This window comes from Homalodisca vitripennis, chromosome 2 (assembly GCF_021130785.1).
Source record: "Homalodisca vitripennis isolate AUS2020 chromosome 2, UT_GWSS_2.1, whole genome shotgun sequence".
Classification (NCBI taxonomy): Eukaryota; Metazoa; Arthropoda; class Insecta; order Hemiptera; family Cicadellidae; genus Homalodisca; species Homalodisca vitripennis.
In genome coordinates this window covers 101639519-101783697 of record NC_060208.1, presented here as the reverse complement: position 1 = coordinate 101783697, position 144179 = coordinate 101639519, and the positions used below count along the sequence as shown (strand labels likewise).

General features: G+C 33.0%; 3 protein-coding genes across 8 annotated transcripts; 2 read left to right on the top strand and 1 right to left on the bottom strand.

Annotated features, from left to right (window-relative positions):
* Positions 1–72926: 72926 nt before the first annotated feature.
* LOC124354470 lies at positions 72927–77874 on the top strand. Its single transcript, XM_046804945.1, has 3 exons — positions 72927–73109; positions 74949–75203; positions 75977–77874. Exons 1-3 carry the CDS (start codon positions 72966–72968, stop codon positions 76403–76405), a joined length of 828 nt encoding a protein of 275 aa, XP_046660901.1. The 5' UTR covers positions 72927–72965; the 3' UTR covers positions 76406–77874.
* Positions 77875–79460: 1586 nt separating this feature from the next.
* LOC124354469 lies at positions 79461–115667 on the bottom strand. Of its 3 annotated transcripts, none has more exons than XM_046804944.1 (2): positions 115589–115667; positions 79461–82031 (listed from the first exon to the last, which is right to left on the bottom strand). In XM_046804944.1, exon 2 carries the CDS (start codon positions 81918–81920, stop codon positions 79884–79886), a length of 2037 nt encoding a protein of 678 aa, XP_046660900.1. In that variant the 5' UTR covers positions 81921–82031; positions 115589–115667; the 3' UTR covers positions 79461–79883. The 3 variants fall into 3 exon arrangements, with proteins under 3 accessions (XP_046660900.1, XP_046660899.1, XP_046660898.1); XM_046804943.1 differs by lacking the exon at positions 115589–115667 and adding an exon at positions 115249–115368; XM_046804942.1 differs by lacking the exon at positions 115589–115667 and adding an exon at positions 96168–96440.
* Positions 98156–142826, top strand: LOC124354468. 4 transcript variants are annotated; one of them, XM_046804938.1, is made up of 27 exons: positions 98156–98341; positions 102695–102811; positions 103232–103267; positions 103354–103413; positions 108123–108251; positions 111710–111766; positions 113174–113197; positions 113470–113556; positions 113880–113930; positions 114634–114774; positions 116542–116634; positions 118204–118302; positions 118823–118855; positions 119348–119470; positions 121712–121792; positions 122844–122873; positions 124479–124517; positions 125840–125881; positions 127012–127074; positions 128851–128982; positions 132643–132717; positions 133956–134186; positions 135388–135525; positions 136232–136285; positions 139699–139740; positions 141392–141496; positions 142580–142826. In XM_046804938.1, exons 1-27 carry the CDS (start codon positions 98219–98221, stop codon positions 142703–142705), a joined length of 2331 nt encoding a protein of 776 aa, XP_046660894.1. In that variant the 5' UTR covers positions 98156–98218; the 3' UTR covers positions 142706–142826. The 4 variants fall into 4 exon arrangements, with proteins under 4 accessions (XP_046660894.1, XP_046660893.1, XP_046660896.1 ...); XM_046804937.1 differs by having other exon boundaries at positions 98157–98341; positions 116539–116634; XM_046804940.1 differs by lacking the exon at positions 122844–122873 and having other exon boundaries at positions 98157–98341; positions 116539–116634.
* Positions 142827–144179: the final 1353 nt, after the last annotated feature.

The window sequence follows — 144179 nt, the reverse complement described above, 5'->3', positions numbered from 1 at the left end:
ATATATCATAAGATTATATCAGTTAAAATAGACCCACAACTTCAAGATGAAGTTATATATATATATATATATATATATATATATATATATATATATATATAATAGTAATAGTAGCACATTCACCCGGCAAGTGAGAGATCCGAGTTTGACTCCCGGCGGAGCAAGTACTTTTTGCGATTCAATGTTTATTGAAATTAAATAAGGCTATTGCCAATTATACAGTTTAATGTAAATAAAAGTCGTTTGACAGGTATTTGGTCTTCCGATCATATGTTAGTTTGTTTATTTAAACGCATATGTGACAGATACGGCCAAATACAAAATAATTGAATCGGAAAAAGTAAGCGCTCTGTGGTGTAATGGTAGCACATTCACCCGGCAAGTGAGAGATCCGGGTTCGACTCCCGGCGGAGCAAGTACTGTTTGCGATTCAATGTTTATTGAAATTAAATAAGGCAATTGCCATTTATACAATTTAATGTAAATAAAAGTCGTTTGACAGGTATTTGGTCTTCCGATCATATGTTAGTTTGCTTATTTAAACGCATATGTTACAGATACGGCCAAATACAAAATAATTGAATCGGAAAAAGTAAGCGCTCTGTGGTGTAATGGTAGCACATTCACCCGGCAAGTGAGAGATCCGGGTTCGACTCCCGGCGGAGCAAGTACTTTTTGCGATTCAATGTTTATTGAAATTATATATATGAAAATTTCTTTGGATTGTTTAATATTAAGGAGAAAGTTTAGTATTTTTTAACACAATAGGGCATTTAGGAGGATTTTCAGTTATCGTACTATCAGCGTGGTCATCGGAATTAAAAACTTGATCCTTGTTACAATCCTGTAAGAGTTTCAAGATATAAATTCTAGTTTGTCTACTCAGGGCTCAGCTAATGCAGTGTGTACGGTGAAGCAACTGGTTGTCAGCTGTTCGCCAAATTATAGACCATCTCTCCTCCTGTTGGTCGGGGTACGAAGGCCGTTGAAGGCCGTCTGAAGGGCCTTGACCCCATCCTCTGATGGTGGAGCAGCGGCCTCCATTAAATGGTCATCTACAGATCGCATCTGGTCGACAAAAAGAACTGTTTATTCTCTTAAATGTGCACGCCTTGCAAATGTCTTAGAGCAAGTCTCCCGATTTCAGATCTGTTGATTCTATACTTAAAAAAGACACATAAGAATTTATTTTTCAATTTCTTTGTCTTATTGAACTCTTGAGAAAACTCGGAAAAATACTAAACTCATTTGAAGAAAAGTCTGTCTAAAGTAACCAAAATGGGGAAAATGTGATGCACTGGCATCAGAACTGTGACTGTCATGTATTATTTGTTGTGGACAGTTTGTATTCTTACACATATATGACATTCTACTCTTATATACTAATCATACGTGTGCACGTCTTTCAAGCGTCTCAGAACATTTTTTCAGACTATAAGCTGAGATCTGATTAAAGTTATGTAGACCACTTACAATAATACTTCGACAAAAAGTAAATTTTTTCAAAAATAACTAAAATGAGTTACAAAAAGTCTCGTTAGAGGAATTAAAGTGTGAAAATTACTATAAAATCTACTGGATTCCTCTAGGTTCTGAACTTCGTATTTACTTAAAAATTAATTAATGGCTGTTTATACCTCTCTACAATTACAAAGGAACAATTTCCAGATATCGAGCCGGAAAGTGGGAACCACCCCTAAACAAGATTATCAAATTTTCCCGAAAATATAAATCATAGAGATTAAACAAATATTATACCAAACATAAGCAAATTTTTATGATAATAGTTCTCTTCTCAGAAGTTTCTTTCCGTACATAAAATGTAAAAATTATTAAAAATTCATATTTTTATATGTATTTTTTTGTTAAGAAAATCCTCTTTACCTTTCAAAGATGAAGTGATGAAGACGCTTCATTCCTTGTACTATGTGGAGTGTGACTTATGGACGTGTATGGTCCACCGGACCCAATGCAGCGAGGTGGGCGGGACATGACTCTATATACTCGGTTGAGTATAAACAATGAGCGGGCTTTGACGAGATCGGTCGACCGAGGTATTACCGCCAGGATACCGCAAACAACAACACTGCAGGTCGAAGAACGCGGACCCTGAGGCATCCCGCGCTGTGCCTAATCGTCCCGTGCCTTTTAACTAATAGTACCATGTTTTAGATTGTGTGCTTAACACAATTTACTGTTAGTTATAACTAGATACATAATTAAATTTATTAAAAAACCTATTTAGTCCCAAATATACCTAAACGATTTGTTGCCATACAGTGACAAATCCTTCTGACTCTAACAGAATTTCGGTCAAATCTTTTTTATTACATTAAGTTTTTGTATTACATTTTATATCAACAGGAAGGTTGTTAGCTCTAACTTGCGAAGGTAACATACAAAATATGTTCAACCGATAATGTTGTATTCATGGTGTTTCACATCACGATCTCGTATTATAAAAATATAAACATCACTATCACGAGGCAGTGACTGTAGGCATGTACAGACATGTATACTGTTGACAAGTACAAACTGTGTAATATTTTGTTTTTATAATACAATAAATATAAAGTGTTCGCAAAGACGATGTTTCTAGTTCCGGTCAGTTGCACAAGATGACTACATAGAGGCAATCATGATTTCTAGAATATTTATCCATTACGTGGGATGAATGCTCAATAAAGACTGATCACAAATGCCTCCGTTCCTATAAACAGAACAATAATAAGATAGTACTCGTACATAGCCTATTATGTAATAGGCTAAAAGATAAACCTCGACAACTTAAACTACCTTCTAATATGCTTACTATAAACATTATTCATTCATTTGTATTAGTAGGTATCATTAGTAGGCGAGAGTATTAAAAGTATCTCATTTCTCAGAAAATCTTCCAGTCGCAGTGATCCAATTCTGCAAGAGATACTTAAGTTCATTCTCGAAAACTTCTCAACATAAATTTCGGTAGCCTAAACGTAAATGAATAATTCTTACAGTAGTTGCTCTTTGTAATATGAAAATATCTAGTAACTTATTAGAGGCACATTTTTTAATCACTAATTACCTTAAGAAATGAAAGGGTTTATTAATCCGTAACATTTAGTTATCATATATCTTTATTGAAACAATAATATTTTCTATTCTCCAGCCCGGATTTACATACGACTTGTTTGCATGGATCTGCTGTTGACCCCGCTAAGAACAATCGCAATTGCTATCCACATTGGATCCTTGATTTTCATCTATGTCAATGATGTCGTTTAGTCGTGTATAGATGTTAGTGGTATTCAAGCGTTACTGTATCCACCTCTTCACATCTGAACGCCAGGTTACCGTTTTGAGTATTTTGTACAAACTATAAGAAACGAAAATTCGATCACATTAATAACGTCATTCCTATACTACCCTTATGATTTTTATACCCTTATCAAAACTACACTTTATTAATCGTTGTATTAGAAAAACCAAAAGAATTACAAACGCAGTAAAATAATTAAAACTCCTTTAAGTCACTTGGATCAAGTGTTCTATCCAGGAAACGACGGCACCTGTCCCAGTAATATTTAAACTTTGGATTATCGTCCTCGTGTGACGTACATGGACATACCGCAGCTTACGAGATGAGAGACAGTCGCGCTAGTGGGGCACGTCTTATTTGAATACACAATGTGTTGCTACTATGCGGAAACGACGCGTGCTTTTTCCGCGCGGAGAAATTGCATAGTGGAGCATGGGTCATACGAGGCCGTTGTCATGCACAGTTTCCGGTTTACATCCCGTAGATACATTGCCTTGAGGTATTTTGGCTTCGCTGTGGAGAGTCAATCAAATAGATTATTAATGTGTTATTAACCAAATATATGTTAATGTTGGTTATTAACCAAAAGTTAGCTGTGCATTCTTCCAAATGTATCACTAGAAAACGGAAATTATAGTTATTTTAATACATTGACTCATCTTTAATCCAGATAAGCTCCAGGTAAACATTTTTGCAGCTTTCTAAACATTTCTGAATTACTTATACAAATTTGAACCAATTAGAAATCCATTTCAAATGTAGATCATACAAAGTCATAAGTAGTTTTTTTTTTACTGAAATATATTTCTTACAAAACATATCTTTCTCAAAACACCATCCACATTTAGTATTACAGTTCCTAATTCAAATTTCCATAGCGACTCTAGGATAATGTTATAATGTATTACCTCGGAATCCTAGCTACCTATTGTTAATTGCAAATTAAATCTACGACTTCCAAAATAACCTAATGTAGAATTATTTTCTCCTCTGACGGACAAGATCTTCATAGCACAAAAGAACAGGACGTGGGAAGTTGCTTGTTAAGGAAGGTCACATAAGTTCGTCTTTCGCTCCAGGATAAACATTCATGTGCGCACTTCGCTCATATCGCCATTCCCTCCCACAGCTTGTAAGGGGAGAGCTACGACTGTGTCGACGCCTCTCGCAGATCGCCGATTAGGAAATTTGGGACGCGGCGCGGGCGTTTACGGGCCGTTGCCCGTTTTTCGAGGTCCGATCTTCGATAGCGCACGCCCGGGAGCTACTTCGGTAACTGATGCGGCGATGGTGGGCGTAGAGCTACTTTCACGTTTTGTACTCTCAAGCTGCAACTGTGGAGAAGAGCCTCAGCATTCTTTTCTGCGATTGTTTTGTCTTCAAAGGTAATTTTTCTTGGACTTCTTCGTTATTGTTTGTCCACATTAAGGAAAAGGATTATGTGGGGATTTTTAAAATAAGAAAAATGTCAATCATTGGACATAGGTAGAAATCCACAACTATTCCTAGGACCACAAATTGATATCCGAAACATTTGGAACTTCGAAGAAAGTAGTTTGATGGACTTTAGTTATTGTAGCTAAGTTAAATCTGATGAAAATATACTACTTACGAATCATGTCTAACCATGTTGTCTTATGTTCACTATACCTCATTAGTCTATCCAAATTATGTCTACATATAACTCTTTCTCCAAAATGTCTTACCTGAACTAGTAAAAAAGGTTTTACTTCATCCATAAATCCATCTAATCTATTCGCATTTAAAATATACAGAGCGCATCAAACTTGGTAATTGATATTCCTAAACTAATTTCTTGATTTTTATACTGCGAATTTAGGTTTAACCATTATTTTATATTCATATTTTGTATCAATTGAAAGCTCTTAGATTCTAGATGTGCCTTTCCTTTTGTGGCTTTGAAATACGCCCAACTTCAGGGCTCTGCCCCACGGGCTACCAAAGTAATCTGTTGAAGTGAAAAGCACATGAAAAACATCCATGATATCACATGTCATCGATGATACTTTATTTAGTTTTTCTAATTTTCACATCACAGATCATATTTACTGAACTTTTGTAGTCTAACCATTACTGTTGTCAATTTCAATAGAGGGCAGTTCTTTATTTCATAATTAAAAATCTGAAGTTGGCACCACTGCTTTCCGGCGGAAACAATTTTTTAATCTGTACGGAAAACTCAGTACGGTACTTTACACATGTTTAGTGAGAAAAATTTATCCTGGAAAGTACTATAAAAAGTCATATCATTTCAGTTGTCTTAAGAAAATCCAAACTTGAACAACTCTTAAGTGCATACAGGTCACATTCACGTCATGATTTCACGAGACAGTTGTTCCATACTCATACCATATATCTGATAACATTTACAAAATGTTAAGTGAGAGGAGTTTTTTAGTTGATTGGTTTACATGAACGCCACAAAACTGTAACACGGTATAATCCATGTTTTATGCCCTGTCCCGAAATGATATCTGGAGATATATCAGTAAAACCTGGGTACCCTACCCCATACTCACTGGTAACGAATCAAACGGTCGGCGTCTTCAGAGGAAGACGGGTCTTGGCTCACCGTTGCCTGTATCTTAGGGTAGAGGTCAAGGGGCTGATCATCTCGGTGTCTCTTGTACCTCTGAAGGTACGCATATAGGACTGGTCTTCCAATACCCTATCCCAGGCTTGCCTTGGTCTGGACAACGGATCTGGAGGTTAGAGAAAACTGAGGGAAGGGAGTTTGGCCCCCGTCACTTGAACCTTTGGGTGCAGAACATGGGACCGGTCATCCCAGGTAAGATATAAATGGTGAGAAAACATTTTGGTTGATAAAATGGCCCGATGATCTGCGGTACAAAGGGTATGTTAGGAGGGGGACACGGAGAGGATATGAAGAAGCTGATACGCCCTTCTATTTAAATGGGGGCGTTAAAGACAAGGAATGAGACAAAAGAATAATCTACGCAAACAGCGGGAAGGATGAATTAACAAAGTTGGCTCAAAGAACTAACTAAGGAGACTTTAAGTCTATAGTTCGGGGTGGATGCGGGATCTCCTTTGGAAATTCTCAAAAATCCGAATCCCGAAATGATAAAATGCTAATAACGTCATCATTTATTTGTACTCGGCATTGATTTATCACAAAATTAATAGATATTTTAAAATACGTTGAAGCCAACGTATCAGATTTTGTTGATTTCTCCTAGTGTTTTTAAAAAAATACGAATATGAATTGGAAAGTAGGAATGCAGCATACGACTATCTTTGTTTGGGATTTTTAAATTTCATGGTACCATGAGAATATTTAAATCGTCTTCATTAGATCGTTACAATTAATAGTTTAGAAAATTTAAACTGCAACGTGTCGTGATGGACTCGTTTTCCGGAATTAAATACAAAAGAGCTCCCTTCAGTATCATGTCAAATCTATATGAACCTCCTAAGTTACCTATGAATTTCAACAGAGTTATATTAAAGTTTCATTCAAAGATAAATGGTAACATGTGCTCACTAAATTTGTTATGGCTTTGGCTTTCGACACTATGGCTTTGTATTGTGTCCTTCATGATGCATTTTTGTACAAATTAGAGATGTTTGGTGTGCGTGTACCATATAACTCGCTTGTGTTCTTGTATACTAATTTATGTCAAAACATTTAGGTTAAATTATCAATCTTCACCATTATCCAATATGGTGAAAACTGGAATCTTTTAAACCAAATTCTATTGAAAATTTAGAAGTAAAATCTTTTATTTAGGTAAACTGGCGCTATATCTTATTTATATATCTCAGAAATTAACTTGAAAACTAATAAATATAACTGTTACTAGTTTTACCACTGACGGCAAGAAAATCGGGAGGAATACACTCCTGGAAGAAACCAATTTTACTGCAAAAATTAGATTTCAAATAGTATTTAAATTCCGAAAAAATTGTCTCAATAATTATGATGAAATTGAGATTTAGAGCACCGTACAGAAAACCCTTACCCTTTTCTGAGATTGATCCTTTATTGCAAATGCCAAAGCCAAGTTAAAGTGGTGAGAGGTCTAGATGTTCTATTATACGGAACTAGAGGTAAGAACAGGTTTCCATTTAACAAGACATGCCGAAAGCATTGAAACAACTGCTGTCGCAAGTTGGTGTCAGTGTGATCAACAAGCTCCTTGACAGCCAAATTAAAATTCATAACCAGATTTCAACTCGATTAAAACTCCTATCAGTGTCTAAAACTTCCTCTATTCAGTCGACAAATTTATGATGTGCCGCTAGACAAAATTCTTATATTAATGTAAAACATTGCAGTCTGGAATTGATTTCGAGCGAATGTGATTACCAAATCGTTGTGTATAAATTCATCTCTCAGGCGTGATGGAAAACTCTATTTTAAACCCGTTAAACTTTCGAAACAATCCAGAGGATCCTAACCGACATTTTCAAATATAAATAACAACGAAAGACACGCAATCCTCAATCATGTCCGAGGAGAGACCACGCCGCAGGCCTAATGAAGGTGAACAAGCCGCAGACATTCGGTGATCGAATGTCTCCATCATTGCAGAAAAAAGGGTGTCTCTTGAAGAAATGCTCACCTCTAAATTTTCCCAAGATACTCTCTTGCGCAGCGAGTGGCTATCTCGGACAAGACCTGAGGAATGTACTAGGGATACAGTAAGTGAGTGGCCAATTGCAATTGTGATGGATTCAGACTAATGACCGCTGTTCAATTAATGTAGGGAGTTGTGACTTTCATGATCCTTCCATGGTCTTGGGGGCAGATGAGCCGATCAATCTCAGGTAGTCCGCCTTTCTCTCCTGGCGTCCATAGTGAGCATACACAATCGTGGACTTGCCTATAACCTCAACGGTCAACTGTCCATTGAGTACTTTTAAAATTGGAGGACTTTCTTAGAGACTATTTGAGAGACTGGCACAAGACGTTTCTTTGTATCATCGCCAATAAAGATTAAATGTTTGGAGTGTTTATTTTTTTTAAATAATAATCATTTACGATACACCCCCCATGACTCCATGTTTATATTGACCATTTACTTGTTTATGTCTTCTGAGTGATCCAAGTTCATTTTCACCAATATTTTACTTTTATTTTTGTTTCTTCGAAATAAAATCAGCAATAGATTATACGTATAGGCATAGTACAGCCTTTAAATTTGAATAAAGAATCGGAGAAAAAGTTATACAAATAGTAGTTTGAAACCACTGAATAAAGAACTAATTATTTTCAGAATCCGTTATGGAACTAAGTCTGTACAATATGAGTCCAAGCAATTAATAACGTATATCTCTTCATTTCTCTAATGACAGTCCACATGACTGTCGTGGCAAGACTTTCCCATCGCGAAAGATCTACCTGGGAGGTAATTATGGTATCAATCAACCGAGGTTAGACGGGGCAGTGGCGCAGAACACTGTGATGCACAGCGCACGCGCTGAACACTGTCCGAGCACGGAGCATGGGCGAGAAATGAGGCGTGAAACAGGTGATTCTGACAATATAGGCCACCGGGACGTTGTTGCTGGATGTCAATGTACCAGCGGACACACATTAATTAATTACTCCGCTACTGTCCGTGTTGAAAACATGATTGTACTCTTCATCTGAAAAACATTGTCCACAATACACAAATACAAATAAACAGTACATTTTCGGTGATGAGTGTGCGGTGTTGGAGTAGTCCAATGTTCAGAATTCTAATTGAAATCTTTCTAAATTTTATATGGGTTTATTGTTCAAAAGTGTGTTGAAAAACCGGTTGCCATACTGTCTGAGGCGTCGGGAGTTTTAGTCTAAGCCCTCAGATCTGAGTGAATTAGAGGTAGAATTGTTTAAATCTATAACCGTTGTCGACCGTGTACTGTACTGACACTACCCCTTATTCTGTTTGCCATGATCCAGGAAGAATAAAGCTAAAAGAAAATACTTATCTTCTTAAACTATAAAAGATAGGAATTAAAGTAATTAAATTTTACTTATTTATTATAAAAATACGTTTTATGATAACAGGTAACAGATTTTGTTAAATTTAAACTGTAGCCACTTCATATCCTTACAGAAACTTAATATAAAAGAGTTAATATTTAGCCATTTTCCCGTTAAAATATTTACTATCCATTTATTAAATTTATTCGGTATATCAAACATAATTTGTGTTGGATTTGTATATATTATTATAAAATAATATAATTGAAATTATGAACTAATTATCATCAATTTTTTATCACCTTTAATGAAGAGGGACTTAGGGGGAAACACCAGACAGCTCCACTTTAAACATTTTCAGGACGAACAAAAAACGGTTAAAAAATTCTTTTCGTGTTGAAAAGTAGTAAAAATAATCGTTTTACATAGGTAAAACTGTTCGTTAATAATTTTTAAAAGTTAGTTTAAAAATATATAAGTAAAAAAAGTAGAGTTACCTGGTTTTTGCTCCTAATATACGAATGGAGCTGTCTGTATGCTGCAGCCAAACCCAATCCAATCCAGGTGCAAGGCACCTGGGTACATAATAATGTTAAGAGGAAAAAACAAAATATCACATCCTGCTCAGTCAGAAGAAATGTAGATATTACATATTGCCGTCATCTCGGAATGTCAAACTGTGATGCATGTGTAGTTTATGTGTTAAATTTACACAACACTGACAAGACAATAGCTCTCAATGTTGACATGTTAATATAATCGTAGCACTTTCAAAACTGTAGACACCCTATTATCTACAAATATATTTGTAAACATATAAATATCTTTGTAAACCGTGGACATTATTTAGTTTAACTGATAGTTAATACATAATTATGTAAACATATTGACTTCTTACGGTCCAATTGCATAACTTATACTACTAAAGCAGCCACCATCTTCAAACCTTATCAAAAACTAATTAACAATAATTTTTGTTTTAAATTGCTTGAGTTATAAAAAATTACAATTTTCATACCAGTTTTTAAATACTTGAGATAAAAGTTTGGGTAAACGCTAAGGACTGCAAAAAATGTCGTGAAGGTGATTGCAATAGGCAATTGAAAACTACATAAAACCAATTCATTGGACACATAATTATAATGTACTCGTATTAAATATTCGTTTTCAAAATAAAACTCAAATATTATTACATTTGTTTAATGACTGAGTTTTTCATACTTAGTCACTGTCTTCTGCAGAACCCTATCAAATCTTGTTCAGTTTAATAAAAATGTTATAAAAAAATGAAAATTTAGAAGAATTACCATCCTTTTTGGGTTTAGTCCTAAAGATTGGTTCTGGTAAATGTAACGCTTACTCGTCTTTTATTATCATAATTTCATAAGCAAAATACATTATTCAGACTGTTTAGTTAAAAAATGGCGTAGAAACAGTGAAAAGTGCTGAATATCTAGCAGGAAAATTTACGAACTGCTTTCATTGATGGCAAAACAGACATTAACACACGAAATTCGAGACAGTGACAAGAAAAACAGCTCCTTTGGTTATTTGGTTCTTGCACTGACTTACAAAGCATGAAATCAAGATGAGGCCAAGAACAAGGCAGCTCGTGAACTATCTAGTTCTTGCACTGACTTACATAGAATGACACTGAGAGGGGGGCAAAACAGACAGCTTCTGGAGCTATCTGATTCTTGTACTGACTTACATAGAATGAAACCGAGAGGGGGCAAAACGGACAGCTTCTGGAGCTATCTGATTCTTGTACTGACTTACATAGAATGAAACCGAGAGGGGGGCAAAACAGACAGCTTCTGGAGCTATCTGATTCTTGTACTGACTTACATAGAATGAAACCGAGAGGGGGGCAAAACAGACAGCTTCTGGAGCTATCTGATTCTTGTACTGACTTACATAGAATGAAACCGAGAGGGGGCAAAACAGACAGCTTCTGGAGCTATCTGATTCTTGTACTGACTTACATAGAATGAAACCGAGAGGGGGGCAAAACAGACAGCTTCTGGAGCTATCTGATTCTTGTACTGACTTACATAGAATGAAACCGAGAGGGGGCAAAACAGACAGCTTCTGGAGCTATCTGATTCTTGTACTGACTTACATAGAATGAAACCGAGGGGGGGGGGCAAAACAGACAGATTCTGGAGCTATCTGATTCTTGCACTGACTTACATAGAATGAAACCGAGATAGAGGTGAGAACAAGACAGCTTCTGGAAATATCTTGATCTTGCACTGTGTTTATAAGGAATGAACCACCTAGACAGGTTATTGCCTTCCATAACTACTGTATTACTGTCTGCTGTTGTCTGATTATTGCACCCAGATCTTAAATTTCTCTTATTTATATCAAATATAACTATGTAAATATTAAACAATTAATACTATAATAGCGTATTCTATTTTTAATATATAATAAAAAAAATTGTATATATATATATATATATATATATATATATATATATATATACATAGTTTCAGCTACTGTAAGTTTGTCAATATCGTGTGGTAAAAGATAAACCTTGGTTAGCTGAGAGGAAAAGAACATTTTAGATAAAGAGAATGTTAAAAGCGAAAGGTGGTCGTGCAGGTATCATAATGTATAACAGCTTGTAGCACTTTCGAGCACTAAAAAGATAAAATACAGGAGTCTCACTGGAACAAATGGTCCCAGCGCGATCCAACGTTCAGGCCAAGTAGTACCACTGACGGACCTCCCCCACCACCAATATATTTCAATTATTTTTAGCAAACGATTTTTATTACTTACTAACTATTACTTATTAACGACTTGAAGCACTGCTGTAAGATCGTTTCTTAACGTTTCTTAAAAAAAGGTCATGAACTTTTTAAGAAGCAAAATGGGAAATGAGTTAATGAGTTCCCCATTTTGTTCCTTAACTATATATATATTGGACACAAACTCCAGCCTTGTTAGTAGACAAGAGTATAATCAACTGATCGTAAATTAGCTAATCCCTTGCTATTATAAAAAAACCAAAATTACTTCAATTCTTATTTATTATATGACTGAAAAGATCAAATTTAACTGATTGTCACGTAGGTGAAGTTGGCAAATACTAATAGGCTATAAACTTTTTTTGTTATCTATCAATAATCTTTTTTGTGTAAAACGCACTTCCCAAAAATTATTCTTATGATTTGGAATAAATCTGAGCTAGTTACGAACTAATTAGATACTCCATAAAATAAAACACTTGTGTGGAGTAATACATCAATAACTGTTTTTTTTTTATTTCATTACAAATTTATCGAAAGATTAAATACTAAAATTACAGTAACATTCAATTGAAACCCTAGTAGAGATCACACATTTTGATGAAATACGCTAAATCTGCTTTGTATATTTTAATAACTCAAGTTAATAATTTTACGCCCCATCAGTATATTTTATGACTCTAAAACTTCATAAATGTTTTTGTCTGAAAGAAACAGTTTATTCAAAAACTCTAACAATGGTCGGGTTATCACAAGATTTACATGAGAAATATTAAAATAACTAATACAAGATCACCAACAATAATATCCCGAGACGGGATAAACTCGATACTCTTTGTGATATTCAAAGTTTACAAATTCTTCATGAATTCTCGACTAGATATATTCTACTTGAAGAGCTGAATATCCACATAAGCGTCGGCGAAAATACCTTTAAAGAGGGCTAGATAAAGGAGGGTGAAAGGGAAGAGGAGGAGAAAGTGGAAAGATTGTGTGAATGGAAATGAAGATAAAGGGAGGCCGAGACCGAGGACAGACGATGAAGACAAGACGGGCATGTCTGGAAGAGGTCGTGATGGTGGCAGACGTGGGCGCTGCCCGGACAATGCGAGATATGGGTTAGTCAGTCAGAGTCGAGCTGGCGATTCTGCAATGCTCTCAGGGCCGTATCTACTGCGGTCACCCTGAGCATAAAACATTTGCATGGAGTGATTCTTCGTCAGAGATCATTGGTAAGTGCAATAATTAGAAGATACATATCACATGTTTTAAACTTGCATCCTCATTACGGTATATTCTGAAGTACTGTACTCCATTTTTATCAGGAACACATGGGAAAACATTTTCACAATTGTGTCGAATGGCTCTGTCTTCCGATATTGCAATGACCGGTTGTCTATCCAATAAGTTCAATCTGTAAGCTCTCTTTATTAAGTTTGATGTTAAAATTAAACTGTTCCAAATTTGTGATTGTGCGTTAAATATTTAGCAAATATAAAAAGCAATGAATTCTATGGAAGTGTACTCCTTTAAATATCAAACTTTGTGGTTATAGTATGACACTACAGATTTTAACACAATATTTTAAGTGCAATAAATGGCCTTGCCCAATTATTCCTGATACGTAGAATCGCAATTCATGAATGGACCCGTGATCTATTCGTTGTCATGTACCTATTTGCTATCGAAAACCCAAATGTGGTCACATAGCTAACGTACCCGTTTGGACTTTCAGATGGAATGAGGTATTAGACAATTTTGTGATTGTGTATTCGTTTTGTGTTTTGCAGATTGTGTACAGAAGTTTCATCAGAATATTTAGAACTGAACTCTAATGCTATCCGTTATGTTAGATGCTTTAAAATAATAAATATTACTAAAAGTGACTAGCATTTAGTTTGCCTTCGTGTATCACTTCGCTCCTGTTATTTGAAAATACCAGGATAATGATATTGTTTAGGCTATACCGTATCGATTTTATAACTCACTGATATGAAAATAATATTTAGTTTCTAAAAAAATCATATTTCTTGTTTTTTATTTCGTTTTTTTTTTAAATAAAATAATATAAAAACGATTCAATAATTAATGTACCAAGATGAATCAAATCTCAAATTTGCACCTTAATTACAAAAACAAATGGAACTGTATTCAGGCATTGTGCCCTATTGGAAAACACTTTTGTTTTTATGTAAATTTTAAAATATAGAAAAATATATTATTTTATTACTTTTTCTTCATTTTTAAGTATATAACTAAGAGAAAGTAGCAATTCTTGACATAATAAAAAGTCGTACATACAGAAGTTTTCAAATCTGTTCCAAAATTTAATTATTAGTTAATGATTTAATAAAATTTAATAATCAAAAGTTAATGATTGTAATGATATCACGTGATCAGGACAAGTCAATTTGCTGTCCCGACCGGCATTCCATATTCCATTCTGTGGGTCTCGATCTCGTTGGTCGTTTTAGGTCAAGCAAATGTCCATTGCCTTGTTCTCTCTTTAAAACTATGTAAATTCGTTAACACGTAAAGTTTTGTTATTTATAGAACGCCCTTGATCTGCGTTAAATGTAATTGGTGGAGCTCGTCTGTAGTCCCATGTAATTTGATATTCCTACTCTTTGATGCCGAAGGACACTGATTGTGAAATGTGCGCTCAATTGTAAATGTGCCTATAGACAGTGTGTAAAAGTCCTTCAGGAAGATAAGACATGTCAGCCGTACCGTGTTGTGCTTGTGGCGAGCAAAGACGACATCGGTAAATGACATCATCTTTCATTTGACCCTTTTTTTCTCTATGTACACTTCCCCCTTCCTATCTACATTAAATTTGTTCTTAACTCTCTAAAGGATTTATTGTGTTTATCATCTTGTGGTCGTTGTTCATTTTTTCATAAGAGGTAGAATTACACACTAAAACTGCCCTACCCCTTGATACTTTGGAAATGCTTTTTGTAATATGGTATTTTAAAATTATGATACTAACAAAAAACACATAAAACAGAACACACTCGCTTTCAATGCAACTATAAAGCCTCTTGAGCCAAATTCTAGAAAAGATCTCAGTCTACTTCATTTTACATCTTATGATCTTCAAGGTCAAAGGCCTCCCTTTTAGACATTAAGGCCTATAACTGCGCAGTCCCCGTGGCTTGTAACTCTCAAAGTAAAATTAAAGACCTGATTTTTCGCTGTAAAGGTGGCAACCATATCTGTGATCATGAAAAGTGCGCTCGTTAAGATTACCGCCTCTAAAGGAAGCACTCAGGTTTCCTGTTCTCTCCCTGGTGACCCTGGCAGCTTGTCAAACTTCATCAGCGAGCGCGCCGCATAGCTTTTGGGCACGCCACGTCTGTAATGTCACTTGACTACTGTCGGTCTCTTCCAAAGCTCTTTCCATACAACGAGCTTATTGCAAGTCTCATTGCATTCCCTCTCAGGTCTCATATTGCCTCAAACTACCAAATCAGTATTTTGGAAAAATATGTCTTCCAACGGGTGAGGCTTTGCATCCTGGTTGACCCTACATTCAATATGCCAGGTCCCATTGACATAGTACTAGGTACTGCCATCTACCCTCTTCTGTTCACTTATGAGCACTGCTGTCTCAGTCTGAATATCCCACATGTTCTCGGCACCCATCTAGATTACGTAGTCATGGGCATCGTCCCCTGTCTGCAACCTGTTCCACCATCCTTTCAAGTCATGAGATTGATCTCCACTCTTCTGTTCAGCCCTTCTGGACTCAGGAAGACACCCCTCTGCAATAAAAGATCTGCCGAAAAATTACTTTCTGATTACTTCTACAACTCCACTCGCTCGCGAGATCCTCAAAAACACTATATCCTCCACCTTCCCTTCATTCTCTAAGATCTCTCTATCGGAACTTCTAAAGCCGTTCCTCAGAGTATGTTCCTGTTTCTTGAAAAAAAACCTCTTAGAAATTCAAAACCCTCTACCTCTACTTCATGTTTGAGTACCCTGCCCTAGATCACATGGTCGAGTACCATGATCCTGACTGGTCGTCCTAATACTATGTCCTGCCCTAACATGACGTGTTCAAGGTTGATACAACATCCCTAAACTTCGCACGGTTTTAGATGCCAGTTGCAAGACCAGTTCAAGTCTCTTTTTCTCTTAATGATTTCCCGATGACAGGATCACACCTTAAAAATAAGAAATGTGATATTCCTATCCAGTTCCGCTCTTACAATATGTTCTTCTCATGTGATATAAGACTCATGTTTCGCGTTCATGATCAACACCTCCAGCTCATATTATGGGTACTTTTCACCTCTCTTTGTGTACCAGCTTACTACTGTGACATGTTATGAACAGCTCCCCCTACCTTACTATCAAAACTTAGTTAGTCCAAGCTGTAGGTGTACGCTTCTCTTGTGCAGCCACACTCCTCACCCATCAAAGCTATATTGATGACATCATCACTGGAGCTAACAGTATCAAATAAGCACTAGACCTTCAAGATCAACCCGACCAGCTTCTGAAGTTAGGAGTCTTCGAACTTATGAAATGGGTTTCTAATTACCCCAAACAGGTGCAGAGGCTTCCTGAAGATTACTGCGAGACACGCATTTTTCAGCAAACAGTGACGCTGACTTCCCTACATTAGGTCTACATCCTTTTAAAGTGACTCGTTCACTTACAACATATACCACACTCTTGAGACACCTACTAAGCGAAAAGTGCCTCATTACTAAGATCTGTGATTCTTGTGGTTTTCTCTCTTACCACCCATCAATTTAAATTTGACTAAAATATGTAAATTATTATAGTTTAAGTAAAAAAAAGACGCTTTGTGTCTGAGTTTAATGAAAATTACAGTTATATCCGTGTATTTATAATACAAGAATATAATTAATTGTGTTCCTAATATTCTGGACGACAGAGATTACTGATGGATGTATATTAATACCTGAAACTTTACTGCCTAATTTGTTTCCTCAGAGGATGGTTAGAATACTACAGCAACGACAACTGACTATAACATACAACTATAGAATACGAGTGATAACTCAAACATACAAGCTGCAATCAGATAACTAATGGGTTAGTTATCTGACCGTTCGATCAACGAGGGATAAATCAAGCATTGCATTAATTACGACATATTTCACTACCTGGAATGTTTTCATATAAAAAGGACGTGTTTGATGTTACAAGATTGACGTTACTTTATATAGGCATGCGATAGAAATCTGTTATTCAGTAAAAAGTTCAAATGACCTGTGTGTTTAACAATTTATTAAAGTTGATCTAATAATGTTTTACAACAAAATTATTATAATTGTTTAAATTTTGGGTATCCTTGTCTTAAGCATACAAAGCAATTGAAAGCGTATCAAGATAAACTGAACACAAATTTATAAAAATACTGCTACAATCCAAGGTTGTGGAATAGTTCCAATTCTTTTCCAAATTCCTTTGTAGACGAACGGAAAGCGAACCGTTTCCCCGTTTTCACTGACATTGTGCACCACGCTCCTGCAAGTCACCCACTACAATACGGTATTTATCCCCCTTCTTCTCTGCCACATAACAGAAAAACCTAGATCTTCCAGCCTTTCAGAGTTTCTGACCTTCGCCAGTCTAAATTAGGTTTTGCTTTTTGTGGATTGCGGTCGTAATTAAATTCCGCTTTGCCACCCAGTCACACTCCGGTTTCTTCTGAAAGATAATGGGTTTAATGTAGAGTTGATGTCTTCTTCTGAGGCGACAGCTACACCTAGTCTTCTGAAAGTTGAAGCTGCGAGTCTTTAAACGCAGTGGATATAATGTATATCTTGGACTATATTTATTGTTGTTTATTGCGCAAAGTGATAAAAAGTCCATCTACTTTGATAATTTGTTAACACTAGTACGAACATATTGCAAATAATTAACAGCATTCTATATGCAGGTTGTTCAGTTCAAATGTTCCAATACTTTGTGATTTTGTTCTACACATAAAATGAGGAAAACATTTATATGAAGGTATGCCTAAAACTTTTAGTTCCCCGTCTATCTGTCTGTAGGTGTTTTTGTTAAAAAAAGTATATCTTTTGAACCAGTAATAACGTTATGAAACTTGAGAATTGTATTAAGCTTTGGTATAACCTTTTTGAAAATAAAATATTAACAAAATCCTTTACCCGTTTCAAAATGGCGGCCGTTTAAATTATTCCAACCAAAATAACTCAAAACTGACTAATTTTACCAAAAATATGTTATATTTTGGGAAGTTTTGTTATAAGATCAACAATTTTTGTTTCGTCAAAATCGGATGAAAAACTGAGCTGTAATACAAAACATAAAATCGTGTAACACCAGCAATAAAAATAGATGTAGAGTGTAGTCGCTTCTGACATACATTTCTAACATTTTTAATGAACTTTTTTTTAAATTTTTTAGTCCTATTTTGATGATCTTACCTGAAATATTACGTTCCACCTGTTAATTAAGGTTTGTAAATTACATTAATTTATGATGTTTCTGGAGTTACTAAACATCTTCCAGCAGAGTTTCCGTCGTTTGTGTTTTTCCCTCGTTGCTTGGGTGTATAATCCTGTTGGATTCCGAAACTTGTTCATAATTTTTGGGGATAAGTACAATTCTTTTTTCTGCTTGATTTCGTACTCACCAATTTTGTATAACCAATTTGTACGACATATGAAGTGGGCATTCCATACATATGACACGCGTAAAAACAAGACGAACCCCAAGCGTTCTGTATCACATACCTTTTACTTCAAAAGTTAAAATCATTAATTTTTTACTAGTTGCTCTCTATATAATAAATTTGAGTACGACTATTCTCAGACAAGATATTACACGCTTAGTCTCAATAAATCGGAATCTCTCAAGTTAACAAACCGCCTGTACTCTCAATAAAGTTAGGAAAAAAATTGTTTTTTGCTGCCTGATATATAAAAATTAAATATTTCTTCTGTTTATTAAAAGTAAATTGTATATGTCTACAAAACGTTTTTGACAAAGCGTGTGTATTTTTTTCTTACTGTTGTAAAATTCGTAAAAGCAAACAAGGACGAAAGGAGAGATTAAATATTATAATAATGCATTGTTGAGTAAAACAACTTGTATGTATCGGCTGAGACTTCCATATCAACCCAATATACCTTATGGGCTTATGCAATATAACACGTGAGCTTTTTATTTCTTCACTTGTTCTATGTCTCAAAATGTTTAAAAAAGGATCGATTAGGATAATCCGCCTAAGACCTACACCGCCAGTGGCGCAGTGTAGTGGGTACGGCGGTTATCGCAAGATAACCAGATCAAGCAACGCCGAGCGTGGCTGCTGCTTGGACAGGTGACCGCTAAGCGATCCTGTCCTTGCAAGCGGCCCGCCTGCCCGGCCATTGGTGGTGGTTCGGAAGTCACCTTTAAGCCGTTGGTCCCCAGGTTAAGTGTTAGAGAGGGCTTCTTAGCCCTAACTTCGCCTGGTAAAATAAGACATTCTTTACTTTTTTTTACTTTACCCCTCATATGTTTATTAAAACCCCTTTCTCAATCCAAGAGTGATTTAGTCACAGGTTCCAAGATTTTGAAACGTAAAATCGATCTAAGCTAAAGTATTTAACTTGAACCTTTTAGTAATCAACCATAGATTGATAACAACCAAATGCTGAAAATTTATGTCTTTTAAGAGACCACCTTTTCAATTTAGCACCCGTGAAGCAAACATTTGTTTACTAAAAAATCAATTGTATATCTTTATTCTTTGAAAAAATATAAGTAAAATTACTTATAAGTGAACTTTTATTTTTTAAGTTTAAATAATTTAAATCTAAAAGCATTCTAATTTTAAAATTAAATTATTTTTGTCATTATCGGTCAGTCGATGCTGAAGGCCATACAGATAAGACACTTCGAGAATTGTAGCCGAGTGTTCGCACCGGTTTATTGAACTTATTTTTATTAAGGAATTATTTTTATTAATTTAATAACTTTTATATTTCTTATCTTTAGTTTTAACACCAAACATTACATCAACAGTTGTTCAAAAGATTTCAAAAGAATTAGAGTACAATATTACTTATATTAGTTATAGACATCCTGGAGATAAATTTCCACTGATAGCTCTCAGCGAGTGTTACACTGCATAACCTTATACTACCATATTTCTAGTTTTCCGTCTTTATCTCATGTAGGCGTCTCTAGACAGAGCATCCATATCAGAGATAGAATCGCAAACATGTCGCCCTTATATGCATCTTTCATCGTCCTATCTTATCCTTAATAAGGATTTGATTTATCTGTCATCCCTGGCTCCAAATCAATACTAGTGTGATTTATAGCTGTTGTGTAGTTTTGTTAAAGCACAAAACTTCATATCATACTCTACTAGAACACATGATACCGGGTTAAAAAAAATTAAATAGATTAAAATATTTATCAGTGACGTGTGTGCTAATGTAAATCTAATAGAATTAAATATAATATAATTTTTATCCTACACAAATATTTAAGACATAGGTCATATACTAGCTTTGTATATCAAATTATCACACTTTGTGTGTTTATATTGGTTTGTTGAAATACAATATGTAACTATATCATTACAGCTTCAGAGCTACCAAAATATTAACTAAAGGTCATGTTCCTTTTTCATTCAAAACATTTTTCATCATTTGTTTACAGTGTTTGGAGAAATATAAGCAATTCCAAGCACTTTTTATCCTCATATTTGATATTTCTTAAGGCTTCATAAAAGCGACCAGTAATTAGAATTACGAAGAAAAATAAAAACTACAAATATGTTTACATATTATTGCTTTAATGACCGTGACCAAACCAAGTTAAAACACACACATACACACACACACACACACACACACACACACACACACACACACACACACACACACACATATCATTGTACATTATTATACTGATGATAATATAAAATCGAATGGGTCCAAGAGTAAAGATTTTATTTTTGATATAACTACACTCTATACAGTCGTCATTTCCCCTACTGTAATCCAGAAGAGAGTCTTAAATTTTAATAAGCAGTTAATTAATACATAATCAACTTGGGTATAATTTTATAATCAATTCGTGTAGTGCCACCGATTTATATATCGATATGATGAGGCATGATCGTTCCTTGAAATCTATATTTTGCAATGGAGATAAATAATTACGGAGGTTATGGAGTTAAGGTTGGCATATATGTAGTAATGTTAAATGTGATGTATTTCTCACAAAATAAATTGAGATCGATTACCAAAAATGGCTTTAATTTCATAATCGACTACTATTTATGAGGATTTATAGCCTCATATAAATAGCATTTACCTTTCACAATAACAATTTCTCAAAAACGTTTGAAATCTCTCAAAAATCTAAATGAAACATTCTCTTCCTTAAAACTTGTGTCAACCAAATGCACCCGGAATCAGGGGCTTCCAAATCCAGCCACACAGATTTTTGTAAACACATTTTTTTATTTATTGTGTGATTGTTGAAATTCGTAACTATGGTTATTAAACATTTAGTAAAATTTCATTTAAAATTCTACCAAAGTAAGCGCGACTTGTAAAAATTCTGAAGTTTTAGAAAAGAACTAAAAAAATCATATTTAAAATTCAAAAAGTTAAATTTTGCTATAAATAGTGTGTTCAAAAGTAAGTAAAACTTTCAATTATTTCTAATCTGGCTATTGCCAATTGATACTTTAAGTTTATGAAGACAAAACTAACACATATACCCCAAATCTTTTAATACTTTCAAGAAGTGTATTAGGCTAAACTCGGGTTACAATAGATCATCAGTTGCTCAGAATTACAAAATTACAAGAAAAACTGTATATTTGGTGAACAAAAATTCTGATGGAATATTTCTAGCAGAGAGTAAGTAATTTAAAGCTGTGTTTAAATATTGAGACTTGCTTCAGCTCCTGTCGTATATGTCTAAACATGTATGTTATACTCCTTAGCAACTTGACGGTGAAGGAGTGGAAAACTCAATAATTAAGTTCAAAGCGCACTAAATTTTATTTCCTCTCTAATTATATGGATGGCATTAATACGGATCAAACAGTAATAAGAATAAGAGACGTAACATTATCCGAAAGGCCAATGAATTTGATACTTAACTTTGACTATAGCCACCGATAGTGATAGAAAATCCGAAGTATTACACAACTTTCCGTTATCCGTACTGAATTGACTGTAATGACAGACAAAGTGACAATGGGGGGAAATCAGGATAACACTTTGATCTGCCAATAATATGCACTCTGACAATGGTCGTACTTGTAATCAAGAGTCGTGAATGACATTGAGTGGTAAAATGATTTATGATTAAAAGTATGTAGAACACATAATAAACCTAAACTTTATATGTCGTACTAATGAACTTTTTCCGTCGTATTTGATATGTTGTTATCTGAATAAAATATAAACATTTACAATAATAAAGAGCTGTGAATAAATTTATAAAAGTTATTAAGTTTTTATTTATTTTTCAATATTATTTTTAGTTCGTAGCCATTTTTATAATTATCTTTTAACTTTTTCTGTTCTAACAAAGTCAAAACGGTACTAACACAATTCTGGAGATATTTTGGAGTCATTGTATAATACTATTTTCAATCAAACTATTTTTAATACTTTTTATAAGTGTTATAAATAATTAGGTTTAATTAACATTTTTATTACTAGAATTCTATACAAAACAATATTAATTAAACGTTACTTCAGCCACAGAAATGCTTACTGCTTCCATGGTATTGGCTCCGTCGAATGAGAGGGCAACAATGTTTGATGTAGAAATGCCCCACTTGTCTAATGTTATACGCTCTTAGAGAGCCAGTGCGGTAGAGTCGCCTCACCACGCTCAACTGCTAAACCCTTTCATAAATCTTAACTAAAAATCTATGATGCTTACCCTGAGTGATATACCGCACGCAAATTGCTAATTGGTCCATCACGGCAATATCATGTGTGCTATCCACGATTAGGCTAGATGTTACGCTACCTTAAAATAAATCCCCGGCCAGAGGAAGCAATAATGACTATTACTTTATAAAGGCTTTCGCAAAAAAATCACTGTAGAGAACTGCGACAAAACTGATCTTTTGTTTGATATGCAAGAAGATTCTCTATTTCTTACAGTTTTAAGTTTGTGTAATTTACTGTCTTCTATGGATTTCTTGGTATGGTTTTTGCAATATCACGTCATAATTTGTAACCAACTTTACCATTTTTAGAAATTTCCGTCATTTTCCATGGAATCCAGCGCCTTCAGCGAATTTCTCTCTACATGATATTCCTTCACGGTCGATGAATAGGACAATCAATGTCAGTTAATCGCTTAACAACTAATCTTTTAGTATAAATTTGGTTCTCTCTTTTTTTATTAACTTTTACCTAGAAGAGTTGATATGTTAGAATCAATCTTGCTGCGGAAAGCCGCTGTTGCTGCGAAATAATGACAATAGACAATACTTCTTTATTTACATGTTCTTCAAGAACAATGTTAGCGTCATAAATACAAGTTTTACAAGGTTGTAAAATTGTGATAGGCTTATACATTAGGTTGATTGTAATGTAAATGTTTTGCTGTTATCCCCGGTTCATGAATTCTGATATCGTGTAGAATGGGTTGGCCAGTAGCCAATTTTTGAACTCTTCATGGAAACGTTGTCCTCCAATTGACTTCAGCTGCAAGGGTAGGGCGTTCCACATTTTTCCTCCAGCGTAGCTTGGTTTTCTTTCTGTCAGTGAGCGGTGGTGGATAGGGAGACAGTAGTTTGCTCTATGCCGGGTATTGTAGTGATGCATCTGGCCTGCTGTTTTCAAAGGCTGTAGTGACTTTAGATGATGGTGTATTATTGTTTCCATAATGTAGAGGTTTACTACTGTGAGAATGTTTAGGGTTTTGAACGATTCTCTACAGCTTTCTCTGGGCTGAAGCTCGGCCAGTATTCTTATGGCACGTTTTTGTATGATCAATAGTCGATCCAGATTGTGCTTTGTTGTAGCACCCCAAACTGAAGCTCCATAGCGCAGATGACTCTCAAATAGTGAGTGGTATGCAGTCTTTGCAGTGTCTGCGTTGGCTATCCACTTTATTCTTCGCACTACAAAGAGGCCTGTACTCAGCTTGTTACAGAGGTGGTCTATATGAGGTGTCCAAGACAGAGAGTCGTCAATTAGTATACCTAAATATTTTGTCACGTTGTTATCTTCTGATTAGGGTAGTCGACATGTGTTGTCTTTGTGCCTTCCCAGGATTAACTGTTGAGTCTTTTTCTCATTAATAACAAGGTCATTTTGATGACAGTATTAAACTGCCATGTTAAAAGCTATGTGTGATGCTACTTCCAGCTGATTAGGGTTTTCATCACTAAGAAGTAGGACAGTGTCGTCTGCATACATAATGCATTGGTTATAGCTATTCAGATATCTTGTGAAGTCACTGGTGTATAGGATAAAGAGAACTGGCTCAGTACAGACCCTTGTGGAACTCCTCGGATGATACTCTTTGGCTTGGACTTGACCTGTTGAATGGTTTTGTTGGTGACATAGCTCATCTCAACTATTTGATTTCTTCCTGTGAGGTAGCTTCTGAACCAGTCATGAGCTCGTCCTCGAATTCCCAGTGTGGCCAATTTCTTCATAAGATGGTCATGATTAAGGGAGTCGAAAGCCTTGCTATAGTCCAGGAAAATGGCAGTGGTGGTGTTACCGACTTCAAGTTGGTCAATTATGTATTCTGTTAAGTTGATTAAAGCTGACGTGGTTGATCTGCCAGGGAGAAATCCATGTTGTTGGGTTGCGAGAAGTCCATTATTAGATAGGTGGTGAAAGAGTCTAGTCAGAGTCAGTTTTTCTATCAGTTTAGAAAAGGTCGATATTAGAGAAATCGGCCTGTAGTTTGATGCTTGAGTAGTAGATCCCAGTTTAAACTTAGGATATACTTTTGACAGTTTTAAGGCGTTGGGAAAGGTCCCTGAGGAATATGATTTATTTATAATCTCAACCAGTGGGTTAACTAGTTCTTCCTTGCAGGTCTTAATTAATTTAGCTGATATCCCGTCATACCCAGATGAGGTTTTAGGTTTTAGAGAGCTTATAGTCTTATAAACCTCTTCACAGTTTGTGGGGTGGAGAACTAGTGAACGAGTGTTCAGGTTCTCTGTCTCTACAGACAGTTGTTGGTTGCAAGGCTGTTTACTTCTTTGTAACGTCTCATCTGCAACACTTATAAAAAAGTTATTAAAATGATCTGCCATCATTGTTGGGTCTGATGTGCGTTTGCCACTGATGTCGAGTTCTGTAGGTGATGTGGCTTCATTTCTACTTTTTCTTTCTGTGTTTATTATCTTCCACACTGCTTTTGCTTTGTCGTTGGCTTCAGATATGGTCTTGGCTGTGGCTTGTCGTCTTAGTGTCCTAAGGTATAAATCATATTCCTTTTTCAGTTGACTTGCATTCCTTTTATCTTCTTCTTTCCCGGTTATATTGTACCTGTCCTGAGCTTCCAAAAATCTGGTTTTTAGATGAATCGCCTGAAGGTCTTTTATTTTTGGTCTTAGATTTCTTTTCTTAAATTTAGTCAAAGGACAGGTATCATTCAATGCGTTTGTCAGGATGTAGTTGAAGTTATTATAGGCTGTGTTTACTTCTCCAGCAGTTTATACTTCCACCCAGTTCTGTTGGCTAAGTTCTGTTTTAAGGTGAAGAAGGTTCTTTTTATTAAGATTTCTGCATTCAATGGTGGGAATTTTGGTTGGGCCATCGCTCTTCCAAGTTATTGCAGAGCTGACCTGTGTGATCAGATAGCCCTTCCTCAATGATTTGGACATCAAGTTCTTCGTTTTGAAGATTTGTGCAGACACTATCTATGGATGACCTGGAGGTTGGAGTAATTCTGGTGGGGGGGAGGTCAAGTCTGTGCATATTAAAGCTTGTCAACATGTCTTGCAGTTGAAAATAGTCACTTTTCTTGTCCAGACAGTCTATGTTTAAGTCACCCATAAGTATCACCGGATGGTTAGCTGTTGGGGTTCTTTCAAGCAAGTCAGATATTACCTCAAGTCCAAGTGATAAGTTGTGTTTTGTCCTGTATGTGCCAATGAGATAGGATGTAGTTTTACCTAGGCTTATCTTTAAGGCTGCTACTTCACAGATCATTTCAATGCTCAAATCTTGAGTTTCTATAATTTCAACACTTCCCTGTAGTGTCGCTTTAGTGTAGATTGCGACTCCTCCCTTCAGGTGGCACTCCCTGCAGAAATTGGCCGTCAATTTATACCCAGTCAATCTTGTGTGTTCCAGTATTTCTTTCTTTAGTCGATGCTCTGTGACAATTAGGACATCAGGATCAAGGGTGTTTAGGAGAGCATTAAGTCGTTCTATTTTATTAGAGATTCTGTCTACATTTTGGTGTAGTATGGAAAGTTTTGTATTCCTTGAAGGGGCTCGTTTAGTGTTTGGTTTAGATTGGTCTTGCATGCTTTCTGATAATGTCATTGTTTTAGGTTTTGTCAGGGATTTTTGTTTCTCAGTTTGCGGTTGTCTAAAAAAAAGTGTTGTTGGTAGGTTTCATCCTGGGTCAAGATTATTTGTTGTTGTCTATGATCTTCTTTTGATGAGGAGGGCGTTAGATTAGACTCAAGGTGTGGTGTTGGGTCAGGGGCCTCACTGGATCCTGTTTTTTCCACATGATTTTCTGAGTCCATTTCTTTCTTCTTGAGCGTTATATAGAAATCAATGTTTTTAACAAAGAAGTCGTTGTAGCTTTCATCTTTGCTCCTTCTTCTTGCATTCAGTGGAGGTCCATCACTGATTTTCATCTGCTGGTTTCTTGTGATCTTTGTGTTCTTGTGTAGGGACAGCCGCTTAGTGCTTTCTTTTTCTGTCGAATGAGTTGAGAGCTTAATAGCTGAGACCTTTGATTTTCAGTTGATTTTTTTACTTGAAGTGACACACTGAACTTATTTATTTGCTTATTGCCAGCTGCCTGGGATAAGTGTTTGTTAGTTTTTGGGCGGGCCTGCTAGTCTTGTTACGGACTTGACGGACTGTGTCACTTTTGATATTGTCAGATTTTCTCTGTAGTGTGGTGTGGTTTCTAGAGGTTTGGATGGTTTAGGCCCCATTAGTATATTTTCCAGATTTTCTTGATAAGTCTGATTAAGCTCTGTTGTCAAGGGGCTGACGTTTAGTATTAACTGGTCAAGTTTAGTCTTTATGTGTGACATTTCATGCAGGAGGGATGTATTACTATCTTTATTCATCTGAGTACATTTAGAGGGAGGGAGGGTTTGGGTTGTGGAGTCCTTTAGAGTAGTAGGTTTTATTTCTTGAGTTTGTATTTTTTTATTTAATGTAGAGATTGTTTTTTCAAGCTCTTTTATTCTTCTTGCATCATTTTCAATGAGTTGATTTAGTTCCAAGTCGTGATCCTCGAATGTTCTTTGGGCTTCTGAATGCGATTGCTTTTCTTTAGTGAGTTGAACCTGGTTATTTGCATTTAGTTCTAGCAGAGTTTCTATTTTATTTATGTGGTTTCTTTCTTCATTTTCCAATTCCTCCAATTTTCGCTCCATGATGGTTAGTTTAATTTGAAGGTTGGTTATTTCTTTTTCTAGGTATTTATTTTCCTCTACAAGAGCTGAGCCTATTTTGGCGGCCATTTCTAATTTGTCTTCCTGAGTGCCTGAGGTTTCTAGGAAGTTATTTTCTATTAGACTACTTTCAAGGACTTTGATTGATATGTTTTGTGGTTCATTACAGCCGTTTGTATTTTCACTGAATGAGTCGTTTTTGTTAAGGGTATCGTTTCCTAGGCTATTTAAGTAAAACATTTGAGCCTCGGTCAAGGCTTTGTTAAAATTTTTGTTTTTGAAATTATCAGTTTTAGGCTTACCATGTATATGTTTGTAGTCAGAGTAGAGGCATATATCGCCTTCTTTCATCATAGCTGTGTCGTGGTCTCCAAAAAATTCCACATTGCACTTTGGCGGTTTTCCACTTTCATTTGTGACGCATTCTTTTATTTGTGCTGGCCAGTATGGATGGCCTCTAAGCCTAGAAAAGACCAGTTCTCCTATAATGTACATGTTGTGTGGGTTATCTCTAGTAGAAATAAAACCTTGAGGGTCAGAGGATAAGAGTTATAATAATATTATATTAAATTACATTATTTATTTATATTATTCATTATAATATTTATTTGAGTTTGGCCTGTGTACACAAGTTGGCCGTTATGTAGTAGGCAAGGCGTTATTAATATAATTATATAATAATATAATTCATTATTATATCATTTATTGCTTAACAGTAGTAGTAATAAATTCAATACTCAATAAATTCAACAGATAAGCATAATGTAAGATATAAAGTTCTAGACTTTGGGTTGTAGCACAGTAATAGTTGTTTACTTTGTTGACTGACAGTTGGTAGGTAAGACTAGCCAATAATACTGTCTGCAGCTGTGTCAATAAACAATTAAAACATGGATGATTAACCAGATAAATATTGAGAATGTCACTTAAAATAACACACTTGCACAGTCAGTTTCAATAAAACAACATTTGATACAGATATAAACTCTCAAAATGAAATTAATTCATTTTGAATTTTCAAGCAAAAAGATTTTGCCTTGGATGGGATTTGATCCAGGTTCCTTGAGGTTAGAAGCAGGATACTATACCCCTGAGCTATATCAGTTAGTGCTAGTAAGTTGTCAGATGTTGGTAAGATTATTTAGTTATTTAGCAATCTTTACTTGTTATGACAAGGCAGGCCTTATGGTTAAAATTAGAGTTTTTCACCAAGTGGAAATAAAAGTGTTCACGGGTATGAAAATCTTTAAACTATTTCAAGCTGTTAGATTTAAAACTTCCACTATTCATAATCATTAAAATCTTGTCATGCACTTAAAAAAAATTTCATGCAGTATACATTTTCTAGGTTATAGTTTTCATGCAATTGTCTTAGGAGAAAATAAATTAAATGCTTAGTAATTATGTGATACCTATGCATTCAGTTCATTTATGAGATGAAACACTCACTGATTTGGCGTAAAAGTGAAAACTTTGAAAAAATTTTTAAATGAAATCTGTCAAAATATTGAGTACACACAAACCACTACACACAGGTGGGTTAGTTCCCTCTACTGCACTGACTACTCAATGACTGTTTCTCGTTAAAAGGTATATGCACTTTTGGTACGTCATTTTACATTGGCTCCTTTTGAATAAAAGTAGAGGAAGTTTCTTCTCTCTTTCTTCATGAAGCAAAGAGCAAGGTGTAGACTTATTGGAGCGCTCTGTCAATGGTGTCCTTTCAATAGGGGCGGCTTTAGCGGATGGGCCTGGTGGGCCCGGGCCCACCCAGGTATTTTAAGAACATGACGTAATCAACAGGAAGTATTATCGAAAAACGGGTTTTGTTTTATGTATATTCAGAGAGACTCGAGAAAAAAACGTGGTCTTTCCTGGTTTTTTTGTGTTTTGGGTCATTTCGTGGTACGAAAGATGCCCTTGAATAGAATATTCAATTACAAATTATTCTATTTTTTTGTAGACATTTTTCGACACAGGCCAATTACTGAAGATGTATTAGTTAAAACTGGATACAATGATTGGAAACATTTAGGGAGTATGGTGACAAGATATGGAAGTTCGAATGCCCCCAAAGTATTTTTATCTAAATACCACGGATGGAAATCTTCCAAAAAGTTAAAAGTGGTGACTACAAAAATGAACTATCCACTAGCCAAAGAAATAAAAAAGATAGAAACATCCTTAAGTTAGAAGAATTAAATTTTTCTAAAGACAAAACATTTCGCGGGCACCGTGAAACTAAGCTAAAAGATTACGAAGATAGGGCAGAAAACAGTGACTCGAGTGAGTCAGACAGAGAACCTGATTCCGAGAGTAATATTGCAACCAAAAGGTCTAACAAAGGAAGTAACAAACTAAACAGAGACAATTTCAAAGAACTGCTAAAGCTTTGAATAAAATAAATGAAACCTTAGACAAAGATATTCAAAACTTACCATTAATGCAACATATACAGTACATCACAAATTATGCAAAATGATATACTGATTACTATCAAAAGTAATTACTGATCAAATTGTTTCTGAAACTAAAGCAGGTATAAAATGTTTACAGTATAATAATTTATGAGTCTCATGATGAGGGTCACTGCGAACAGATGAGTGTCTATTGCAGATATATTCACGATTCTAAAGTAAAAGAACTATTTCTTGGCTTTGTTGTCACGTGTTTTACGGCAGGAAATATTTTTTCTTTCAAGAAGGAGACAGCAACTGGTGATAAACACTTACATGTACCCCAGCAATGTGACACAAGATGGGTTTTCAAATATAAGAGAGTACATTAAAAAAAAAAAAAACTGAATTCATCTCTGTTGTAAGTTTTTTTGAAGTGTAGCAAGCGACAAGGAGAGTAATTTCTTCCTACCTAGTTAGTACAAATTTATTTTTACTTATATTTTTTCAGCGTTATATTTTTCTTTTTATCGAATTTGAACTATCACATTGAGAATATTATTTTAAAATATTAATATGAATAATGTAGCAGTGATGATCAAATCCTATTTTTTTTAATGTTTTAAATTATACCAATTTTTCAACCGACTCTATTTTTACTTTAAGCACTGAGACTGACATTATTGAACAAGTTACCCTACTTAGGAGGACTATCCGTGCCTGGTCTTTGAAACCATTATTGCATATCTTTAACCTAAACATTATTTTAGGCAAATTTACATCCGCTTTTAAAATGGCCAAAGTTATTCCTCTCCACAAAAATAATATTTCTATAGCAAAAGAAATAACCGTTCAATATCATTATGAAGAGTTTATTTTCTGGAATACTTGAGAAAACAATTACAACTCAATTATTTAAGTATCTAAACAAAGATAATAATGATTTTAATAGCAATAGTCTAAAACTTCATTCCTGTGGCAGTTTTACGACTGAAACATGCGGTTGTGCAAATATATAGTGTCGATTCATATAAATACCTAGGAATTATGTTTGATAAACGGATGCGTTGGGAAGTGCATATAAATAATATGAAAAACAAAATAATAAAATGTATGTATGTGTTTAGGCAGTTACGTAAAATTTAAAATTTTAATGAAATTAAACCTGCATAATTTGCTTATTGTAAAACATTGTTATTGGCTGGTATAATAGTTTGTGGAGGTGTCTATAAATCCGTATTAGAATCATGAACGTTGTCCAAAAGGCCAATTAAGTTTGGTCTGTGTAAAGGTAACAGTTATGCATTATCTGCACTTTTTAATGATATGGGAGTTTTGATTGTTTGGCAGCTTTATGTAAAAACATTGTTTTTTATATGTATAAGAACAATAACACAATATTTAGGCGAACTAGCCATAAGCACGGCACTTGGAATTAGGTTTTTGTAAATATCCTAACAGACAGATTAACAAAAAGCTTTACATTAACAAATTCTCATTATATAATACAAATGTTAATTAGAAAATTTCCGAGACCATTAACCTTCATAACATAAACGTTGGAATGTATAGGAAACAATCTGTGGAAACTGGCTTGTGGATTCGAGAGAGGAGGCAACAGAAAACGTTATTGCGTCCAATTATACAGATAAGAGTTATTCACCAGTTATTCACAGTTATTCAGATAAGGCACTTATCTGTTGTACCAACCTAGGCCCTTTACATTACTTTACTCTACTACGTAGGGAGCAAGGTTTATGTATGTGTGTATATGTATATGCATGCATGTATGTATGTGCATATGTGTGTGCTTTACGTATGCTGTATATCTGAATCATACATAGGTCATGTCGACCTATATTTTTAACGACTCTTACCCACGGACAAGATTGCCAATGTATTCAAGAAAAGATTATTTTCAAATCATAAAAAAATATATTAGTATTATTAATAAATTACAATGTCATAATTTATTAATAATACTAATATTTATTAGTATGATTTAAAAATAATCTTTTCTTGAAGTACATAGACAATCTTATATATATATATATATATATATATATATATATATATATATATATATATATATATTCTCTTAGAGCAGTTTTAAAAGAATTGTTTACTGTACAATATTTCGTTGTAATTACAACTTTATCAAATACACTTTATAAACATACACTAAATAAAAAATGTTATTAAATTATCTAAGATTTATGCATTGAGAATTGAGTTAAAAAATTATCAATTCATTTGGCCAATGCAATAAACTATGCTCTATTTAATATATAACATTAAAATTGTTTAATATTTAAGGGTAAATTGTACTAATTGTACGACACAATTACGATTTACAATACAATTAGTACATACATCTTGATCACAATCACTTTTACTAATTTAATTTTCACCAATTCTTTATAAAAAAGGTAATATTATATTTTTGAAGAGTCGAGTTTGCGGATTAAAATATTATGGTTCTAAATAAGCATATATTGACTGTAAAACAAGAAAAATCTAAAGAGATGAGTACACTATGAAGCAGAGAGCGTTTAATATCAATATACTAAATAAAAATTCATCTGAACATTTAAAACCTGATATTAAATTTAAAATAATCATGGAAGTTATGACAAACGTAACTTTGAGAAACTGCACTTGACTAAAGCATTAATATAAATATCTTAGTGAACACGACAGCGATCTATGTTAGAAAATATTGCTATTATTTTTTTATTAGTCCTCAGAAAAATGGTATTATTTAAAGGGCAAAATCACTGCGGTTATCACCGTCTGATCCTGGCTACTTAAAGTTGTGTAATTTCTTTCAACCATTTGCATAATATTTTCACTTGAAACCGTCAAGGTAGGGTAGGTATGCCAGTCAATAGGTTGTGGGCTTGATTCACGGGGAGGTCAATAAACAAGTATGAAAATACGTTTGGAGTATTTTCCCTTAAAAAAGTTAGTGTGTTAATTCAATGATTCAAAAATAACAATGGCGTAGAAAGGTCTCCGTTGAATAATCCCCATTAATAAATACAGACAAGCCGACGAAATTTGGTTGGCTGTTAATTGTTTCCAGTCTTATCGATTTCTTAAAAATGATTAATTAACTAGGTGTTTAAGAATAAAATGAAGCAATTATGCTTAAAATTAACTTTTTAGTCTAAGAGGACAGAAAATGCGTCTGTTCATTGATTTTAGGTACAGTACAATTTTTGTGGATTGCAATAAATAATAAAATAATGGTTTTTGAAATATACGTGAAATATTACACAAATCCCAAATAACTATTATCGGATGTACCATGTATATCAGTAAAATAATAAGTCGAATACTTGATATATATGATAATAGTCAATAATAGAACGACGGTAGTTGGACTTTAATGCTGCTTTTACTTTAATCCACCATACAAATCAAATTTAATCATATATATATATATATATATATATATATATATATATATATTTAAGTTTGAAATTCAATGTATATATCTTATAATAAAAAAATATTGGTATATTGAGAAAATTAGCAACTTTTTAATAATTTTTATTTTTGGAAACGTGTTCCGGCAGTTATTTTATGATCGCAGATAATACCATTATACCCTCACAATAAAGGATAAAATATTAAAATGATAACACATATGATGGCGATAATATGTTATAAACTATAAATCTTTGTTAATGTATTAATTATACGTTCTGGTTTACAACCTTTTAATTTTGATATTTGCTCGAATGTTGGATTTTTCGTATTTATTGTATTAATGGAATCTCTTTTATAATTTAAATAAATATGTAGTTCTTCTTTAGACTGAAAATTGTATCCCTTTTTCTGATACTAAATAATTTGTATGTTTTCTTCCATACTTTTATTATATGTATAATTTACACTTAAAAAACAATATTAACATGCATACATTACGGTTTGATTTTGGATAACGATTGTTGTACAATTAACAAATCATGTACTGTGTAGTTCGTTAATTCTTCAATAGTGTTAAAAAAATGTAAATTTGTATTAAAGATTTGTGTTGAACAATTATTACTTGTATTATTATTTCACAGCGGATGTGAAACAACGGACTTTACAGAATGAGACAGTTATTTCTTTCCATTTACTTAATTAAAAACTTTAATTTTTTTCACACACGCTTTTAACCAAATTGATTTGATTATTACTAGACATATAGTATAACAGAAACCTAATATAAATTATTGCGCAATCAATTAACGTTATCAAGGATTTAGATTACGAAGTTCTTTGAAAAGAGTTTGAGCTGTCAAGGGTGCTTCAAGGCAGTTCTTTGAATTTTATATTTTGGATAACATTTCTTCCAGAGCCCCAGGGTGTGTAAATTATCAGGTAACCCCGCCCTTCATTCCCACGTGTGGGTGGTTAAAATAGAAGTCTGTATTTTGGGCACCAACATCCATCATATCATTCCCTTCCTCATCGTTGATCTTATAAGACAGTGCCTTGCTATGGGCGGCGGGCTTCTAGGGACCAGAAGCTTTTGGAGGCCGGCAACTTATAAAAGCCAGGAGTTACTAAAGACTGAGACCTCGCAGAGTGAAGGAGCTTTTAGAGACCGTCCAGGAGATCGTGGAAGCTGAAATCTCACAGAGCGCAGAAGCTCCTATAGCTCAGAAGTTACTAAGAGACCTTCCACAGTCCAAGAGCTTCTAGACTAGTAGTCCCCAGAGACTGATATCTCCTAGAATACAGAAGAGAAATACAGGGTGGGAGCTTCTTGAGGTCGAGACATCCGGGGGATATCACATATAACGGTAGTTCGCAGAAACATCGGACAGGATATACTCTTATTGTCCAATTAGAACAAAATATTGCAGAATATGAACATGAGTGGTGTTCATTGTATAGAACGTACTAGGTTTGAGTAACACCTCAAAGTATTAAAATTTAAAAACATTGCTTTGAGGAATACGTGCTAATCTCTAAAAATCTAATATTAGTATTTCCTAAGAAGATAATGTGAGGCTTTGTACATTTTTACAGTTTAAATACTATCGTCGTAGATCATAAAAGTATGCATCATCTGATATAAACATTTAAAGCGCTGCATGTTAGTAAACTCTGGAGCGTGCACAGTTATTAACAGAAGTCTACCACCCACCCGGACCACCTAGGACACTAGGGCGACTCAGGACAATCGCCATTATTACATCCAGTCCGTCCACTTTCTTCCTCCAGTCTTGGCCGCGAATTTTTGATAAAAACCTGGTTTTTGTTTTCACTCACGTCCGAGATCCGAGAGTTACCCAGTGAATGTTCTGCCGCTCCTCTCTACTTTCAATTGTCGCTTCCTTCTCTCCCCCTCCACCCGACACTGTCTCCCATCACAGTTGATGGGTGAGTGGCGTTTTGTTTTTGTGCTTCGACGATACTGGCGCTTTGTTGACGTCGTTTTTTTAAGATATCCGTAATTCGTTTGTAAAAGATACTGCTGTTAGGAATCAGTGCTTTTGAAACTCAATACATAGTTAAAACAGTAATTAATTGTTCAACTACCTAACATATAGGTTTGAATTTGGAATCAACCACTCATCAGCCAATTTGTTCTCTCCGAAAGTAAATCAACACATTCTTGACTACCAAATATTTATTATAACTTATTGGCATACTAAAATTGAAAGTGTAGTTTTTTAATATCGCTTTGTTCCACGCCTTGGCCGATTCAGATCAGCCAACATTAACTTCATACCTTTTAATGAATCCTATATGTATCACTTTTAATAAACATAATATTAAACGTATTTCCATCGAAGGAATTTTATCTTTACTGAATAAACTATACTGTTCCCAATCCTAGCCACAGCTCGACGAAAACCAGCTTTAATTAATTTTGCCAAATGAAAATATGGCTCATTTACGTAAAACTGTGTTTCTATACAGTTAGATAAAGTATTTTGCTTCAAACTTTATTCTGTTAAGTTTTCATATAATATTATAGTAAACGGTTAAATATTGACATGAAACACTTTGTTAGTGAGTGTATTCTGTGTGTTTGTTCTAGAAAGACGTAGATGTGCTAGAAAGGCCGGCTTCTACTTAAGGATTTGTCAGCTCCCAATCTTGTACGAGAAAAAATACTGCAACATTTTCATGGCCTTGAACTTTAGCTTAGTGAGAGACAATTTGAACGATGCATGCAACACAACAGGTAATTTGTGCCTGCACAGGAAATTGTTCCACGGAGATCTACAGCGTTTTTATTATTATCAACTCCTACGTCTTCATTTACAACAGGATTCCTTTGTTGCTTGTTAAATCTTAAAATTAACATTTGTCCTGAAGAATATAACAGATATCAGTCTCGACACTTCGTGTATCCGTTGTTATAATAAAGACCTACAGCAAATATTCGTAAAATCGAGGGACACGTTTTATATGTACACGTCACCCAGTGCAAATTATAAATGCGCAAACTAAAGAAACACTGACACTAATAGTGGAAAAGAGTATTCAAAATAAACGCTTTGGATTTTTTTCATGTTTTGAACGAAAAGAAGATTTTGAGGGTATCCACTTGACGACGCCAGTGAATGTGTACTTCGCTCTCTATTCAGCAGGATTAATGGCCCATATATCATTTATATTAGTGGGAAAGCTGGAGCTATCTTCAAGGGTGTTACGGGTGCCATCTGTTTGGAAGAAACATAACCTTGAGAGGATGCTAACCGGTTGGCTTCAGGGGTCTTTGTGAATTACAGAGGAAACCAGTAAGAAGACGTTGAGCAAACACAGTTCACAAATAAAAAGATAATTTCATAGATAAAATTATAAATAATATAACATGCTCAAATTTCGCGAGTAATAACCAACAAGGTTTAATAATAAAACAAACCGATCAATCCCAGAGTATTTCTTCGACTTCCTTCAAGTCTGTTGAATTTCACAGCCCTAGAGGAAAATCAATAGTGCCTAAATATAACACAGCCCGCTATGAAAAAACCCCTCCTATCATAGCGTTTTTATGTGTAAAAACTCTGCTAATCCGTCATTATTTGGAATCGTATCTAAATCATCTTAGTTCACTCAATTATGGTCCTGACGAGACATTAAGAACACCTCTTGATCTAGATAACACTAGATTTCTGCAAGGTAAACAAGATGGAGCTATTTTGCGGTCTAGATTCAAACGCGAAAAATAACCAAGAAATCATCGTGTTACTGAGTGTATATTTTGAATACTGAAATATTTCCAAATACTAATTAGTATTATCAAGATACTCTACTGTGTCGACTTTACTAGATCTCTGAAGACGAACTTGGGCTCCAGATTCCAGGAGTCAAATCTGTGTCATGGTCTCATTGTCATAGCACATTGTCAGATCTCAGACGCTGCACTAAGCGAAGGTAAAATGGAGATAAACTCAATATTCGTAATGGTGCTTTATTAATAGTGGGAAATTAGCTTGGAGAGGAAACCTGAGGAAGAACTTAAAAGAAAGTTAGTAAAATACAATTGAAGAGTATCATGTTTGTGGCTAACTTATTCCAAAGCAGGGGTTGTGTCATACAACTTAATTTTAGAATGTGTAAATTTTATACAAACAAGGAAAAATGGCTCTAACTATTTTAAACACGAAAATTTATCACGTCACATATAATTTTGGAACTCGAAGGTTCTACGAAATCACGAACAAAAATGAAGTTCCGTATGACTCTAAAGAACTGACTGTCTTTCAAACTTGTTTCATGTGTTCAAACATGTATACACAAACACAAACACACACACACACAAACACACACACACACATATGTTTTAACACATGAAACAAGTTTGAAGTTATTGTAGTTATTGGTTATCTTTCAAACATGTATATATATATATATATATATATATATATATACACACACACACACACACACACACATGTTTTAACACATGAAACAAGTTTGAAAGACAGTCAGTTCTTTAGAGTCATCCGGAATATATGTATATATATATACAGATTTATATATATATATATATATATATATATATATATATATATAATTTCTATAAACATTCAATAACAAAAAATACTTGCTCCGCTGGGACTCGAACCCGGATCTCTCACTTGCCGGGTGAATGTGCTACCATTACACCACAGAGCCCTGAATTTTTACGATTCAATTATTTTGTACTTAGCTGTATATCTCACATATCGTTAATACAAAATAATTGAATTGTAAAAAGTAAGGTCTTTGTGGTGTACTAATAGCACGCTCACCCGGCAAGTGAGAGATCCGGGTTCGAGTCCCAGCGGAGCAAGTATTTTTTGTGATTCAATGTTTATTGAAATTAAATTCGGCTATTGACATTCATACAAATTCAATTAACAAATATATAATAACAAATACATATATGTATAATATTTTATATATGTGTGTGTGTGTGTGTGTGTGTGTGTGTGTGTGTGTGTGTGTGTGTGTGTGTGTGTGTGTGTGTGTGTGTGTGTGTGTGTGTGTGTGTGTGTGTGTGTGTGTGTGTGTGTGTGTGTGTGTGTGTGTGTGTGTGTGTGTGTGTGTGTGTGTGTGTGTGTGTGTGTGTGTGTGTGTGTGTGTGTGTGTGTGTGTGTGTGTGTGTGTGTGTGTGTACATATATATTCATACAGATTACGTCAATAAATATTAATTAGTGTAACACGTTTGGAAATAATACTAATAAATTAAGGTTTGAAATAGGAATTGGTAGTATGTGATGTTGCTACAAGTTCCTCCCCAAAGATACATTTATTTAGCATGAACACTACCAGTGAAGTTCGGCAAGGCTATTAATTAGAAGGATCCGCAACGATATGAATTTATTGGCAAATGAGAAGATCAATCATAATTATAAATCTCTAATGATTCACCGTACAGTGTTTATGGATACCACCTTGTGCCAGCAATAAACCCACGTATATGAATGTCTGTCTGAATATTGTTGAAGAATTAGTGTAATAGTGAATTAGGTGTAGGGTTGATACTATCTAAATTTGACTGGTTCTTACCAATGGTCGTAATTACTAGTCATATACCAAATAGAGCGTGGTATAATTTTATCTGGAATCGTCGAGAATATTATTGTAGATTGTTGAGTTTAACGGGCAATTCATATCTCCATACCTTTACCACCTAAAATGACCTGGTCATTTGTGGCAAAGCTACATGCCAAAGCTTATAGCGGATGACAGGTGAGAAAACCAGACTCTAACACACATCATAAAATTCAAAGCAGCTGGATTGTAGTGCTATAACTACAACGCGCAGTTTGTCGCTTTCTACTGAAAGTCCAACAGCTTCTTTGGTCGGTACTTGTGACGTAACCCAGCTACTGGGAGGTAAGTTATTTGGGTGTTTTAAGACTTGAATTTGGTATACAACATTCCTGTGCTTGATCAACGTGCCGGTTCTGGTTAATGTTCAAGTAGAATACCTATCCCGGCTTTCTAGAGGCCTCAGAAAGAGTCCTAAAAAATTAAGAGAATTAAAAATTGAGAGTTGGCCTTGATAATCAGTGGATACAATCAGATATAATACTTTTACGAAAATATATAATTATTAATTATGCTGGAAAGTATGTACGATGATATAGTCCATGAGCCAAGAACTCATTTATTATTGTATAAGCGTACACACGAGCAATCGTAAAATCGTAATAGAATTTTCCTTCAAGAAAAAATCAATTTTCAGCTATGCTAGATTTTATGGGTTCGCAACGGCAAGATAAAAATATGATTAAAAATATCAAACTCTAATTTGTTCTTAAATGTGTTCTTAGTTTGCCACCCTTAAACCAAACCATCAAACACGTAACTAAAAGTTAATTCAATGTCAGCCAACCATAAGAAAGCAAAAATGAATACTCAAAATTATATCTTTCATTGTATTAGTTGCACAGAAAATAGCATTCATACGAATAAGGTTGCAAAGGCTCGGGGGATAATTTCAGTTACTTCTGTACTCCGACCTGACTGTTGCGGCAATTAACTTTGTAATCGTTAAATTTTAATGTTATCGTTCATATTTACTACCGAGATACTTCAGCCCCTCCTTATTCCACAGATGACAGTTCGAGCGCTCGCTTTTCCTGCCTCAATTATCAGCATTGGATTACTTTTTATCTCTTGTATAACTAAAACTTCAAAGGTGTTATATATATATATATATATATATATATATATATATATATATATATATATATATATATATATATAGTTGACAGACAGTTATAGAACTAACTATAAAATCATTAAACAAAAAACTATTGTTTACGTGAGAAACGGTTGGTTTCAAGTGTCAAGTTAAAAAAATCTACTCAACCTGAATACAAAATGTAATTGAATTAGTGTAAAAGTTAAGGTGCAGAAGATCAACATTTTTCAGCAAAGGAGAATAGAAAATGTACCAGTCAGAATATAATTAATACAAAACTACTTTATGTTTTGAGATTTCCACATTGTATGATAAAAATCCTCTCTCTGATTTTCTCATAAGCTCCCTTTCAAAATTCTAGGTGGAAGGTGACAGGTTTCAAGAGAGAAGGCGGGTTTTCACGCAGTTCGCAAAGACGTTTCGCATCTGTAATCTAGGGTTCGGATGGACATCGCTACTTACGTTAGATTTACCGAAGAATATCTCACCCGTGAAAGTAGCCTCCGACATCTGTTATTGCTGAGACCTCGGGCTATAACACATATCGAGAGGATCGGCCCCCAAAACCGACCCAGTGGCCCGTGAAACGTTGCGGTGCTGCTCAGCGCCCTGAATTTGTTAACCGTAACACCACACTTCGAGACTCTAAGCCCATCCATGGAATATTATATAAATATATATATATATATATTTATTTATATGTATATATATATATATATATACACCATTTTTACTTTTCTATAATTTGGTACAATCAAAATCCTCTTGATATTCCTCTCTGAAAAAACATATAGTAAAGAGTTTAATTTTGAATAGTCAATACCTACTGCAGTGAAATCCACTAGAATTTTTAGAAATCGGCCAAAAATGAATTTGTCATTTGGACAGGGAATGAGAAACCCAGAGATTATGCCTAACACTTAATCTTGCTTTAAACAAACATTTGCTCTATCTGTATCATGGAACAAGAATTCGCAAGGGTTTGCAAACGAACAATTTTCTTCTGTTGATTATGGATTCATATATTTACTTATTGTAAAAAACTACTAGATGTAATACATTTGTAGCAAGTTTCGTGACCAAATCGGATAAAATATAGATTAAATTTTGTATTAAAGACATTTAAATTAATTATAACGATGAATTAACTTGACTAATACTTTTATTATACAACCTGTACGTAATTCAAGGCTGTATATTAAAACAATAACATAATGCAGTTACATCTAAAGTTCGTGCGGGGTTAGTACTGAACTAGTTCATCATCTGTCACAGGAGGTAGCGGTCTGCTCTCTGTTAAAATTATATTAAACATAACCTGGCTGAGCGTTAACAATGCTAGCAAAAGCTTTCTTCTTTATGTATATTTTACGCAGCATATCTCGAGATTGAATTAAGTTATAGATTTGGTAATTGGTATTAACAGTCATTGTTTCATAAGCAAGATTGATTTATATGGTTTTTGGCTGAACCTTAGTGAAGGGGTTGGCAATACATTCTTCTCTCTGTTCGTCTGCCCACAGGATATCTTGAAACAAACTGAGCAATAGGCACAAAACTTCATTTCTACACAGACTTCGAATATGATGTATGTACCTCCATGGGATTTCCTTGTTCTATCCTTAGTGACACATGTGGCCTGACGTACTCCTTCCTTCTTTACTGACTCATGGAAGAATAACACATTATTAAAGACTCTTTCTCTAAAAATGTAGCACAAAGTTGTCTTATAACGCAAAGACTTGTCATGATGGTGTATGCGACAGTGACTGTAACTCAATACCAGTTGTATAGTTCGTAGTGATGAGAATTCCGATTCGTATAATCGCAGAATTCCTAATAGGTTTTAGACATCTGTTTCTACTGCTTAGAAGGAATCCCCGTCGGGAACTAAACCTGAGGCAGCTGTACGATTTTTCTAATTGCGACAAAATATTACAACCATACCCTAAATCAACATATACTAACCTAACTTAACTCAACCTAAAGTAGCCCGTCTACTCGATAGCTGGGTGAGTTTAAACACCATAGCTCATCTCATTTCATTTTCCCTATTTATATCCTTTTTCACATATGTAACCTCCTCCAAGTAGGTTACTTTTGTTTTATGGCGATCACTTTTTGACAGTTTTCACTCAATTTACAATTTAACACTTTGTATAGTATGAATTCATTTGTATGTGTGTATATTTGAAGCTAAGGACTAATTAAGGTACGCAATATATTCATTTTAAATCTTGAATCCTTAAGTATTACAATCTATAAGTTTTTCAGACTTTTGGATACTTTTTTAATGGTCAAAAAGTGTTAAGTATCAATAAACCTTACAAAAGTTAAGCTAATGTATCCGTATACGTAGCATATTTAGACCGCAACCTTTCTGTTATTATTAGCACATTTTCTGTGCATGATACGTTGCTAGGCTGCACGGGAATAAAAACGTTTTTGCTTTGGATATAAAATATGAACACACAAGATACAAGAATTAATTTTAATTATATATTTATATGTGTGATAAAGTTTTTTCAACATTTTTCACAAAGTAACAAGAACAGAATATGGTAAAATTTTAAATAGCCTACATACTTTTAGTATAGTGGATCTGAATTAATATATCAGGATGAAAATAAAACTTTCGACGTTTGAGTAAAAGTTACAACGTTTATTCCAACGCCGAAATTTTGAACCCTAAATAATCATTTAGTTTCAAGAAATTATTGCTGAGAGAGAGAGAGAGAGAGAGAGGGAGAGGGAGAGGGAGAGAGAGAGAGAGAGAGAGAGAGAGAGAGAGAGAGAGAGAGAGAGAGAGAGAGAGAGAGAGAGAGAGAGAGAGAGAGAGAGAGAGAGAGAGAGAGAGAGAGAGAGAGAGAGAGAGAGAGAGAGAGAGAGAGAGAGAGAGAGAGAGAGAGAGAGAGAGAGAGAGAGAGAGAGAGAGAGAGAGAGAGAGAGAGAGAGAGAGAGAGAGAGAGAGTCAACTAAAGGGTCAAAGTTCTGTTTGTTTTGAATTTTTTTAGATTTAGATTATATTATTTTAGATTAGATTGTTTCTTGCACTATGCTTTATCAAAACAAAGAAGTTACTTTTGGAAATTTTAGGCTGTTGCATATTTTGGTTGAAACATAAACCCTCTTGTAGAAATATCACCAGGAAGGCTGGGGAATATTCCCTTCAGTGCCGGAGTCCATCCAATAGTTAAAGCCTGAGCGCTTATTGACCTCAACCTGGGAGAGAAGTACAATGCGTATCTTAAAACAGAAAGGTCAGTTGCGATGAGTTAGCCCCGCTCTATCGTAAACTGTAAGGTGCTTCGCGCATTCCCTCGTATCGTATCGTAAATTGCAAGGTACGCTGGATCGCATGTAGGTCTACATTTATAGCAGATTCTGCGCCCCTCAACAATACAAATTGTGGTGGATTGTAGGTTGAGTTCAGGGACATTTATCAGCTGATCCATCCTGAAACTATCAACGTTGATCTAGAGCTTTTCTAACATGGAGGCATATCACTGTGGGTTCTTTTTAGGTGCTCAGTAACAATAATATAACTATAATAATTCTCTTTGCTTTAAATCAGTTAAGAACTTTGCTCGCTGGAATGGCGAAACTTTTTATCTGGCGCAGTTAGGAAAACCTGGCATTTCTTACACATAAATTGACACAGCAATAATAAACACACTGATAAACAAAACTCCAAATTTCAGCAGCATTTAATAATAAATATTATACTCAGAATAGCAAAAAATAACAAACGAAAAAAATAAACAATAACTACTACTTGGAACCCCGTCACTTTTTACATTTTGAAGACACTATTTCAAATTTCAGACCAAAAAAATGTTATTTTTGAGGCAATATTCATAGGCCATTGACATGCGAATACCTCAATTTCAACATTTAGAATTTAGATCTCCGTAAAGACTTATGGCATATTATTGATTTTGGGATAAGTTTTACTATTTATTACTAGATTTAGTTAAGCCTGATGAACTGTGTTATCTATCTGGTTTAGTTTTGAGTTTTACTGATCTGGATGCATGAAAAAAGTTTACATTTTTGTGAATATTTGTTTGTTGCTTAGACGTGGGTACCTTTTGCAAAATTAAGATGATTTTTGTAAATTGCGTAAACCCTTTGCTCTACAAGTTCTTACAAGTCCTACAATGTCAAATGTTTGTCCTAAATCGGTAAAAAGATATTTTATGAGATTTCAGGTAGCATGTTATTTAAATATGTACACTGATTGGACAAATAAACATGTGAATAGTAATTTGTACTCTCGTTTCAAGTAATTTATTTTGCACAATGTTATATGCTTGTCATATTTGGGAATGTAGAATCTCTGTGCCATAAATGACACTTTAGATTACCTATTGCAGTTTTAAACATTTTTATTGAAATACTTCTGCTTTTTTTATCCTTTTCGTAAAAGAATTCCAGATTTTTAGCACTATTAGTCAATATTACTAATTCATGGATGGAGCAGAATGTGCAATTTTTTAAGCAGATATTTTTCTTATATGTTTGCATTTTACACTTTATTATAAAAAAATGGATCACAACGTTACTTATTAAAACAAAAAGCATATCGCCATGTACGAGTATATCGCAACTTTCTTCTTTCACATACACGATAGTCTTTTGCTCTTTTTCCAACTGCAATAGAACTATGGAAAATAGGGGTTAACAAGTTTTAAAGAAATGTTGTATGTAACAAACTTACGTTACTTAATACTTAAACTTTAAATCAACTTCACGTTTTTTATATGTAAGCTACCCTGTCGTTTCACTGCCACACTTCATGAATTCTCTGCCAAATTGCCAAATTTCTTTACGAATATTAAAAAAAAAAGTCTGGGGATAGGTCCCTATGGGAGGCCATGTTGACTTTAAAATCTGTTGAAAAATTCAAACAGTAGGAATCGGTTGAAATACGATAATTCAATACTTCGATAACCATTTGTTACTACATTTGATGACATACAATGCAATTGTCACAGCCCATAACTGCTAATATTACAATATGTGTATTATTTAACACAAATACAGTGTAAACGAATACAGTGTATTTTTGTAACTGATACAGTTATATGTTATTTAAAAGTAACGATGCAATCAAATACTAGTATTTAAAAAGGAGACATCCAACATGTCTATAGCAATTTTACTGTTAAATTATCTCGATTCTATGGCCCATAAATATCTTTACGGCCTTTAAAATAATCTTTTAATAAAAACTGTCACGGTGATCTAAAGGACGCTGTTAGTAAAATAGGCCAGTAAAACGAACAAGAGTAACGCATAATTGATTACCACGTGGAAATTTACTATTATATGAAAAGCATTACAACATGACAACAAGGATGTACATCATTTCAGATCTGTTCATTAAACTTACTACCAGACCGTGGTTACAACTATCGCAGAAATAGGTTTGTAGCGTCATCTATCATACACGGAAGATTGCTTTTGTGACTTACGTGACGACTATGTTTAATAAAGATCCGGTACTTTGTCTTTTACAGCAGTCACTTTCTTTCAGTATGATATATATACTAGACTCAAACACCGATATTAAAATGTTATATACAACGTGACCTGGGTAAAGCAAAGTTCCCATGAAACGTCATGTCGTAGGGACATTTCTTCATTTCCATTTTCCAAGATATAAGAGGCCTATTACCAATGTGTCCGGGGTAAAAACACTTATCCATTAACGGCGTGAGAATGCAAAATATTTACTCTCTATACTAACTGTTTTTAACAAATTTAATCGTGATCTTTAAAAATACATGTAGCCCCATGATTATAAGATGGAATTTTTATTTTACTAAATGTAATCTATTCATCTACACAAGATACTCGAGAACGTTGGTCCACTGTGTTTTGAATTTGCTTAACCTGAATGCTTCTACGTTTAACACCAAGCTCTGCGTGTTTCCAAATTCTTAGTGAGCACAAATATTATGAACTGACTGTACGTACATGGCAATAGATGTCACTGCGGACAGGTACACACACTGCCTCTGTCACAAGTCGACATTAAGGTAAGCTACTAGGTCAATGTGTCTCTTGAATGGTTCTGATGAAGCATAATTTTTCTGGCCTTAAAGGCCATCCGACTTCCATGTAACGTAAAGCTAAATATAAATTTTACTTTACTGTCTTTGGCCTAGAATTATACTAGTCATTTTTCTTTTGTAGACGGCTTACTTATCTAGTGACATAGTTTGTTTTAATTAAATGGTATTTTTACTACCTATTTGATTTTGTTAAACCCTGAACTCTTTTTAAAAATTATATTCAAAATCCACTAAAATCTTAGATCAGATAGAAAAATATTTCTGTTATTTTCAACAAAAAGCAAATATTGCAGGAGGAATCATTTAGTCTAAATGTTTGACCTTTCTTGACTGTAAAACTCCTTTTTGGAGGTTTCAATATATAATCAATTCTCAACCTCTCTTTTCCCTTTTCTCTTTTAGGTACCCTTTATTTACATTGAGTGTTTTCAGAGTTAATAGTATTAACAATTTATTTTTTCGCATTGTTTTAGTAGAACTTAAGAAATTTTGGAAATATATAATATTTGACTTCTATCTGAGGTACTCAAAATGTAAAAATTGCGGTTAGTGCTAAAATCCAAAATCCTTTTTTTGAATTCCCATTATAAAAATGTATCACAAAACTTGGTTTGAACTTTATTTTTGAGGATGGAAGGATTATGAAAAACATGATTTTTTCTGAACATTTGTCGTTCAGTGATTAACACTTGTAATCAGGTGTTACTGATCTGATGAATGGCTGAACAACGCCAAATGTCCCGAAAAACCCTGTTTCAAATGTAAACAGATGAAGCAATTAATTATTAAATACTAGGATGTTAACAATAAGGATGACTGAAAGCTACAGAAGAAGTTATAAATATTCTAACTGCAAGTGGAAAATACGAGCAAAAGTGTTGGAAATTCGATTTTCCGCCGTGGAGGATTCCCTACGATTGAGACTGCGCAATGGCCCATGTATTATTTATAACTTTCCAACTCCTTTTCTTCCTCGTATGTCTCAATGAAAAGGTGGTGTAATGGTGTAGGTCATGAGTAGTGAACATTTAATCTGAAAGTTGCGTTAGAGCGTTTTTAAAATATGATTTTCACAAAGGATAACTATGGGTCTGTTTGTGAAAATGTTAAAAACTATGCAATTTTTATGGTTATAAAACATAACACGATCTGATCTTACTTACACGATATATGCTTACTTACACCGGAATAGAAAGAATCAAGGCTTAGACATACACGTGAAATTAGAATACGGCTAAACATATTTGTCCGCTTTTGGTGATAAGGAGGGAGTTCTGGGTAAAAATGTCCGATAGAAACAGAAATTAGACTATACAAAAACACACAAATAAACAAACAAACAACAACGCATAATCCATTCCTGTAGGAAGATATGTTTACGTGTATTATTTATATATTTGTGAAATGTTTGTGAACATAATAATTGTGTGTACTATATAGGGTCTAAATGGTTTAATAATTATGAACAGTAGGCTTTGAGTGGGTAATTAGATATTATTTATTCAAAAAAATATCACCATAAATAAATAATGGATTCTCGGTCATTAGGCTACGTTTACAATACCATGCCGAATGTCCGTGTTGTCTCATAAAGAATTTTAAATCAAATTTTATATGAAAACGTACATAAATATAAAACTAGTATTTTAGGGCGTATGTTGTATGAAAAAAACTTATTAAAACACATAGTATGTGTACACATACTATGCACGTAGTATGCACGTTAATCTTAATAAAGATATGTCTTTCAAGCTTGATTGTGATATTAAAGTACTGAATATCTGTTATTTGTGGTAATTAGTATATTAACTACGGCTCTGTGAATCGTGCCATATGCTGAAAGAAGAACTTCGATAGTTCTGACCACAGTTGTAACTAAACTATAATATTTTAATAACTTATTAAATCATCATGTCAATACCCATGCACAATACGTATTCTAGACAGAAAACGTAGCTAGTGTGTTATAATTAGTGTGTTTGTGTCAACTCTGGTTAACATAAATTATTTTCAACCATAGACTGAATTAAGTGTAAAGTACCCGTCACTGCAAAAGCTACCATAACTGTTTTGAACATGTTTCAATATGGAGATCTATCTCCTCTGTCTATAAACGTGTTTTGTATTAGTTCTGCGTTAACAAATATGTCATAAAAACATAAGGTATTCGATCTAATTTAATATAATTAACATTTTGATATGATCCGTTCAGAAATCAAAATCCCAGACCAGTCGTTTCGTACCCTAGAAAGGCGTTCTACTTTCCAGTACAACCTACTCTGGGTACAGACAAAAGCGATGTAACTCACATCTTATAAAATTATCCTCATTTTTATTCAAAAATTCTACTAAAATCACTATCCACAAATGTCAAATTACTAATACGAATTTGTATAAATTAAAAAGATAATGTGATCGAAAGGTCTAGTTTACTACGAAGACAACGAGTTGTTGGAGTTGTTAGCATTCCTTGTGTTAAAGGTTTTAGTAAGTGTAGACATGGGGGAGAACCACCCTTTGTTCGATTTGACTGCTAGAGGTTGGAATTAAGCCTGAACATCTTCGTGGCATTGCTAAAATAGTGCCCATTGTCACTTCATGATAGCTGTGTCAGGAATGCCGGCTTGTGGCGACCCCATTCTTCACACATGCCCATCCAGAATATCATACCACTTCGGAAGCCTCGCTAAAGACATAACAATTGGTGTAGCACGGATTTACTAAGTTTTTACTTTTTATAACTTAGTTACTTGTTGGTAAAATCAGCAAAAGTACTGATTTAATAGTTTCACAGTATATTTAATTGAAATATTTCCTTTATATGCAGCCAAATCCATAACCATATGTTTAATTTTATTGAAAAATCCCATTGCTAACAAATTTAGAACTATATTCAAGATTTTTTCTACACTGGGCTCTGATCCAAGCATGTGCAGTATCAATGTGAGTTTACTTACCCATATATGTAATATACATTTTAATTTTTTAACTGCCAAATAAAAACGTTATCTAGGCCAGTTTCTTTATTAACTGATTTTATAAGTGCTTTTGTCCCTTTTTTGAAATCGAGTATAATTTCTGGATCTGATTGATCTGTACCTTAATTTTATAAATGTTTCTCAAAATTGCTTCACTAACAAGAACCACTGATAAATTTTAAAAATAAGTCCAATCTAAAGTGAAATTGGCTTTATAGAAAATCTAGATCTTTCATTTCAAATTCAAACTGTAGTGCAACATTTGATGAAAATCGGACAGAAAACGTGGACTCTGTACTATGTACATAGATAGACTGAATGACAGTTTGATATTTTCAGTACATATCATAACGTCAATTACAGACTGACTAACACATAGAGATGATCAGAAAAACAGATGAACATTGACACGTGCATGTCGAATACATGGCACCACAGTCAGTGACTTGATATCAGCCAATTTAGAATAAAGCTAAATTGACAGTCAAATACAAGTTCAACGGTAAATAATACTGTAAAACATGTTATGCTTTTTCCATTTACGACTGTCAACTTCTCTAAATTATAACACAGTATATTCAATTGGAAAAATAATTGTTAGTAACTTATTACTGTTCTTAAACTATTGCTGGAATTGTTAATATTTTAAAATTCAACACAGCTCAACCGTCATCGATTAAATACTAATTTAAGAGGAATTTTGTAGATTATTTAATCTTACGTTTTAACGTTTTAAGTGTTAAACCCCATTTTGTGAATTTTTATAAGAAATGATTACCGTACCCTTTGCGATATTTCAGCTCAAAGTTCAAACTGGATCCAATTACAGAATGTCTGTGTCTTAATAGAACGACGTGACGCGGACTAATAAAAATGTTGGTGCTAAAATATCAACTTTACAGCCATTTAAACCCAAAACAGAAACATAGAAACAGGTCTAAATTTATAACATCATTCTTTTATCAACTTAGATAAAGATACAGAATAAAGACCTCATTTAAGAGAATCTTCCTGCCATGAGAGGTAAAAAGTTGATAGTTGGTGAATATCCCTGTATTTTTTTAAATTTTTCAAAAATATTTAGTTTTGCAGTTGAAATACTGATTTGTCCACAGTCTAGTTTACGAAGAAGAACGAAACTTGCTAACAAGGATAGAAATTTAGAATTTAAAGCAATTGTTTGTAATACGGAAATATCACAAAATAATAACGATACGATAAAATTATAGAATATGAATTTTCAAAGTAGGATTCCGCCGACAGGTTTGTATAGCCTCTGGTTTGGCCATTATCAGGCTTCAGATAAAAGGGCTTTATTTGAAAGATTTAAAACCTAGGACCAGTCGCTTGATTTATTACTTCAATTCTAGACCCCCATACATTTGATCACATTGTATTGGAATCGAGTCATCACTTTGGGATCAATTAATAAAAATCGCTAGGATAAATTTTATAAGTTATTTTCCTTACAAACTCTCAGAATTGTGTTGTTAAATATTATTTTAGCCTTGTAGCTCTGCGCTTTCAGCTCCAAACGTGTTTGTTGTCAATCTTAGTTAACACAAAATTTTCATACCAAATTTTGAATAATATACATACAGTAATTAGAGATGCAGACCATTCACAAAATCCAATGTTTCAAATCTAAGCACTCCCTCTGCCCACAATACATGAAATGTGTGTATTTTCTTGGGTCATCCCAGAATGTTCACAGCTTTAAAATCTCTATGTCGTTGAGATTCCTTTTATACGAAAATTGCTGAATACCGTGTTATTGTTGGACTAATGCTTCTTAAAAGCATTTGGGTTGAATAAAGAACTTTAATTTTGTAATTGCAACAAGAAATGTTATGTCAATTTTAAATAAAATCTAGCATAAAATATGACCGCTTGACTTATTTTAGACAGGCAAACTTTTAAATGTCTCGATGCTGTTCGAGTGTTGTATTATTATCAATTAAACAGTACGGCTGAAGAACTAATTCAAGTAGCATCATACGTGCAAGTGGACCCCATTCACAAGTGCAGAGTATTTGGGCTAGCCCATACCTACCATTTAAGTATGAAATTATACAAAGTATATAAATACGGTATGTATGTAGTGTAGTATGTAAAGAATAACTGAATCACAGTCTTAAAATTACGAGAGTAGTAGAAAGTCTAGATTGGAACATAGTCCAGGTTGAACGTAGGTTCGTTTTTTAATTACCAGAGAGTATTGGAAGGTTCATGTTGGAACGTAGCATCAGTTTCCACAACTTTTTACTAAAATGCGAATGTTTAGATAAAAATAATTATTGATTTGGTTTAGAACTTATTTACAAATTTTAAATATAAAGAAGCTCTATAGGGGACTCCATGAATTAAATTTATATGTTGAATTTTAATTACATTTTACCCTAAATGAAAAATATGATAAAACAACACGATGTAAATACTTATAGATGGTTTTCCGTCTGTCGATCACAGCGAATTTTTTACATTGGTGCATACATTTATTTGGTCCTAAGAACTTTATTAATTAATCGGTCAATAGTTAAATGGGCAGTGTTAGTTCTGTTGTTAGTCTAAAATCACTAAAATTAGTAACATTTGTATATAAATATTTATATCTACAGTTAATATTGTTTCGGGGGAGCATTTTCACTGATAAAACAGCATTTATGCAAAAATATATAATATAATTTTATTTTCAATAATTAAGAAAATCTATCTTGGTATATATAAACTATTCTCAAGTTCCGAATGTTGTCAAAAACTTGAGAAATCCCAAAATATTTATAGACACAAAAACTTCAAATAATACAAATTTTCTTTCTTTCTGCGATGACTAGAAGTTCTTACGTTATCAGTAATATCGTAATCAGTAATAGAAGGTTATTAAATATTTTGGTTAATTATTTTCAAGTACCTAATAGACAAATTCGTCAAGTTGAAGTAAGTAAAATGTAACACAAAGTAACTGTGATTAAAACTTAATAGGGCCAATGAAGAAACGTGGAAGTGAGATCATTCGAAACTTTTCCCACTTTCTTCATGTTGAGCATTTCTCGTCCTGCAGCATCTTCCCCTGCGATAAATCATGACTATGGCCAGCCTTGCGACTGCTGAGATCACTATCGGTTTCACTAGTGATAGTGGTCGACCACCGGTCACGAGTTTCATTACTTTGACTTACACACTATCAAGTACGGGCTATGGGTTCCTTCTCCATGTGGGGCAACCGTTGCCAAAGGGCAGCTCTATATCTTCTTCCTCTCTCTCTCTCTCTCTGCCCATACACCATATGGTGCTGTCTGAGATGCCTTTGCACGGAGGGAATTTGTGCAACTACAGGTCAGAAATCCTTTGCTCAGTTTGAAGTTGAATATTATAGTAAAGAGGTAAATCGTAAGCTTATAAGAAAACAAGGTTTTACGCTGATCAAGGCCTTCAAGGTTGAATATAATTGGTTTATATGCCCAACAATATAATTGAGAATAAAAGAGAAAAAGAATGTAAATATCAGAGTGATGGGATGTAGGTGATTATCACTACTATTCACAAGCGTATAGATACAAATGAGATGGTATTCCCGCAAAAGGTAAGCCTTACGTACCTCCTGCAGGTCTGGCGATTCTTTTGTTCCACGGCTACTTTGAATAAACTAGTCGTGATTCTTTGAGCAGCCAAGACTTGAGACCTAACACAAAGAAAAGATTACGTTAACTTTGAAGCTGTTTCTGAATGGGCTCCCAGAATCGGAATATGACGATACTCGCTCTTCTTTGTCACGTATAGACCATTATACTTATTTATCTAAGAGTCAATAATATACAGGTCATCGGCTATTTTGCATATTATAATAATTAAAATTGCTTCTGGCTCAGTACTTGTTTCTTCCAATTTTTCTCCATTTTCTCTTAAAGATATGTTTAATAATAACGAAAATTAAGCAAGTACAACACTATCTCTGTTGTTTCAACCAGTTTGTTTCGTTACCTGAAGTAAGAGATGTAGTAGATTCAACTTCATAATGAGACGTTAACATCATGAGTTAACGTACTATTTCGTGTTGTCTATTTTCTTAAAACAAATTTACAATCTAAACTACAACGTACTTTAGCATCTTCAAGATATCATCATGTTAAATGTTTGAGATTTAAATTTAAGGCGTATATAATTTTAACACCGATTAATGTCACAAAAATGTATATTTTACCAGAATCAAGAAGAGACACACTGACCTAGTAACGCAAAGTAATAATGTTCTTGACTGTATTATGTATATTATGAGTGAGTTATACTTTATAGTAATTCAATATATACGAGTTCTGTTCAAAATAATCGCGACCTTTTAATTTCAGAGAGTAACATTATCCTTTTTTATTTTTTTGTGGCGGTATGTTGTTACACATGTCTCTGGAGTATGCCAACAAGTTCGGCCATGTTTCAGTTGATTGTTGACAGCTGATTTGCTTGCGCGTTTCTTCGTCTTGTGCCTGTTCAAAAAAATGGATCAAAGAATCTGTATAACATTTTGTATTGAAAACGAAATTGAGTGCACGGACGCATTCCGAATGTTGGCTGTGGCTTATGGAGAAGCTGATAGAACTAGTCTTCCACATCAACATTTGATTGGAGGTGATTTATTATGATTGCCTGAAATGTACCGAACAATCTGACCAATTAGCTGCAATATTAAAATGTTGAGAATTGTCATCTTTTTATTAGAGAATGTAAGCTAGATTCATTAACGCGTTTTACGATGCCGTGTACACGCGGTCTTTGATAACTGGCGTCGTGTACCCGATCGGGTACACACTGGGCTTTCGTAAAGCGCTTCGTGCTTCTGATGGGATGCACGTTACTATGCATTTCCTTATTGCGTTTTTATTGTTTACTTTTCTTCGTGGTTTGTTAAATTTGATTCCGCCGCGCTTAAATAAATACCTCAGATTATTGAATATCCCGTCGAGCGTGCGATTGTTTCACTTTTAAGGAAATTAACTTTTTAGGTACCCTTTGGGGTACACGGATAACATTGAAAAACATATTTAAATAATTTGTTTGTGCGAAATTGCTTGTATACTTTTCTAATTAACGTAAAAAGATTACGGTGTTTTGCCATCATTATTGAAAAATTTCCGGGAGATATTTTGAATTTTCTCCGAGTATAACCTCCAAAATATTCGAAACCAACATAATCCGAAAATGAATATATATTGAACTGAATTGTATTGAATTTTATCTTCCAAGAACTGTCAATATTTAAGACCCTCAAGTACATTCTTACCGGTTGGGCTATTTAACAATCATAAAAGTACAGTAAGTGATTATAAAGCTACAAACTACACATTATTACCAAAATAAACGAAAGTACAAAAGAAATCTTAACAGTACATTTGGTGGCACAGTAGTGTGCTGCTTTTGCTATAGAAAGTATTACTTTAATGCTTCTTATTGATAGACTACATAGCAGTATTTAATACTGTATAATCTAACAAGTTACTAGATACAGCTATCTTCGACTCAATTGTTGTATAGAGCTGAGAAGAAGACAAATACTCTATATCACAGAATTATAACATGTGTCTATAATACAAAACTCTCGATATTACCAAGTGACTACGTAAAAGGACTCAGCTGACAATGCCATTATCACAGGCTTCCAGATTTTAAATAATCTGATGCTGTCTTCTTTGTTGGGTTTATTTTCATACTTTACTATTTCTACAGTTTCTCTTATAATAGTCTTTATGTTCCTTTGGATCAAGATGCTGAAAAATTTAATTTAGCCCTAAAAGGATCTTTGCGCTGCTTCCGGAGTGACAGGTTATTCTGGATGGGTATTGTTGGGGATAGGGGCCACCTCCTGTCGAGATCCATGACGTAGGATGTGTGGCATTAATCTTAGTTACGTCTCCTTGGATGAAGGGGAGGCCAGCTCTTTACTAGCCTCTCCAGTCAAAGCGGGCAGGGGTGGTACAACCTTATTCCTAGGCTAGCAACTGCCTTTAACGCTCAGGGACCCCCACCAACTCCAAAAGTCATTTCCCGAAGAAGACTAGATCTATCGATCTACTCTTGCACCCCAATATCTCGACATTTGCTGTTAGTAATGTGATGCCCCTGGACATTCATAGGGTTGCCCAAAATAAGTGACACGTTTTGTTTCTCTACTCACTGTAGGTTCAAATGGAGAATATAAACTACCTTAAAGTGAACCCTCCTGGTGATCAAGAAACCTTAGGAATAATTCAAATAAGAAATATATAGATGAAGCCTGGAGTCATCTCTCCAATCAGAAGAGTTTGTCATCGCTATTTGGAGTAGCAGAGGTTTGGGATCAAGTGCAACTAGTCGTGATGGGTTACATATATTACGTTTTATCCTAAATACATTAAGCACGATAGATAAACGATAGGTCTGTATGATTATGACTAAAGCAAAGTTACATGTGAAAGCTTAAAGTGCCTTTAGACGCGTAACAACACCGTTACTACAGCGCTAGCAAGTAGTCTAGATCTCTAATACAGACTATTTAGTTTAGGCTAACATACGTTTAAAAGTTGTATACACATTTCATTACGTAGATAATAAGTTTTAGACGGTTTCTTTTAGTACAGTATTTAAAGGAATTAAAGTATTTGCTTCCTTTAGTATAATATCTCTCATGCTATCTCGTAGGTATTGTGTAACTATGAGATAAGTAATGTGTAGAATTGCTAGAGCTGTTTTGCGCAGTTTCATTATATCTCAGACAATGTTGTTCTTGGAAATAGTCATAAATTAACACCACCCCAGTCACAAAAATATCTGGTGTTAAATTATATATTGCCAACTTGATACATCAACATGCCATCAGAAAGAAAGGAAATCCCTACCACCCCTACTGTCTTACATCCCTCTTACCATTAAATTTCACTAATTTCAAGGAATTTTGACTTTTGTCATTATTTCACTTTTACCAGAGAAACCAGTTGTAGATCACGTTGCGGTATGGTGCCACAAACTGCGGCTCTAAATTCACCACTACAGAATGATAAGGCCCATTACGCATACTCCACGCACGTTGGAAAGTGGACATTCACACTCACACTATCGCCCACCGCAAAACAAACGTTCAAAATCCGTGTTTTGATGAAAGTGGAATCAAAATTACAGAAGGCAAGACTGGCCACCGCAATCCAATCTTGTGTAGGAACGTTCCGCTCCACTTCGTCTTCTGTTCTCACTGTGAGAAATGTATGTTCTATACTTCTTGCATTTTTATTAACTTAAATTAATGAATAGTATTGCTACAAGACATAGGTAGATTTCAGCACTAATACTACCACCAATCGAGTCAGTCGACTGTCACATGGATTTACAAGCCTTCTGCTTCTCTAACCATTAAAATTCCAGCACACAAAACTGGATTTTTTTCCGGAACTATATCGTTTTTTAGGATAAAGATAATCAAGTAGACGCTGAGAATTTTTTTTTAATAATTAATTTTCAATTTAAGTTTAAACGCGAATTTGTACTTAACATTCATTAAAAGTATAATATTTTATTTGGCTTTTATTAATTTATTAATAGTACATTTATTTTGCAAATGTAAGTTTTGAAAGTGTCATTTTGAAAGTGTTCAGTGTACGATTGAAAGATCTTTTCTCTGTCTAAACTAATCCCTTAAATAAATGTTTGTTCTAAGGTTTCTCTGAATTGACCCACTAAATAGTCAATATTTATGTAGCGCAAACTCAAGCATGTATGCATATGACACGAAATGTTGTTGCGTCCAGCGAGTACGAAAGTATAATTAATAGATTCATCCAAAAGACTTATGTTAAAACGTGTTGCATTAAAAATCTGCCACAAACAATAATTACCACTATGTCACGTTTGGTTGGATTTATTAAGAATAATGCATCGGAAGTTATCGTATTCAGCCGCTTGCTTCACTATGTTAAACTTTTCTAAACTTAATATATACGCCATATTTAAAACTTGTGACGTAGCAAAAAATTAAAGTATTGACAAATTTTAAATAATTGATGGAACTAAGAGTTGACCAATTACTAACTAACCGATAAATACCAGACGTTCTTAGAAAATAATAAAAACGGTACGTTTCATCTAATTTGGAATAGCCTTTATATATTTATGATTCAATGTTCAGTTGTCTCCCAAAACCTGTTTTAAATCCTAAATCTATTTATGTATTTGCATAGTGTAATTTTCGCTGTTGTTGTTTTAATGTTAATTGTTATTTTAATAATGTAATTTGCACTAATTGATTATTGTTACATTTTGGTTGTGCTCCAAAAGAATTATATCGAGGCAAGAGATACTTCTTCATACATTGATTAAAATCAAAGTGTTTTACGTAATTAGAACACAAGTATTATTTACGCTCAAGTTCCATAGGAATGGGAGTGCACTACACAGAGGAATAGATCATTACACTGCTATGATAAATTTACACAGAATAAGGCGTGATCCTCTATATTATATATGAGTATATATAAGAGAATCAACCCTGGTTTCAACTCTTCGCATTAACAGTTGTGGCTGTATAGACAGGAATTGAAGGGTCGTGTTCTGGTTAGGTTATTGTGGTCGACTGCTGTGATGGAGGAGGATGTCGAGACGGAGGGGCAATGTCAGTTGGGTCCTTTTACGTAGTGAGCATCAAGCGTAATTTTTGCCTTAGAAACATGGATAATTTTGTATTATCGACACATGTTATAAATTATGTGATATAAAACATTGTCTTCCTCTCAGTGATATACAGTCATTGAGTCGAAGATGTGTGATAACTTGTTACGTTATATCTTTAATACAGTATTAAATACTTCATTGTAGTCTATAAATAAAATTCATTACATTACTACATACTATAGCCAAAGCAGCACATCACTGTGCCACTAAAATTACTACTATGATCTCTTTTGTATTTTAATATAAAAGAAAAGAAATATAAAAAAGGTAATTCTTTACATTAAAAAACATTGTGTTTATACAATTACAAAATATTCATTTTGATAATTACATAATTATGAAGGGAGTAACATTCCACTACTCCCTTTGAACTATCAATATAACAAAATATTGTTTATTAATGGATCTGGTTTTATATTAAAATTAAAAATTACTATTTAAATGTTTTTCTATCTAAATGAATTCAACTGTTGACCAAAGAGATAACCAACTCACATTTACTAATGTAGAATAAAATAATGAAATTTGGTTCGAAGCAAAAGATGTATGAGTAATTTTACAATTTAAAAATCCCAAAAAGTTATTGCAGATCATTTTAACGAAAAATATTAAAACAGTTTGGGTAATTTCTAGTGGAAGGATTCGTTCCTCTTACATAACTTGGGTAAACAAATTTGCGCCGGTGTAGCTTTTTTTAGTTACTTATTAATAATCCTCTCAGAAATTTACACATAAATCAGGTTTCTTCTCTATAGTTGGAGCGCGTGATTTGAATTTAAATATGATATCATGTTGAAAGATGCAATCTAGGTTCGTATCACATGTATTGATAGGAAATTAGCTAGCCCCGAGAACCTTGTGTTAAAATCCACATCATATCCACGTACTTTTTAAATTTAAACTTTAAAGAGCAAAAATGTTAGGAAGTTACTAAATGTGGAATTTATTTTAACGGTATAAAAATCATGAATAATTTAACACTCGTTACGCCCCAGATCTAAAGCGTATAGAATTTCGATCTCTAACTGTTACAATGTGGAAACGAACAATAGGGCGTCACGCATCTAAGCAGTGGTTGATATGTCCCTGGGAAATACTTATCGTCACTTTTATTTAATTAGGATGGGTTCTCCTAATTAATTACTAGGTCATTATGAAGTATCTCGTGCATAAAAACACACACGTGTGTGGCCAGAACACGCACTTGTTTATTCCCAGTTGAGTTCCCATTGAGTTTCATTGATTGAGCTTTATTCTTCACTATCTTTTAAATAAACTTCACTATCTACAAAAACAGACACACGCGGTGAGTCCTAATGTTGCTTAATATACTCTAAAACTCATACTTATAATGCAATATTAAATACAATTTGGTTTCAAGCAAAATATTCTGTCATACATATATACATAAGTATATTTAAAATAGAGACATTTCGCGACGAGTAATATTATTTTGAATCGGTGCTTTGGATATATCAAAGGCTCTTGATTCTGTAAATCACTCCTGATTAGGCTTTATGAACCTGGAATCCCAAGGCATAAAGGATAAAGTTCAAGACTCGTTGTTTTTTGTGTCTGAGCAAGCTAGAATTATTTATGCGGACGAAGAGACTTCACTTTGTTCCTGGGAAGAAGTTGTCTAAAGAGATCCGCAGGGATCAGTATTAGGCCCAATTCTATTTAGAGTGTCCATAAACACCCTCTCATTTTTTGTTGACCTCAATTTCCTTGGTTTAAGAAACCTGACGACTGGTCAGTCGCACGGACAAATTCAAGAGTAAAGTTATTATCTTTGATTTTATGCGAAGTCCATATAATATCCTTCTTGGGCATTTATCAATTGATCTATTTTCAAGCAACGCTTATACAAAACTTTATCGATATTTGTAGACCGATAGATGTTCACACAGGTCCCATAATGATATAATGGTGTTTAACCATTAAGTTTCATGTCTTTTGTTCTAAATATCTCCTACATAGCTATTCTGTGTTGTGATGTTTACAACATATTGTCTGTGTAATGTTCATGTATTTTTGTGTTCAATTTATTCTCTAGAAGGTGCATTAATCATAGTTTTATACAACATGGTTTTTACCCTGGGATTCCACCCATAGATTTAAATAAATTATAAAAAAACTTTCCTTGGGTCAAAGAACTTCCATGCCAATTTTAATCTTAATCCATACAACTACATGATATTTTCTTGAGTATAATGTTGGAATAGTGGAGTTCAGGTCCATTCGGTTTAACTGGCTTTTTAAGACTTATTATTTGCTTTAGGACGATTGTACTGACAGAAACGATAGGGCAAAAGTCCCACTGGAACTCGAGGTGCGTGGCTGAATCCGACTGCCAGGTTGGTACTAACATTAGTTGGGCCCAGCGCACAACATGCAAACTCATATGCGTGGTTACTAGTTAATAACTACTGTGGACTAGATTTGAATTGTCTGGCCATTTCGTCATGACTCGTTTTGGTCATCTAAGAACTAATGACACTGAGATATTTGTTTACACAAAATGAGAAGAGATTTGATCACATTACAACAGGTAATAATATATACATAATAATAAATCTAATTAGAAGTTACCTGAACGTTAAGTTACAAAAAGTTCTCTACGTCATCCCTTATAACTCAATTTCATATTCTATAAAACTTACCAAATTCGTTTAAAAATTACATTTGCTAAAAAATGTGATTGCGGCGAACGGGAATGGTGTCGATAGCTACATCTATGTAATCTCACTAGTTGCTCCATACAACAGTGACTTGTCCAAGGTGGCTTTGAAACAAAGATTTGGAAAGCATCAGACAGTAATATAAATCAATAATATAAAACTTGTTGATCCCCATGTCAAGAGCTATTAAGCTATTAAAACCGTTTTGCTTGTGTGATTATAAAATAACGGCTTAGAATGTACACTATAATAAGACGCTCCATGATATACTTGACTCTGGAACTCATAACAAGAATAAACAGTTTCTTTTTTCCGAATATACGTAAATTGCTTATTGATATTTAGTTATGTAGTGCTTAATAACCAGCTGGGAACAAAATAATGTGATTACAGCGTTAAATATCAGATGATCAGCATCTTAATAAGATCAACAATATATAATTCATTACAACAAGTAAAGCAGACACTCCAAATTGGAGCCTTGAGAAACTCCTAACAACAAATCTATGTCAAAAAAACTAAATCAAATTGAATTCTAAATGACCAAGTATTTACATATTACACCATAATATACTTTTAATTACATATTCGTTTTGCCATTTAACTAATACATTTTGATATCTGATATTGTATTTATTTGTTGATAACTGTGACTGTTAAGACAATATATATAAATTATTCTGGAGAAATGTTTTCGCGTATATAAATAATTTGTGTATTTGAATAAAAGAAATCCATTCCATACAGGATTTCTAACATATACTACTCGTATTTCTATCGTTTGGATTACTCTCATTAGCTCTCGTTCTTTTGGTATAAGATTTAATTTTATTTATTTAGTTCATATTTTATTTCATCGTATTACGACATAATTGGAGCATTTTTGCTGATAATCTACACCTGTATATAACTAACATAAATGTTCATGAACGCATTTTATTAAAAATAAAATTGTTATCATATGTTTTTAAAATTAAACAAAACTGCATATTTGTCAATATTTAAAAAAACGTAAACTGTAGTCAATAAATAGCGTTTCTTGATGTCAAATTGAGGAGAAACTGAGCCTATTCTACCTTCTACTCGTTTTTGGTGACAAAATCAATTTTTAAATGACTTTCCTTATATTAGATTTATGAGAACAAGTCAGAATAAATGCCTGAATTCTACTCATTTAGTTGATAAAAATACGAAATACATTTCTGACTAATTATATGTGTATTATAAAAATGTATTGCCTAAATAATTTTTTAAATAATTGAAAAAGTAGTTGAACTATTTGTAAAGCATAAATACTTGTGTAAGTCTTCTGGAGGTTAACATCAGTCAAATTAATTCTTTTGCGTTAGACTGTTACACAATGAATGTGACAGAAGATCTTTGAAGGAAGCGGGATTTTTTCCGAGAATGTTCAGTAGTACAATCAATACAATCAGTAAAACCTAAAATTATTGAATCACGCTTCAAAGAAGATAAAACATTAAGTGAAGGACTAAACTTCCCGTGCCAGTAATTATGGAACTGTTAGATTTTTGCACCCAATGCAATTATTGAGTTAGGGGTTTAAATTTACCGTCAAGATGGAGGCCCATTTCCATAATGGATGGAAATGGGCCTCCTATTTTCACCAATATATTTAAGGAGGTATTTGAGCAAAAATTCTTGGCTTTAGCTCAGTTCAAACCGAAGATTTGGTAGAGATATGTTGATGATACCTTTGTTGTTTTTCTTCATGGGACACTAAATTTAATGTATTTGTGAATCATAATAATAGATGTTAGTGATTCTATACGACATTACCTCACCTCACACTCAAAATTGTAGGTTATTCTCCTTCTATCCGGGTCACAATGGAAGTGTAAGTCCAAAACCAACTTTCTTTTTTGGATGTGTGTGTATTAAGAGATAGGGATGTCCTTAAGACTACGGCTTTTCGAAAGAAAACACACACAGGTAATATTGAAATTATCAGTCAAACCATCAAAAATCTGTCAAAGAAGAAGTAGGCTACTCGTTATTTGATAGAGCAAAGAGCTTATGCTCAGATAAAGATGGACTAAAAGACGAATTTAAGGAAGTTGAATCGTATTTTAGACGCAATGGGTACCCTCAATCAATAATTAAAAAAGTGCACACGAATCATAAGAACAATTCCTGAGTCAGTCAACCAGTGATACATTTGCGTTTATGCTAATGCCATACAGATATGGGACGAGATCGTTGGAGAAAATTAGAAGATTAGGTAGAAAATACAACATAAGAACCGCGTTTAAAACACTATACTCTTGTGACAAAGTCTCGTAAAAATAAGAAAGAATGGCACGCCGGATTCCATAAAATATAGTTGAAGTAGGGAATACATAGGTGAGACCAAAAGGCCACTAAACATAAATATAAAAGAACGCAAAGGATACACGAGAAAAGGGCTGACAGGAAAGTCCAAGATAATTTTTAATTAGGGATGAAGCTAACATATTATTTAGGGAACCTCATTTTTTCGAAAGGAAATGATTTGGGGCTTCATATATTAAACTGGCAAACCAACTGATTAGTCAACCACCAGTTGAAATTATACTGCTTTGGTTGCCAATTCTAAAAATTAACTAATAATAAAACCTAAAGTATCAAACAGATTAGAAATGTGTAACAAACCAATGCGAAGTCACAGTATCGCTTTAAAAATTCATCTAGCATGAACCAATAATAAAAAAGTTCCACGTCCTTCTTTTTTCCACCATCTTGTTTCTGCCGTGACGATTACCATTTACTATCTGCCTCTGGTCAGTTCTATTTGGTTGGCCGGTGAGTGCAGACCTATTGTGACCTGTATTCTGTAGTTCAGTTGTAATAATTAATGTTTAATTTTTATTTAAGCGTTCGTTTTAGATTTAGTATGCATGAAATAGACACACAACCTGGCTGTTGTGATTCCTGACTTATACGTGTCACAACGCCCTGGTACGTATTGTTTACTTTAGCCTTGGTTGTATTCATGCATTAGTTTATAATTTATCTGAAGAAGAGATCAGATTTCAAATCTCGAAACGTAGTGTTACTGATTCTATTGTAGCACTGAATGACGGCAAATGTACAGAAAAATCCTATTTCCTTCGCAATCCTACCAACGTCAAAAAACATCAAACAAAAAATTATTTATTTCCCCCGTCGAAATTGTTGGAAAACTTTAAAACAAGTATGTTATTACTCTATCCGTACCGCAACAGCAAGATTGTCTACGTTTGACCAATTAAAATAAATGTACCTCCGACAACGGCTATTGTATTTTAATAGTTTGGGAAACTAGACTTTCCACTAGTACGCACTTAATTGAGAAGTTTTCTAATTAATTCAGTGTGTTACAGTCTGGTTACCTAGTTCCGACCCATAACCCCACAAACCGCCACTGACCTCTCTCACTTCAACGTCAACATCTTCACCTCACGGTCCGTCTGTTTTATACCTACATCACGGTGCATGGGGCCATATCGTGTTGTTATCTTTATATTTCACTCGTTCCATTACCAATTCTAAATAGGGATACGCTGGCTTAGTCGCTAAATGTAAAAACAGGAGTGGAAGGTTAGTGATTCTATACGACATTACCTCACCTCACACTCAAAATTTTAGGGTATTCTTCTCATATCTGTCTTTCTTTCCTCAGCGAACCCTGTCGTAAGAAATGTAAGAAAAGCACTTTTTATTAAATTTTTCATTTTAGATAGTTTTTAATCTATCTATTGCAGTGTGTAAAATGAAAACATCATGTGTGTAAGTATCTATGGATTATGGTCGCAATTCTTCATTTTTATGAAACTTGAAACGGTCTACCATAGAATGGTAAGGATAAGTTCGTTGTTGGGACCAATGGTGGGGGAGGAGCCTCAGAGACAAAAACATTTTCTATACAACTGTTATAGATGCCTTGTGGTTGGATGAGTTATAATCAAACTTTTAATGTACATTCTACGAGATACATGTTTACCCTTGCTGGAGTGTCGGTACATTTCTGAGACAAGGGAACAGAGCCCTAGAGTAAGAAATATATTATAAACAATTATGTTATACGCCTTGTAGTTGGATTGATTGAAGCCAAAATTGGCATAAATATTCCCGAGCTCCCAGAGGCCGAGAGGTGTCAGACGGCCTGTCAGAGACCGTGGCCAGTCAGGTGACGAGGGCTTTCAAAGGTCGAGACTATCAGGGGTATGGAGGTTCTAGAAGCTGAGAGCTACCAGAGGCCGAGAGGTGTCAGACAGCCTAAGTCAAAGATACCGGGGCCAGTCAGATGACGAGGGTATCCGAAGGCCGAGACTATCAGGGGTATGGAGGTTCTAGAAGCTGAGAGCTACCAGAGAGTTTAATGTACATTCACAAAGTTTCTACGAACCAGGTTCAGTAGCGTAAGTTTTAATATAACAGGGTTATGCACTGTAACGGAAATCTACTTAAACTAGTAGCTGTTGAACTGAAAGGTCTCGTTTAAAGATATATAACTTTAAATACCTACTTCTTCTGCGTATTAGATTCTGAATTGATCTTTGTCATAACTTTCTCAGACTCAAGGGAAATTCAGAAGTATTTGTTTATTGAAAGTTTGGTTTTTGTGATAGAAAACATTTAAAAAACGACACAGGATTTTGGTTTTTAGTATTTTTTTCTCTAAGTACATTGGGTCACCTAATGATTTAGTTTAGGTGACATTAATTTATTCTACAATTCATGACAATTTTTAAAACATTTTCTTTTATTGTTTAAACATAAAAAGACTTTACAAGTTTTACATTTGAATCGAACATTTTTGATTCCACGTCCTGGGAATCGGCCACGTGAGAGTTTTCCACCTTCTTCTATCTAAGGGAGGTGAAGAGTGCCAGTGATACGCATAGAATCACTAGTCAAAGGAATTGATTTTCTCCTTTTGTGTGGATTTTCATGTTCATCCTCTAAAACTCTTTCATCTTCAACAGTTTCTTCATTAGGTGGGCTGAAGAAATGAGAGTGTGTCCAACATCAACTTTGAATTCCATGAGATCAAGGCTATCCTTTTTGGGAGTTTGATTCAACTCATCTACTCTTCTTCACTATATCCACGCTGCTGATATAGCAAAATCAATAAAGTGGAGGATAGTATGGAAAGTCTACCTCTTTGACCTTCCTGGCATTCTGTAGTACACTATCATCCGATCAAAAGGTCCATTCCACCCATTTATATATTATATGGGTACTACCATCTGGTACTTTACTTACAACACTGGCCTGCTGTCTACCCATTTAAACAAGGCCACTTTCCCAGCCTCTTGCATCTTCATATCGTAGTCACTTCCTCCATCACGAAGCTCTTCGTCAGATTTTAATTCACAGCCAGATGGGATTCTACTTTGTTGAATCGTTGTTGATAAATGAGAGTTATTGGTGTGAAGTAACGGTCGATAGAAATATGACAGCCAACCGGAAGAGTTTCTGCAAGTTTTAGAACATATTTGCCTCCCATTTTCAGTCGGAGTTTGAGATCAATATCTATTATTGTGTCTCCTTTTCCCTCATACAAAACAATTCGATGGGGAGGCCATCTGGTGCTGTTGCAACAAAGTTTTTAATCCAACGAGATTGGGCTTACCTCTAACGTACTGTCGCATAACAACATGGCCATGCAAAGGTATCATTTGCTCATCTATAGACATGTTTTCAGACCTTGGGTTAAGCATTTCTAACGTTATCTATCAAGGGAGCAATTTTTCAAATTTCTTTGCTACCTTTTCATTGTTATTTACCTTACTAACATCTCTTCAATACAGATTGTTTCTCAACAAAAAGAAAGAATTTCTGGCCATTGTATTACTGATTTGAGGACAAGGATATTTCCTGCCCAGTACATTCTCATACGGGGGTATTTTATTTATTTTATTTTAGTTTATTTTATTTTTTTAGGTATGAAATTGCTATTTGAATGCCAGAAAACTGTTTAATTGTTTGAAATGTTACTTTATAGTTATCTCTTCCAGTTGCTGCAATGATTTTTTGTGAAGTAGCTTCAGATATTGTAATAAATATAGGCTCTGGTACATTCCTCATAAAAACTTCCACAACAGGTAAGTGACCAGGATCAGTCTCTAAGGTCTCCATGGGTAGAGCTGCTGGAAATGGTTCAAATGCCTCAGATGAGTTCCATTTCCTCTCAGAACGTTAAGATTGTTCAGATTTTTGTTCATCTGCCTGGGCTGCTGGTACAGGATGTTGTTCATCTAACTGGGCTGCTTGCTGGTGCAGGATGTTTTTCATCTGGCTGGGCTTCACTCCCTAGAAGTCACAAAGGTTGTTGCGGTGGCCATGGTGGTTCATGGTCATCGTCTGAACTACTCTCACCCAACTTGCAGGCAGAAGGAACAAATTTCGGGTCAGCGCCCTTATCATCTAGCCCCTGTCGTCGAAGTTATCTTCTGTCAAGACAGCATCAATGAAATCAACAAGGCCATGTGGAAAAATTCACGAAAACTCAAAGAATTGTGGCCAATACATTTACATATATATGTAATAATAATTTTTTTTAACACTTCAATTGTTTTTGCTGGATTTTTAACAATAACTGAAACAATTTTTTTCAATTTTCAGGTTTTCCGAGATTTAGGATTTAGGGATAGGTGACATCAATAAAACCGAGCCTCTAGCAGTAACCCGAACAACATTTCCGCGTAGCACACCCACAAATCGGGTAACACACTTGTTCAAGAATACCATACATTTTTATCAGAATCAGAAATTAATTACTAGTAGTATTAAAAAATTACTTTCCATTGTTGAGACAAAGGAAACTCGTGTTTCTGCAAGTTTCCCATGTTTTTGAGGCTAAGTCAAGCACGTGGTTGAAATAAAAACAGTTTCAAGTAGTGCGACTGGTGCTGCTACCTCTGTGGAACCTGTGGTACTAGTTGGAACTCTCCATGACAATAGGGCTAGTCACAGTACAGTTTTATGGTGACCCTGTGGTAGACCCTGTGAGGTTTTAACCCTCCGGCTGGCAACGTCGTAAATTACGACTCATTTTTTCCCGCCGTGAACTGGCAGAGTCGTAATATACGACTCATTAAACATCGTCTACTAATTACGTCATAGTTCCGATAATTACCGCTCGAATCGCATAAAAGTTATATCACTTTAATCACAAGATCCCAAGCCTTCTAATAATGTATTCGCTTTTATATATATATGAATATTTGTTATTTTACTTGCCGCTAAAAACTCCCGACTACTTCCGCGTGACGCGACTCTGCAACTATTAGTGCCTGTATATAGTCTTGTTTTTTTCAATTGTAATTTCATTTGTAAATAAAAGTGTTTATAACTATGTATTTTCTTTTTGTGCATAATTAAGTGAACATTATGCATATTTTTAGATTTTTAAATAAAATTAATTTTGAGTTTTTTTTAATGGCTTAATATAAAAAAGTGTTTTTTGAAAAAAAGTTTTGAGTTCTGACCATCAAACATCCACCATTATTTAGGCAAGTCAAATTATAATTATGTTTATATTGTACAACATATTCTGCAGAGTAATTTAATGTATAAAGATTTTTTGTTTTTTCCAATAATTAATTGTACAGGATAAAAAAATTAAAAACTCTGCACGAAGCTTCAAAACAGGGTGCCAGTCAAGGCTCAAATGCGCGCCAGCCGGAGGGTTAAGGATGCCCCGTGTCACCCGTAGGTGACACAGGGTCTGAGGAGGATAAGAAAATGCCAGTATAAAAAAACATGTAATGGTAATACATTTTTATCAAAAATTCTGAAGAATTAAAAACGTTGCCCAATTAATAACTCTTCACATATTCAAATATTTTACTCGTATAAGCAGTGTAAAACATACAAAAACCATAGAAAATAAATAATGAAGAATCTGAATGAATTAATTAGTTAAGGTATATATACAGTAATTTTTTGTTATTATTACATCGCGATTATATAATTTGTATTTTGGTTTGGTGATATATTATTTTATTATGATATATTAATTTGATTGTTTGTTCATGTTTCATCGCGCAACATTGAAGAAACATATCAAAGAATGTAAATCTGATATAAGTGTAGTAGGACGGTATACGTGAATAATGAGCTAATCAAGCCACCTTCTTGTACATAAGCCCCCGTGATATACAAGCAATTTTGTTTCTGAGAAGAGGTGATTGAAATATCATATGTTTTTTAATGAGTTTTGTAATGAAAATACTAATTAATATTATTATGCTGAACATGTTCAAATATTATAGGACATTTCTTGATAGAAAGGTCATAGAGACTTAAAACTTTGTACGTAGATTCTCTTGGCCCAAGACAAACCCTATTGGTTTTGGGGTAAACAAGTGAAATGGAAGTCAATTTATCCGTGCGAAACCTCACACGTTACCGTATGATACATTAACCAATGTTTGTTGAAACACATAGCACTTAGTAAAAGGCAAAATTCTATTTTACAAAACGAAACATTTCTTTTACTTTATGCCATGACTTAACTAAGAACAACATCAAATAACAATTCAGTGAAGGACGATCCATAATTGAAAAAATAAGGAACAAATGTACAGTATAAAATACTGTCATCTGTAGTTTTAATTCACTCGTGTTAATTAAAAACTAATTAAATACGAATCGAGTGTTTTTACAGTAAAGATAAAGAATTCAGAATAGAGGTTTTTGTTTCGTACTTTCCCATACCAAGGCAAATACCGTTACAAGATATGTCTGTTTCATATGCCAATTATTGTTATACAAGTGAGTGTAGGAGTAATTGTCTGGTTGTGCTTTTGACAAGGATCAGTGACTCACGTTTCTACCGTTACGAGTGTCCTGGAGGAGGACTGACCTGGACATGTACTTTTGCGTTTACCGAATCACCGCTTTCATTTGATGCTCCCACTTTAAGAAGGCACCGTACAATACATGAATTCGAGTATAATATTTAATAAACAATTTAGTCTTCAGCGACCAGTTAAAGTACGATGTGTAATCGTAAAGTTAAAAATTTTTTGTTGAGGGAAGGATTTGCGGTGGTAAATCTATCAATGTTTTCAAAGAAAAAAGGTTGTAGGATTTTCACATTTACTACAAAGTACAGACGGCAAGAAATGTGAAAAGAGAATATACAGGTAGAAGGACTGATTATCAGAAAGTACTCTCTCCTCAGTGACTTTAACCCAGGTCTCATACTTGCAGGTAGAGCGTGCAATAAACATGTCATAGCCATACATACATTTAACTCATATTAAAATTAGTATGCAAGTTATTCGGCCTTTCGATCACATGCTAGTGTTGTTTAAACATACAAGTGAATAAAAGAGGGTGCATGTTAGCCCAGCAAGTGAGATATCCCGGTTCGAGTTTCGGTAGAGCAAATACTTTTTCTTCGTCAAACTTTTCTGAAATTAAATTATACAAGAGCCATTTATGCAACACGTTTAATGAGTAATAAAAGTAGTAAGTAACGGAATATTTGGCTTTCTGATCAGGTTACTTTCATTTTTAAACACAATTGTGTCAGAAAAGCGCCAATTTCTTGTTTAATCTGCATCCTCAGGCGCACCGGACTGACATACACCTCTTGCCACAGATGGGCGGGACCTGATCCCGTGCCACCAAGTTACAGTCCTCGCTTTGGAGAACAGCGCTCTACATCACGCGACCATTCTAACACGTCTTTTTATATGCTCGAAATGCCTAGTTGAGCGGGCAAGCGCATCTTTTTTCAAGTCTGGTTACCAAATATTTTAGTGTTAGAGTTTGGTTCCTTTCTCTTTGATGTTGCTTAATTATCAATTAGACAGATACCACTGTCTGGGTCATGCTTCCAATTGTTTGCAAATAAGGATTAGGCAAGCACTGTTCCAGAAACTGATTTTATTATCCGCCGTGGTTTAATGTGAGTGAAAAGTTTGTTTAGACCATATCATGTTTTAGAGCTAATAAATTAACTCGACACGGTAGTTAATTTTACAACATCCAGTAAGTAAGTGAGGTGTACTGTCTATCATGTTCATTAATTATAACATGCATTATATTATTTTATGTTTTATTACTATACGGTACACATTTTCTGAAATTTTAAAAGTCCAGATTACAGCTGCGCTTTTATTTAAATGCTTGTTTAAAAAACTGCAAAATGATACAACCATACATACTACAGAAAAGTTAAAACACAGAGTCTCATTGGAACAAGTTTTCGCAGTGCGATAGGACGTCAGGACTAGTACTACCAGAAAAGGGACCCAGCACAACTTTCAATAAACTGACACAAGTTTCTAATATCAGGGAGACATCTATATATGAATTGTCTTTTGTGCATCCATAAATAAATATATGTGTGTTTCGTTTTTAATTCGTTCACTCACGTTTCCTTGAACTCCAACAGCTGAATTAAGTTTTTTCAAAACCATTTTTATTCGTTGTCATAAATAACGATGAATGCTTTTCTTAAAACGGGCTCCAAGAGAGTTAGTTGATTTTAGACGTGTAACGCCAAAAGCTGTTAAGGTCAAGGCTTGTGGATATTGGGATTTTCCTGAATTCTGAAAGTGCTCTGTTCATCACTTCTCCAGTATGCCAAAAGCTGTTAAGGTCAAGGCTTGTGGATATTGGGATCTTCCTGAGTTCTGAAAGTGCTCCGGTTCATCACTTCTCCCGTATGCCAAAAGCTATTAAGGTCAAGGCTTGTGGATATTGGGATCTTCCTGAGTTCTGAAAGTGCTCTGGTTCATCACTTCTCCCGTATGCCAAAAGCTATTAAGGTCAAGGCTTGTGGATATTGGGATCTTCCTTAGTTCTGAAAGTGCTCTGGTTCATCACTTCTCCAGTATGCCAAAAGCTGTTAAGGTCAAGGCTTGTGGATATTGGGATTTTCCTGAGTTCTGAAAGTGCTCTGGTTCATCACTTCTCCCGTATGCCAACTTACTTAGTAACTAGTAGTTCTCTGACAATGAATGCGTACTTTCCGATCCTAAGCGGCTCACTTCTAAACCAACTCCTACTGATGAACTGTCACAAAGTTAAGTAAATTTATAGAATTAGCTTTGCCATAAAAAGGGCCTGTAAACAGCTGGAATGCTGTGTATAAAGTTAAATCAACGTAAACGTTCTCCTTCTAGGATTATGCAATCCCTACACACCAAGTTCATCAGAAACAGTTGTTGAAGTAGTAAGTATACCACAAAAGCACATTGATACAGTACGTTGTCTGTTATAAACATTAACATCGTTATCCATTTTTAGAGCAAATGGTTACTACAGATAACTAAGATACAACAGAATAGCGAACGTTTATGTAACAGTCAAAAAATACAAATTTGTGAACGACTTTTATGGGTTGGAGAACACTGCCTTCCCTGCCTTGCCCTGTGTATCCTATGTCTCTCCTGGGACTTAAAGCACCTTCGATTCTACATGTCTGCCCTTCGTCAAGGCACCCATCACAGATCCGCTTGTCATGTGCTCCCTGGCGGGTATCACTTCCTTTGCGATTTTGTCGCCTAAAATAAAATCTTCCAATAACAGAGGGCCTCATTATTTCATTATTAGTATTTCCTAAAAGTTCCTAGATTATATAGGTTTCAGGATTTGGCTAAATCCTTTATATAGGATGGCCCATTTAAGCTAACTCATTCTATAAGATTTGTTAGATAGAAATATAAAACGATGTTAAACAAAATAATGTTTATTCTAGATTTTTGTTTTGTTTTAGAAATATAAAAATTAGCCCTTTCAAAGTTAAATGTTCAGACAACATAATATTGTGTTAGAGTGAAATGAAAGTCATTGAGAAAATGTATTACACAAATGTTTTCTTTTGCAATCCAATTTTAGACATAGTTTATTTTCTCAGTTATTATTATTAATCATATTTATTTATTAAACAGTTCGCTGTTATTTAATTTCTGTTTTGTTTATTCCTTCACATTTTATGTGTTGTTTTGGTTTTCATGAAATTCGCAATTGCAGTTTCAAAATAGTTAGTAGATTAATATAACAACCGTGTCGAATCCGAATTTAGTTTCTTGAGCTTGTATATAGGTAATATATATATATATATAATACTTTAGTATACAAATCGTAAACTAAGCAAGATACGATTAAACATTATGTCAATACTTGTACATTTTGAGCTAACAAATAATCTATCGAATAGTAATATCGAATAATGTTTTGACTTCTTACGTATAGTATATACGTCTTCTACAGACAGATCAAGAATATTCTTCGCCAATGAGTAAGGGAACTATTTGAGACAGAACCGCAATCTCAGATCAGATTAGCTGTTATCAGTGTGTCATCTGTGATGAGCCATTACACAACAGTAATCTGAGATGGTGTGTGATATAAAGACAATATGGGAGTCTCGGGACTCAGCGTGTTCAACATCTCTTCGTTTGTCTGCCTTGTGTCCTTGGTCGCCCTAGAGAGAGGTTGTGCTCTGGAGCTCAACAAGAATGATGAACCATCGTCAACTGTCCAGCTCAGAGTCAAGCGACAGGTTAGTGCGAGAATGTGTGACATGGATTGGTTCCAGTTTTGCATGTTTAACTTTAGCAAAGATTTTCGTGTCTTCTCTGTTGTAAATCTCAGATAACATTCGTCACGCAGTTGACATCATCAGAGCGAATTCCCAATCATAAATTATAAACCCATCAATATTGCCAGTGCCCTCAGCTTTTGTTAGGGACAAAACCAGCTCGTCCAAAATATTAATGATACACATCTGCAACAACTTTTTCTGATATAAATTGGAAACAATATCCACAAGTTTCATGAAATGAAATTCACACACCTTCGAATTTAATTTACACTGTCTCGACATTTATTTAAACTAAATGTGTTGAACCTCCCGACATTAAAAATGTAACTTTCTCTCTCAAGGTACCGAGAATTGCTTACAGTAATCGCTAGAACATAACATTCCCAAAAATAGTATTTTCTGGAAATAAATAGTCATACAGCTAGAGAGATTTAAACCCGTGTATCTGGTCGTAGTTTGTATAGCCAGTGTTTCGAGTGAAACTATACATGACATCGAAATTCAATCTGTTTGCCGAAAAATGTTTATACAAAAGTATTTCTATGTCTTGGTTGGTAAATGGCGAAAACGTAATCAAAATAGATAGAGAAACATCTTGATTAAAACATTATTTATAGATCGAAGTTATGATTAATTGGATTTACGAGTATACTATAAACAATAGATTTTATTAATAAGGTATTGATGTGAAATTTCATCAAAGTCAAGTTACCGTCTATAAATCATTGTGACAGCCTCATCCTACCCAAAAATAATTTTAAACGTTTAGTAATTTTTGAATATGAATACTTTAACTTGATGTAGTGCAATGTTTAAAGCTGTCTAAAGCAAGGGAAAGTATTAGGAGACATTATCGCAGTACTCTTGCCGTATTCGGGACGGTTGTTACATGATATTTTTATATGAAGTTGCTTGTGGATAATCTATTTGAAATGTAATCGTTCATAGCATAGAGATATTAAAATTGAATTTTCTGAAATGAAACATTTATGAATTTGCGATAAGCTCCTATTTTTAACATCTTTTGTGAATTTTAGTCGCATTTTAGAAGCAAGGCCTCTTTAATTCCAAAGAAAGTATATGGTTTTAGTTGTTTTTGGGCGAAAGCTAAAGATTATATTTTAAGTTCCAGCGCTTATCTACCATGGTATACGGAAGTGGGCTAAGGTCAATTTTACAAACCGCGGAATTCTCGGCTCTTGCTCACGACGAATCCGGCCTGACTTAATGTATTTATTGACGATTTACATTATTTTTTGTAATTCATGTATTATGATTCGCGATCGAAATGAACACAATAAAACTAGCCTTATCCTACTTTACTTTTCAAATGCATGCACCAAATGCCTATTAAGTTACGTTTTCTTTGGATGATTCCTGTGGAAGTGGGATGCGAATATCTCACGGTAACCGTGGTTCTGGTTAGAAATGGAACCTCGAATGTAGAAACTGGCTGTTGACGTGCTCTCCTAATACCTGCCTACACCAAGCATAAAAGAACAAGAGTCGCGAGAGTCTTCTAGTATTTACTAGTATTAAAATAGTTAAGGTTGTCTAGAATAATTTATTTTCTCATACGACATAAGAATAATGTTGCTTCTGGATTGCTATCTGAATGCCATATCTTTATTACCTCACGAAAAGGTGCCTTTTACAAAAATATCAAGCTAGTTAGGAACTGAAAGTAATAACAGTTTTTAACAACTGGGGGAGAAGAATATATTGTTAGGCTATATTGTGACAATAAAAAATATTGTTCCAAATTATTGTTCATTTGTTTAATTATTCGCATTCAAGGAGCCTGATATGGAACAAAATGACGAACCAGAGGACTATGTGGCGGACTACGCAGGCAACGAGAACAACGATGCTCCCAAGAACACGTTTACAGACGACACCGACACGTTCGGAGGTACACAAAACAATGACAACGGCATCAACGAGGACAGGTTTGGAGACACTTTTGACAATCAGCCTGCTCCAGAGAGAGAGGCCAACACTGATTCTTTGGAGAGCGAGGAACGTAAACCCAAAAAGAAGAAGGAGAAAAAGGTTAGCAGTAATTTTAACTAGTAGCTAGATATATTATCCTATCCCGCTACGCATTTTAATGGTCTGTTCTTGTCGGGGTCTTTGTAAGTGGCCTTAACGGTGTGTCTTTTTATCTGAATACTTCTAAGAAATATTAAAATTGATAATTTGCTCAACATCCATGTAATACACATATAACACAAACTTTTTTAAACTGTACTAGAGAAGTAAAAAGTTTTCAAATATGTTTATTGACGATTATTTATAAATTAATTACAGTATACTATTAAGTTTTAGTACTTAATCTGGGATTACTGATTTTTCATTGGAAAAATTGGAACACAAGAATGTCTATTCTTAACTTAATTCAATCGACTCTTAAAATTGGGTTTTGGGTTTCTGTACAGGGCAATTTAGTGGGGTACCGTAGATAATAACAAATGGGAAATTCTAATAGTTAACAGCAATGTTGTTTTAATAGCGCGATATTCATTTTTACTTTAGCTTTTTTTTAGGGTTGTTATCCCTAACAAACCTTATAAGCTTACATAGATTATCACTTTCAATTTATTGTGATTTTAAGATGTACAGAATATGAAATTAACTGATAACCACAATCTTCAATCCTGAAGTACCGTTATTAAAATACTTATACAGACATTTAGCAAGTTTTATAGCATTTTTGGGAAAAAAATTAAGACAACCCAAAAAACTGTATTTATAACACAGAAGCTCATATTATGCATTATGTATATTTATAAAGACTAATTTATTCACCATGACTCTTTTTTCAGCAACACCCATATCTGAAGAAGACCTTTGCCTTTTTTAAACGAGTTCTTGACCCTGATAAGTTGATGCAAAATGCCTTTATCATGGAGATGATGAGAAGATTCAGTGACAAAGAAGAACCAGAATATGAGGAAAAGGAGTCATCTGAAGAAGAGGTAACAGTACACACACCCAAACCTACAAAGAGGAGAAGAGGACGACCAAGGAAGAAGGACAAGATTCCTCCAGGAATTACAGGAATAATTAAAAAAGGAATGATGACCTTATCACAGATAGAACTTGACAAGAGGAAGCTCAGAAGAAGAGTAAAGATGATCAAGAGGATGGCAAGGAAAGCAAAGAAGCCTTTAAAAACCGCTGTGAAGATATTTTTGAGCTCGAGAAACCAAGGAGGTTATGGAGGTGGTGGTTATGGAAACACGAACTATTGAGTGTAGATTGAGGAATTAGTGATCACCATTTCTGTTAGGTATTTTTGATCTAGAAGCTAAGGTCTCTGACAAAAGTGAACTTTAGGAAGTCTTGTTGCTAAATTGTTATGAGGCCAAAAGTTCAAGAATCAAAAGTAAATTATTTTGCAAACATTCTAGTATTGCAACATTCTCTTCTGTATTACATTCTAAATAGGTATGCATATATCTTTTCAAGTACAAAAGTTCGAATCGAATACAAAATGTATTTGGTAGAAAATTTAAAGTTTACAATCAAATTCTAAACAAAGTGTTAAAAGCTGTAACAACACTATAAAATATTAAAAGCTAGATAGAAAATTTAAGAATTAATTTCTAGTAGTTAATAAACATTTTTTAAATTCTGTACACTTATCAAGTTGTAAATAGAGGAATATAGGACAAATCTGTTGGTAAATATTTGATAAAGATCAATATTTCCTTGTTACCATTGAACTGTTTACAGTATATGAAAACAGATCTAGCAAAACAGATTAAATATCTTGTCTTTTAGGAAATCATAATTTTGCTGCCTATAATCATCAAACAGAGGTATAATTTAACTGATCCTCAACATATCAAGTTGATTCAAAACTTGTGGTGGAAGAAGATTGAATACATGTTACGTGTGTTGAATTAAACAGAATATGTGCTCCTCTTTCTACAGCTATGGTTGACAAAGAACTGTTTTTTTATTTCATGTATCCAGCAGATTGTATTTTTCAATTTCAATACCTTAATTTATTGTCATAATACTTTACATTATTCAAGATGTTGGTTTCATTTTTTGTTATGACACAGATATAAAAATTACTGTATTAGTTACTGAAAATAAGTAATAAAATCAAGATTAAAAATAATGGTTTTAGGTGAGCATACAAGTTGTATACAAAGTAATGAAACAAGAAAAATAATTGTATTGTAACACTTTTTGATAATTAGAACCAAAGGTTTAAAATTAATAAAACAACAATACATAATTTTAATAAGGACTAAATATTCCTTTGTGTACTGTAATTTAAAAACCTTACATATTGTTCAATAATTTTAAACAGTAAATTAAAAATTGCTTAAAATTTTTTCAGTTGTACAAGTATAATACTTTCTAAAAATAAGTTTAATTAATATTATACATCTTTACAAAGTAATTAAAACTGTACATTTAGAGTCATAATATTAGTGAGATTTCATTTTCAAATAATACAAAAAATGAGTTTGTGGTAGTCTTTCTTTTATTAGTCTACCTTTCTTTTATTAGTCTTTCTAGAAAACAGTTTATAGAAAATTTGTTCAGATAAATATATTAACAATTGAATTGTTAGTGTAATGCATATTTGTACTATGATTTACTTTATGGCTAGTATTTGAAATATACTATTTATTACAACGTTGTCATAGTTCTGTATACTATAAGAATTAAAGATGTGATTAAAATATTATAAATATTTGTATTTTTGAGTTTGTTTTCTGCCAGTATAGATGGTACAAAATTACACTTCCGTGGAACTAGACTTGCATCTAATGCACCATACTCAATGATCACTATACCTTTACTCTGCAGCGCCAAAATAACCAGACTCCTGTTACAGTTACTCCAAAGCAAAAGGATTATTACTGATTGGCAGAAATTGACTTGACAGGAATATATCCAGGGGTTTCAATATGTACAGAGTTGTTTAACAGTCCCAAGTCAGCTTGATAATTTTCAATAGTTTAATTATAAAGTCCAATGATTTAAAACAATTACTGTTTTATAATATCAATGGCTCTACACTTTCTATTGATAGTGCATGCCCTCATGTCAATAGAAAATATTTTTAACATAAGCATAAGATGTGGTATAAATCATATTTTAAACTGTTTTAAAGGTGAAACCAGAACAAAATAGCAGTTTAAAAAAATTGTTAACCGTGCAAAATAAAAGAGCCATATAATTTATATGTAACATATGAGAGTTCTAAGTGGAATTTGAATCATTGTTAGTTGATTTTATTTCTACATGAAATCAAAATTAGATACTTTATAAGGAAGTTATCTTGAAAATAAGGTTTACGTCATTTGAAACCATAATTTAAGTTGAATTATTTTGAAAAATAACTAAAATCACTAAGTAATTTTATAAAAGTTCTGAAGACAAAAAGGGAATTATTCACACTTCATAGAATACCCTATGTCCTAAAAATTTACCCTAATGTCCTGTTATTTGCTACAAATCTAGATAGTCACCTAAACTTTATCATTTTCTTTATTATATGAAGATAATCCATTTGACAATAATTATTGTCTGGAGACAGGAAAACCATTACTGGCCGAGAACAGAACCAACTTTATTGACAACTAACAGAAGTTCCCTTTGCATTTTCAGTTCGCAAATCAGTCATACACAACTGTAAAGTTCTGCTAATATTGGAACCAAATTTGTGTTGTGAGAATAATTAGCTAATGATTAAGATATTAATGAATATCCCTTTCAGTCTAATGAAGGGAACATTTGAACTTGTCTACCTCCACCTAAGAATTAAAAATATTGAACACAGTTACAAGATACCACAGGTGAGTCGTTCTCCCCTCTAATTCTTGAAGAAAAATAATTAAATCCCTAGGCAAGAAAGTATACTTTGGACATATTGTAGAGAGGACCACTGTTTTTGTATATAAAAGCGGTAGACTAATTGGCAATAGATTATTATTGATTATTATAAATTATTCTCATATTCCTTAACCCTAATAGGGCAAATAAGCCTAGTAGTTAGTTCATGTTATTCATTGCATCTAGAAGTGGACAGATTATCAAATATTTTTGCTCTTGTTCATTTAAATATACTAACTTTTTTTTGTTGCTCATGTTCACCAAACACCCTGTACTTTTATACATATTCTTATCAGGTGTTGTATCTATTTCTCCTATTGAAATATTAAATATTGAAATAATGAAATATTGAAATTAGGATAGTTTGGGCTCTCCAGATTATCCTAAAATATGAATATACAACTACAAGAAAAGCAGTGAGGATATCTCATTGGAAACTTTGTCTTGTCTAGTCACATCCATTTTTTATTATTATTTTATACATGAGTCTCTTCAACTAAAATAATGGTATTAATGATTTAAATCAAATAGAATATGCAGTAATTATTTAAATTTAAGTTTTCAGAAAAGAAACATAACAAGAAGCTCCTCAACATGAACATCAAAACTTCAGAATTCACAAAAGTACTAAGGAAATTACTACCATCTTGAACAAGAAGAGGCATTGAACTAAAATATATTTTATAGTGAGTTTTAAACACTAAACATTACTTTAACCACAAACTTTATATAGAAAGGTTATTGATGTAAAGTGAAACCAAACAAATAGATAAACAGATCTTTTATCTTTTTCTTATACCAGCACAAACTGGACCTAATGGAAATTAAATTCAATTCAATAAAAATATGCCATTTTTCATGTTACAAGTTTTAGACAGGGTAGAATAATTGTCTTTTATAGACAAAGTTATTAACGAAAAGTAGAAAGTTAAATAATCTAGTATGCTGTTCATCAAGATTGTTATGCTCTTCATTCAAAGTTTCATCAGACTCATTGAAAAACCAAAACTCGGAGGAATCATTTGCACGTCTTAATTCAAGAGCTTCTGGCATAAGACTTTCTGGGAGTTCAATAAATTGTTCTGTTGTTGGGTTCTGAAAACATTTCTTCTTCTTGTTCAGGAGAGACAAAGGCTTGGAAGATTCATTCTGTTCACAGCTTGAGGTGTTAGTACAAGGATTCTTAGTTTTTGGACATGGAATGGATTTTGCTCTGTGGAAAAAATTTAGGATTCTTTCCAGTTTCGATTGCTTCTTCTCAGGAAAACTTGAATTATCTTCCCGCACCATGAAAACATATGAATCATTGTACAAGCCCTCTCTGTACTGTGAAGTTGATTCCTTTGACAAAGATGAGTCAAAAGAAAACTCTAATGAATCCTTCCCATCCGATTCACTTTGAGAAAAATAATCAGCCATTTTCTCTGAAAAGTTTTTAGAGTTCACAGCAAGAAGTAAGTGTTCATTTAGTCGTAAGGCTCTCCTTTCATGTGTAGTAGATTTCTTTGGATTTTCTTTCCTATTAAACGCATTCTTTAATCCTCCTGTCAACTTTTTAGACGAGTTTTTATGTACTGAATGCAAGTAGGAGCCTTTCCTTGTATGTGCTTTGTCGCTTATTTCAACCTTTTTTGACTCTGTTTTTAACTTATGTACTTTCAAAATTTGAATATTTCCATTCTCATTATTTTGTTGTAGGGAATTCAAGATCTTTTTAATGTAGCTGAATGACTCATTTAAAAACTGTTGATAGTTTTGCATGTCTACAGCAATATTAGTTGCTGCTGTCTCCATCTTTTCAGATGATTTAGTGGAATAAGTTTTGAAAAGTGTCGCCTCACTCATAGTATCTATCTCATTTTTTGTATAATGATTTTTATGTTCCAGAGAATTCAATAGTTTTGACTTCTTTAAGTACTCTTTAGAAGCTATAAATTCTGTATTCCGATCTGATTTGTATGGATAGTTAATGTTGAAAATTTCCACTAAACCATCATCTCTATGTTCATTAGATAATTTTTTATCTTGAACACCACTATCTACATTAGACCTTATGTAAAATTTCTCCATAAGTTCCTCAATCCCTTCTGTTTCTCTTGGTTGATTAACAGCTTTGATTGGTGCTTCCACAAATTTATCTTGATTGAAAGCATTTCCCCTGTCATTTGATTTTCTCAAGAAGAATTTCCTTACCATACTCCATTTGCTTTTGTTCGGTACCGTTTCGGAAGATTCAGTTTTTTTTAGAATGCTCAAATCATCCAAAGCCACATTTAATGGTCCACTGTTCTCTTTGTCATTCAACCTTCTTAGTTTCTCATGTAACAATTGTATAATAATTTTGTGCTTATCACTGTTTCTGAACATTTCATAAATTTCATTTACTGTAGGTTTTCCTTGATTTATTGTTATATTGGAGTTTAATAGTAGAAATCTGTGCCGTCTACCAATTACCAGTTTGAAATCATTAAAAAGTTTTGTCAAATCTAAAGGCAGTTTTAGAGCAAAAATATTTTCTTCCTTTTCTTCTGAGTGATCTTCAAAATCAATATGAACTGGTTTCAGTGTAGGTTGGAGAATATCTTTAGGTTTAAAAGGTAACTTGAGTGTTTTTTCTCTAAAGTACCTTTCTGCAGAAGCACTCAATTTTTTTCTACCTTCTGTTGTTGTCCCATCCAAGACCTTTATTTCTAAATTGAAATTTCCTAAATTAGGGGATCTAATTTTTTCTTCAGGTCCTGAGGCATTGCCAGGTTCTGACACAGTGGAATAGTTCACCTTGAGTCTTTCTTCTTGTAGAGGAGAATCTGTCGTAAAATCAGTCAAGAGAAAGTCGAAGAAGGTGGTGTTATAGGTGTCACGAAGGTAGATGATATCTTTCCTCCTGGGAGGATCGTAGGAAGACATTCTTGCCAGTTTCTCATCCTCCTTGTACCCGGGTACCAAGCAGACAGGAGTGGGAGACCAGGAGGGCAGAACACATGTAGCTGTCCCACAACAGTCCTCTGTCAGATCACACTGCAACAAACATTGGTCTGATGAGATCAAGAGTAAGGAAGGAATTGACTTTGGAATCTTGTAGGAACCTTTCAAGTATATAGCACTCAACTTACAAAAGTTGTTAGTTAGTACGAGAAGGGTGGTTTTCTTTGCATGCACATCATATTTTTATCTCTTTAAAGTAGGATTAGGAACATCATTGTTTAAGTACAAATAAAATTTATCTATATATATAAAAATGAATGTTTGTATGTTTGTCCTTTATGGAATCGTGAACTATTGGACCGATCATGATGAAAATTTGTACGTATATGTATTTTTCCAAGGAGAAGGTTTATAAGCTATGCCCATCCCTTTCCCGATTCAGGATTCCGCCCCACTGGTTACAGAAATACCCATAAGAAATGCATTGCAGCAAACATATGTTAACGTCTTTTCAAATTTTTAATCAGCTGTTCTTTGTAAACATATATTACACTTATAGTTTTAAAGCATAGAGTAAGCTTAAGAGAAACGACAAATTTTGTTTAAACTGTTTCTGCAATCACTGTTAAACATAGACTTTACTATCCAGATAATACAATTCAAATTTGACGTAAACATTCACCTTTAACTGCAATATTTATTTAATATAAACCATGCTCATGCTTGATCAGAAGAGCAATGCAGATATCATAATTACTATCTTACGTTGGCTACAAATATAAAGAATGTTATAAAATCAACCTTAGTTGTTTTTTTTGACAGAAGTATGGTTCTCAAAACTCCGTGTGTACATATTCTCTCGATCGAGACAACAAAGCAAGCTCAATCGTGGCATCGGAGATATAACTAATTTAATCTAAAATTTATTATAGTAAAAAAAAAAATTTACTAAGTAATATAAGGACTTCGGGTCTTAAGATTTGCGTGCGAAGCCGTGGGTAACAGCTAGATAGAGGCAGGAATATGGTACATACCTTCATAATACGCCCAAGAGGCTCACGATGGAACGACTATCAATTATCTCAGCAATGTTTAGAATGTGATAGAAAAAGAATAAGTGAATATAGTGTACTGTTTTCAACGGGAAATTGCGTGCGAAGCCGCGGGCAACTTTTGCAAAAAATTATTGAAATGCGCAGCAAAGCGCGCCGGGCCCGCTAGTATTATATAAATAGAAATACATAAATATTCAAAGCTGCAGCTGCTCAAGTCTCATGGCTCGGATAGAATCACTGATGATATTGGAATGAATTTCCAAACCCATAAACTGCTAGCTATTGCTCATGGATTCTCACATTTTACCTACAGTAGGTAAACAGTTTTTAAATATCATCCATATCATTCTTGAGATTGGTTATTGCAAGATCCTTGTTTCTATAGACATTTCTGAATTAGTGAATGCTTAAATTTAAAGATTAGAGTTCACAACAATCTATGCTGAATATTCCTCATGTCCAAGAAGAGACGTGATTAACATTTGATCATTGGAGTTCTATACAGAGTGATCTTGAGTTCTTATAACAAGGTATGACATATATTGGTGTCTACCGTAGCCAACATGTTAAGTAATAAATATATTACAATTTCAGTGAACAACAGTAGCAGATGGAATGTTAAGCAGATGGAAGCAGCAGATGTAAGGACTCATGCTCGAGTTCTCTACTTACATTCCAGATGAGTAACAAAATGTATAACTTTTTTATGATTAAGACAGTCACATAATACAATTTCAATAAGAATTTGTTATTATAAACAACTCTCTCTATTTACTCTTCCTTCTACTACTATTAATGCAATTATAGTTATTCTACTTGTAACATTGATGTTTAAAAAAATTTTATCAATATAGTTTCATAAACAATATGATTACTCTTCTTACAGATTAGTTCTTAGTGGGTATATTCCAGACCTCTTCTTTAAAAAAAGATAAGTTTATTTGAAAATTTGAAATTGTTATTACATTGACCCAGTATTTATGGGTTTTGACTGTAACATAAATTGGTTTAGTTAATGTCCCAATGTAGTAGTTTTAAAATATTCTGGATTTATTTAATTTGCTTGCACATTTTAACACACTCACCAGAATTAGTAGCCTACGTAATCAAATTCCTTATATTGTTGTATCTGATAGTTATCATTCACGCTCCGAATCTCCCACAAATGTATCAGTAGATTATGGAAACGTTGATGATACTAATATTGTTTATCAATCAATGACCCTTAAAAGAAATTTTTTTTAAATTTCATATTAATTTGTGTTGTGAAAATTGTGATCTATAAACTTCTTGATACTTCTGTCAACATAAATTTAATAATCCCGTATCCATAAACCCTATTTACATTTATATTTATTCATACCTTTTGAATAAATAGAATTAATAAAAATAAAATAAACAAAAGATTGGTAAACAGATGAATTATAATTTATATTGTAAACAAAACTTTATTATTGAAGTAATCAACTTGATGACAAACCTTTTTCAAACTATGTAAAAGCTATACATATTAAAAACCTTTTTTGTTGTTTACAAGCAATTTAAATACATGTTATATTTTAAAACGATAAAATATTATTCATATTTTACAACGTATTACTTGTAATTCATTCCCAATTATGGTGCAAAATTCAAAACGAGACTGGCTGAATATAAAAACAGTGAATTAACAAAAATCTTTTTCTATACTATACAGGGTGATTCAAAACTAAACGGCAATCTCTCGAGAGCTTATTCTATAGCTAAAAACAAGTAAAAAAGTTCATATAACCATATGCCCGGAAACGCTTCGTTAGCGAGTTACGCCTAGCGAAAGATTTCGCCCGGATTTCAGAACCCTTGGTGAAGTCAGGCCGTATAAAAATGGTAAAGGTAGTTACAAAGATACAAATACGATTGTTTTTTATGTTTTTATATCTGAAAAATTTATTAAAATTCGTCCCAGAGCTGTAAATGCAATACTTTCATAGATATCTTACGTAAAACACAAGAATTGGTGCAAAGAAATAACACATTTTTGTGTTTAACGTAAGATTACTTCCATAAATGTTAAATAAAGGTAATTTTTTTCTTAAACAGATTTGTAGAACATTTAATTCTGAAAAGATTCATGTGAATTACTTAGGGAAAAAATTAATAATAGGTATTGAAATTTAGCTTTATTTAAAAATAAAACAGACGCACAAAAATGCATATTCTTATCTGCATAAAATATTAACTAATGTTTAGGTTGTGAGTAACAGCTGATCATTTATTCAACACTTTTTATCGTCATATTTTCTTTGCAAAGGTTGGCAATATCAGCTGATCAACAATTAAGTTCATGAAGTAATATTTGAATAAACTTTATGGAGGTTCTTGTATTGTGGTGTGTGAAGATTGTATTTTGTGAGATCCTGTGATTATTTGGAAATATTTTATACAAGTGTATAGAATATTTTATTAAATATTTATTTTTAAAATATTTTATTAAATATTTATTTTTAAAATATTTTATTAAATATTTTTATAAAAGTGTATGTAATTATCTTAGTAAATAATGGCAGATAATGTAAATGGTATGTATTCGTTTGAAGAGTATACGGACATGATACTGATTTACGGCAAAGTTAACAAGAATGGTTTAGCTGCAGTTCAGGAATATCGTGATACTTTTCCACATCGAAGAACACCTGATCGCAAAACATTTGAAGCTGTGGAGAGACGACTTAGAGAAACTGGTAGCTTTAAACCGAATAGATACTGGTCGTCAACGTAGCGCAAGGAACTATAATAATGAACAAGCAATAATAAATGCTGTAGAATTATCACAACCACAAGCACCAGACGATTATCACGTCAGTTAAATATTTGCCAGTCAAGCGTATGGCGGACACTTCATGAAGCACAGTTGTACCCATTCCATATAACACGTGTTCAAGACTTATTACCGCAAGATCTTAATAAACGGAAGATGTTCTGCCGCTGGTTAAGAAGAAATTGTTTACGACATCAGTATTTTCTTCGGCGTATTCTCGTTACTGATGAATCCTGTTTTACTAGAAATGGAATTGTAAATTTTCGTAATACCCATACTTGGGCGTACGACAACCCACATGAAACTGCGACGAGGCATTTTCAACATACATTTTCAGTCAATGTATGGCTTGGTGTTCTGGGTGATAATTTGATTGGTCCATTTTTCCTCCCTAATCGACTTAATGGAGTAGCGTACTTAAATTTTTTAAGAACAAACCTGCCTACCCTCTTGGAAGATATTCCTGTTCAAAACAGAATAAATTCATGGTTTATGCACGACGGAGCACCTCCACATTTTTCTAATGATGTGAAAAACTATTTAAATGATACATACGGTAGACAATGGATTGGTCGAAATGGACCAGTAAAATGGCCACCACGTTCTCCTGACCTCACGCCAGCAGACTTTTTCTTATGGGGTTGGATGAAGTCAATTGTTTATTAAAAACGGATTAACACCATAGAGGAGTTACGTAATCGCATTACAGAGGCGGCAGAAACTATCAAGAATGCTCCAAACGTTATGAAACGCGCTAGAAAAGAGTGGATTCGTCGTGCGAAAACGTGCATTGCTAACAACGGAGGACACTTTGAGCAAATATTATAGGTGATTATTACAGTTTTATAAAGGTAAATACATTTTATGTTAATGTTCAGTCTAGAATAAATGATCAGCTGTTACTCACAACCTAAACATTAGTTAATATTTTATGCAGGTAAGAACTATATTAAGTTTTGAATCACCCTGTATATATATATTTTTTTTTAAAGGAGAAGTCGATCACCTTTTCCCCATATATAATTGGCATATAAGACCATTTTTTAAACATGTGCAAACGTTTCAAAATAAATTCATTTAAATTAGAATTTTAACAGTTTAGTATTCATAGACTATTATGCTGATTAAATGTACCCATATGACTGTTTATGTGTGATAATATGTATATTCTTGTTGATAACTGACAACGCGCCTGTTTTCTTGTAAAATAGTATTGTCCGAATTTTTTGCAGTAAGGATTTGGTTTTATTTGACTTCAGATTAAAATAAGACTAAGTCCATGCTAAAATATTAAAGAAAATGTGAATGTTGAGTTTAGCTCCTGTTTACCCTCCTCTTAATGCAGCTAACACTAAAAGGTGAACTGGAGCTAAACATCCACATTCAATCAACCCTTCTCACCTATGTTATGTGTATGAATAAATTATATTTTTATTTGATGTTGTTAAACCTAATAAAGTTTTACCAGTTAAAAGCAATACAACACATTGAACGTTTTAAGCATTTTTTAAGTTTGTTGTTATAATGAAGTTCAAACATTTATATTAAACTCTTTTCATTTTACATGGCAAACATTGACATATTATCTAATTAATAAGTAATTTCTTCTTGTGTAATTTCCACTGGATCTTAATAGTTTTATGAGAGAAATTAATATATTATGTTATAATTACATGCTGAACTTAATTAAAATCTTAAACCTTTGTTATTCTTAATGCCTTTCCGTTTAATTTTGTTATGCTTATTAATACTACAATTATAAATCTTTTACATACAAATATGTTAAAGCAAAATATAGGTGATGACTTGAAAACAATTAATTATTTGCTTTACTGCAAAAGGGTTTATTAATATTATTAAATAAAAAGCCGAAATGGTATATTTTCATTGTAACTATATCGAAAGTCCCATGAATTATAATAGTCATTGTTAATTCTATAGTTTGAACCAACAAACTGAATAAAGCAATTTATTCTTTACTATAATTCCACATTCCAACTATTTTAATGCTACATACGCTTGTTTATTATACTTATTATGTTTATTATGGTATACGCATCATAGGCCTAGGTGTAAGAAATTAAGATTAATATTATATAGTTAAATACATTTAGTACTATTTAATTTATGTACACAGATGTCTTTATTTAGTCTGTCTTTCCACTATTTAATATCTTTATTATTTAACCAGAAACTATTTTATGATAAAACTTAATGTTCAGAATTCACAAACTTCTAAATTTGTCTATGTAAGACTGCAATCTTTAAATTTGAAAGACTTTAAAATGTAATAATTATGCAATCTTTTTAATCGTCTACTGAAATTGGCCATTTTAATGTAATTACATTGTAATAATATGGATTTATATAAATGCATCTTACTGAAGTAAAAATAAGTAACATATTATATGCAATATTTAAGTGCTAATTAAACTTCTGTGTATGCCAGGGTACGTATACACATTTATAAAATATACTTTTATTACTTTCAAATATTTAGACCGGCCGGGCGGGTGATTGGGCTTGAACGGCATAAATGGGTGAGAATGATGACAACTCTTTGTTTTTCCACAACGATTGTTTAGAACTGGAATCATATTTTGAATACAAAGATTTTTTTTTTAGTAGTAATTCTGTTGATAAACTTAAAATATTCCATTGCAATATAAGAAGTATTTCAAAAAACTTTGACGAACTTTTGATTTATTTAAATGATCTTCCTTCGCTAGATATAATAATATTGACAGAGTGTTGGTTGAGGGGGGGTGAGGAGGGGTGGACCATTGACGGGTTTGACTTTGTACTTACTGATAAGCAGCGTAACAAGGCTGATGGTGTAGTTGTTTACTACAATAACCGGTTGTCAGTTACTGCATCACAGATTTCTATAGGTGACACGTACGGCATAAAACTCTACTTTAATTTTTGTCATAAAACATTTTGTCTCGTGGCTCTCTACCGTACGTTTGACTGCGACATTCAACTTTTTTTGGATTCTTTAGAACAGCGGTTCCCAAACTGGGGGGCGCGCCCCCCTGGGGGGGCGTGGAGAAAGTCCAGGGGGGGGCGTGACACCCAAATGAAATAAATAAAAAAAAATTACAAAAATAATTTCCTCATAATAATACTCCCCTCCCGCCATCGATGACCCCCACCACCCGTTACCTCCATTTGGCCTTGGCGTGAGTGCGAGTGTCCCTCCACTCCTACCACGCCCGCCTACCACTACCCCCACCGCATCTTCAATCCAATGTCAATAACCTTGCACTTTGTTCAGTGCTTGCGTTGTAACTAGTCCGTTCGCCAGTCCGTTGTGCCAACAGTGCTTTCCGTGAATTATCGTCAGCGTGTTTGCTGTATTGTGGGTGTTCTGTAATTGCTGCGACGTTTGAATTGGAGTAATTGTTTTTGTGTTGTGTGAGTTCTGTGTGAAGCTGAATCAGAGAAGATGATAATGTTGATCACCCTCAGTGCGTTATTTGCTATGAGGTATTAAGCAATGACGCGATGAGGCCTAATCGTCTTCTGAGACATTTGTCAACCAAACATGCCTCTTTAAAGGACAAACCTAAAGAGTTTTTCACTGCAAAATCTAAGAATTTAAAGCATGAAGTTAGATAGCACTGGATCTGCTGCTCAGTCATCTCTAAAAGTGCTTGAAGCTTTGTATGAATTATCTCTTATTATTGCTAAGGAAAAGAAAAGTCACACTATTGGTGAAACGCTTGTTAAACCGTGCATTTTAAAAGCAGCCGATGTTGTCCTTGGAACTGATAGTAGGCAAAAGCTATCACAAATACCACTTTCAGACAACACCGTAAAACGCCGCATTGATGATATGGCCAAGGACATTAAAAACCAGGTGGTTGATGCAATAAAAAAATCACCGTTTTTTGCTATCCAGCTTGACGAGAGTACAGACATAGCACAATGCTCTCATTTGCTTGTATATGTTCGTTACATTGAAAATGAAAGAATGAAGGATGAACTGATGTTTTCTACTGAGCTGTTGACCACTACTAAAGCTGTAGATGTGATGGAAGCAGTATCAGACTTTTTTAAGAAACACGAACTTTCTTGGCAAAAACTTATTGGTGTATGCACAGATGGTGCACCTTCAATGCTGGGTTCTCGTTCAGGCTTTGTGCAGTTGGTCAAAGAGAAAAATGCTGATGTGGTTGGGATTCATTGTTTTATTCACCGCCAAGCCTTGGCAGCAAAAACTCTTCCTAACGAACTCAATGCTGTTTTAAAGCTTTGTATTAAACTAGTCAACTACGTTAAGAACAGTGCATTAAATACTCGACTGTTTAAAATTCTGTGTGAAGATTTAGGAAGTGATCACAAAACGCTGCTATTTCATACAGAAGTACGATGGCTATCAAAAGGCAATATGTTGGGAAGACTATTTGAACTCCGTGATGAAGTGATAACGTTTTTGGCACAGCAGAAACAAAACGAGCTTAGTGCAGAGTTCAAAAAATCCTGGAACCAAGTGATTTTGGCCTATTTATCAGACTTTTTGACACGTTAAATAACCTAAACTTGAGACTGCAAGGTGCAGACTCAAATATAGTAACACATCGGGATGCCATCAAGATGTACGTTGAGAAACTACAACTTTGGATACGTAAAGTGTCAATGAACCCTAGCAACTATTCAAGTTTCAGCAAAGTAGTGTCAGTCTCAGAAGAAGTATGTTTTGAGGACGTTTTTGAAGGACCGCTTTTGAAAAACTTGATAATTGACCATTTGAAGAACCTCAAGGAGGAGTTCAGCAGGTACTTTCCTAACTTGTCAGAGGAGTTGTACAAACTATCAACTGACCCGTTCAACATGGACATACAGTTGCTGCCAGAAGAGTTGCAAGAGGAAGGAATAGAAATAAAAAATGACTCTGCTGCAAGATACGATTTTGACAAAATGGACAAGCCCTCATTTTGGTTAAAGTACTTAAAAGTTTACCCCAGTGTTTCAGGGAAAGCTGTTCGGATGTACTTGCCTTTTTCAACAACATACATGTGCGAAAAAGCGTTTTCAACTCTTGTGGCGATCAAAACCAAGTACCGCAACAAACTTGATGTCGAAAGTGACCTACGCTGTGCTTTGTCTGAAACTCAACCCAGGATCTGTCAGCTTATCCAGAACATGCAAGCGCACCCATCTCACTAAATTACATTTTATGTTTTGTTTTTGTAAGTAGGTAGGCCTATTGTTTCACCTTCCTTAAATTGAAAATGTATCTGTGTTACAATGTTAAATTTTGTATCAGTTATTATATTCGTTTTTCATGTAATACTTGTTTAAATTTTCACCATACGTACAATTATTGATATGTGTAGGGGGGTGTGGGGGGGTCTCCAAATAACCAGAGGGGGCGTGGTACAAAAAAGTTTGGGAACCCCTGCTTTAGAACATTATCTTGACAGTTTGAATAAGGACGAAATAGTTATCTTAGCTGGAGATTTCAACTTTGACTTGCTTGAAACAAACTCCCCTTATACTGACAGATACTTGAACTGTATAGTAGGTGCTGGTCTCATTCATTGTATAGATAAACCAACAAGGGTAACAAAATCTAGAAAGTCATGCCTGGATCACTTTATTATACGATATAACGACATGAACAATGTACAGGCAGCTGTGTTACAGACTGAGATTACTGATCACTATAGCACTGGTCTTACCATTACTTTTCCCGTTACAGCACCATCGGTTATGACAAATACAGCTTCACAGACGATTATAGACTCTGCACTCTTGTCCCGTAGTAATCTTGCTCATATTGACTGGAAGACGATTTTTCAGAACGAAAATGTAAACGGTTCTGCATACGAATTTTGTAAAATGGTAGGCCAAGCGATCGATAATTCTAGAAAACCAATTAAAAAGTCATCTAGATTCAAGAGGCTTAAGCCTTGGATTACAAATGATCTGATCAAATTAATTCGCGATAGAGATAAATTGAGCAAAAAAATTAAAAAACAGCCTTTTAATATAATTCTTAAAAATAATTATCGAACGTTAAGGCAATTTATTGCCAATTCTATCAAAACGTCTAAGCCTATTTACTACAGGGCTAAATTAAACGAATATCAAAATAATCCTAAATTGTTTTGGACTGTAATTAACGAATTGGCAGGTAAAAAAAATAATAAGGGTTTATTTCCGGTAGAAAGGTATCTGCATAATGTACCAAGTGTTACTCACGGTGTATGTAAAGAAGTCGCTAACGATTTCAACATGTTTTTTGCTAGCGTTGGACATAACTTGGCAAGTTCAATTAACACCGGGGGTGCATTAATTATCGATGATGCAGATTACGGGCGAGACTCACTGTTCACGCTTCGGACTGTCACTGAACTGGACCTATTCAGACACATTACTGCACTAAGTGGCGGGTCCGCTCCTGGTTATGACGGCGTCACAGCCTCTGCACTCAAAGATAATATTCATATTTTCTCTAAACCTTTTCTACATATTTTAAATCTCAGCTTGGCATACGGTATATTTCCTGATAGTTTTAAGTTAGCTAAAGTAATCCCACTTCACAAGGCTAGCACATTTACGGAGAAAAATAACTATCGTCCCATTTCTTTGTTAAGTGTGTTCTCCAAGGTGCTGGAGAGAATCGTCAAAGAGCAGTTTGTAAATTACCTTCAACACAACCATATTTTAGCGGAGTGTCAATACGGGTTTAGGGCTGATAAAAACATTTCAGACGTTCTCTTTGATGTAAACAAAGAAATTTATCATACTTTGTCAGATGGTATGAGGAGCTTTTTAATTTTCCTTGACCTAAAGAAAGCATTTGATAGTGTAGATAGAAACAAATTAATTTACAAATTATCAGCTATAGGTGTAACGGGTAATGCTCTCGCATGGTTTAGGAGCTACCTTGCGGACGGACGGCAGTTTGTGTCTGTCTGCGGTGTGAATGGTGATGAGCTTCCTGTGGATTATGGTGTAGTTCAAGGAAGCACTCTGGGCCCTATATTATTTTTGATATACATTAACAACATTTCAAAACTGCAGATTCATGGTAAACTATTTCTTTTTGCTGATGACTCGCTAATTATTATCAAAGGTAAATCTTGGCAGGATGTTCAAAATAAATCTTTAAATGACCTCATGACAATTAAAAAATGGATGGACCAAAATGTTTTATCACTTAACATCTCAAAAACTAAATTTATGCCCCTTTCTCTTACATCAAATTCAGATTACAACTTACACGATTTAATTATTCATAATTGTAATAATCACTATAACAATGCCTGTGGATGTAATAAAATCGAGAAAGTGTCGTCATACAAATATTTGGGTGTGTTGTTTGATTCTCGAATGAAATGGATAGATCACATTAATTTCTTAAAAAATAAAGCAAGAAAGTATATATTTGCTTTTAGGCAGTTAAATAGCATTTTGAGTTTTGATGAAACTAAAATCGTTTATTTTGCTTATGTGCAATCCCTTTTTTCGTATGGCATTCTAGCTTGGGGGGGGTGCTTTTCCTTCACATATTAAAAGTTTAGATATAGTTCAGAAATCTATTCTGAAAGCCGGTTTTGCAAAGTGTAGACGATATCCCTCTGATTTATTGTTTCAAGAAACAGGAATTCTGCCAATTAAAAAAAATTTTATTAAAGTCTTATTTATTCATATTTACAAACATTTTGGCTCAATTTTTCTACAATCCCACATTTTTATAACACAAGATATGCAAATATAGTCGGAATTAACACTATTCACCAACACAAATCATTTGCGACAACAAACAGTTTTTATCTAGCACACATTTTATATCGAAATTATTCTAATAGTTTTAGAAATTTCAAGCTGTTCGACTCTCCCTCTCTTGAGGTTTTTAAGAAACATGTCAAGGAGTTTTTGATTCTCATAAGCAGTGAGAGTGCCCAGTTACTTATCTCTGTTGACTACAGACGGACCTAGACTGTCTGACACTGACTGATGGCACTGTCCTCTCTCCTCTCCTCTTCAAACTATATACAGGGTGTCAATTAAGTCTGGAACCTCTTTTTTAATTTTTGAACCATAATAGAAAGAAATACCAAAGTTCACACGTGCTTACTGGTGATAGTAATGCGCACATCTGCCCAATTACCGACCAGATAATCCCTTTGGGGGACGGTCCACAAGGAGTCAGACAAAATTCTTAAATAGCAGCATAGGTCAAGTTTGGTATCAAATTAAAGGTCTTACTTAGCAGAGTACAATGCCGCAAACCGGACTTCAAAAGGTGGATTCATTCAGTAGTTATAGCTATTTGAATTTTAAAACAATTGCACAATGTAAATTATTAAGTATTACAAGTAAACACCAATTTTTAAGTACCTGTGATCAAAGTAAATGTTCAAAATGTTCCCCTCCCATCATCTGACAATGTAGTAATCGAAGCCAGGAATCAATAATTATTACCAATAACACAACTACTGTTAGAATGTGAAAGTGGCAGATTGAGTCATACACAGCATCCACAGAAACTTAACGTTTGGGCAGGTATTATAGGAAATCAAATTATGGGCCCATTATTTATCAATGGTAATTGAAATGGTGACTCGTATCTAGCAATGCTCCAAAATGAGATAATTCCTGCACTACAAGCTGCTATTGGTCGACAATTTCAAAGAATTTATTTCCAACAAGATGGCGCGCCACCACACTTTGCTCTCCTTGTTAGAGAATACTTGGATACAATATTCCTTCACAGATGGATTGGAAGACGTGGTGCAGTAGAGTGACCTGCTCCTTCCCCTGATTTATCTCTGCTGGATTTTTTTCTTTCGCTATACCTCAAAGATAAAGTTTGTCGTACTAAGCCTCGAGATTTGGCGCACCTAAGAAATCTCATAGTCCAAGAAGCTCAAGATATTCCTCGTGACTACCTTCAAAATGCAGTGGATGGCTTTTACAATCGCCTAGAACATTTTGAACACTTACTTTGATCACAGGTACTTAAAAATTGGTATTTACTTGTAATACTTAATAATTTACATTGTTCAATTGTTTTAAAATTCAAATAGCTATAACTACTGAATGAATCCACCTTTTGAAGTCCGGTTTGTGGCATTGTACTCTGCTAAGTAAGACGTTTAATTCGATACCAAACTTGACCTATGCTGCTATTTAAGAATTTTGTCTGACTCCTTGTGGACCGTCCCCCAAAGGGATTATCTGGTCGGTAATTGGGCAGATGTGTGCGTTACTATCACCAGTAAGCACGTGTGAACTTTGGTATTTTTTTATATTGTGGTTTTAAAATTAAAAAAGAGGTTCCAGACTTAATTGACACCCTGTATAATAAAATCCAATCACTTAAGTAATTAGCCTATTTTTTGTAATTTTTGTTCACTCAATATTTTTATTTGTTTTGTCTACTTTCTCCACTATATTGCTGATTATCGGAATTCGAGGTCATATCCGTTGTTTATTCTGCTTTAGATGTCTTCTTTCAATTATCATATTTTATAAAATTAATCTACACTCTGCTCGAGATAAAATTCGAATCGTAACAATTTCAACTCGAGTCTACACACAGGCCATTAAGGCCCATGTAGGCTCTTTTCCCATTATTTGAATTTATCCAGAAATTATGTAGCAAATTTAATGCTGTTTTTACTAGGTATGCGTGTATGTATGTGGATATGTATGTATGTGTATGTGTATGTACATGTATATATATATATATATATATATATATATATATATATATATCTTTATTATATCATCTCTTTATTCATTATATTGATTTATTTATGTAACACAAGTCTTTTTTATATTATTTAACGTTAATTATTTAATTTTAGTTTTTGAATTGTATTACTAGAATACTTCTGTATGTTTATATGAATTAGATAATATACAAATGCTACATTTGTTATCATTTCAATGTAAAGGTTTATTTTGTATTTTATTTCTTTTTGTGTGTGGAAATAAACGTGATTTGATTTGATTTGATTTGATTTGTGACATGTATAATAGTAATATTAATAGTATATGTAGAAGAACTTAACTCGAAGTAAAAGTATTTACAAAATTCTCATTGTCTTATTTTGAAATAATGTCACCATATTTGGAATGTTATCATGAAAATGCTAGATACAGTTTCCTTTCATCAATCAAGTCACTCACAGTTTGTGTAAACTTTACAAGCTGTCAAAGATATGGTTTAACACATACAATATTTATCTAAATATAAATTTTACCATTAAGGTTAACCACTAATATTTTAAAGGCCTGGAAACACAAGTTTGTTGTGTACTTTTCCTGCAAATCAAACTTATTTCATGCATTCTTAAAACTGAAAAAAATGTAGAGATTCATAAAAGGTATGATTTCATTAAAAGTAAAACTTACTCCAGAACCGATATGCGCACAAGAAAAATCAGCATCATATATGTCTTGAGGAATCACATCTGGGTCATATTCATCAAAAAATATCGAAAACAAACCTGACCTTGTTGACAGGATTAAAATACAAACAAAGAATAGCTTCCACATTGTACAAGGTAAAATAATAAAGAGTGGTTGGTCCTACATTCAACTCTCCCCACATGACTACATTACAGAAAACTATTTACAACTTATGTTATATAACTGGCTTATTCTCTCTGTTGATTAACAGTGCACACTTTAGACACATTAGTTGGTTTTGATTATTCTGATAACATCTGGTAATGAAACTTATCTATTATAAAGCTGCAAGAATGATTCATTCTAATAATTTGTAACCTCTATGAACGTAATATAGACTTAAATATTAAAAATATTTAGTGTTTTTATATCATAGTGATTTTACCATACAAATAGAAATGCTAAAACATGGAAAAGAGTTAAAAATAAATTAGCATTCATACTATTGAAATTAAATGTAAAATGTCTGTATCTATTGACTGATAGTTTATCATATAGACAATTAAAAAATAATATGAAGGTTGGAATATATTTCAAGTTTTCTTCAGCATTGGCATTGAAAATACTGTGAATTTTCAAATGTTCTAGAAAATTTTGAAATTTGTAAACTGATAAGCATAGTTTTTTTGATGGAAAATCACTAAAGTCAAACTTTTAAAAGGTGTGAAAAATGTGATATTAGAACATAAAATTGGAATAAAAAGAAACATATCTACACAGAGTTGCAAACAATTCACTCTGTTGGAAATTTTATAACCAATTTAAACAGAAATATGCAATGTTTTTACTGATAAGTATTGTGTTGCACTCTTGGAAATCAAACCTATAAAGGTTGTTACCTTGTTTTATCGATATCCAAGATCTGAATAAATATTGCACCCATTAAGAAATGAAATATTCTTCTTTATCATTTGGAAGAAGCTAAGCAATGAGATTATATGGAATGCTGTACTGCAAGATATTTTTGAGATAGAAATGTAGAGCAAACTTTGGAACACTCCGAAGGTTCAGTGTAATTGTCAAAATATCTCAAAAGTCCAATGAATATTCTTGAAATTAATTTTGCAAATAAGTACATACAAATCTTTCCAATAGTCGAATTGAGTATTTTTGTTCAAATTTCCTTTAATCCTACACATTTTACATCTGCTGTTTGCCTTATCCTTAATATCTCAATAGGACTGATAATCATTGCTTGTATAAGCATTTACTTTGATCTTGATTTACTTTAATATTTTGAAAACAATAAGATAACGATTTCTAATTTACACTGAAACCCTAGCCACTTATGTATTTTTAGGTCTGGGGTAGTCTTCTTCAGAAGGCATCCCAAGCTTTTGAATACCATGCAACAAAATTAGGTTTATTTACACATAAATCTTCCTAAGTTAAGTTTTATATTTCAAATCATCCATTTTTCTCAGTTTGCTGCAGAGAATTTAAAGAAATTTTTACTTACCTTTTCATTTTTATTATGTGTTATCTATTTTGCATCAAATTATTATTTCTCTGTTTATGGCATTCAGTTAAAAATAAAATGTTTATTAATACTAAATGTAATGGAGTAAATATAATGTGAGTCACTACCATTGATTAACAAAAGTTTCCGTCAGTATTAAAGGATGTAAATGTTTTAATACTGTCTCTATTAAATTATGAGCCAATATGTGTTCTTAAATTTTTAACATGTTCCTTAAAAATGTTCATATTTTAATATTCCTATTATTGGGTCCATTTATGACATGGCACATTGTTTTAGATAGTTGTTAGCAACTTAAGTTATCTGGTATGTATTGAATTTGTTAGGTTAAGAGGCCAGCAAACGTGTTGTAAACATTTGAATTTAAAGAATTGAATAATTATTTATCCCACCTTCACTATCACATTACAGTATCACATTTGACAATCTGAACTGCATCGATTTAAGAGTAGTTTACAATATGGCCAGCGTTAATGACTTTTTCAGCATCCCAAGATGACTCGCCTTTCTTGCGATGAACTTATTCCTTTTGGCCAAAATTTGTGTGATTCTGGCCGTAGTACTGCCCAGTCTGCAGCAGGATGATGAGTTTGGCAATGACTACATGGTGGATGAGCTGCCAGGCCAGAGAGAAAAGGTAGGTGCTGGTGCTTAAAATTATAGACCGATTAGATTAAATGTTGAGAATCAAAATCAATTTATGATCTATTGTGCTGATGTTAGTTTCATATCAACTGATGTTAGTGGTTGTGATGCTTCTAAGAGAGAGAAATTTATTCCACCAAAAATGTTTAATTAACTTATTTTCATGATTTTGTTACTGTGATATGAGTGAAAATTGTTTCAGCCTACAAAATCCTACCAACTGTTTGACATTGGGTTTGACTAAGTGGGATATTTTATCATCTAGACAGAACATCACAGGCTGTTTACACCTACATTCTATTCTCTATACCACTGATACTACTCTTTTTATAAATATTTTACTATTGTCTAAATAAAATTGTGCTATAACTCGTAAAATATAGAACGTTTTGTCTTGATATTTAAATTATCAAATGAAGTCACTTACTTATAAAGAGAAACAAATATAATTACTACTACCAAACAACTTAACCATCCACCACCACCCACACCATCACCTTTTGAGTCACCAGCTACAAGATTAAGGTAGTTTTACATTATAGTTCATAAGAACTTTTATTTTGAGACCTCCAGATTTTGATCCGCCTAGATTCTAAAAGCCTCTGGTCTCTGGGTATATACTGTAATACATTACATCTGGGACAATCTATCCTTTGGAAACCCATGCCAAATAACTACCATACATACCAAACGTACCAGTTACTAGAATCATTCTGTAAAATTCCACCATAAACTCTAGATATTCTCAACTTCTAGGGCGGCTTGTACAGGTTTATGTTACCTGTACTTGTTCAATTACCTGTATGTTGAATAACCTGGTCTATTTTTGATCTCTACGCCAAGCAAGGATATATATATATATATATATATATATATATGTATCTGGTTCCACTAGACCTCTTGGAACCTTGACTCTGTACGTTTCTGTCTCTGATAGCCTTTGGCGTTCTCATTTCTGAAGCCTTACAACCTCTGAAACTTCTCAAACCATTGAAGCTTCCAGCCTGGGAAAGTTTCCTATTTAGAAATTTTTAGTCTCAAGGAGATTCTAACTTTTTAAATGAGACTGCAATGAGCTGCCTCAAACTAATATTTCTTTTTGGTTATCTAAAGCTAAGTTACTAAATCCTGCTGTCTTATTACTCTCTCAAGGAAGAAATAATTGATGTAAAAATGTATAATAAATGCAGAGATAGGAGACACATTTAGAGCAAAAATTTTGGTACAAAAAATGGAAAATTTCTTGAAAATATTATGAAAGATTGTAAAGCATTTAATTTGTTTTAATAATGGTCAATGAAAATGTTTTCTAAATTTAAGAAATATGCCTTATGGTCAATAATTAGATATATTGACGTAGGGCAAATAAGTTTACTGATATTATTTTGTTAGAAGTAAATTAATTAAGGATTAATTTGTACTACAGATAATCTAAACAATTTGATTAAACAAACTGAATTTGATTACATACCAGTTAGGGTAGTTAAATGAACAAATACAAATGATCTATGGTAGTTTTTGGCCTCTGGAGACTTCCTATCTCTGAAAGTTTCCAAGTTATGGAAGTCTTACAATCTCAATAAATCCTACCACTAAATGTTCCTTATCCTAGGAAGTCTCAACTACTCACAGACATTTTTGATACCTTTAATCTCCGAAAAATGAATTCATTTGTGGGAAAGTAACTTTTAAAATTTACGTTTTCAGAACATTAAAGTTTAGTTGTCTAGATTTTTTTCTAGAGTATAACAAGCATCAATAAACGTATAAACATGGTAATGTCATAATTTTCAATTCTCAATAAACATCAAAGCACTCTGTTAATTTAAGTATTTGTTATTATTCTATTTTTAAAGAACCTTTTCTTTTTTACTGCTATTAGTGGTTAGGTGTAAGAGAGGACTAAGTAGTCCTAACCTTGTCAATTATTCAATTTTGTGTTATGTACAATAGGAAATTTTAAATTTCATTTCTGCAGAGGATTGTTCCATATAATAGTTAGAATGAAAGAAGTTGTAGTAAGCTGATAGATTAATGTATCCATATTTATAAATTGTTTTAGCTTCTTACGTAATGCTAGCGATCTTACAGGAAGAAAAAGGTTTTCTTAATTAAGCTTATTATCTTAATGTATACTAAGTAATATAATTTGATTACGTAAGAGAAAATATCATTTAATTTTACTATTGTTTAAAGTTTCATATATGCATTGCTATTTTACATTATTTAAATTTAGAACATTTTTGCTGTAATTTAAAATAGTAAAACAATTAGCACACCAAATATATATATATATATATATATATATATATATATATATATATATATATATATATTTACATCAAGATAAAATCCATATATGACTATTATAAAACAAAAGGATCCCAATACTAGCCCCTATTGTGCACTACTTTGAACAGGTTTGAAATGTTACAGATCATTGCTTTCTATTACATCTTGGGTTTTATAACTGTAACAAGATTGAACAAAATTAATTCATTGCCCATTACAGCATGGTATGTTAACTTCATGTAAAGGAACTGATATTTCATTGAGTCCAACACTATATTAAGATTCACTAATGCTACACATATAGTTGTTTTTGTTATTTTTTTTTAATTTTCAAAATGGAATAGCACATTTTCTAAATTTTTTAAAGTGTCTAAATAGTATATGAAGAAGCCCAAACTGATCTATACATAAGCAATGTTTAAATTTATATAAAAACACATATACTTAACCACAGACATATATATTCATATACCAATCTGAACTTGATGTGACCTATCCATCTAAAATGTTGAAGAGCATTTACTGTTAATAATCTTACTATTAAATACAATTTTTTTTCTTTAAATGTGTATCTTCAAATTAGACCAATAATTTTACGAAAACCTCTACATGTAAGAAATATTAAGTACTATTATCTCACAAATTAAATTTGTTTTGTTAATTTTTGGGTTAGAATATCATGGAAACAAACTCCCCCTTGTTTATGTCAACATGTGTGTGTGAATGTATAAGGGGTTGCTTATAACTATAATTATAAGGGGTTTCTTGACGATTGCGATGCAATGTTGAATTGTAAAGAAAATGCAATAAAAGATGATTTGATTTGATTTGATTTGATTTGACATTTATTCAGAATAATATAAGTATGCTTAACATCTTAAGGGAAGGATTATAATCTAACAATTTTGTTACTAAATCAATAAAGAATTTCCTGAAACAATACACTTTCCTTTTTTAGTCCATTGAACTTAAAACACGATAAATTTCTTCACTGTCATTAAGATTGTTCAAGATTAGAATCTGGGGGCCTGTAAACTTTAAGAATAGCACAATTATATTTTTTGACAAAAACAATGCAAGGACTTTAAAATATAAGTCTGAACAACACGTTTTACAAAAACAGTGTAAAAATACATCTTCTTTTGTAATGCATTTACCACTCTCAGCAGGAAGTTGTCTACAATACATATGACCCAATAAATACCCTTTAGGAATGTAATCATGTCAAGACCAGTCCTCACTGATAGTTAAAATATCAAGCTTTTACCTATTTATTGTCATGTTTAACATGTCTATTTTATGTTATGAATGAATTATTGGGGTACCGGTAATAAAGGGTAGAAGATCTGTTTACAGTATGGTTCTCGATGAAGGAGGGGGGGGGGGGTTGATTGTGGCTGAAGTCCTGCTGCAAAGGTACATTGTATACATTGTAATGAATGGCAAAATGGCAAAACAGTCAAGCCAAAGGTGTTTCAATACAAAATAAATGTTACGCCATATCTCGGCGCTATTTATTTATCTTGCGGTATTTTTCTGTACCACTGTGTTTTTAATATTGTAACCCACACAAAAATAGTGCTATGTTCTTGGTGATCACCAGCTGTTCCCACAATGGTGTGGCACACGTGTTGAATGCAGCAGTCGCCTTACAGCACAGTCAGATTAATAGTAGCCGGTTGCACTTAGTATATACTATCAAATAAAAGTGTATCTTCTGCTAAACAAAAGAACAAAATCAAATGTGGTGAATGAAAATTTGTTTACAGTAACAGCTAATGATGTTTGTTTTTGGCATAGATTTTGAGACAGATCATTAATTTTTCATCCATGTAAAACTGGCATTAGTGAAAGCTGTCAGGTGTCGAGGGGGATTTAGACATGTCCCAGTCATCACTGTGCTATTTCTGTGTGTTCTCTAGTAATGAGACTTTAGTTTTTGTAATATAATTCAATAGCGTATACACACTTTAATTACACTATACTATGTGATAGCTTTCATGCAAAAGCTACAAATGTTATGCAATACATTATTGTAATGTTTCTATTCTAGACCGGGGCCAGACCCAAGTCCGCCAGGGAAGCCATGAGGCAAGCCTCCCGGTTGGCCCAGAAGCTTCCAAGAAGTGATGAATCTGACCAATCCTACGCTATCTTACAAGGCCCTGCCGTAATATCCATATTTCTATTAGCATACTGAAATACACAATATATAACTTAAATGTATGTTACAAAAATTAAATATAAATAAAATTTAACCATTTGTACTTTTGTAATTTAATTGTGTATGAAATATCACTCCATACTTTGTTTTACTTTATGATTAATGAATACACTGTAGAGGTTAACATATTTTGAACAAGAATTTTGCTTTATCCATGTACTTTATTAACAAAAATAGAGTTTTTATGGTACCTATGTTAAAAATTTGTTCCACTATTCCATTTCTTCTTGAACTGGTCTAGTCAAGCACATAATAGGCTGAGCATTTAGGTGATTATGATTGAATCTAGAAAACATGGTATTTAATTTCAACAAATATAAATCTACCAAAGTCTAATTTTATTTATTTGTTTTAACTTTTTTACAGCTAGGAGGAGCAAGAGGGCTGAGGGTCCAAGTTAGTGTAAGTTGAGTCTTGTTTAGTTCATTAGAATTCTCTACATCAGCCCCTGTGATGAAAGAAGTGATTGATGTTGTTGCTATTTTCAGGACACAATAGCAGTAACCACACCAAGATACAATTCCAGACGCCCTCGCAACCTAAGAAAGGTATTGTAAAGTTTAACTATATACCTGGTAGTGAATTATGTTATTGTTTTTTCTGCAGTACTTTTTCATCTTGCCAAACATTAATTCAAACTAACTTCCTAAGAATAAGGCATTTCTCATCAACACTAATTTCAATACAATACATTTCACCATTTAGGGCTTCTAGGAGCTCCTAGCCAATAATTGAGGGGCCATCTCTAAATTAAGTAACACCCCAGTAGGAGAGGGGGGTTTTCAGCAGCATAACGCACCGTTAACGTTATTGTTACAAGTCCGTTACAAGGGAGGGAGGGGGGCCTGAAAAGACAGATTTTAGCATTATGTAACTTAGGGATGGCCTCTGAAGCTTCTAGAAGGTTTTCCTTAAGGGAACTCCCATTTTTTCACATTTCCAGCAACAAAAATAGAAACAAAGGAGATTTATGATACAGGTAGGCAAGAAAGGAAAGTAACATTAAGATGATTTCTAATATAAGAACAATGACTACTTTCGAGTTCATTTTAGCTCACATATAGAGAAGATGAATTATTTGTTTCTATGTTGCATTCTACAGCTCTACAGGTCCTTCCACTTACTGAACATCATATGACTGTTTCAAGGAACTCAAATAGTTGTTTCACTAAATACCCTAAATTAAGTACTCTGCACTTTGAGATGGCCATGCACTCTCCAAGTGGTAATATACTCTAAGAAGATGATGTTATAGACCTTAACATTGTATTAAGAGAAATAACCAGTCTTAATCATAGTCTAGAAGCCAAGAGCCAATTTGCATTGTATATGCACACAACCTGGTTTTCCTTGAAATTGATAGAAGAAAATTTCCTAAGAATGAAATGGATTGTCGTCCATGATAATTTTGGTGGAGCTAGAAATGAGAGGGTCAGAAAGGGTTAAAAATGTGAACAGACCACCAGACACAAATAATAGATATATCATCGTCACACAACTACATCAAAAGATTGAAAGTCACCAATTTAACGGTCTGTATGAGGTTGGCTGATGCTCATTTAACATTTATTTCCATATCTAATGGTTGGTTTCAAGTGTGTCACACTAAGAAAATATGATTTGAGAAAAAATCTAAGGGAAATTTCTCTATTGATTCCAAGGAAATCTACTTTGTGTACTTATACAATGAAATTTGGCTCTTGGGCCTTGGACCATCTTGGACCATTACTAGTTATTTATATATGTGGACACTTTCTCAAGATGGAATTAAACACTGAGCACAGAACTCCATTGAGTGAATAAATTCACCTTCTGGTAATGCTATTGTGGACTGCAACTATCTTGATTTAGACAGCCAGGGCATTAGACAGAACGCTACACTTGGCTGATTTTGAACATAAACCTGTACACTGACACCATCTGGTCAATCCATCACAGAGTTGAAGATTTTTATTTTGCAGAAAAATGAAGATAGCCAGAAAGCCAAAAGCCAAAGATTTAATCTACTAGTTCTTAATCAAAAAATAACATCCAGGTTACAGCCCTCAGTACAATATTTATAATGAGGGAAAATAATATTAATGGCAACACATAATCCTCCCTTACACCTTGGTCCATACATTAAACCCACTGCAACTCATCTGTCACTTCAAATCCTGATGAATTCTAACTCCATAGAGGTTCATTACACACTTTTAAAACCTTTGGAACACTCCTAACTCTTTCAAAATTTTAATAATGGGAACGTGTTGAATCATGCTCTCAAACACTTTAGCAACATCTAGTAACAAAATTTACTCAACAGTCATTGTCCTTGCAACCTTAGTTCAAATAAATTACATCCATCTTCTGAAGGCTAGATCTTATAAATGCCTCACAACTATCTATGTGGTTAGGGCTGGATTTACACATGAGCTAAAAAGCTATAGCCCAGAACAGCTAAACAAATTTTAGTAATATTTAAATAATTAAAAAGAAAGTAAATAACTGTATTACATAAAACTCTCAAAACAAAGCTGAATATAGAGCCAGTGTTTTTACAACAGATTTGACGATTATTAAAACTATCCCCATTCTAAAAACCAAAATTTAATCTAAATAGCTTGAGACTAATATCAGTACTAAAAATTGTCCAAAAATATTTGAGAAAGTTGTTTATTCTTGTATAATGTACAATCTAATGTGCATTATTGTAATACAGTACATGAATTTAGATAATTACTGAACTTCTTTCTTGGAATCAATAATATAATATGTTTATCTCAGTTTGTGTTTCATCACAATCTCTCCACAATTTCCGTTTTGTCTTTATTTCTTATAAAAACTGTAGCATCCGTGAACACAATTTGACTCTCTTTTCTGAGGTAAATAAGGCTTTTGATGTTATCGACCATGGATTGTCACAGTTTCTTATGATAGTATATATGAGTCAAGGATGAGAAATGGAATAGTTATCTGGGTATTTTCTTTCTTCAGAATTTCAAATAAATTTTTTTTGTACCAGGCCTTCCGGATAGTCTTGGGCCGTGAGAGAGTTGTAGAGGACAGTTGTCGGCCAAATAGTGTCTGGTCGATAACAAAGAGATATCACTTCCCCCCTCTTTATCGATTTATCATTGCATTAATTTTGTTTTTAATAAAGACCATTTGTTTTTAATAAATACAATTTGTTTAAAAATCCAGGTCATAGTTAAAACAATCGAAATTAAAATCTAAACATTTATAAAAATTAAATTCTCTGCTTTGAACATAAATAATTTAACTTTGTCTCTTGAAATAAACACGGCTTCAAGTTCACTATTATTTAGGACAAAATTTGGACGCCACCTTTAGGTCTGATTGGTATTTACAGTTTGCATGAAGTTCTCAAGATTATTTGAATATGAGCTTCACATTTACTTGCTAATAAAGCATTTTTAGTTATTATTAGTTATTTATACAGGGTGAGTCTAAAAGGACTTTACAACTTTAAAATTATATAGATATTTATTGACTTACTTACAGACTTGATATATGTGTTATTTTGTAGTAAATTATTTCAAGTTTATTGTCATATTCTTATTTCGGTTCGATTTGACTTCCATTAGTGATAAGGCAAACATCCCACCGGTAATCAATTTCTCGCCACACCCGTTCTAGCAAATCTGGTGTAACTTCAGCAACCGCAACTGTGATTCTTCTTCTTAGATCTGCAAGACTGGCTGGTAGAGGTGGAACATACACTTGATCTTTAATGAAACCCCATAGAAAAAAATCCATAGGAGTCAAATCGGGGGAACGAGGTGGCCATGCAATTGGTCCTGAACGCCCAATCCAGCGACCTGGAAAACGACCGTTTAGGAAATCCCTAACATCTGTTAGGTAGTGAGGTGGTGCTCCGTCTTGCTGGTAGTAGAAAGGGGCATCCTGTTGTTCATCTTCATCAATTTGAGGAATCAAAAAATTCTGCAACATATCAAGATAAATGATACCAGTGACAGTTTTCTCCATGAAGAAAATGGCCCGTACACTTTAAATTTACTCATCGCACAAAACACATCACTTTTGGACTGTCCTGAACATGTTCAAGGGATTCTCTTGGGTTTTCGTTCCCCCAGATTCTGCAGTTATGGGTGTTCACTTTACCACTGATATGAAAGGTATTCTCATCACTGAAGATTATTGAGTTCAGGAATGTCTCATCTTCCCCCATTTGATCCAACATTACAGCACAGAATTCTCCACGAGCAGCTTTATCTAAATCAGTGATATGTGGTACCATCGTAAGTCTGAATGGTTTTAAGTGCAAACGTCTCCGTAGCACTCGCCAAGCTGTCTTTTGTGGAATTCCAGTCTCCACAGCTGCATGCCGCGTTGATTTTTTAGCACTACGGGCAAAGGTTTCCCTGACCTGTTCGACAGTAGCATCACTAACCTGTGGGCGACCTGGCGATTTCTCATGACGAACACAACAACCTGTCTCGACAAAATTCTCGTGCCAGCTGTAAATAGAAGGCCTGCTTGGAGGATCTCTTCCGTATTCTGTGCAAAATCTACGCTGAACACTTGTAGCAGTGTTTATTTCATGATACAATAACACACAGCGAGCACGCTCCGCACCAGTGAAAGTAGCCATTTTAGTACAGACGAAGCTGGCGCTCGCAGTGGCGGTACTTGGTACTACAGCACTACAGGAGTCAAACTTGAAGTAATTTGCTACAAAATGACACATATATCAAGTCTGTAAGTAAAGTCGATAAATATCTATATAATTTAAAAGTTGTAAAGTCCTTTTAGACTCACCCGGTATTTAATTCATACAAAAATATAATGTTCTGTTGTAAAATAAAAAAAAAGTTTAAAGAATATGAATCTCAAATCAAGTATTATTTAAGAGACCACAATATTTCCTTACTTTGATTGTATACATACAGTTTTTGTGAACATTTAATTATATAATCAATTTAATACATCATTTAGCATATCAGCTGTAATTTTATTTATATAGCTAGATCAACTATAAAAAACAAGTATTGATAAACATCTAATGTTTTATATGTGTTACTTTGAATATTTTTATCAATGGTAAAGGGGGGGGTTACAACCCTCAAAATTCATCTCCTGGATACACCTATGCTCATTCATGTATTTACTTGAAAAGCACATATTTATATGATAAAACTACTTAAGAAACAATATCGGCTTCAACTTTTGTTTAGTTGTCTCCATATAATTTTCTATTTAATCTGTCTGTTAATTAAATACGAAGTATTTTTAGTTTCAGAGAGCAAGTTCAGATGAGATTCCTGTAGCAAGACGTAGAACTAATGACCAAATACCCTCTCTTCCGGACAGTTTCAGTCAACGGCATAGTTCAGGAAGGTCTGTCCGTCGTTCAAGACCATTGGTAAGTACATTAGTTTAGCTTTTCAAACACTGATTAGTATGAAATTGTGTACAGGTAGTACTTTGTCTGTTTGGTATTATTTTAAGAAATGAAGAAAAAAAGAAAATGTGGTAGTTGTAAATTACTTGTAATCAATGAAGACTACATTAAAATACAGAACCCTATTACAGTTTCAATTAACAAACTTGTTCATACATATGTTCATTGAAATGTTTATATTTTTGGTAAAAACCTAAAAGTTTTAATGGAAGTTTTGTTTAGTATTTATATATTACCTAAAACTAGCTGTTACCCGCGGCTTCGCACACAATTTTTAGAACCAAAGTACTTATAAAAAGCAATTATGATGTAATATGGTGGGAGTCCTACAAACATTTCAAAACGTAAGTAGGCATACATCAGGTAGATATTATTTAAGTTTGTGGTAAATAGTATCAGAGTTTAACTTAATTATTATATCATGTTTGCCACGTGTAGGAGCATTTCTGGTTCTAATTAATTATATACATAACGTCACAGCTGAATCTGCCTTGTAATCCTGATCAAGAAAACACAAATCTCGATTCACACAGGTTTCGGAAACTTACTTTGGTCAAAAAGCGTATATTTCCAGTCCTTGTCATATATTTCAGGTCTAAGATATTTCCAGTACCATAGTAAAGTTTGCCTTGTTGTTCTGACAAAGAAAAAATGTATATACTTACATAGGACCGAGATGCCTACTTCGGTTAAAAAGTGCCTACTTAAGACCATTTAAATTCACTTACCTACTATGTCACAGGTTAGCTTGCCGTATTGCCTCGATAAAATTTTATATACATTCGATTATATAGTTCTCGGAAATCTATTTTTGTCAAAATCGTGTTGGTATAGTTGAGTTTGCTAAGACTGAAAAGCCTATTACAACCTAGGGGGAAGTCCTACCTACTTCTTATGCACTTCCGGTATAAGGGGTAAATCCTTATTAAGGTTATGCAACATTCCAAAATAATCGTTATTAAAGTTTTGCGTTACACTTGCTTTTTGGACTGTAGCCAGGGAAAGAATGAATCGTTAAGGTATGTTAGTATTCATTTCTCTGTTTTTCCGTCAGCCATTGTAAAATGTAATATCATAATGTCAAGGAAGCCCACCTGTATAAAGTAACTTATGTGAAAATATTCATAACTTTGTTCATTAAGGTTAGTTTTATAACAGTATTTAATGCATTAGATGATTTTAATTTGTCACTGGCGCAACCTGGAGTAAAATTTATATATTAATGTTTTATTAACTATCTGCATTACACTACCGATCAAGCACTGTTTACTTATTATTGATAATGTTCAAATGTAAACAGATGTTTCAGAAAGTTTGTCGAACTATAGCTGTCAACAGATGTCAAAATAAGTTTCATTCTTATCATAACATTCAAATGTAAACAAACTAATTTTTCAATTTGAATTCGACTTTATTTGGTGAAATGAATGTGTTATGGGTGGTAAAAAGCACTCTAAATGTTAATTCAGACCAAAAGCTATACCTGTTCCAAATTTCAGCACAATCCGTATAGCAGTTTCAGCGTGATTCGAGGACAAACCTCCAAACATTCAAACATTCGAATTTATAATATTAGTGGGATTACTTTTACTCGTACCCATGGTTATTATTCTATAATTTATCTAAGCTTTTCTATGTGTAATAGGACATGTAATGAATGTCACATGAGTGGGTTAGCCCCAAGATGAGTATGGGAGATGGACCAGACTGCTTTTTTTCATTTTTCAATATCCACTTTTCCTTTTATTTAACAATTTTACCATCATCATTAGTTTCCTCCAGACAAACAATTTGTAGATATCATGGAGGTAAACTACAAAATTTATCACACAAGCATTTTTAAAATCCTTGCTTGACACGTACCTCCTAACCAAACCAAAACCTATAACCAATCCTTCACCGTTACCGCCTGTAGATTATGGAACTCCTTACCAGATCCTGTCAAACAAATTGAGAGCCGAAAACGGTTTGTGGCGGAGCTGAGACGAAAATACCTGGACCGGATGATTGGGGCGGGCGGCGGGGCTGCTCTTTGAATCGTGACTGTGTGAATGGAAGAGTGAATGGAATACTGTAAGTGTAAGTGTTATAGTTAATTAGCCTTAATTTGCTTTGTTAAGACATATTTTTAAGAGGTTAAATGTAAGAAAGGACCATACGGTCCTAATTTCGCCTCAATAAAGAAGTGTTTCTTTCTTTTTTTCTTCTTTCTTTTTCTTTTCTCCTAATACCAGTACATTTTGCAATACTTTTGGAAAAATAGCTCCAAAAAAATCAGTAGAATTTCACTTCTAGTTCTAAAAGTGAAACTTTACTGTTCAGTTCTGATCGTTTAATGAAACCACAAAGTGATAAATCACTAACCTGGTTTGTTGTAATTGCATTGGTGAAAATAAAAGTTCCAAACGCTGAATAATTATTCTTAATTTTTTAGCCATCCATCTTGTTTTGTTTTGATGGAATCTTGTTTTCCAATGGAGTTTTCTTTATTTTTGTGCTTTACTTTTTTGCCAAGTTCTGAACTTTATTCTCAGAATCTCTGGACAATTCAGCATTGCTTGCTTTGTGATAAGATAATATACAGCTTCCTTTCAAACCTTTACCAATGATGAACTTATCAGATGTGTCCTCTATGTTCGTATTGCTTCTTACTTTCTCAATATTTGTACCTACAGTAACCATTCACATCTTGTTTAACCTCGCTAAAGGAATGAGATGTTCATTCAATCCCCTTCTCTGATTAAAGAGAATATTTTCGAAACTATCTTGTTTCAGTTTTGTAGTTAAAATTTACTGAATTACATAATTTTTCATCAGATTATAGTAGATTTCAACCAATCATAGTGTTGACAATATAATGCATTTTTGAAAGACTGTTTATACACTTCATATTCCCCACTGTTCCATGTAACAAATTCTGCTCTTGCATTTTCATATCATACCAATTCAACTAACCTACAAGTCAACCAACATACATACTCCAAAATGTTCACTCAGCACTGATACTGTCTGTGGCAATGCAATACAAGAACTCAGGCTAAATAGTAAATATTACTTTGCTTCGTAATTTTTTAAACATTGACTGAGAATACAAGGCTTGAGGTAAACTCACACTAAAGAATATTTCACATTAAGACATGAACTACCTCCTAAACTGCCAACATAACATATGTGAGAGTGTGTTTACCATACAGCTAAGAGAGCAGCCCACCCCTATGGTCTGGCATATAGCAGAGGTATAATATGATGTTAGACCTTCGCTTGTTCAGTCTGGCCCACCTCCCTTGGGTCTTGGGTTAGCCCAATTGATCTATTTCTTATATGTGTCTTTTTTTATTAACAAGAGTACATTTTGAAATCATCCAGTATATAAATTTTATATATTTAAATTATTTCTTCAGCTTTTCTATATTTTTTAGGAAAGAGATCGTTACAAGTACTTGAAGAAACAGAAGAGACCTCGAGAAAAAAGAGCGGTATGGTATTAATATTTATTTGAATTAAGCCTTTACTTTTTGCACAGGCTAATCTTGAGCAAACTATTTAGGCAATTTTAGTTAGTAAATATGTAGATATGATATGATCTCAGTTTTATTTGCTGAGCATTAGAGAATTAACACTCAAAGAACTGGAAGATTTCAATTCTGTCTGTCCTTTAGACTTGAAATTTTGCATGAAGCTTCAATTCTATATAAGAAACATCCAGTCTGATCGTGTTTCATGAAGTCTTAACTGGTCTATACATATTGATACCCTATGCACAAAGCTGTCTTCAATTATTTTCACTTTTCGAGTATTAATGTTTGTAGTTGGTAAAAAATCTATCCTCCAAATATAATATGCTTATAAGTACAGTAGGTTAAAATATGCTATTTGCGCATTGTGCTACATTCTGGGCATCATCTAGTAAAATCTTAAAAGTATTTAGACTCCTAAAGTGGATTCTCTGCATTATGTCAGGATCTGGTAATCGTGCTCTCTCTAAGCCTTTTTTCAGCATGAACTTTTAATCTTTTCACTCTTCCAAGTATCTACACACTTGAAGTTTTAACTTTCTTTAAAAATAATCCCCATTTTTTGCAGAAAATACTTTTACCAACAGTAGACTATAATACCCATCACAAGGGCAAGATGGTCTAATCAATCAATAGATTGACACTTGTTGAAAAGGGTTAGCTCTATAACATGCTGCCTCAGCACCTGGAAACCTATCCAGCTAAAAACATTTTCTTAAAAAAAGTTTAAATCATTTTGCTGGAGAGATGCCCATATACTTTACAAGAATTCCTGTCAGAAATCAAAATCAAAATCAAAATCTTTTTATTGCAGCGACATTGTATATACATTGTATGGCAAACGTCAATACGGGGTTTCTAAAATTCCAAGCATTCATACACACAATACACATTCATACTTACAATTTTACAACCACGCCTCTTTCATTCTTCGCCAATGCAGCCCACTTGGCACAGCAGAGTCAGTCTTCTAATTGGGCGGTCTCCAATATGTAAATTTACCAATATGTAAATTTTATAAAGTGACCTTATTTGTTTGTTGTTATTGTAGTATGCAACTTATTTCATACTGTCTAACATTTTTTATTACAGAAATAAATTACTTCTGATTCTGAAATGAGCTATTACAGACTTGAATGAAGCCTGTTAGGGGCCACATCATGTGGTACAAGAAAATTCTCTTTCAAAAACAGTTTAATGGATCCCAAATTAAAATACAATAATAACAGGAACCAGATATACATCCTATCTAAGACTTTAAGAAATCTGTGATAGTGAAGATACAACTAAAATAGACAGAGACTTTTTTACAAAAATGTTCACTACTTGTTTTAGAATTAGTACACTAATGTCAGATTTTGATTCCAGATAGAAGACAGAACAAGGGGCAATGTAAGTTTACTTTCTATTTAAATAATTGAAATAATATTTGTTGTAAGCTAATTATTTTGGGATTTATTCTAGGGAATTGTTGGATTTTGATTATTTCTTATTATTTTTTAATTGTTTAGAAAACCAGCAGCGATATAATAGATAGATAGTGTAGACATTTCAACTACTTGTCTTTTTGAAAAATGTACTATCGAAATTATAATCATCCATATTTTGTTTTTTATCTGCTAATGCCTTAAATTTTATATTACCAAACATTTTTTTTCAATTAGGTATTCAATCTGCCTCCAATGACAAATGAAGAAGATGCCAAGAAGAAAAAAAAGAAGAAAAAGAAAAAGAAGAAATCCATTACTGATGTAAGGAGCCGTGTGAGATGTATATTTTATCATTTGTTTAACAATGATTTAATTCTGTGAAAATTATAAGTTTAATTTACTAGAATGTGTTCAATTCAGTGATAGCATTTAATAACACTAACTAGTCACAATTTACTAAACTACTGTAGCTGCATTTCTTTCTCTCATTGCTTTAAAACATTTGGGAACTATTGGTTACTTAAAATGTCTGCAAATATTACTAAAGATTAGTAAACTATTTTTTGTTTTCCACAAAAAATAACTCATACATTTTTAAAACATATTGCTTTATAAAAAATAAGTAATTTCATTGAATTTTTCAGGCCCCACCCACAATGAGAAAGATTCAAAAGAAATCAAAGAAATTTCGTATTGTAAGTATAATATTATAACAATAACTTATGTATAATTATTTTAGTGAAAATTGTTGTTATTTCTTTTAAATTAAAATTAAGGGTTTGTCATGAAACCAAATCAAGTTCAATAATACTATTGAGATATTAATACAATTGATTACATAGATATTGTCAATTGTCATTGCATCTATATAAATTATTGTGAAAATTGTATAACAAAAATGACTAAATTTACAGGAGGGTTCAAACGATGGACTTCTCTAGATTTTTGTCTTTATTACAAATATGAATTTAGAATTTTAAAAATTTTGCTGCAGTTTCCCAATATTACGGTTAACTTTAAACTTTCTTATGTAACACTTGTATTTTCTTGTTATTATCAATATAAAATAACATCTTAAATCATTTTTATTCTTGACAATTCTTTAACCTACTCATTTAGCAGATACAGCCTACTAATGTTTGTAAAATTGAAACATTTTGACTTGTTAAAGCACCATTGTGAAAGTAATTATTAATAATTAATGTCAGTACTGTTAAGTTAAGTGTCCAAAATTAGTAATAAAACCATAGTATAATAATAAATTGCCAAAATGAATATACAAATGGAATATTCAGGATATAATGACCTCATATGAACTTGTTTGTCAAGTATAATAGTCAAAATGTATTAGTATTTATTTATGTAACTTTAAGATACAGTGGAAAATATATTTTTCAGTATATGGAAAGTGAGGAGTTGGCATTGGGCAAAACCAAAGGGAAGGCTTCTCATCCAAACATTGTTGAAAATCTCTCCAAAGAGCTGGATCAGCTATTGAAAAAATCAAAGGATATAGAAGAACAGACCTCACAGACAATGGTAACCTCCATGTCACTTATTTCTGCTCTTTTTTAAAACGTGTGACGTATTTTGAGTAAACTATTGCTAAGCCTTCTTGCCCAACATAAAAGAGGAGGTTCAATCATCAGTGATGTTTGAATCCTCTGTAATACTGAAAATGTCATAATTTCTGACCACGATCACTGGGTTTCTGATTGCAGTAACCCTTTTGATCAGATTCCATTGTATTACCCATTTCTTAGAGCCTCTACTACATGAAAGATGGGAAGTGCTGATGATGATGGCTCATCTCTCCTGTCAAAACTTGAATCCAAATCTACTGTCTGCTTATTGCATCAAATTTTTAAAGTGGTATTAAACAATAATATTTCTTTCTCTTGTGTATGTTTGGTTTTCATTTCAATTACGCTTTAGTGTATTAATTTTATAATTGTGTGCCTTGGCCACAATGGACACTATCAATCGACTAAGATACATAAGTATATAACTTACCTCAAAAGTGGGTGATTATCGAAGAGAATCAACAGCAAAGTTAAGTAGTATTTACAGCATTGCAAAACATAGAAATCTTCTTTTTTTAAATATATATTAGTTTTAAAAATGTTTGAAAACTATCACAGCTGAACCTGAGAACAATAAAACTCTTAAACAATGAGACATTTCAAAATTAGAAGAAGCTTTTTACGCTTGGCCTTAACAACAGGCGTTTATCACACACCCTTATCTTGAGACGATCTCAAGGAAAAGACTATTTTGTTGTTGTTAACCCATTTAAATTTTGTTAACCTCATTTTAGTCTTACATAATTTAGCAACGTTATATTGATACTTACAGCAACCCATAATATTCTATAATACAACAGAGTTCTGGTTCCGTTATGTTGGAGTTATTGAGAGTCTATTATACATTGCAACATATGAATACAAAACTTAAATATCATTTGGTTACAAATAGCTAAATTTTTCAAATCAAAATAATCAAATAAATAAATAATTAAACAGGCAATGCAAACGTTAGTTACATCAATACAAAGAGGTAAAGTGAACATTCATTAATTATGTGATAAGTTGTGGCAAAATCATCTTTTAACCAGACATTCTGAACTAAATCAAAATAGCCTAATTAGATAAACAAGTATATGAATTTATCTTAAGATACAAACTCACTTGAGTAGTAATAGTGATGTGCTCTTAATAAAGTCATGCTTTCAAATCATCCTCATCAATAATACATTTTTAGATTTGTTTATAATCTGTTATAAATTTGAAAAGGAAAATAACAGTCTCTTAGATACAATAATAAAATATTTTAAAATGGGAGAGGATCTACCATAAAATTGCTTTTAAATCGGGTAAATTGTGATGAGGACTGAGGTTGAGAAGGATAAAGGAAGCAGGAAAAGCTATTCTTTCCATGGATTATAAGAGGCTTATTTCAGTTCTGCACACATTTGGGTTTACATTATATGTAAAAGAATAATTTTATGAAATAAGAGAGGTATTTAATCTATTAAAATTTTTCTTTCAAAGTAGTTTTATTGAAAAAAAGTAAATTTTGTGGTAGTGCCTCTTTGTTAAAAAGAAAATCTTTAGTTTGATTTTTAATCTTATAGTGGCAAATACTTTTTAATATTTACTGATAAAAGATAGTGAAAGCTGACCAATTACCTTTTTGATTAAAAGCGTTTGTATACATTTTAAAAACCAGTCTCATGTTAATTACTTAGAGAAAAAAATCATCCCAGAATCATAATTTAAAAACAATAATTTTTTTTCATTTCAGAAGATGACAACAAAAAAATCAAAATTTGTTTGGATTCCTAAAAATTGGCCGAATCCACCATCTTGGAGACCTCCCACCAGAGGCCCTGGAAAAGGGGTGAGAATACTCAAAATTAGTTTATTAAGATGTATAAACAAACTTACTTCTTATTACAAAACCAAAAGACACTAGTTTTGTAAAGAATTAAAAAAAGTATTTGTACATTTCACTACCACAGTCACATCCTTGCAAATAACGGTTGTTACAAAGTTGTGGAGATTTTGCAGTGTTAGGTTAAGTAACCTTAAAGTTAGAAAAACAAAATAAGAGCACCTCAATTACATGAAGGAAATACTTTTAGTTAGATAAACCACACAAATATATTTTATTAAAACATTTCAGTTCTTCATATATATTAACTAATCCTGTTATTCAGTCTTTGGTATTCACAAATTGCAAAGCATCTTTTTTGATGATTAACTAATCCTGTTATTCAGTCTTTGGTATTCACAAATTGCAAAGCATCTTTTTTGATGAGTTAATATCATTCAAGTGTGAGATATAGAGTAATAACAGCTGCAAACAGAAATTTTCCAAGTTTTATGACTTTTTTCCTTTGCTGATATGTTACAAAAGAACAAAAAAAGGGTCTTAAACTTTGCTCACTTTGCCTTGATGCAAGTCGTTTGTGAAAAGATCTTTGTGGCAAAGACATCAGTTACCTCTTTGGGATCAATTACTGAAGTGACTTTTGCCAAACCATGTTTCTACAACTGTCATTGCAAATAAAACTTTGAGCACAAGCTCTTGTCAAATTTTGCTTATGACCTCTTTTGGCTTCAATTCGCATCTTCAGCTAAGGACTTTGTGCTAAACAGCAGATTTCAACTGCAACACATGTCCACCTTAGGACAGGATGGTTAACACCTTTCCCTGCTATTTTGGTAAATTCAAAAATTAAACTTATGATTTGTATAGCATGCTTCAAAAATGATGAAAAAATTAAAGAACAAGTAACTTTTAAAAACCCGAGTTGCTACAGAACAGATGAAAATAACAGTGAAGAAAATCATTATATTTGTTTAGTAGCAACTCACTGACTATTGAAAAGATACATAATAATAACGACAATAATAATCTTTATTGCATAGAGATAATTAACAATTCCATTGCATGTGTCACCAGAATAAATTAAGGAAATAGATTATTTAAATTATGCTTTGTCAACATAAAAACATACAGTTCTTGTTCTATGTCAGAACCGAGGAATTTCATGTTGCTTAATGTTTTTTTTCTAATTTCAAGATTATTCATCTCAGCAGCTCATCATGAACTCATCAATAGAGTAAAATGCCTTTGACATCAGGAGGTGCTTCAGATAACCTTCGTACGTTTTTGGGTTATTGAGATGATTGATATCATCAGGGAGCCTATTGATTAGTGTGACACCAGCTTGAGATGGCGAGTGTTCAAAAGCTGTCATTCTGTTTGTTTGATTCGAAAGTTGACCCTGCCTCTTGTTTGACTCTATTTTTAATGTAAATAAACTTATTTTGTTTTTCCTTTAAATTATCTTATGTATATCTTTTCCTTCTCGTATGAAGTTTTGTTGAAACATATAGTTCAAATAGTCATATAGAAGGTCTAATAATGATTTGCCTTTCATAGTACTGCTAAACTGTACAGGTGTTTCGTGGGCGTCTTCGACCATACTCAGAGGAGATTGTAACCATTGGACCGCAGATCATGAGCGAAGAGAGTCCTGAGGTTAAGGATGCAAGACCGGTGAGTTTAATCAGTTGAGAACGAAAGTGTTCAAGAATTTTTATTTGAGCTTGTACAGAAATTAATTTGTATTTATACTACATAAATGTTAAGAATGTATAAATTAGATTGTCTGAAAAAAATCCAAAGAAACAAATGAAATTTTAAAATTGGAACATAATATTGGAAGAAATATAAAAGCAATACATCAGAGCGACAAGGTCCATAAGAGACAAACACATAGTTGGAAGCATCAGGCTTAAAGTTTGGAGACCAAGGGAAAAAAAGGGAACATTGAGTCACAAAGAGGGTAGGGATGTCCTCTAATAATACTCCATACTGAATACACAAAAATACATGTAACGTTTACAAGCACTTGTACACTATAAAAATAATGATCCTTGTTGAAAAGATTATGTATACATGTATCAATTGCATCGGATAATTCGTCATAATGCAATTACACCCAGGCAACTAAACCTGTCATCAATTATCTTAACAACAATAAGGATGGATAACAACAATTATCTTTCATTTTCAGATGGCTGTAGATGAATCCAGCACCTTATTTAATGTAAGTACTTTTTAGTATATTAATTTATTGCATTAGTGTAGTATTTATAGTTTATAACCCTCTGATATAAAGTAAAACTGAGAAAACTACAAGTGAATGTAAGAACTGCAAGAGCCCAGAGACAGAGAAAGATGGGGATGGGCCATTTCACCCCCAAGACAGAATAAATAATGAGACTTTACAAATCATTAAATTAATTGCATAAATTTGTGTATTATCTTAAATTCATTCTCTAAACTTGAGAATAACAAAGAATGGAGATAAATTTGAAAACATATAATTTAAAATGACTATAGCTGCAACATGTCATTTATTTTGTTAACTAACCACTAATATTAGATTCTCAAATACTACTCATGAAATATCAATAATTCTGTTAATGCTAATAAAAATACAGGTATGTTTTAAACCTGAGAGCTTCAAAATCAGATTTCATTAAAACTGGTTTGTTATTTTGTACTTTAAAATCAATAAACTTCCAATGATTTCTAGTGGAAGGAATTTGACCACCCTCTTACCTCAGGGAAGGAAAAGCTAGTGTTCAAGCCACCTCCTGAGGACTGGCCAGAACCCACCCATCCAGCAGATGGGGTTTACGATTGGCATAAGTCACAGGTATGTATGTGCTAATGATTTTCATCTTACCCTTTCCTGTAATATGTGAGATTAAGAAATTGTGCATAACCTATTAGTCTTATCTTCAGTATAGGATTATATGCAGTCATCCAGAAACATTTTTAACTCACAACTGAAGACAGTGAATGTTGCTACTATATATTTTATAGAAATAAGTATTGTCACTGTCCATGAATTCTGAGGAGGAGTATTAGCAACAGAAAACCAAATCAGTAGAACTTTTTTAATACAGTTGTGTCTTGTACAAGTACTGTGTGTTGTCAAAGGATTACCGCACCAGAATAAATAAGTCAGGAAATATTGGAGGAGGATTGAGGTTAAGAATAGATACATAACCGTGAGTAACACTAAAATTGAATATAATAACAAACAGACTTGGAGATAAAGCAGGTCACTTATATTCCATACATCACATCTAGCCAATCAGTCTATACTCTCAAATAGGAGCACTATCAGTATTAATTGAACCATTCTGATCTGGATCTGATTCTGACCATATTTGACAAAGTAGGCTACCACCATACTAAGCCATAAGAGGTCTATTTTGTCAAGCAGGGAGAAATAAACTGGACTACTATGGTTTTGAGAAGATGGCACTCTCCACCATTAATATTACTCTCTAATCTATCCCCTTACTGATATCTTCAATAAATCTTTGAACGAAGGACACTTTCCCTCAGCACTGAAAATATCAAAAATCTATCCTAAATTTAAGGCTGGCAGTAAATCAGAATTAAGTAATTACAGACCCATTTCATTACTACCGTCTCAAAACTTTGTGAGAAAATTGTTCTCGTCAGGCTATTAGAACATAGCAGGTTGAACAACCTGTTAAGCAGCTCTCAGCATGGCTTCGTCAATGGCAAGTCAACAACTACAGCAATGATTAGCTTGATAGAATCAGTGACTGACAGCATAGAAAAAGGCAACCTGACTACAGCTATCTTCTTGGATTTGAGCAAGGCTTTCGACTGCCTGGGTCATGACCTCATACAGAAGAAACTAAAAGCACTTGGTGTAACAGAAACAGCTCTGAAATGGTTTGAAAGTTACCTCAAAGACAGAAGTCAAATAGTCAAACTAAAGTCTACTGAAAAAGGGTTGACTAAAGCATTCCGATCACAACCCCATCCTATACATAGAGGTGTCCCACAGGATCCGTGCTGGGTCCAGTGCTTTTTATTCTTTTTACTAATGACCTTCCAGAATACTTACATGAATATACTAAAACTTTGATGTACGCTGACGATACAACCTTAATCCTTGACAACAATACACCTGAAAACCTTAGTGTAAATGCTTTTATTGCGGTCAACATGGCATATCAATATTGTGATGGAAATGACTTAGTGGTTAACCCCTCTAAAACTACCCAATTAGGGTTTGGGAGAAGAACAGGACAAATTAATTGCTCACCAGAAGTTAACTTGGTTGAACAAACCAAATTCCTCGGAATTACAATTGACTCAAGCTTATCCTGGACACCCCATATTGACCAGCTATGCAATAGACTAAACTCAAGCCTATATGCACTCAAACAGGTTAAAGAAATTGGTGATCTGACTACAGCACGTACCGCCTATTTTGCTCTATTTGAGGCACATATAAGATACGGTCTAGCTGTATGGGGAGGGACATCAAATGCTAACATGACCAGAATTCTAATCCTTCAAAAAAAAGCAATAAGAATCCTTGCAAACCTTTATTTCCGGGAAAGCTGCAGAGAGGTCTTTGCAACATTAAAGATCTTGACCATGACCGCTCTCTACATACGAGAAGTTATTTTATATGTTGACAGAGAAAACCTATCAAGGCTTGAAGACCTGCACTACTACAACACCCGCAACTCAACTATGTATCCACTACCCATTCACCACTTAGCACAGTATGAAAAAAACCATCCTACATAGGAAGAAAGCTGAGCAACTGTCTATTGATAGAAATAAGAACGAAGAAGGGGAAGCAGCTAAAGACTGAACTCCATAAACTGCTCTCACACCAGGCCATCTTACACACTTGAAGAATTTTACCAAATGACCAATCCTGGACATTGATATTCTACTCTAAATGTTTTATGTCACCAATTAGGTTTATTAATTTTGACACTATCTCTGTACTTGATGTATATGAATAAAGAACATTTTGACATTGTATGTTTACTAATTTACCATTTATCGTATTTTAGTACTTTTTGAAATAATATTTCATGATTTTTTTCAGTTTAAGAGAGGTCCAAAAGTAAGAAGACCCCTCTATGTAACCTTTCCTCCTCGAATGAGCAGCAATCAGAAACATTACTCCGTGAGTACATTTCAATCTTGAATATGTATATTGTATAACATTATCTCTAAAATATGTTTCATTTAAATCTATAACATTACAATTAGGTAATTTCTTCAATCATTCCTCTCAAAAGGACCCCAGAAGATTTTCATTAACAATGTCATTCATCAGATGATAACTGTTGCACAATCTTAGGACTAATCTATCTATCTACCCTGTACATACAAGTACATACCTGCACCACATCCTCCTCCATCCAAACCAAGTAATTCATATGCTCCGCCATGAAACATTGATTCCCCTCAACCAACTAAACAAATTCATGATTCAGACTACCTGCCTTTAAGACGAACTACAAGAAATAGATATCTTCTAAAATACCTAGAAGACTATCAAGGAGAGGTGAATAATTAATTAATACAAACTATCATATGCTTAGATCACATGTGTTCTGTCAATTTTATTATTCTGTATTGTTCAACTGTATTAATTTTTTAAGGTTTGTTTTGAGATGATTGAAATCCTATATTCTGTTATTTTATTAACTGGGTTTTATTTTTCATTACAGTGTTCTCATTGTCATATCAGGTGCACAATTGAGTGCAATACGATGTTTTAGACGTGATCCCAAATCAAGGTGGAGCAACTGAGGTTTCTACAGATAACCTAGCTCTATGGTGGGAAGAGATGATTCAATCCGAATGTTGTGTTTAGCTCCATTTAACCTTCGAACTTATTGCAGTGTCTAAAATCTGACACTCTCACTGACTTGAAGTGTAAAATTCATCATCTTTTTTTTTATTATACTATAGTTGTTTTACACTAAGTTACAGTCTAGTTTATCATTTTCATTTTGAACAAAATATCTTTTTATAAATAAATGGCTCCTTTCCTCTATGTTTATTTTCAGCATATATATTCCTAACATTAAAAATATGTTTAATATTTTCAATTATTTCTTAAGTTGCGTTAAAAGCCTTTGTTTTAGATACATTGTTTAATAAATCCAAATCATATCTTAGTAAATGGTTGTAAATATTTGCTTTTATCCTAGTCATTTTTATTTCAGACTCCTTGGGCCTGGGCTAAAGCTGCTGACGTAAGAATTATGTAAATTTAAACAAAGATTAAAATTTTATCTCTAATATTAGTGTTAATACATTCTCATTTGTACATCATGTAAATAAGTTGTAATTGAGTGATGGTTATAAACAAACTGTAATCTGTTGAAATAATCTATTATAAAACTTATCTGTTGTAATAAAGTGTCCTTTTATAATTTGGTCCCATTTAGTATTGAATTTACTTTTCTACATACAAATAAAATAGCTGTGTAATAACCTGGAATATCAGACAAAATTTGAAGACCAGTAACACAAAACATTTGCACTATTTTGTTGACTGATCATCTAAAAATTCAGATAACTTTTATAATGATTGTCCCATCATAATAATTTGTACATTCAACTATGAAGACTTTATAAAATATTATTGATGGAGCTAATGTTAATACACCAATAGCAATTGAGACAGGACTTTCAAAAACTAAAACAATAACAGGCCCAGGCCCAGGCTCATTCTTGAGACATTTTAGGTATTACTCCAAAAGGGTGCTTAATAACTCCTCAAATTACTTCTATTAAAACAATTTGCTCAATCAGGTTGGGTGACATAAGTCTGCATTATCTTTCTTCTGATTTAGTGGCCTATAGAACCCTTTCTGTATATGAAGAGAAACATGTAAACCTACCAGGCAGATATCATCTTTCAGTATGTTCAGTGTTTACTTTGGTCAGTTCAATCTTAGACCATTATAAGAAAAAGGTGGCGTTGGTATCATCATGCTATAAGTATCTCTGTAAGGACAATCTGCCCACCAAATTTGCCCATCTGAAACAATCTTATAAATAATAATAAATAATTCAACCACCCCAAGTTCCTAATCTATCAATTTTTACATACCTCCAACCAATCATCGATCTCTTGTGTCTCTCAAACACTATTCTTGCCAGTTTTCCATGCAGAGGCAGTTTTATAGTAGAGAGTAGTAACTAAGAGAGCGATTGTGAAATTGTAGACCTTATGAATAATATGGAAGGATAACATTCAGTTATCAATCTAAGAGCATTCATAGATACAGTATACACTGCTTTGATACAGTATACGCATTATGATTGCACTTGGTGAAATTGACAGAGATTATAATTAAAATAGCTTCACTACCATTACAGAATACAGAAAGCTTTATTCTTAAACATCAAATTTAGAACAGGTGTCAAATACAAAATAATTACATTATATACATTATAACTCAACATAGCTCCATCTTCAAGCTTTAAGCATACTGAGAGTGTCATAGGTACCAAATCCCTAACAGGTCACACAGTGGAGGCTAGATTATGTAAGTTCTATTATTAAATATACTTGTATAAAAAAGGTATGCTTTAATAAAAAACCAAAACCGTAAACAAAATTATTGTAATGATCAACTAACAATAATTTTGATCAATACAAAATTATTATTAGATGATCAATTTTGTAACGTTCTCTAAGACTCACTTTGTTTTTGAAGTAATGGTGGGTTATAACATTTTTCAATTTCAAGACAGCATAATAACACATGTATATTATTCAATTTCTATTACAATTTTGTACAATTTGGAACAATTTTTTCTTGTGATATAAAACTTTTATTTATTTTCAGGAGCAGATTGCAATGTTTCGTCGCAATGATATGTGGCAGGTGAGAGAACTTTTTCATCAAAAAAGTCATGCAAGAGAAAACATTTTTATATCTAATAATATTTTAATAATACACACCCAGTGGCAGCATTTCAAGAATTTAGCTGAGTGAGAGAGCAAATCCTTAATTTAATTCTTCATTGTATGAAGGGGGATGGATTACTCTTTTTTAGAATTATTTATAAATGCACGGAGTGTTTCAAGTACATGGACAAAACCCAGGTGGCAGTAACACACACCTAAACCATATCTTACCGACACTGATTTGCTGAGCATTATCAAAGCCTAACTTTCCTCAGGATATCTCGATAACAGGTTGAGCTAACCACTCAGGTGGTTGGCAAAATCCTCTTCTGTCTATCTGTATTCGACATATATATATACATAGTTCATTTACAGGTTTATAATAACAAGAGATTTTGACGAAGCAATGAAATTCATCATTCTAAACCATGTCTGGTTAAATCACATATGGTGGGTAACCTGTGGTTCATGATTCCCACATGGGGCTATGATTTATATTTTCTTCTTCGTTTATGGGTGCTAGTTGGGTACCACATCAAAAGGAGCACTAGTCATGGTACCTTGTTTTATGGCTGAGGGTTTATACTGCAGTATTCTTATCAAAATATCAGCCGTAAAAATAAATTCATGTGGTTATTCATTATTTACATTACTTATAGTTCTTGTTGTTTATAAGTTACAACTGTTAACATGCCATAATATTTACTCATGTCTTGGAAAAAGTATTTGGCTGGGCCCCATCATATCCCGCTACCGTGCTATCAAATAGACGTGTGGAGAGATCCCGGTAAAATTGTCTGAAAAAACCAGTCTGAGTACGGGTCTGCATGGAACCAGACAAAAGGAATGGTTAATGAAAAAACATATGTTATAGTACAAAACTGTAGGTTGTCATGGACATATCAACTAATATAATAGATAATATCAATTATTCTGAATTTTATACGTTTGGTGCTTAGTATTTCAGACATAATTTCTAACATTTCAATGTTAATATCTATTGATATAGATACAATAGTTTCATGTTGTCCTTGTATTAAGCGAAATATATAGATTTATATTATATTAATATTATAACTGCATCATATCATTTTATAAATTATTGTTATCGTCACATTGCATATTACATTTCTTTTTCACAAAAAAATCAAATAATATAAAGAAAAAAATGTTACATGTTAAAATTATAATTGTTAATGAAATCATCCACATATTCCAAATAAACAGTTTTTCAAGTTTTTCTTATCAGATAAAAATATTATAACCAGCCAATTACTAAATAAATTGTTGTTTTTTCAGACAAAGCCTTATGTAAGACCAACACTGCCTACTTTAGGACCTGTAAGTATTATTTTTTAAACTTCATTCGTGTTATTTCAGTATTTATGTTTTTAAAACACTTTATTTTACTGTTTGCATCAAACTCAATGGATACTTACAAATAGAATTGTTTTTAATTTTCAATTACTGCAGCCATTTTATTATAACAACATTAGTTTTATAGCCTTACAGGATCAAGCAATTAAATTTCTTACTAAAATTTGTAGTAACATTGTTGAACAGAAACTTCACTTATGTCAATTACACACAAGCCTCTGCAAACCATATTGGGCTTATGGCATTCTTCTTTCCTGTTGAACAACTGATCTGTTTTAAAGTTCAATGAGCATAAGGCCAAAGCTAAATGCTATAGTCTCAGTGCTACAAACATAATCTTGACATTTTATGTGCACACTATGATTTTGAGTACACACATCAACTAACTCAGCTGTTCTCTACCATCAAGAGTAATGGAATTCTGAGCTCAAGAAATTTCCCAAATAATTGTCCCAATCAACGTGATATGAACATGGCTGTTACAACCAAGAAGGAACTGATCCACTCGCCCTCAATCCCAAACCCACCATCTAGAAAAAATCCATAATAAGGCAAACAAAATAGATTTCTATGGATTGATTTGCATTACACAAACAATGCAATAAAACCTAAAGCATCTCACCTCCTACTTCAAACAGAGTTGAACTCCATTCATAGAGTCTTGTCTCATGCTCTCGAAATACACTCTTAACACTGCCAATTGATAGTAATGGTAAAATGGCTCAAGTGTAAAAGGTTTAACAGAAAGATTTATTCATAATGCTTGAAATAAGTTCATGGAATAAAAAGATTTTGATTCCGACTATCAAAACAAACTCTTTTCACGATAACAATTTTGAAGGATAAAAATATAAGAAGATTAAACAATTCATAAATAATTAATTCTATTTTTAATGAGAGAAATAATTGAAAATTATCCCAAAAATATTATTCACTTATATATTCTGTGCACATCAAACCACAGAGAATATTCACTTTTTCAATGATTTTTGTCTTTGTAACATAACAAATTTATTAGAAAAACTGATCGGAAATTAATTTAAATACAGTCAAATTAATAGTTGATTCATTATTTAATGGTTTATTATTTATAGCTACCGAGTACATGGCCTACAATCGGTACCAAACGGATCTTCTCCTTACCACCACAGAACAAGGTACGAATGAACCTCAAAATATTATACGAGTATAATTCTATTAATTGCATGGTGAAGAATATGCTTAATCCATATAAATTTAAAACTAATTTATTTTGTAATAAAATTAAGAGTAAAATGACTGACTATTTATACACCTTCAAAAAAAGTTAAGTACACTAATTAGTTAATAAAAATTATATATTTACTTAAGTGAAGAATTAAAATTGACGATTTTTACTTTTATTAATCAATTATCTTCCTGTACATGGAATAGTCACTCATTTTTTCCTGCAATCCTTTAAATTTTCAGTTTTGCCTCTAAAACACTAATTGTACTGTATTTGTAAAAAATTAAACTTTTTTCTTTGATTGGGATAGTTTTTCATAGGAACAAATGGAAATTTATATCATACAAATAATGAAATACTAGAAGTAAAAATAAAATTGTGCATACATTATATTGATTTATAATTATTTGTTTATTTAGTAAAAATACCATAAATAATCAACTGGACCTCTTAGTAAATGAGCAAGAGGTTATTTGATTTTTTGGGGCACCAACAATATTTTAAGTCATATATAAAAAAGAGTGCAGGTGGTCAACTGAACCTGAGTATATGAGTATTCAAACATCAATACCCTACATCTTCACGTCTAGTTATACTTAAATTTCACACACTTATTCATACTAGTTCACAGTCTATGGATGTGGTTTTACTTTTAAATATATGAATGCCTCTTCATGAACTCCTCAAAATAACAAAAGACAGCTCATGATGAGCCATATGCTTGAAAAGTAGTGTTTATAAGAAGAAGACACACTTCACTGTTTGACGAATAATATTCTTAGCTGTATCAGTGCTTTATTTCTACACCTATCATAAAGTATTCAAGACAGAGCCCCTTCACCTATCGGTATTTGGAAATTGGCTAAGGTTAATCTTTCCCAAAACAGGATTGTCAGTTCTTGTTTATATGTGATATGAAATTTAAATATCATGTATTTATTAGTGATTTAAATGTTATTTTGTGATACAGGTACTCTGATTCATGATCCCAAGTGAACACAATGAAACCCTTGTCCCACCCGTGGCTTTGGTAAACATTACTGAAAAGAGTTTGAAGAATTTTTGTTATTATAACTTTTTCAGGCCAATGAAGCTAAGAAAAAATTGCTGACAAAAGACAGGATTAAGGATTATAAATCACAGCTTCTCACAGCTCAGAAGTGCAGACATAATAGGAATGAATTCTAAAACCCTTATGTTACTTATTATATGTTACCCTTAGCATATTACCCATTTCCCTACAGTATAACAAAGACATGATCAACATACATTTTTGTGACAAACATAAGATAAGTAATGGTCACTGAAAAATGATTCTGTCTTTAGAATTTCTTTAACACCACTGATTGTCTACTTTTGATCATCACTTAAAAACACAAATTGATCACAAAAAGACTTATCATTACACAAGAGATATTTACCAATGATCATCAGGTCTACTACAAAAAGGTAATCAAATCCTGTTGATAATAATAAACATCACATGGGATGTATAATATATCTTGATTGTCACAATATTCCTAACCTAACACTCCTAAGATGTCTTGGAACAAAATTTTAAACCAGAAAGAACCATCAGTAGCTTACATGGCACTCAATTTATTATATGCTCCTGGCAAGTCTGTTTAATCGTTTAGAAATACTTTCATTTCTTATTTCTCAATCCTAGTTCTGAAACCCAAATTGAGAATTATCCCATCCTCTGTCTCATTTGTTTTACCCACAGGTCCAAGCAGATATTGACATTAACAGGTTGTACTACAACCAAGGTCAGAGATCAGGGAAGAGATGTGCCAAGGTAGAACAAATACAAGAAAAAGGGGAACTTCATTTGTTTTCGAAGAAGCAAGGACAAGTGGTCAGTTAAAATGAAATCAAGTGAGGATTCCATGGACCAGATATCTGGGTTGTTGGCTGGGCGTTGTCTAAGCCTGTCACTTAAGGGGCTGGAAAAATTTAATTTCTGTCTAGCTGTCTGTAATCAAATGAATGTGCCAGTTATGATTTGATTACTCTAGAATGAAATAACCAATAAATTTTACATTTTGCATGAAGCTTCACTTCTGTGTAAGCAACATCGAATTTGATGATGGTGCATGTCACTCTATGGAGTTTGGCTGAAGTTTAGCAAATGAAAACAAGTGATGACATTGGTCTTATGGGTGACTAATTGCTATGAGAAAAGCACAGAATAGATTTGTAAAAAACTGAGTACAAACATATGACATTTTGACATGTAACACAGTATTACATATAGTCTAACTATTTGTAAGATACCTGGAGAATTATTTCACTTGTAAAATTTAAATGTTGCATGAAACTTCATTCCTACATAGACAAGAATGATTTTTATGATGGTGCATGATAAGTGCCATTGAAGCCTATCACTCAGTAGGCTAGCTCAATTTCTCTTCTGTAGGAAGGATGTAAAAATTTCTTTTCTGTATGATTGTCTGACTGTCCACAGGACATCTCAAATAAGAAATGAGCTACAGACTTGCATGCAACCTCAGCGAAGCTTGTTATACAATACGTGATGTACTAATACCTTGTTTTAGCGGGACCTGTGGATTTATGGCTAAGAAAGGTTAGGGCGGTATGGGAACACTGGGAACTGCATTCTCATCCTATTCCCTTGCTAGGATTCCACAAAAGCAGAGTGTTACAAACCCTCTTGCAACCTTTCTTCTTTTGCTGAAGACAAGATATCCTAATAATACTATAAATATGAAAGAGCCTTTGTGTTTTTTTTGTTTCCACATGTAAACAACTCAACCGATTGCACCAAAATTTTACATTGACATTCTTTGCTGAAGACAAGATATCCTAATAATACTATAAATATGAAAGAGCCTTTGTGTTTTTTTGTTTCCACATGTAAACAACTCAACCGATTGCACCAAAATTTTACATTGACATTCTTACAGTTCCTGGGATGAATATAGAACTATTCTGATTTTAAAAATCCCTCCGGGTTACACCCCACTGGTCATTGGAGTAACAAAAAATGCCATCTTGGTCTTTAAAGTTGTGTAATATTAATTGAACTAACCTGTCAAATGTAATCAACTGTTATGTGTAAACATTGCTTTTTTTCTATTTGTTTACATTTATAGTGAGTATATTATCTAAAGAGTATATTTTTTATTAATATTTAGGAACATAGATTTCAGCAATTAGGTAAGTACTAATTAATCTACCTTAGAAAATGCCCTATACTTAAGAAGGTCAGAATTTGACTTTTCCTTACACAAGAACTATGTCAGATGAAATTTCGCTAGACAATTTGAACTAATGTACCAATTTCAGCTCGTAAGTTTTCTAAAATATCAAAAACAATTTACTATAAATATAAAGACATATAACTTAAAACCCATCTTATTTCTCTTTTGACAGAAGTAGACTTCTGTGATCTGTAATATATATTTTCTTGATCGGAAAACAAAATAAACTATGAAACAAAACACACTAAGAACAAAGTAAATTATAATGGCCATAATTATAAACTTTTTGATATATTTTCTTGGTGTCAACAAAGCAAACTCAACATTAGCGTCGGAAATATAATTAACTCAAACCAGAAGTGTTCATGCAGGTGCAAAACCTATGAAATAGTGTGCGAAACCGCAGGTAACTGCTAGTTTCTAATAAATACAGGTCAGAAATGCTGTTTATATGTGTGTTTATTCATGAATAAAATATTCATCTAATATAAAAGCAAATAAAGAAAAAAAATATATAGCTAAAATATTTTAAACTTTTAGTACCATATTTTGTCTGTTAGGGTAAGCAGAATAATAACTTGAACAGTTCATTTTACTGTTTGAATAAACATGAATCCTGTGGAAATTTTGTTTAAATGAACCATGCAGATTTACAATACAACACAGTCGTGGTTTATTAGGAATATTGAAGTAAGACAGTGTGTAAGCAATTCTACTCCATAATCACTAGAATTCACAAACACATGTATACTTTAACCTCTGCTTTATTCCAATAAATTTTGGTTATTGCGGAAATTAATTGGCAATATGGGTTAAGAAGTAGGGCCCCCTTGGTAAGTAAGAAAGGGGAGGTAGCCTGTTGAACCTGAAACACAATTTTATGACATATAAAATTCATCATTACAAACTTTAAGTACAATAAAGTGTAGTCTAGCATGAAGTGTTCAAGACAAAAGCCCCTTTACTTATTGGCTATGGGATATGGAAGCGATCTAAGGTAAATTTTTTTCCCAAATCATAGCATTCTAGTCTCTCGCTCATGACTCATCTGATTGTTAGTCTCCTTGATAATAAGTAAAATCTATCATGTATATAAAATGTAACTTTAATTTTATTGTATATATTGATGATTTAAATTTCAGCATTTGCATTTCAGATACCATTGTTTCACAAAAGTGAACACAATGAAACCAGCCTTCGCCTTATTTAAATAATTGTAAATGTGCATGTAATATATCTATGATATTTGGGGTACCTTTTGTTTGGATGATTCTGGTGGAAGGGGGTGTGAATGATCACATGCTATTTGCAGCCCTGACCAGAAGCACATAATAGTTCTGCAGCAAACTGTTAATAAAGTGAGAACTCTTTCCTGGTACTTTCTTAGGCATAAGAACCACGGATATTTTTACATTGGTCAATGCAGTCAATGTCACAGATGAGGAAGTTTGTATCCTGGTCAAAGAAAATCTGTTAATCAAAGCAGTTGTGCATAAGCTCTTTGTATTATTTTTATTGCAAGATTTGTTTAGAAATTTTCTTATTTCATCCTTGTTAAATGGCTGATGAAACTTGTGTAATGTTGGAAGTAATTTACAAGAATAATCTGTGGAGGGAATTTAAAAAGTGTAATATTGAGTTCCAAATTCTCACATGAAAATCTTAAAATAGGTCTAATGAAAGTGTAGTTGAATCCTTATCATGGACGACTAAACTTGATCTAATAATAATTAACATTTTAAAGATATTTTCATGAGGTATGATGGCATTATTTACTTCAGATTTTTTTACCATTGATTCAAAATGTTCATATAGAAGTTATTAAAGTTCAATGCTGGATTATTAATAACATAAAACTGATCTGGAATAACTTGAACCTTGGTTCAAATAGCACTTTTGAACAAAAAGGAATGTGATAGAATATTTATTTCACTTTAACACTGCTTCTACTCATAGAACTATCTTAGAACTATTACACATATTGTGAGAAGAGTATTAGACTTATTGTTTACCAAATTCCTTAAGAGACCTCACACTTCCCTTCCTTGAAGATTTCCACTGATTCCTTTCATGCAAGTTAGAGCCAAACTATTTATTTTAGCATACGTAAAGTACATATTTATTTATATGCTCAGACTTTCATACATCACATTATTAAATTTAAAATCTCTTTTTTGATTTTTTGTTACATTTTTCTAACCAGACTGTTTGAATGAAAAAAACTTAAACAAAATAACTTTACTACCAATAATAATATTGTAATTTGAATAATTATAAGCTCAATGTGTGTCCAGGATGAAATACACCTGACTACTGGAATGCCTTTAGCGCCTGTGGATTGGAGGAAAGTAGATCCTTCAGAATTAAAGGTAATTATTTATTACTAATTATATCAATTTGCATTCTCTCCTGTATAAAATGTACAGGAAAAACATATAATCATTCATCAATTTAATTATATAGTTTTTATTGGAACTTTTGATATTGGGACCTCTAAAATGTGATAATTGCATGTGTGTTTAATTGTATTACTAGTGAAAACAACCAAATTAAACTTTTAAAATATATTTAGCATACATAAGTCATAAAAACTTTCATTCATCAAAATAAATTTGATGATTTTTACTGATCTGGCACTATTTATTTCAATGAGTTACAAGTAAATATGACAAGCTGTAGGTCAAGAAACATTTACATTAAAGAATTATAAAATAATTTTTATCTTTCCATTGTCGGGAAGACAAACTCAAAACCTTTTATACCCTTAGTGTTGGTCATATAATTAATTATGGAAGAATTCTGATTTTGAAGATATCATAATAATCATCCAAATCCTTTTTATAGTATTTTTTGTCAAATGCATACTTTTTAAGTACAAGAAGACAATGAAGTAACAAAGGTTTAAATGTTTGTTTTTGAATAACTAATTAAATTTATAGAAACATCTTTAAAAAAAGCTGGATTTGTATTAATGATGGCTTTACAAATGAGGTATCTCTCATAATTTTGTTCTATGACTACAAATAAGGGTGCAAACGTGACTGAAGTTTAACATTGTTCTTATGGGGCTAAAATCAAGATATCATATGTAAATATATTAATAATTTTTACATCAAATTCAATAAAAATATAATGATATAAGTCATGTATATCCACTTTATTTCTATTTTTTATTTATTTATTTTTTATAATCTTACTTGATGACATAAAATCCAAAAAACCTTGACGGTCCACCACAAATTTTAAACTCTGCCTAAAGAAGTGAAAGATTTATTTTGTTCATGGTCTAAACATGAGGGTAAAGATTATTATAAAATCTTTTTATGGATTTTTATCCTTACTGGATATAACAATATTTGTTTTTATGAGCTGCTAAATAATACTTTTATTTAAATCGTTTATGCTACAAAATTTTAAGGTAAAAGTGCTTTTGATAATAAATCAGTCATAGTTATTACAAATGGTTTTAAAAATAACAATATAATAATAAAATGTTTAAATTAGACATAATTACTTAAGGTAATTTTTACTATTACCTTAAGTAATGTGTAAACATCTCAAAAACACGTCCTTCATATTGTTACAACAGCCAAGTTTTATATTACAGGACGGAGTCGGAGCCCCTGACCTGAACCATGTTACCCATCAGGAGAGCCACCATCAGAGCTATCACTACGGTCAAGACCATGCGGCGTGGCAGGGGCACTCCCAGGGGGTGCGAAGGGGGAGTCAGTCTCATACACAGTACCACGGATACCAACATTACTACGCCAACTACACCAACTACTACAGCCAGTACTACCAGAACTATTACAGTCAACTGGCCAATAAGAGTGCAGTAAGTCTGAGTAGCAAAGTTGGTGTTGAGGATCACAATATTACTGAATATTAATTGTTTATCTCCACACTTATGAATTTAATGAAAATTTATTATTTAATTTATTCATTATTGAGCTTTTTTTTCTTTCAGTATCCAAGTTTTAATATACAGCCTTAAAGTGTATAATAACACCAATACAATGAAAAATTGTTTGGTAATTCAATATGATATCAAACTATATTATGTTGACACTGATTGAACAAGTTAGTCTTGAATATTTCTAAATTTTGTGTGATGTTTAATCTTTGGAAAATAAAACTGCCTTTGGAAGATATAATATCTAAGGCAAAGAATTTCCTAGAGTGGGTAGATTTTGTGATCTGTGCATATTGATATGCACAACTTTCAATTTAAAGAATGTGTACATAACTTTATCAACAGTGTTTATGCTATATTAAACTTCTTTACACATTAAAACAGATTATTCAATGATCCTAACATATTAGTCAGGTTGTATAAAGTATTAGTGTACTATATTCTGGGTATATATTGGTTGTATATACTATAAACTTCAATTATAGTATATACAACCAATATATACCCAGAATATAGAGCAGATAAACTGTTACTCTACATATCATTGTATTAGTTGTATGTCAATCCTGACCCGATGTGCTTATACGGGTTGAAGCTTTACTTATATCGAAACTGGGATTTGCTAGTGTTGTTTTGTTCCCTCATACAACAATATACATTAAATTTGTAGATGATGTTATTTTAATTTTCTTGATTTGAGCTCTATTGTTAAATGTCTTTGTATCTTGTTATATATGAATGTAAGTTGATTTTAAAATAATATACACGTATTTTTGTTTTGCTTTTGGAGATATCCTCATTAATACAGTTTTTAAATAATTAGATAGTCACTGATTTTTACAAATGGTATTATTTGTTATAAATGCACTGCTAAACACATTTTACCCACAAAAGCTTATACTAGGGGCTTAATTATATAAAACTTATATCCTATAAGAGGTCTACAATTAAAAATAGAATTATATTAGAGATTCATTCTTTAATTTTATACTAAAAATACAAATTTCTCTTACTAAATTTTCTATTAATGTTTGGATAAACTTAGCGATAGCCATCTTATACAACTAAAAAGGTACTGCCATACATCATCACTATTGCGTTCATCAGTTTTTTTTTCCTGCAGGTCTACCACCAAGAGAAAGCTCACCATTTTCAGGACAAAAATTCAGTCTCAGGCCACTATCAGAGTCACTACGTCTATCAGGGCCAAGCGTCCAGGCAGTCAGAACTAAGGCCTCCAGCCTACTTTTATAATCCACATGTGAGTTATACATTTCAGTTTTCTCTGCCATACATTATGATTTTAGGATATTGCATGTTATTAATAAAGTAATGACTTATTGAAATTACTTTTTAAATTAAATATTACTAAAGGAAATCAAACTTTATACACATAGTAACGTCATTTTATGTAGTCATCTTTGATATATATATATATATATATATATATATATATATATATATATATATATATATATATATATATATATATATATATATATTGTAAAACTTATCTTCAGCCTTTTTTCTGCAGCCTTGACTTCTAGATGGGTTCACTTAGAAATATGATTAAACATTTACCATGCCTTAAGTACTTAGGCCTATAAACAATTGATTTATTTTCTTGTCTGTAGAAAAAGCACCATAAAAGGTTTGACTATTAAAATATAAGCAAAATTTCAAAATAAATCAAATTAAAACACCACCTTAATCTAATATTAACCATATAATGTTTTCATGAAGAAGTCACTGTGTACATTTTAAAATATATTTCATCTTGTCTCATATCTCAATTATGCAGAACACACCTCTCCTGCAAAATAAGTATCTAAATTGTGGACTTATAATTAAGATCTTCCATTACTTTATGTTGTTAAGAAAAACAATTTTTATTCAAATTTAAAGGTAATATCCCTTTTTTTCTTTTTACTAATGAAATTTCTTGATACAAATTATTTTTCCTATAGGAAGAATCCTTCTCTAAAACTCCCCCTAATGAAGAAACAAATGATGCCATTGCTGTGAGTATTGTATACCCTATTGTTTAGTTGTAAAAATTAATACAATTTTTTTAGTGTTACAGCCTACAAAGCTAAAGCACACCTTGAAAGAACAAATATTTAAGTTATAACAAGTTATACTTAATAGTAAAGATTAAAAGTTCTCTTTCCCTTTCAGGAATATCCACTACATTGGATGCTGGAGATATAAGACTAACAGAGTATTACTTGTAGTTATTTGGCATATATGTAGTTTACACTAGAAGCAATAGATAAGAAACAGAACCTACTGTACAGAATTGAGTAGGTGCTTGAGTTGCATTTATGATAATGTACATTCACATAGAATGTTTCATATTTTTTCATGATTTTTAAAAATTGTTATTTATTTTTTTATAGTTGAGTAAGGTTTGAAGAATATAGAATAACCATAATAATAAGGATTGTAAAGAAAATTTTTATTAAGCTAAATTTAAAATATCATTCAATATATTTGACAATTCCCCCAACTGGTCAACCACATGTCAAGTTTACAGAGCATTTAGCTCCATAAATAATTGTTACTTTATGCTGATGAGCGGTTTTCAACATGTTTCATAAACAATAACATTTTTTGTGATGACGAGGAAATTTTGAATGCACTAATAATAGCATTGTGATTTCAAAGAGTAACAACAACTCTGTTATGACTATAGGTTCAAATTTTATCAGTTCAGGAACAATGAATACTTGCAGGTGCTAGAGCAAAGCTGCTAAAATTATCTTTATGTGCAAAAGTCAGATGTTATACAAAGATACAACCGAAGTATGAAAGGAGTAGACAAAGTTAAATCTCTCTTGGTAATTAATCATACCTTCATAAGGAGCATAAAATGGATCCTGAAGATGTTCACATATGCTCTGGACATTGCAGTCACTGATGTGTGGCTAAACTATACTAAGGATGCCAGCAAGCTTAACATTCCTAAGTCACAGAGACTAGTTTTAACTAAATTCCACCAGCTTATTAGAAAAGCACTGATTCTGATTACACAGATGCCTCAGAGAAATGTCTTCCATCCAATAAGACTCCATCTTAAGTACAATTGAAGACACAACAGTCTATTCATTCAACCAGAGGTAGGTCATGGCAATGACCATTTGCCGTTGTATGAAGATAAAGATGTAAGAGAGTAGGTTACATGTTTCTTGGACTTTAATCAGTAACAAGTGTATAAAACTTATACACTTAGACTTATACATATAAATTATGTTCAACTAGCCGTTACCTGTGTTACGCAATTCCATTTTTTTAAGGAGACACCAAAAGCATATTCTTTTTAATGGCATTCCAAACAATCCTGAATTAAGTGATAGTCACTGAAAGATACTCTAATCTTTTGATCCATTTTAGATTTAAGTGTAAATATAAGGCCCTGACATTGAGAATAAAACAGTTTTTTTTTTTACAAATAACACTGAAATTTCTCTAATTGTCTCGAATATTTCACATAATTGTATTGAACAGCTCTAATTGTAGCTCAGTAACAATTGAACTATTTTAGGCCAATGCGGGCAAATCCTAAGTCTAAAGGGAGACTAAAGTCGAAGATTTTATTTTTTCGGTTAACACACTTATGTTGTAATAAATTATGGCATTTTACTGCAGTTAACTAAACCCCAATAAAAACAAACACAGACAAAGAAAAGCTTCTGCATGTAACATAACCTTTATGAAGTGTAAGACTGACATATAAATAACAAACAACATTTACTATCACTTGTTTAAATGTGTATAAATGATATATTTATTGTTCTCGACTTTGACAGGTGATTAAAAACCATTAATTATGTGCTGATTAAGCCAAGTCCATAAATATAATGGATAATGGAGTGTTAATGGAATTTTCAAGACCAGTGAAGCGAAGTGTGGAGGGATTTTTGAAATAGGAATAGATACGTTAACCAGGGACCTAAGAATGTCCATATAAAATTTCAGTATAATCAGTCCAGTAGTTTTTACATGACTGAGCAACACACAGAGGGACACCATTCGATTTTTTTATAATGGTATAGATAACATTGATTTTAAAAACAAAACAAATATTTAAAAGTAAACACTTACAGTAATGTCATTTTCATCGACTTCAGAGAGGATTTGGGGAAATACGCGTCTGTTATTGTTTCCGAGAATCCGGGACAATGACCGCCACTCGGCCGCCGTGTGCCATGAGTCACACACTCACTGTCGTACAGTCCCATCAAATACTGATGCAACATCGATTCACGGATACTGTACCACTCAAAAATATTACGTTTTTATTATTGAAATGTTTGTCTGATTTTTCATTTTTTAATTGAAAATCGGTCCGGGTTAGCCGGACTTCCGGATTAACGGGGGCCGACTTATTGGGGTTGTACTGTATTTTGAAGTAAACAATAAATTTTAAAAATATCTGTCATCTCAGCAGCTTTTTTCTTCTTATTAAGTTTGTTATGAATAAACCTCAGTATTAATACATAAAAAATTGATGTCTTAAATATTTCATATATCAAAACCTTTTTTGGTATATGCTATTTAAAAATTTAAATAATTAAACAATTTTAAATTGAGAGGGCATGGAAAAATATCCAGTATAATGGATAAAGCAGAACTTAAAAACAAGAAGTCATGACAAATTCAAGTGGTATCAAAAGTTTTCAAAAATATACATTGAATATAAATACGATAAATAGAATAAATTGTAAAATATATCTATCTTAAATCTTCTCCAAAAGGTTGAAATAAATTGTTATACAGATAATAATATTAGTTCTGATTTTAAAAATTTATCAGTAAAATCTTTTTATTGCAGTTGTACTTTTTGGTGGTGAATTTAGGAGAAGGAAACCAATACTTTCAGGGTCAAGCATTCTCCTAATAATATGAAAATTTAATAATTATACTATATTTAATGCAGGTAAAGTATATATCATTTAAGAACAGTTCTTTAGAACTGCAAAATTAATTAATTTAGTATTAAGTTTTCCTTTCATCTTGAAACTTCTCTATTTCATACTGACTGGTACCGCATGCTCCTAAAAATAAAATTCTAGATCTGCTACTGCATATTGTCTTACTAGTGATTCACATTTTGATTCATTGAGTGATTCATCCTTGTTGATTCATCATAATGTTCCTTATTTGATAATTGTCTTTGTAATTAAGGCACTAAAGAGATTTCAAATGTAATTTCCTTTATCAATACAGATAAAATGGCACTTCATAAGAAATATTTCTTTTCTTATATAATTTCAATATTTAATTTTTCAATCTGAAATAAAATACATACTTTTTTACTGTTATACTAAAGTACACTCCAAAATGATATTACTCTCCCACAATGATTTATTATTATACTTATTTTATGTTCAATACAATGTTAACACTAATTTATTATTCATAAACGTTTCAGGATGGACCTCCTCCTACTTTAGAAATCCCATATCGATTTCCTGTAAGTATTAATTCTTTAAAATTACAACATAATTTATTCATACAATGTGAAATTTAATATTTAGCTGGTACTTTATATTCATAATCTTAAAGCATCTTACTTTTGCAGATAAAAATGTTAATTGGTATACTTGGTTTTCCCACATATGGTTTCATGCAAACAAATTAAAGGTTAACCAAGAAAAAACAGAAAACATTGTATTTAGTTTAAGTAGTAGACCTAAAGGCTCTGAAAATAAATCTGTGAAACTTCTAGGAATTAATCTAGATTCTAGCCTTACTTGGGGTGTTCATACCAACTCACTCTGCTCACGCCTTTCTAGAGTTATCTTTTGTTTAAAGAAACTCAAGTTATGTACAAGTCCTAGTATACTTATCAATGCCTACTTTTCACTTTTTCACTCTCACCTTTTGTATGGCACTATTCTTTGGGGCAACTCTGCTGGTGCAAAGGAAGTATTTAAATGTCAAAAAAAAGCTATTCGATGCCTTGTGAACATAAGTGAAACAGATTCTTGTAAACCTTTTTTTATAGAGCTAGGCATACTAACGCTGCCAAGTATTTACATTTTGCAAAGCCTGGTTTTTATCAAAGAAAATCTGACTTCGTTTAGCCTAAGAAACTCTGTACATTCTTATAATACCAGATCTGTAAACTTAATTGATATGAAATATACTAGGCTGAGCAAATCCCAACATAGCTATATCTACATTGGTACAAAACTATTTAATAAGTTACCTCTCAACGCCAAAACAATGAGCACTAAGAACTTTAAGAATATGTTAATTAAGTGGCTAAAAGTGAAAGCCTTTTATTCAGTTGAGGAAGTTTATTTAAGTGATTTTAATAACATTGAATGTTGAATTTTAAACTAGTTTTAAGGAATTTTAATTAGTTGTAAATGTTGAATTTTAAACTGGTTTTAAGGAATTTTAATTAGTTATAAGAAATGTGACAATTGATGTGGCCTAACTCATACCAGCTCTGACATTGTTAATACTTTTAAGTGGGACAACAATAAAGATTCTTGATTTCTTGATTACTTATTTTGTATTATCTGTATATACATTTAGGAAATAAATAAAATATCAGTTAATACAGACACTATTTTTTTACAATTACTAACCAAAATCTTGAAAACTACTTGCAGTGTTAAAAACAAATAATGTTTGGAAGGAATTTTTGGTAACCTAACTAGGGCATTCCACCTCTATCCTAGTAACCAGACCTATAGAAGAAGTAATCTTGGCAATATTCTTGACATAAGAAGTCCTTCAATAAATGTAAAATAAAATGTTGAGCATCAAAAGATGGAGTGAACATTGCTTAGTTACACAGTAAACCTTAACTTTTTATCTGTACACATTTAAAAGATATAATAGAACTTTTTGTTTGTTTATGAAAACTATGATGTGATGTGAGGACTGTGATTAATCCACATATACAACACTTGTAGCACATTGCTGTAACCTAACTACTTGCAGCCAGGTATTTGGCAGATTTTTGAGGTGACAAACTTTGATACTTGCATGCTGTGAATCTCTATGTCACTTACTTTACTTATCCATATGATGATTATCAGTTTGTAGCTTGTATGTCAAAGCATAATACTCTTCTAATATTTTAGTGAGTTGTATAGTAAATATTTCAGAACGAGTATGCTGGCAATGATAGGGACTTAAGGGTTCCTCTGCAACCTAAGGAAGGGTACAAGCCTCACTCTCAGGTCTGGGGGCCTCACCGTGTCAGAAGACCTGTGAGTTACAGACTTATACTATGTATAGTTTATATCCTTACAGTAAATATAGTTTATAGGTTACATTTCCACTATAGAGTTCATAAAAACCATAGTTTTGTTCATGTATATAATTTTGAATATATGATGCTTTTAGCTTAGTTCCGGTGGTAAACATAAATAATTTAAAGAATTTTTTCAAGAGATTCAATAATTTTATTGCTTTTAATCATTTAACTATAATGCAATTAATAAATTGGTGAGCACAAAAAAATCTGTTGCAAGCTACCGAACTTGAGACTTACACATAAGAAGGTTGGTTACCTGATCCAATACAGTCTCTGTAGCTTTGACTATAATTTTACTTTACATATTGAAATTCAAATGACTGATTCTGAGAATACAAGCCATCGCTCCCCTTGAGCTACTAAGACTTTAGACAAATAACTTCACACTCTGAGACAACCGAAACCCACACTAAATGATCATGCACAACAGGAAGATGATGTTATTGGCCTTGACATTGTACAACTCAGACAGAGGCAGCCTTTTGCTGGTTATTTTTTATAATTTGCCATTTTCACAGCATGCAAACCACTTAACACAGTGAGAACTCCTCTTAATAACTCAGTGTCAATCACACGCAGATTTTTGCATCTTTTATAGACTACATCAGACTTACAGCATCCATCAACTACTCCTATGCCATTTATTCAATGTGTACATCATTCAAAATCATTTTTACACAATTAAAATAACATCATACTAAATTTTGACAACAGAATAATAGAAAACAATATAAAGTTACAGAATAAACTGTATAAAATCTACCCAATCAAAAATGTTTAACTTTGAAACTCAATCTTTATATGAATAAAATGCTTTTTTACAGCCTCACTTGAGTTTACACGAACATTTTGAATTTTCCAATGCCTCAGCAAAATCAGTCACTATGTCATATGCTGACTGGGCATACAAAAATTCTATAAAATCCAATTACAAACGATAATATCATTTTATGTTACTTCTATACTCCTTTCTAGTTAGGAGTAATGGATTTTAAGGAGAGTGCATGAAGTTAATTACATTTTGTTTTCTTGCCAGGGCCCACTTCGAAGAGGATACCAGACACGATACAGACGCACAGGAGGGTTCCGCCCTACTGGGTACCGTAGCATCTTCACTGCCCCACTACACAAGGTGTCATGGACCACTGCCATCCCTCACTGACACCTATCTTTGAAGTCTTTCTATAGCATCATGTCACCTTCACAAAACTCTGTTACTTGGCGGTTTTAGTGAAATATCTAACCAACACCCAAAAACTAAAAGATTAGGAATAGTGTCTGAATTGTGTTAATGTTTTTAGTCCTCAGAATTATTTCCTTTCCTGATCTATTTCCACAAACATTCTCCATATTCGACATAAAGATGTTTAAATAGAATTTTCACTAATTTATTTTTCTCTTTAAAAACTATTAGTATTTCATTTTTTACAGCTTAGGTATTGTGGATAGATATAATGAAAAACCACTTAAAATTAATTATGAAATATTTTACATAGCTTGAGAAAAATTAACATTTAAGTTAAATAATCAAATATTTTTGAGTATTAGTTAAGGGAAAACTATACAATCAATGATATTAACATAAAAATATGTTCTAATATCTTAAATTCTTAACATTATTTTTAAGAAAAATTTTTTGATGTATATACTGTGTAATCTTAAATCATCTTGCTTACTTAAAAACTGTTGTTTTTTAACTATAGTTTATGGATAGTTTCAGGACTATTCTGAAGCCCTAGACAAAATATTCTTTTACCATCCCCACTATCAACTCAAATACACCCCTCCACTCAGAAACACTTCAACAAAAACGGAATAACTTCAGATGGCAAGTTTATTGCCCTGTGAAAGTATAGTTATTTATACAAATTTGTCCTCTTTTTCCGTATTTAGTCCAGTCGTGTTACCTGATTGAAAAAATAAATGTTTTCTTACAGCAAACTAATGGCACAATTTAGTCAAATACATCATAAATAAATAAAAAAAACATTCCGAACAAAAATCGTCTATTAGGGGGTATAGGAGGGGTGGTTTTTAGGGGTGAAAATGGTTTTTTTTTTGCAATTTGTGACTAAACAATGCATCCTATTGAAAAAAGTCAAATGAAAAAGTTGTTGGAAATAAAAAAATCTACAACTTGTGTAGTAATCATTTTTGTCCTAACCTCAAAAATTTCCAAAAAAAACATCCAAAAAACAGTTTTTTTTGTTTTAAATTTTTTTTAACAAAAATGGCTCGATTGAGCTGAAAGTTTGATCAAATATACATTGTGCTATTCTAAAAATAGTGTATTTTTTCATTAAGAAATATTCAGCCGTTATAATAAAATTGCACTTGAAAAAAAATGTTTGATAATTTTCAATCACCATTTTGAAACATTTTTTTTATCAAAAAAGGTTCTCTGACGGCTAATTTTTTTCGTTTTTTTGTCTATTTTGAAGAAATGAAATAAAAAATTTTTTATTATACATTGTATTATTTACGTGGAAAAATTGTTATTATTTAAATTATAATTTTTTTAATGTTGAAGAATTTTCGAATATTTTGAAAAGTTTAGAAACATTGATGAATGTGAAAGTTGGATTACAGGTATATAATAGTGTCCTTGAAGCAAAAGGGCGGGGTCAATCCTATTC

Excerpts from the sequence above, each read along its gene's own strand:
- LOC124354470 (XM_046804945.1), top strand. The coding sequence starts at position 72,966 with ATGGGAGTCTCGGGACTCAGCGTGTTCAACATCTCTTCGTTTGTCTGC. Across the intron at positions 73,110-74,948 it reads AGCTCAGAGTCAAGCGACAG|GAGCCTGATATGGAACAAAA; the intron begins GTTAGTGCGAGA and ends TTCGCATTCAAG. Across the intron at positions 75,204-75,976 it reads AAAAGAAGAAGGAGAAAAAG|CAACACCCATATCTGAAGAA; the intron begins GTTAGCAGTAAT and ends CTCTTTTTTCAG.
- LOC124354469 (XM_046804942.1), bottom strand. The coding sequence starts at position 96,311 with ATGTGGAAGCTATTCTTTGTTTGTATTTTAATCCTGTCAACAAGGTCA. Across the intron at positions 82,032-96,167 it reads GTGCGCATATCGGTTCTGGA|TGTGATCTGACAGAGGACTG; the intron begins GTAAGTTTTACT and ends TGTTTGTTGCAG.
- LOC124354468 (XM_046804937.1), top strand. The coding sequence starts at position 98,219 with ATGAACTTATTCCTTTTGGCCAAAATTTGTGTGATTCTGGCCGTAGTA. Across the intron at positions 121,793-122,843 it reads GCAATCAGAAACATTACTCC|ACTCCTTGGGCCTGGGCTAA; the intron begins GTGAGTACATTT and ends TTTTTATTTCAG. Across the intron at positions 127,075-128,850 it reads CCTTACCACCACAGAACAAG|GTCCAAGCAGATATTGACAT; the intron begins GTACGAATGAAC and ends TTTTACCCACAG.